This window comes from Orcinus orca, chromosome 8 (assembly GCF_937001465.1).
Source record: "Orcinus orca chromosome 8, mOrcOrc1.1, whole genome shotgun sequence".
Taxonomy (NCBI): Eukaryota; Metazoa; Chordata; class Mammalia; order Artiodactyla; family Delphinidae; genus Orcinus; species Orcinus orca.
The window spans coordinates 23,885,573-24,029,751 of record NC_064566.1 but is presented as its reverse complement, the minus strand read 5'-3'; the positions used below and the strand labels follow the sequence as shown (position 1 = coordinate 24,029,751).

At 43.9% G+C, this 144,179-nt stretch overlaps 1 protein-coding gene across 6 annotated transcripts; it reads left to right on the top strand.

Moving 5' to 3' along the window:
- The first annotated feature begins 81,383 nt into the window (after positions 1–81,383).
- Positions 81,384–124,192, top strand: EHF (ETS homologous factor). 6 transcript variants are annotated; one of them, XM_033410434.2, is made up of 10 exons: positions 81,402–81,542; positions 85,472–85,539; positions 103,202–103,301; positions 106,937–107,182; positions 109,461–109,523; positions 112,191–112,259; positions 112,378–112,446; positions 117,863–117,925; positions 119,484–119,679; positions 119,785–124,192. In XM_033410434.2, the coding sequence occupies exons 3-10, from the start codon at positions 103,205–103,207 to the stop codon at positions 119,882–119,884; spliced, it is 903 nt and encodes a 300-aa protein (XP_033266325.1). In that variant the 5' UTR covers positions 81,402–81,542; positions 85,472–85,539; positions 103,202–103,204; the 3' UTR covers positions 119,885–124,192. The 6 variants fall into 6 exon arrangements, with proteins under 6 accessions (XP_033266351.1, XP_004264045.1, XP_033266334.1 ...); XM_033410460.2 differs by lacking the exon at positions 85,472–85,539 and having other exon boundaries at positions 81,384–81,542; positions 117,866–117,925; XM_004263997.3 differs by lacking the exon at positions 85,472–85,539 and having other exon boundaries at positions 81,384–81,542.
- Positions 124,193–144,179: the final 19,987 nt, after the last annotated feature.

The following is a 144,179-nucleotide window of genomic DNA, read 5'->3' as shown; positions in this document are numbered from 1 at the left end:
ATGTCTTTCTTGTGGATTGACACTCTTTAAATCATTGTGTAATGTTCTTCTCTGCCTCTGGTAATTTTCTTTGCTGAAATTTACTTATCAGATTTCAATATAGCCACCTGCTTCCTTTTGATTAAAGTTTGCGTGACACATCCTCTCCCATCTTTTTTCACTTTCAACCTACCTATATGATTGTATTTGAAGTGAGACAGCATATAGCCATGTTTTTAATCCACTCTGATGATTTTACTTGTTTAATCTCTATTTAGACCATTTATACTTAATGTAGTTATTGGTATCACAGTCCTTAAGTATACCAATTTGTTTCTTCTTTTCTGTTTTTTTCTCTGTTTTATGTTTGTTTGTTTTTCTGTTTTATTTTATCTGCCTTCCTGTGGGTTACTTGAATATTTTTTAGAATTGCATTTTGACTTATCTGTCACATTTTCGACTATGTCTCTCTGATAGCTCTTTTAGTGGTTGTTCTAGATATTATGTTATATGTACATAACTTATCACAGTCTACTGGTATTGCCATTCATTGGTTCAAATGAAGGATAGCAACTTATCTCCCTGTAAGTCCCTTTACCCTTCACAATTTATAATACAATCACCTTATATATTTCCACCAAATACATTTAGGACCACATAAGATAACGTTATAATTTTTGCTTCAACCAGAGAACATAATTTAAAAACCTGAAGAACAGAAGGGCTGTTATATTTACGCCAAATTTTGCTCTCCCCATGTTCTTTCTTTCTTCCTAATGTCCCAAGATTCCTTCTTTTGTCATTTTCTTTCTGTTTAGAGAACTTCTTTTAGTCATTATTTTTGGGCAGGTCTGCCAGTGACAGATTCTCTTAGTTTCCTTCATCTGAGAATGTCTTGATTTCTCATTCAATCCTGAAGGATGTTTCTGCTGGATTCTGAGTGGACAGTTCTTTTCTTTCCACACTTGAATAATGTGGGCCACTCCCTTCTTGTGTCCACAGTTTTCGATGAGAAAGCCACTGTGATGTAGATTGTTTTTCGTTTTATTGCTAGGATGTTGTTTCTCTTTAGCTGTTTTAAAAAGTTTTTAATTTGCCTTTTGTTTTCAGAAGTTGGAGAATGATGTGCCAGGAACGGATTTCTTTGGGTTTATCCTGGTGGGGGCTTGCTGCTCAGCTTCTTGAATCTGAAGTTTAGGTCTTTTGCCAAATTTGGGAAGTTTTTAGCCATTATCTCTTTGAATACTTTTCCAGTCCTGCCCTTTTCTCCTCTGCTTCTGGGACTCTGATGACATGAATGTTAGATATTTTGTTCCACAGGCACCCGGAGCTCTATTGATTTTCTCATTCTAGTCTATTTCTCTGTTTTTCATGCTGGGTTATTTCTATCATTCTATCTTCAAGTTCACTGATTCTTTCCTTTGTTCCCTCCATTCCACTGTTGAACTCATCCACTGAGCTTTTTTATTTCAGTTATTATATTTTTCAGTTCTAAAATTCCATTTGGTTCTTTTTTATATCTTCTATTTATTTGCTGACACATTCTATTTCTTTGATGAAACTTCCCATTTTTTTCACTTGTTCAAGCATGTTCATAATTGTACATTGAATTGTGCATATGATATCTGCTTGAAAATCCTTGTCAGATAATTCTAATGTCTCTATCGTTTGGGTGTTGGCCTCTATTGGTTGTACATTCAAGTTGAAATTTTCTCGGTTCTCAGTATGAAGAGTTATAGTTTACTGAAACTGGACATTTTTGTTATTTTGCGTGGTACTCTGGATTTTACTCACATCTTCTGTTGTAGCTGACATTTTTGGACACTGCTCTGGCAGGTGAAGGGAGAGGTGCTGCCCTGTTCCTGCCAGGTGAGAGTAGAAATCCAGGTCCTCACGTGGCCTCTGTTGACACCTGAGTGGGATAGGGATTCCTCATTACAATGGTGGAAGAGGGAGTTCTGGTTCCCCACTAGGCCTTCACCGATATCACCCTTGCTGGGAGGGGTAAGAGTGCCTTGTTACTTCTTACCACGTGTCTTCCACTGAAGCCAAGGGAGGTGGCCTCATTACATTTGGGTAGTGACAAAGTCCTGACTTTTCCCTAGGCCTCCTCAAATACCACCCCAGTGGGGAGGGGACAGAGTGGCATGATAATTGTAGGTGGAGGTGGAAGTTCAGGCTGCCCACAAGGGCTCTACTGACACCTGGTTCATCAGGTGCTTGATACCATTTGTTGCGATGAAGACCCCAGCCCATTACTTGGTCTTCTCTGACACCACACGGGCAGGGGGGTTGGGGATCCTCATTACAGCCTGGCGAGGGTGGAAGTGTGGCTTCCTCATTTTTGCCTTTGCTGGCCTGGGTGCGGGTAGGCACGATTTTTTCTGTGATGTTTGGGTGGAGTAGAGCAGTTATTGTCTAAAAGTTTTCTGTCTTGCTATCCTTTCCTGGTTCTTGGCTAGAGAGAAGAGATTTTTATTAGGGCTTATTTATGTCTCTGCTTATTTGCATTTCTGGGTTACAGGTTTCTTCAGCTCCTACTCTGGGATATATGAGACGAAAAGAAAACCCAGGGAACTCACCTCCATGTCACTCTTTGGGTCCCAAGTCCCCAGCCTGTCTGCCTTCCTCTCCCCATCTTTCAGAATTTTCTTATGATTATTATATATATATAACGTCTATGGTTTTTAGTTGTACTTAGTGGGAGGAATAGGAAGAAGTACATCTACTCTACCTTCCCAGAAGTGGAAGTCCCAATATCATTTAATAAACTCCCTTTCTGCTGAAACTGGCCCCAGTGGGCTCTGTTGTTTGCAGTGAAGAACCTGATTAGTGCCCATTGAGAAGGGCAGGGCCACAGAAGAGCTGTCCCCCAAAGGGAGCACACTGGGCCTGTCAACAAGTTTCCAGCATTGGCAACTCTCTGTTTTGCCTGGGAGTGGTTTTCCCTGTTTCCTCCAAACACACAGCTTATCTTCTGAATACAACCAAAATTTTTTTTTCATTACTTTCTTTTATTAAGAGAGTAATACTTGTTCTTTGTAGAAAATTTAGAAAATATAAGTAAAACAGAGAGCATCTCACACTAGAATATATATATTTTAAAAATGAGACGGTACTGTCAATTTTGCTTAGTAATCTGCTTTTTCAGATACCTTAATATCTTTCCACTCCAAAAAATAGAGTTTAGGTCATCACTTTTTAATGGTTACATAATATTCTTTTGCAAGAGCATGGTTATTTACATATCTGTTTCCTAATCATGCCGATTAGTTTCCTAATCATGCTGATGATTTCCAAATTTTTTCATTGTAAACAAGTCTGCATGGAACATCTTTGTAGATAATCATTGTGCACTTGTCTAGTTACCTTAAGCTAACCCCCTAGAGATGCAATTGCTGGGCTGTAGGGGACACATGTTTTTTTAAAAAGTACTTTTGATAAATATCTTTATAGTGCCTTCCCTTCCTGCTTGTCATCCAACTGCCATTGCTTGGCTCTCATTCTGCTCTAGAGTTTTCTCATTTGTAGTGCACTAAGAGTGTCCCAGCTTCAGCCACCCCTCCACCCCACTAGTGCTATCTTGTAGCAGGATAACATATGACACATTAATGCATGTGTTGTGACACCCTCCATATTCAACTTGTTCACATCTTGAGGACCTTTTTCCATTCAAGGCATGGTGGAACTCCCAAACAAAGGTGGCACATATTTAAAGTTCTAGTGCTGAGTTCAGATGGAAGATTCGGGAAGGTGATGTAATCAGCCAATTCCTTCCCTCACTACTGGCCTCTGATCTTTGGGAAAGAAGAGTGGTAGAAGTGAAGCCAGAGGTTTAGACGTGAGTGTAAGTGGCCCTACCTTGTGCCTCTCGCCACCCTGTGAGATGAATCTTGGTGAGGGCGGGCATGATAGGACATGCCTTGAAGTCAAGAGGACCTGTGTCAAGATTCCCAATGAGCAGTCTGGGGAGTTTACAAGCTTAAGGTAAGTTCTCTGTTCATCATAGAAAGACTGCCATAGAGTAGAAATGGTAGTATCTAGTGTGGAGAAAAAAGGTGTAGAGGCAGCCTTCCAATTTTCCCAAAGCCTCAGAGTGCTGAGGGTTGGGCATCTGAATGTCCCAATGACATCAAGTTGGTATATGGAAGGGGAAGAGAAAGAAGGAGAGAGGGTGAGAGAGGGTAGGGAGGGCAGGGGAGGGAAGGGGAGGAGAAAGAATGGGAGGGGAGAAGAAGAGAGAGAAAACAAGAAATGAGAGCTGGGAGACCTACAAGTGGTCCTTGCCCGAATGCGTGTGGACCCCCTGGCAGAGGATGGAGGGTGGGTGATGCTTCAGGCATCTGATGAGGACACAGTTGCATCTCAGAAAATTTGCCAGCATGGGACGTGAGTAAGGACCAGGTGAGAGGTGTTACATTTGAAGCCAGAGGCCAGCATGGGACCAAGCAGATGCAGATAGACACTGCACACGTACACACACACACTGAGCTGAAATGGTTGTTAAAAACCACTGATTTTGACTTAGTTTATTTTAAAGTAACTAAACTAATAATTCTACATTGACCAGAATAGAGATCCCAGGCAGAAAGTACATCCAATTAGAGAAAGAGGGGAAAAAAAGAAAAGAATTTTGCAGTCCTGAGTTCATGTTGCCTGAAAATTCTTACCAACTATACAAACTTCTCTAAATCATCATGGCCTAAGAAAATATTTTTTCTAGATTTGAGCCTTTGCATATCTCCAAGAAAAGCTCCTTTTATTTATTTCTTTGTTATATATTCATAGTGACTATCAGGCTTTTTAAAGTCCCATTTTGTTCAGATAAAAAATTTCAAGGATGGCCCGTATCATGTAAAACAAGTACAATCAGTTGGTGGGATGGGGAAGATGTTTCCCATCAACCCTCTGAAGTTCATGAGAGGGCTCAGGGAACCCTGAGGAGTCAACAGATCTGCGACTGCCATGTACAGTTGTGTAGTGTGTATACTGCACAGAACTGTTAGCCAAGGCACTTGGGAGTTGATATCCAGGTCATGTTCTACTCATCAAGACTTGGGATCTTGCACAGTACTGTACCCACCTGGGGATAGGGATACCTTTCCCTTTGCACAAAGTATAGTCTGGTTATAAGCCATGTGTTCACAGAGCAGCATTCACCCAGAGGAGGTGTTTTTCAAATTCATCCACCCAAATGGGGCACCTTTTGTACATAGGTCACTTAAAGGCAGGCCATGGTAGTACATGAGCATACTTTGAAAATCACAATAAATGTCTACCAATACATAGAATTTAGCTTTCTATTTTGAGTCCTCAGTGTGCTGGTAAATTTCAGAACAAGTTCAGTATATTTCCTTGCCCCAGACTTAGACCATGACTGCATGAGTGTGGGCAAGGGACCAACAGCCTCTGGAGAAATGTGCCAGGCAAGGCCTTATATGGGCAGACTCCTCTGTCATGATTTTCAGGGTTACTAAATATCAGAAGTAAGAGACCAAGGGATTACTTTAGTTTAACATCCTTATTTTATAATCAGGGAATGAATATCTTGAGAAATTCTGGCTCATGTTCAAAGCCACTCTGTTCTAGTTGGTGGAACTGGGACTCAGTCTAAAGCCTCCTGGGTATGATCCCAGGGCTCTTTAGCTGGCTGTGTGATGACGGGGACAATATAACACAAGAAATGATGGCGTCTTCCTCACTGGCTTCCTTCTCCAAAGACAAGTATTTACCGCTTGGAGATGTTCTAGGTGTGGTTCAGCTTCAAGGTACCACATGGGGTCACCACGTGGGGAGCCTAGGAATATGCTATCATGGGATGCTGACAAAGTGGGCTGTCTCTCTGTCAATGGCTTCTGCAGCGCTAAAATGCCTCCTCATTCTGGCCTGGAGCTGAATCAGCCTTGGGAGTCATGCCTACTTCCTGGGCTGCAACACGGCCACCCCAAACAACAATAATAATAACAACACTAGTGATGGTAAGCACCGTCATGATCTTGTTTGGTCCAGGCAAAGCCCCTTTGATCTGGGAATCTCCAATATGATCCAACAGCTAGTGTCATTATCTCCCTTTTACAGACAGAGAAAATGAGGCACAAGATGTTTAAGCTTAGAGGCCCAAGGTCACGTGGGGTGTCGTTACTGGAGACACCTGAGGAACTCAGGTTGTTAGCTCCGAAATAAAATCTCCAGGCACTTGACAGGCCTTTGGTTTGCAATGGCTACTCTTTATGAGGACTGTATATATTTCTAAACCCTGCCATGGGAGCGAATACCAATCTTTAGATTTCATTTCAAGCATGTCTTTCACAATCTTAAATGCTGCGAGCATGTGGCAGACTCTCCTCTGCTCTGGGCAGGTGTCAATTGCACACCTGGTCCTCTATAACACTGAGGTGGGTCCCCAACGGTAAAGGACTCAAAGCTGGCCTTATACGACAGAAGGAACTGTGGTCAGAGTCTCAGGGGACCTCAAAATTTTTCAGCTTAATGAGGTATAACTGACAAATAAAATTGTATGTGTTTAAAGTGTACAACGTGATGATTTGACATATATATACTTTGTGAAATGATTACCACAATTCTGTTTATTTACATATCCATTACCTCACATAGTAACTATTTTTTTGTGGTGAGAACACTTGAGGTCCACTTTCTTAGCAAACTTCAAGTACGCAACACAGTGTTACTAACTATAGTTACCATGCTGTATATTAGCTCTCCAGAGCTTATTCATTGTATAACTGAAGGCTTGTAACCTTTGACCAGCCTCTTCCCATCTGTGCCCACCCCTACCAGGTCCCTGGTAACCACCACTCTACTGTGTGTTTCTATGAGTTTGACTTATTTTTTTAAGGTTCCATATATAAGTGAGATCATACATTATTTTTCTCTATATGGCTAATTTCACTTTGCATAATGTCCTCTAGGTACATCCATTTTGTTGCAAATGGCAGGATTTCCTTCTTTCTCATGACTGAATAATATTGCATTGTATATACAGAACATATCTTTTTTATCCATGCATCCACTGACAGACACTTACATTGTTTCCTTATCTTGGCTATTGTGAGTAAAGCTACAATGAACACAGGAGTGCAGATACTTTTTTGAGATACTGATTTCATTTCCTTTAGATATATTCCCAGAAGTGGGAGTCCTGGATCATATGGTAGTTCTATTTTTAATTTTTTGAAGAACCTCCAAATTTTTTTCATAATGGCTCTACCAGTTAACATCTTCACCAACAGTGCACAAGGGTTTCCTTTTCCCCACGTCCTTTCTAACACTTACCTTTTGTCTTTTTGATAAAAGCCTTCTAACAGTTGATATATCATTGTGGTTTTGATTTGCATTTCCCTGATAATTAGTGATGTTATGTACCTGTTAGCCATGTCTTCTTTGGAAAAATGTCCCTTCAGATCCTTTGTGCATTTTTAAAATCAGAGTATTGTGGGTGTGCATGAGATTTGTTGTCGTTGTTGTTTTGTTCTGTTGTTTTTTTTTTTCCCTATTGAGTGGTAGGAGTTCGTATATATTTTGGATATCAACTTGTATTAGATACATGGTTTGCAAATATTTTCTCCAATTCCATATGTTGCCTTTTCATTTTGTTGATTTTTTTTTTTACTGTGCAGAAACTTTTTAGTTTGATGTAGTCCCACTTGTTTATTTTTGTCTTTGTTGCCTGAACATTTGATATCCTATCCAAGAAATCATTGTCAATGCCACTGTTAAGTAGTTTTGCCCTATGGCTTCATATAGGGTTTTATGGTTTCAGGTCTTACGTTCAAGACTTTAATCTATTTTGAGTTAATTTTTGTGAGTGGTGTATGACAGGGGGCCATTTTCATTCTTTTGCTTGTGGGTATCCAGTTTTCCTAGTACCATGTATTGAAGAGACCATCCTGTCCCCATTGTGTATTTTTTGTGCCCTGATCAAAGATTAGTTGACTATATATGCGTGGGTGTATATCTGGGCTTTGTGTTGTGTTCCACTGGTATATGTATCTGTTTTTATACCAGTACCATACTGTTTTGATTGCTATAGCTTGTAATATAATTTGAAATCAGGAAGTGTGATGCCTTCAGCTTTCTTTTTCTTTCTTAAGGTTGCTTTTGCTATTTGGGCTGGTGGATGGGCCTCCTGATGGAGTCTGGAAAGTGGTTAGTAGGATCTGCATTCAGGGGACCTCAATTTGAACCACAGTTCTGCCTTTACTGGCTGTGCCATCTTGGAGAAGGTACTTAGTTTCTCTGGGCATCCTTTGCATTTTCAATTATAAAATGAAGAATTTGCATTAAATCATTTGAAGGTATGTTTTTAAAATGACCTCATGGTTTTGTGAAAATTCATCTTACTATATTTTTTTTCTCCAAACTTCTGAGATCTTGAAGAATCTGCCTTTTCCCCAGTTTGAGCCTTTGGAATGCTCTGCATCATCTTCCTTGTTGCTATATTATCTTTTCCCAAAGGAATTCAAACTTTTTAAAGTAACATAGATTCAGTCAGAGTTCAGTTAAGGAAACAGACTGAGTATTTTAAGCAGAAATGGATTCAATTCAGGGGATTAAGAGCTTACAGAACTATTGTAAGATCTGGAGGAGTGGAAGTCCGGTGGGTACCACTACACTATCTCAAAGTCATCCTATGATCCAGAGATTAGAAAGCTGATGCCCCAGCTGTTTTCACCACAAGTGCCTCTGCCATCCATGAAGCTGATGATTGGACCCTGGAATAAGGAGTCCAGTGGCTGAAATGCCTCTAAACACTCATGTTTCAATCATATTGCTACTTCACACAAAGGCATTATTGGGGAAAACTAATTTGCTTCTAGAACCATACCTTCAAGGGTGTCTGGGAAATGCTGATTTTTATTTTCTAGCTCCTGAGTTACAGGGAATGGGGAACTAGAGCCAACAATCCTATTCAGCACAAGCACTGTTCAAATGTCATTTTACATGGTGTATTCATCAGGATAGGCTCTGCTATGCTGCAGTAGTAAACAACCCAAACATTTCAATGACAATATAATAAACATTAATTTCTCACTCATCAACTGTCTGGTGCAGCCTGGTTAGCCCTTCTCTTTCTTATAGATGCACCATCTAGAACAAATGACCTTCAAGACACTGAGGCAGGGGAAGAGAGAGATGGAAGAGGCATATCAGCCATTAACTGCTTTAGCTCAGGAGTGGCACATGTCAATTAGGCCCACGGTCGGTGGCCAGAGCTAGTCACAGGGCCCCAACCTAGCTGGAAGGCAGACTGGGAAATATACGGGAGCACATGGAATATTTGATGAATGCATGCTATCACTCATGGTAGAAAGAGGAGGTACCTGTCTTTGAAGTCAGGGTGCGCCTGCCTCTCAATCTCCCTTTCCCTCTGTGAAAGGCCCTAAAAGAAAGATTCCAGGGCTCCTCAAATGCCAATATGAACACATTGCGTATGAAAGGATTTGGAACTATAATCTAGTTATCTGTGTGGCATTATTGGGGAATCAGAAAAATACTTCCTTCTCCATAAATATCTCTCTCACTGATCTAATCTGGCACCTAAAATTCCTACCAGTAATACTACTCTTTGTGTGCTACTTTAATGATATGCATATTTAACATAAGTTAAGGCAATAAGTAATCCTGTATTACACTGGAGCTCTTTCAGTGAGCGGGGATCAAGGTGCGGGAGAATTGGACTGATGCCACGCACTGGGGAAAGGAGAGGAAAACTGGTGTCCGTGGATCCTATAGATCAGCAATACGGTCTTGGGGATGTAGGGCAGGGGGCTGGAAGGGAGCGGAGGGGGCTGCCCAAGGAAGGGGAGAAGGGGCCTTTAGGCAGATTATCCATATCACATCTTTGCCAAGGGCCTGACCTATTTTGTCCTCCAGGGCAGCCACATTGTCACCCAACTGCATCCAATAAGGTCACAAATGTCTCTTTGGACTGAGCCTACTTTTGAAAGATAAACTCAGAAAGATCTGTCCAGCTAGACTGTAGTGAAGACAAGTGAAGCTGCAGTGGGGTGTCTGACTCCAAGTTTTGAGCTGCTGGGCTTGGAGTCCCAAGATTGATTTTAAATCTTAACTCTGCCTTGTACTTATTGGCAGTCCTGTGGACTTTTAAAATACAACTGTATGATCTTGGGCTAGTTATGTTTTTGTACCTCTGCTGGCAGGATTCAATGAGAAATGCATGTTGGACACAAAGTAGAGAACCAGTGGATGCAAGCTCTGTTCCCCCTTTTGGTCACCTTGGTTTCTCTATTCATAAAATAAAGTGTGTAAACAAGAACCTTCTCTGGAGCCTTAGGTCTCCACAGTTGTCTCAAGGATCAGAGGATGTGAGCAGAAAGCTGAGTTGGGGAAAAGCCTCTGGACTCTCCACTCATTTAAAGCAGAGGTGTTCTAGGTAAGATTTAGTTTGGAAAAAATTTATTCTGCTGGTAAAATGAACTCTGAAACCCTCTGGACTGGGTGATTGCTGCAATCTCTTCCCTCTAACATATTATGATCCTGAGAGCAATGTTTCTGAGAATGCCTTAAAAATGACAACACACTATACAAATGTGATGCTGTGTTATTATCACTGTCACTTTTCAATGTGATCTTAGTTTGGATTTTAGTTAGAACAGGTTGCAGTATCAGCTCCCATAACACCCATACCTTCACCAAATTATTGATAAGCTCATTTGAAGTGAGATGGTTCAGGATAAAGTGAGAAGCTCCTAATTTTTCTTTTCTTAAGAAGGAATATGTTTTTTCACTTCAACTTCATGCATTTATTGTTACTGCTGTGACTAATGTAATATATGGATGGTCTCTCCCTGTCTCTCTTTTTCTCAAAGAGAAAAAAGATTATCAAGACATGATATATCAGAAGGATTTAGAAATGTTTTACTGTTTATACAAAGTTTCAAACCATGAAACAAATATCAAATATTGCTCATGAATATCTGAATATATGGTAAAAGTATAGAACAGGGATGTAAATGATGAACTCTCCATCCAGGAAAATGCTTAAAACAATTCAGCATCTAGAAGCCACTCATGGGGTGGAGTGGGTAGTTAATAAACACTGTTGAATGAATGAATGACTCATTCTCTCTGGGGAGGGTGAGGAGGTAAAGGATTGGGGAGATGTGCAGAGACTTTAATTTTAACATTTTATTTCTTAGGCTGAGTGTTTGCTACCCAAGCATTTGTCATATTATACACTTTTCTCTGCTTGAAATATTTCATAATTAAAAAAACTAAACCCAATTCTTTTTTTTTTTTTTTTTTTTTTTTTGCAGTATGCGGGCCTCTCACTGTTGTGGCCTCTCCCGTTGCGGAGCACAGGCTCCGGACGCGCAGGCTCAGGGGCCATGGCTCACGGGCCCAGCCGCTCCGCGGCATGTGAGATCCCCCTGGACAGGGGCGCGAACCCGGGTCCCATGTGTCGGCAGGCGGACTCTCAACCACTGCACCACCAGGGAAGCCCTAAACCCAAGATTTGATGTCTGCTTTCAAGGGGCTCGCAGGCTAGAATTAGAATTGTTACTATCAGCTGACATTCATCATCCCAGTTCCAGCACTTTTTGGCTGTGTGTTTTGGGCAAATTACCTTCGCTGAGACAATGTCCTCATCGTAAAATAGAGATAGAACAGTTTCTACTTCACAGGGCCCTTAAGATTAAAGGAGGCAATCAATACATAGTACTGAGTACCTGGAATATAGTGCTCAAAGATATGTCCACATACAACATCTCAGGTCTGCCCACAACCCTACGAAGATGTGGAAACAGATTCAGGTAAGAGCCGGAAAATGATGCTGCTGGGATTTGAACCCAAACACCACCCTTTATATTAACCAGGTTAAGTACTAAAGGAGTTGTAAAATGGAATTTACCTGTCACCTCTATTTCCCTCTCTTTTTTTCTCCCTTTGTGTCCTCTGGACCCATAGCACGAGTGGGATTTTATGGTGTTGGTCACCACACTGTAAGCTCCCCGAGTTAGCATAGTGTTGTCCCAACTGTATCCTGTGGCCAGGCCATGTGCCTTACAGCTTTCTGTGGTCAGAAGGGAGCTCTACTCTCCTTCCAGACCCCACCACCAAAGCCTGGCTACCACTCCCAGGATGCCCCTGGGCGGTCAGAAGCAGAAAACGACCTGCTGCGTCTTGAACTTGGCAGCCATCTTGGCTGGTGTTAACAAAGAGTAATTAAGTCATCCACGGAACTCAGTGGTGGAGGCTGAGGTTGTGGCTTGGAGCAGGCTGGGTCAATGCCAAGGCTACTTCGGCTTCATCTAGTCCATATCCTTCACATTTCTCTCCACAAGGCTCAGTGCAGGGGAAGGAGAACTGATCCTGATACGAGAAGGCTTGGGAGTTTGTCTCCTCCTCTTACTAGCTGTGGGAACTTGGACAAGTAACTTAACCTCCCTGGGGTGATATTTCCTCATCTTAAAATGGTGATAGTAATCTTTTCTTACCTCAGGGTTGTTGAGCAGCTCAAATGATATAATGAATTGAAAGCCTTTTGTATGATCTGTTACGATGAGCCCAGATAGTAGTCTACAGACAAGGGCGTAGAAAGAGGAAAAGGACAATTCTGAGGGCTGGACTTGTTCCATTCCTTGCAAACTGCCCCCTGAACCCCAGCTCCTCTATTCGCTCAAAGCCACTTCTCAGAGCAAATCAGGCTGATTGTCTTGAACCCTGCACTTTGTCAACATCCCCACCTCTACCCTAATTTCAACTTTGGAACTGGATTGTGGTGAATAAGGGGGAGGGGAAGTCAGGTGACGTTATGAACTGATGCTTTAAGAAAATCCAGGGTCCTCTTGGAAGAAGCATCATTATCAAGAGGGATGGACACAGATGTGGAAGTGGTGTGATCTTCGGTGAGTGGCTTAGCCTCTCTGAGCCAGATTTCCTCACCTAAAAATCAGGGAATGTAACACTTTACTTGTAGGCCAGTTATAAGGATCAATTGAGATGATGTATGGAGATGCAAATTGGGCCTGGTAGGTAGTAAACAATAATGGCAGCTACTAATAACCAGTAATCACTGAACAGTGGGCTGCCTTCTGTGAAAACAGACTCACCATGCTCTTTGGAGCCATCTCTGCCCTTTATTTATTTCCAAGGCTTCTCTGGCTGTTCATTTGACCCAGATTTCTCCTGTACACAAATCTCAGGAGTGAGGAACCCCACCGTGGGGTCTGCCCAAGGATGACCTTGAGGGGCTTCTATAAAGGGCTTGTGACTTTGAATGAACCCTTAATCGATGCTCACTGGTGAGGACTTGGGGAAGTAAGTGTTTGAAAACGTCTGATGCCTGAAAGCACAGAGATCTGCACACAGAATCTTCATTCATTCAAGAACGAATTAATGTTCTGGACAAGGAACGAGGGGCTGTGGGTAAAATAGTGAGCATGGTTTGGATCCTTCCTCACTGAGCTTGTTCAGTCCTTTAGGGGAAACAGGTAAGTAAATTCAGTTGGACGAGGGCTCTAGTTGGGTCACAGAGCTCACAGGCTTGTAGGGGAAACAGTTAAGTGAATTCAGTAGTCTAAGAGATCTGATTGGGTCGGTGAGCTGCCCAAGTCCGTGGACTGGCAGGAAGGCTACTGATCCTGAGTGCTAGGAATCTTGGGGTTTTGGCCCAGGCTCTGTCACTGATGTAACCTTGGGCAGATCCCTTCCAACTTTTGGAAATGGGGGACTTGCTGTCCTCCATGTTGAAGTTTATGGGCCCTCTCAGCTCTTACAAACTTTTTTTTTTTTGGTCATGTGGAGGTTCCAGGACTGGGGAACAAGTAACATTCTGGTTTAAAGTGTGAATTGGATAATTTCAATAAAGAAAGAGGCTAAAGAGGACAAACCTGCTTCTGTGTATTTTTTTGTTCTTCTTTGAGAAAGTGTACTATCTTTGATTGACTACTCCTTGGCTCGGCCAACATGAGGACTAACAGCGGAAATTCCCACTGATCAAAGAAGTGACGAAAATGACCATAAGAAACCAAAGGAGAAGAAATCGTCCTCAAAATACCTGCTCCAGAAGGAGGAAGTGTTTCTGCTGATAGAGAAAGTGAATCTGGACATCCAGGGTGAGCCCAGGAGTCTTGGGAATGGACTGGCTGAGCATAGGTTGATTTTGATTCTGATCTACATGGCTTCTCCCAAAGGAGAGTGTCTTCTCATGGGCATTTCATCTTTCAGCAAGTATTGGTGAAGAAACTGCATCTGGAATCCCATTTGGTCCTTACAAGCATGCTGGTGGAGGGGAAGTAAAGGGATGATGTCCAGTAAGAGTTGGCAGTGCACCCAGGGACTAGCAAGAATGAGCAGTCTTTTCCACTCCTGGATAGATGACCCCTGTGGGCACTGGAGCCATGGGAGAGGGGCTGCCTTACAGGATGTGACCGTAGCTCAGGGGGTTCAGCTATTGCCACAACCCTGGCCAGTAGGGAGGGAGTGGGGGAAATAAATCGCATGCCTCTCTCTTCTACTTCCCAGTCTCCTCTTAGCACCTCCCACTGGATGAGTGTATCTTGAAGGCAGAGGGCAAAGGAGGTTGGTAATGCAGTCCCTAGAGGTCAGCCTCTTGAGGCCCAGAGCAGGGCCTGGTCTACAAGAGAGAATTTACAGAGCTGGGAAGCAGAGCAGGCTCTTCAAACTCTCACAGCCTCGGGATGAAGAAAGCAGGTCCCTATTGAGCAGTTCTCAAACACCTGTACTCAGTCCTCTCTTTCTCATCCACAGCAGTGGTGAAGGATCCATGGGCCCAGTGCATTGGTTGGGCAGAGGAGGGCCCATGCTCTTATAAGGAGTAGAGGAGAAACCTGATTTCTTTGACCTGTCTTTCCCAGAAGACGAGGGAGAGGCACAGACCAGCCCTCTCCCCCAAAACAAATATATCTTTCCATTCACGGGAAGGGTGAAATAATTTGTCAAATACCGATTTCATATGGGGGTACGGAGTTAATCCTTTGTATGTTGTCTCTTTGAATCCTTTGGCAAGTAACTCATGAAAATCAAAAGGTCCAGAGCCAGCTGCTTTCTGGTGGAGCAAGTGGGCCTAGCTCTAGGTGATGCTAATGAAGTTTGACTGAAAATCTTTCCCTCCTCTCTGATTCCTACAATACCCACCCCGACCCAGCATCCTATGGGCTAATGGGCCCAGCATCCTCATATCTCTCCTATCAGGAGGAAATAAAATGTCGAATGAAGTTATTCACTCCATGTGTTAGGTACTTAATGTGTTACTCCCTCCCAGGAGAATTTGTGTTTTCCAGCACAGCCAGAGAGTGGGTGGTGCTCAACCCAAAGGAGTGAATCACTAATAGTGGAATCCCAGGCATCCAGGGAGGTCATATTTCTGGGGTGGGTTCCTTCCTGACATTGTTCATATTATACAAATATGGCAACCACCTATTATCCCCTGAAAAAAGATTGTCCTTGTGGGTGTGGTGACGGTGGGCATGGAGAGGCATGTCCAGGCTGAAGCCAGGGTTGTCTGACATTCTTTTTTTTTTTTATGTTGAATACACTCTCATTTATTTTATTTTATTTTTAACATTTTTATTGGAGTATAATTGCTTTACATTGTTGTGTTACTTTCTGATGTATAACAAAGTGAATCAGCTATATGTATACTTATACCCCATATCCCCTCCCTCTTGTGTTTCCCTCCCACCCTCCGTATCCCACCCCTCTAGGTGGTCACAAAGCACTGGGCTGATCTCCCTGTGCTATGCAGCTGCTTCCCACTAGCTATCTATTTTACATTTGGTAGTGTATATATGTCTGTGCCACTCTCTCTCTTTGTCTCAGCTTACCCTTCCCCCTCCCTGTGTCCTTAAGTCCATTCTCTACATCTGAGTTTTTATTTCTGTCCTGCCCCTAGGTTCTTCAGAACCAGTTTTTTAAATTCCACATATATGTGTTAGCATATGGTATTTGTTTTTCTCTCTCTGACTTACTTCACTCTGTGTGACAGACTCTAGGTCCATTCACCTCACTACAAGTAACTCAATTTCGTTTCTTCCTATGTCTGAGTAATATTCCATTGTATATATGTGCCACATCTTCTTTATCCATTCATCTGTCGATGGACACTTAGGTTTTCAAAACCAAATGTGTCCCTTTGAACGAGAGGCACTTAAACGTCCAGGCGGTCTCCCCAAGCGTAGGGGAGAGTACCTGCCCTCCTCTCTGAAACTGGGTTCCCTTCACCCGGAACACAGTGCTGGCATTGTGCAATGTCCCTGTTGGCAGAGAGGTTTGGGGCCCTTGTTTTCAGATCTGTGCAGTTTCCAAGAAGGAGCCGTGGCCTTTGAGTAGGACTGGCTAATGAATAGTGGTCCAGGTGCCAAATGAAGGAGCCAAGAAGAGGGGAAGGAGAGGAAAGTCCTGACTTTTACATGAAGATGAGACAGCTGTCCCCGTGGCAGCCAGATGGCAGCTCTGTTGTCCTGCAGAGGCTTTGGGGTCAGGCTTGGGTCAGAGCTGGGCCGGAGGTAGGAAGAGCACAGGCCAGGCCAAGCAGGAGAGCAGGGCAAAGTCTCCAACAACTGCATGGGAGGATGTGAAAAAAGCACCTTTCATCGGGAGCTGAGGGCCTGGTGGAGAATGGCCCTTAACGTTCAAGCCCAGCACCCCATGAATTTGTAAAATTACTCTCTATTACTCTCTATTATACTCAGCAACATCATCAAATTGACGGTAATCACTACTCCCATTGACTGAGCATCTACTCCCAAATCAGGCTCTTTACATAAGTTATTTATTGGTGTCCTTTCAAAGATCCTATTCGTTCACCCAACATACATGTATTGAGTTCCTACTTTGTCAGGCACTATTCTGGACACTTAAGTTAACATCTTACGGAAAACCCCAAACGAGCTTTTTGGCCAACCCCATAGAATGCCAGTGAGGTAGGTGTTATTATCCTCCTATTACAGTGTCAGACACAGAGGGGTTAAGTAACTTGCTGAGTTTTTCAGCCAAAAATGACTGAGCCGTGATTTATACCAGAATCGGCCTGACCTAAAGTCTGTGCAATTCTCCCGTGCTGTGCACATGCCGTCCTCTCCCTAGGGGTACAGGGATGAGGGAGTAACCAGGCTGGGAAGGGCAGAGCTGGGTTGGATGGCCCAGTAGAGGCAACATGTCCTGACTGGGTGGATTAGGATAGGCTCAGGGGTAACAGAGTATCCCTGGGTGAGGCCGACTTAGCTCTAAGCCTTGACAAACTCAGCTGCCTCCATGGCAAGGTGGGGGACTAGGCTTTTACCCTCCCCAGCTGAGGACTTACACAGAAAAGTCTATCCCTGGGTGGACCATGCAGCCTTGAAGGCCTAGAGTCAACTATTGGTTCATCCATTTATTTATCACTTACTAGATGTCTTAGCTTACCTTGGAGGGCAGAGAAGTAGGTCCAGGGACCTAGAGGTTTGTAAGGGTAGCCTCCAAACTCCTTTGGCTCAGAATAGGGTGTAAAGGGTCATCCAGGACCCTGGGATCAATTTCCTGAATAAAGTAAGCATGCGTGGCAAGACCAGAGATGGTGCTCTCCCCTGATGAGTTCTCCCAGTTGTTTGATGTAGTTTTCATAGTAATGAGCTTGAGTTTCACCTTCAACTGACTTGGTGCTACCTTAAACATGAAAAGGGAGACGCTTGTCTAAGTTCTCCTGCCTTTTTTCCAAGCTTCTAACCTGATGAAGGAAGAGAGATGGCCTCTAGCTGTGCGGCCCCCTCCTCTTCTGCTGTGTCTCCCTTCTCCCACTCCCAGATGTACCTGCTTGTGCAGTAGGCTTCTGAGACCAGAGCAGGGCTTCCAGAGACCTAATGCCAGCTGCTTTGGAATGGCAATCCTTGGGACTTTAAGAAAGAAGAGAGGTTTTGAGGGGTATCTCTCTACGTGGGACGAAGTCAAATGGAACACAAGTGGAAAACCCTTGGAAGGCTGATATCTACATTCTGGCTACACAGGGTTCATGCTTCTTCCATTGTTTGGGTCTCCTTCTCTGTCCCTCCATCCTTGTTGGCACCTGGAGCCTAGGTCTGGGGAGAGAGAAAGGACTGTTTAGGTGAATTAGTTGTAGCTTCCAGGAGGAAGGCAGTAAACCCAGAAAAAAAGCCCACGTGACTCCTCTCTGGGCCAATGCGATGCCTCTACTTAGGCCCCTGTGGATCCTGAGGCCCTCCACTCAGTTCCTCCAGATTTTGCGAAAGATCTTTGTGTTTATGCTTGTAATAGAGGAAGGAAGTCAGAGTTAGGGCTGGTAGAATCAGGAAGTGGAAACACGAATTCCTCCTTTCTTCCGATTCAGGGATTTCCTTCTGTGGGAGCCAGAGTTCATCACCACCGATAGGAGTAAGCCGAATTCCTTCCCCCAGCTCCTCCCTCTTACTAGTGGTCCCAGTTCCCTCTCTTCAGCTCCTTAGAAGGACATTTTGATTTCTTTTGAAATGTGAATCCTTTAAATTGTTTGTCATGAGCTCCCTGGAGGAAATGCAGGGTCTGAAATACTCGTGAAAGAATAGACAGTTATCTGGGTGCTTAGAGACTGGGAGAAGGGAAATGTCAGAAGGATGCTTGGTTTGCTAAATTCCCTCTTCCTCTTGATGTTGCCTGAGACTCGTGTTGCTTAGGCAGCTTCTGTTTTTGGGAAAAGTAATTTCCATGAGAGTTTGGACCAGGGCTGGCCCATGCCTGGCACAGTGGCTGCCCCCTCCCCACACCTTAGCACAGGTACCCCTTTTCCTGCTCACTGGGTTGGGAGCCTCAGCTCCTTCTCAATGCAGCATTCTGGGCAGCCTCCGTCGATCAGACCTGACGTTTGAGATGAAGCCTGCTCCCTATGCCTGTTTAAAACTTTGGCTCTGAAATCCTTATCATTGCTTGTCCTCCAGCATCTCAGCTTATTATTGTGACTTCCACAGGGCTTGGAGACTCAGAGCACAATTTGGTGTTGATTTACAGAATGCCCTCTGTATCAATGGCTTTCAGTGTGTATTAAACTTGACTGACTCACTGGTATCTATTTATCTCCTCCACCAACCAAGCTGGTTCTCTAGGCTCTGCAGGAGTTCTGGCTGAGACCTCTCATTGCCCCATATTCTCTCTATTACTAATCAGGTGTTGTTCCTTAATTACTGGGTGCTGAAGACCAGAATTGCTTTCCTTTGTTTCAGTGGATCTAGCAAAGGGCTTATGAACATTTCTTGTGCTCGACATGAACTGACAGATTTTTCATTTCCAGGAGTGCAAAGGTCATGGAGCTGGCCATCAGGGGAAATTAAAGTTAGCTGGGAATCAGAGTGAAGGGGGACTAAGCAGCAAGATGCCTAGAACGAGTGAAATTTACCATCATCACTGAAGCATTCAGACCCTTTGATATAAGTCCCTTGGATACTCTACTGCCTTACTTAAAGTGAAAAATAACCAGAATGTGGGAGGAATAGGCTCTCCAGATAACTCAATATTCTAATTGATGAAAATGAATGAAATTATAATATTAAATCGCTAATAGCCCTCCCTATAAAAAACCGTTCCAACATAGATGAGTTATGCTCAGGGGGTCCCACCTCCTGAGCATAACTGAGTCCTTAATGATTCAGTTTCAAGACCTCCTGAAAAGGAGAGGGTGAAGGAAGTTTGCTGAAATTTGTTGGCTGGCTATGGGATGCATCAAGAGATTGTCTTTTTTGGATTAAATCCAATAATTTTTTGTTTTTTGGAACCAATTGTTTCTTTCTAAATAAAGCTGAAAGTGAAGGTAGGTGGAAGCTAGCTGGAATTCCAAACAATGGATGGGCTTTTTCTCTACGTCTTGGAGAAGCTTATGTCAATAAATTCTTTTTCTGATTCTGAAAAAAAAAATAAATTAATTAAATAAATAAATGAATATCTAGTCCTGGCGATCTGTGTGGGTCACATTTGCTGTAAATGGCTTGAGGTTGCAGTGGTCATTATCATCAAAACCATCTTTGCCAACACAATCAGTGGTCTGAGAAGTTACCAAACTCTTCGAGCCTCAGTTTCCTCCTCTATAAAATGGGCAAAGCATTTAACCTAAATGAGGAAAGTTTACTATTATTGCCCTGAAAAACTTGTAGAAAGACATTAGACATATTTTTATGCATTCTCATGTTGAAATTTATTTTGTAAAATAGGGTTTATTGGATTTTTCCATGATCAACTAGATATATTCCTTGTATACATTTTAAAGAACACAGAAAACTCAAAATAAGAAAAAAAACATGCAAAGTTCTCCCACTCAAATACAGCTTCTCTTATTTTTTTGTTTATTTCCTTCTAGTCGTATTCTTGTGCCTTTTAAAAACTGTGGTAAAATATACATAACATAAAATTTACCTTTCTAACCATTTTTAAGTGTATAGTTCAGTGGCGTAAAGTACATTCACATTATTTTGCAACCATCACCACCATTCCTCTTCAGAATTTTTCTTTAACCCAAACTGAAACTTTGTATCCATTAACAAATAACTCCCCCATATGCTCTTCCCCAGCCCCTGATGACCACTATTTCTGTATCTATGAGTTGGACTATTCTAGATGCCTCATATAAGTGGGATCATTTCTAGCCATTTTTGTGAACAGGTCTTCTTAAAAATTATAAATTGAGCCTAATGAATATGGACTTCAGCATCCTGATTTCTTAACATTTTTACATTATAAGCACCTTTTCGTATTGCTCCATTCTCTATGTGGACATATTTTGAATGGCTGAACATTATCAAATTGAGTGGATGTAGCATCCATTATTAACCTCCCATAGTTTCCAGTCATTTGCTATTTTAAAGAATGTTGTGGATCGCTTGCGGATCATATTGAGGATGGCTTCCTTTGTGCAGATTCGAGAAACGAATTACCGGCTTAAGAGGAATGAGAACATTTTTATATTCATGATCTCTATTACCAAATGGCTAGGAAAAAAATGTCAGGTGGTACCATTCACAGCTGGTGTGGGCTTCCTCTGGGGCCTGTGAGGTCCTTTTCTCTAAGGGTGTTGACCATTTGTAGAGTCAATTCAAGCGTTAACTGTCTGAGAGAGTGGGATGGGCAAGGGTGCTTCCCAAATTCCTAGATAGGAGATGTTTTAGGATGTTGATCTCTTCATAAGGAATGACAGGTGTTCCTTGAAGAAGCATGTGCAGAGCAAGTCCTGTTTTCTCTTTAGATTGTGTATTTAATTTGGGACAACCTGGAGGTTTGTCGATGAAGGTTATGGAGAGTCTAAAACACCCCCCGCTCTAAACCGTCCCTTGGCTTCTCCACGAGGGCAGGGGTTGACACTAGTGACATTTTAAATCTCTCCCATCTCTGAGTTTTCAAGATTCCAGGGCTCTGTCACTGTACAGTCCACCAGTTGGGCGCAATAACTTCATCTTTCTCACGTCAGCCTGGCTCATCCATAACCTCTTTTGTTCTGTCTTAAATGTCATGGAGGACTTCCCTGGTGGCGCAGTGGTTAAGAATCTGTCTGCCAATGCAGGGGACACGGGTTCAATCCCTGGTCCGGGAAGATCCCACATGCCACGGAGCAACTAAGCCCGTGAGCCACAACTACTGAGCCCATGTGCCACAACTACTGAAGCCCGCGCACCTAGAGCCCGTGCTCCGCACAAGAAAAACCACCATGATGAGAAGCCAGCTCACGGTAATGAAGAGTAGCCCCCGCTCTCTGCAGCTAGAGAAAGCCCGCGTGCAGCAACGAAGACCCAACACAGCCAAAAATCAATAAATAAGTTTATTTAAAAAAAAAAAATGTCATGGAGAGGCAGACCCCTCCTCTCCCTTCCCAGGTAAACCCAGGTCACCATGAGCATGCCCGTGCTTCTCCCCTAGTGCTTTCTCGGTAGCACAGTCTGATGACACTGCTCCAGCTGCCCTCAGCTGCTCTCCAGGAAGACACACGGCGAGAGATCCCAATCAGCCCATTCTCTCCCTGTAGCACTGTGTGCTTTGGCTGCTGGACTAGAAGGCCAAGCCTACTTTTACCTAACATTTTGATACTATCTTGGGGTGTAATTGGAATGAGCCCTCAGTGTGGAAATTCTTACTCAGAACACGAAGGATCGAAGAGGGCTTGGAAACTGAACACCGGAAGAACTCTTGCTCGAGGCCTCTTGGCAGGGATGGCTCTGGTTTCTTGGAGCAGTGGTTAGGCTAACAGGTGAGTATTCCCTTCGGGAGTGATTTCCTGCTCTTTCGGTAACTATGGGTTATGGTGAACACTGTCCTATCCTGCCTTCTCTGCATTATTTGATGAACACGCAGGTGAGCTGCTCTGTGGTTTAATACCAATGGCAGAGTGGTCATCATTTGTCAGTTCTTCTTGTCCCTCTGCGAACTCTGGTTTGCATCTCACTGTGTTTCCCTCGGGATGTCATCTGGGGTCCTTCAAACTGCTTGCTGCTCCTGAGTGATGACATTCAGATTCCAACCAGCTTCTAAGTCAACCATCTGTGTGTGAAATGTCCTATCATTGTTACCCACACCAACAATATCAGCTGAAAAGTGTCTTCAAAGGACATTCATTTCAATGATACATGAAGTTTGTTTCTTTTCTGAGTTTCTCCCTGCACAGCTAATGCAATGATTTTTTTTAACGTTTTTTCCTTTTAATCGTATCCTCATGTGAGGTTGATTCTAATACAATAGCAAATTATGAAACGCACATTTACTAGACAAAGTGATGACTTCATGAAGACATGAAAGGGCGTATAATAATTTCTGTGAAATCCACATTTGATCATTATTCTCCTTTCTCAACTGAGATGTTGACTCTGACAGCGCTCAATAGAAAAAAAATCAAGTTGTAACTCTTTTAAAAAACATTTTGACCAATTATTACGGAACTAAAACATACACAGAGGTTGGCAGATCTAACTAATATACACTAGATATCCATCTCCAAGCCTCAATAGTGATCAACTCTTGTTCAATTCTGTCTCTTCTGATCTCCATCCACTCCCTGACTCCAGATTATTTTGAAGCACATTGTGTGTCATTTCACACCCAAGTGTTGCACTATGTACCTCTAAAAGATAAACATTCCCTTTAAAAGCATACATCTACTTTTTAAAAGAAGAAAAATTTGGGACATTTTCAAAGAAGACTTAGAAAGGGATGAAATGATATTTCTTTAATTAAAACATTTACTTGACCACTAATCCTATATCTCTCTAATTGAAGTATTAGACAACTAATCTATGTTTACTGTTTCTAAAACAGGTGCATTAGTAATAGGAACTCAGTTTGTATGATACACTTAAAGAGGGGCCATTAAAGAAGATATGTCCTAATTTTTAGTCACTTGTTGAAATCAAGACTTTAATTCTGCAGAATACGATTATTATCATGATTCAGAATTGTACACGTTGAATGCATTTCCCCAGAGGTATACTCAGGTCCAGTTGATTTAATTTTCTATTTGCCTCACTATGTAGTTAGCCATGTTAGTTTTGTCCAGATGGGTGGTCTCCAAGCTTTTTTGACTGCACACTTCTATCAGTAAAGAATTAAGCATGTATCCATATATGAATGATTTATTTATAAATTGTACCTATATTATGGTGGTAAATTAAGTATGTTACAAAACACATATAAAATAGAAACTAAAGCATGAAATGATAAGTAAAAATGAATAGCAGTTCTAATATTTTCCTGCTACCCTCAGTGGATCTTCTTGTGTGTACCTCAATTTGAAGACCGCCGGGGAAGGCTGTGGAAGGCAATATATAGCATAGTGAGGTGTCAGTCGTAAAGCTGGGAACCCTGGATTCAAATCCAGGGTCATATCCAGTGGCTCCACTACTCCTTAGTTGTGTGATCTTGGACACACCACTTAACCTCTCTAAATCTATCTTCTCCTCTGTAAGAAGAGGGCATTAATACCTTACAGGGTTTTGTAAGGTTTAATTCTTACACAGCGCCTGGGAGATGGTAAACATTTGATTCATTTTGGCTAATAATAATAATAGTGATAATGCAGTCCTAGAGGGCTGGGCTGGGTCTAGGTTTTTCTTGCTCTTTTTACAGAGTACCACAGCATAATGCACACATCGACACTTATCCAAGGGCTGTGGTGCTGATGATGGTGTCGATGGTGATGCTGTGATGACACTTACCGGGATGATCATGTTGGATGTGATAACAGCACAGTGTACAGGTCATCACTCATTCAGTTTTGTTTGTATTGATGATGATAGGGGTGACGGGATGGTGGTGATGGTATGATGATGGTTACAGAGGAATGACCAGAGAGGAAGCCCTTTTTACCGTCCCTTCTGGAGTTACATCATCAATACTTGGACTTATCTTTCCTAAGAACACTTCCTCTAACCACCCAACAAATATGCAGATGAACTTGTTTTGCCCTGTCTCCCCTCCTGGCCTCTCTGCCTTGATGTTTTGCTGCTGTGCCCTCCTCTCATGTTCCTGTCTCTGTCTCTGTAAAGCCTGCTGCTGTGCTTGCCTGCACATAGGCCCAGGAGATGGACTGGAAACCCTGCCCACTGCAGGGCCATTCCTCTGCCAGTGGCTGTTTGGTACTCACCTCAAGGAACCTGCCTCTCAACCCCTGAGGGTGGTGAGCAGAGAACTAGAAACCTACAGTACGGCTCTTCCTGGACTTGATCAAGATGTGCCCATGACTTTCTTGTCATGAGAGAGGGCAGATGTGGTAGGGAGCAAACTCATGTACTGGTGCAAACCTGGGGCCAGTACCCAAACCTGGTCAGGCAGGGGCTCCTGGAATAAACTTGTCCAGGAAATCTGCCACCAGCTCTGCTTTCCAAGTGATCTGAGAGGCCTCCTGGGAAGGGTTGAATCCCCGTTGGCACAGAATCCCAAGAAAGCTTACAGAGGAACAACTTTCTCCTTTGCAAAATCAGAACAAAGGAAGGTTAGTGTTATGCCCAGCGACACCAAAATATAAGGCTGAATTGAAATAAGAATTTGCCTTAAGCTCTTTTCCTGGGGGCCTGTGCTTTTTTCCATTACCTTTGTTGGCTGGGCTTTAGGGAAGTGTGCCCCATCTTTTCCAGGAGTGGTTCAGACTTTACATTTTTAAGAAATTCAAGAGTCTGAGGTTAACATTTCAATGTATGCACACTGAACGCTTTTGTTCTAGATATTGACTTGGGAATTAATCTCTTTAGCAAATTACATTAAAGTAGCACCTCATAACATTTTTAAACATTTTAATTTATTTATTTTTGGCTGCGTTGGGTCTTCGTTGCTGCAGGTGGGCTTTCTCTAGTTGTGGAGAGCGGGGGCTACTCTTCGTTGCGGTGCGCAGACTTCTCGTTGCGGTGGCTTCTCTTGTTGCGGAGCATGGGCTCTAAAGCGCAGGCTCAGTGGTTGTGGCACACGGGCTCAGTGGTTGTGGCTTGCGGGCTCTAGAGTGCAGGCTCAGTAGTCGTGGCGCACGGGCTTAGTTGCTCCGCGGCATGTGGGATCTTCCCGGACCAGGGCTCGAACCCCTGTCCCCTGCACTGGCAAGCGGATTCTTAACCACTGTGCCACCAGGGAAGCCCCATAACCTTTTATTTTAATTTTTTTTCTATAGACTACTTTGTATCCACCTAAAGTATTCTGAAAATGAGCAATGACACCTAAGAATATATACTTATCTCTTCATACCAATTCTCCACCTGGGGTGTTGCCCATGTTTTAGAATTACCTGGCTCCAGTTCTAGGGAATGGAGTATATGATTCTGTAGAATGAGATTATATGTTCTTAATATAATAACTATACATGAATTCTTTTTTTTTAACCAAAGGAAAAAGATAATTTTATTAAAGAATGAATGGGGAACCCCCTGGAACAGAAGGGTAGGGGACACTGCTTGACTGAATAAGGGTTTAGAGCCAGGAGTTACAAATCTATCAGGAACTTATATGTGCTGTCACATAGGAGTCTCTGGGGCACAATGGGTGCTCTTCTCTAATTTCTCTCTCTCTGCAAACCAACTTTTTCTCCACTCCTCATGCCCAGGGTCAAAAGATGCATCCTCCCATCCCCCATCAACTACCAGCGCCAACTTTCTAAGCAAATGACTTTCTAGGCAAATGCTCTGTTACAATGGACTCATTCTCACCATGTCACAATTCTTTTTTTTTCTTTTTTTTAACATTTTTACTGGAGTATACTTGCTTTACAATGGTGTGTTAGTTTCTGCTATACAAACGAATTCTTCTTGTATACAAAAATATTATTCTGTGGATTTGAAATACTTTATCAGTTCTATACTTAATTCTAAATATCCTTGGAGTCAAAACACACTTATCTAACCATCAAACAGTCATGCTATCCCAAACAATTTGGGATTGCCTTCCCAAACACATTTTTGGGGGTTTCCTCAGCTGGCTGAGAGATCCCAGGCCAGGGAAGAGGAAGACATTTCTATCTGTGATTCTGATGGGATGGACTACAGCCTTTTGATGGTCACTCTAACAAGGACTGGTCACAGAGCTTACTTTTTAAACAGAGGTGAAAATGAAAGCCAAGCTCCTGTCTAGTTGATAGAATGGAACTTGCATCAATGCTTAGCAGCATTGTTTTGGCTAAACATGGCAGAGTCACCACTCACATTTACCATCTTCCCTTCTCAACTCTAACCCCCCCCCACCCCATGATGGGAAAGAAATTAAAAAATAGAAATATGTCCATCAACGGATGAATGGATGAAAAAGTATGGTATATACATTCAATGGGATATTATTAAAGGAAATATAAAAAGGACAAAAAATGAAGGAATAAAAAGGGATAAAATACTGTTATAAGCTACAACATGGAACCTTGAAAATGTTATGCTAAGTGAAAGAGGCCAGTCACAAAAGGTCACATATTGTATGATTCTCTTTGTTTGAAAAATCCCAAGTAGGTGACTCCATAGAGATGGAAGTCAGGCTGGTGGTTTCCAGGGGCTGGGAGGAAGGAGGACCAGGGAGTGACTGCTTAATGGGTGCAAGCTTTCCTTTTGGGATGATGAAAATGCTTTGGGACTAGATAGAGCTGATCGTTGCACACCATTGTGAATGTGTTAATTGCCACTGGACTGTGCACTCTACAATGGTTAAAATGAATTTTATGTTATGTCAATTTTACCTCAATTTAAAGAAAGGAATAGAATAAAACAAAGACAAAGAGAAAGGGGGAAGAGGAGATATCATTGGATAAGACATTTCAGCAAATTTTAGAATATGGAAAACATTTGGAGAAACAGCAATTGACTTACCAGAGCAGAGGAAGCAAAAAACCCAAGTGGTTTAGAGGGAATGAAGAATGGGTGGGGATGGAGGGTGGTACCAGTGGAGAAAGAAGCTACTTTACTGGTCAGAACCGTAGAAAGGCTGAGGCTTAGAGATAACAGGTGCTATGGTAAGTAGCAATAAACAGGGGAATTGGTTGAAATTCAGAATGTAGAGAATTTGGATGCCAAGGTCTTTTTTTGTTTTTCCCATGCCAAGCAGTCAGGAGACTTTGTAGCCTGTCCCCTTGCTCTGCACTGGGAGACCTAGAGATGGCCAAGTGCAGGGTGAGATCCCATCTGAAAATGAGGAAGAAAGGTAAGACTATACGTGAGACCCCGGCTTCTTCTGGAACACTCCCAGCCAGGCTTAGATCAGCACCTGCAGCTTGCCCCCAAGCAGAAGACTGAGAGATTCCTTTCCAGAGAAACTGACTTGTCCAAGAGAGAACACCCAGATCCTTATTTTTGAGAGCTCCCCAGTGAAAAGGCAGCTCACTATTGGATTAGTTTCCAGGGGTGCCCACCTGTCAGGCCTGACCTTGAACCCAGAGCGTCTAATCAGTTGTCACAGTACCTCAGTCTTAATTATGGAAAGACAGGATCACTTTTGATGAAACTTCCAACATGAACAAGAGAATAAAATAAGTAAAAAGGAAGAAGAATCTGCTAGTGTAAATAGCAAAGAAACATCAGGGGAAAAAATATGGTTTTAAAACAAAAACCTTCATATAATTATTGTCCTTTGGAGAGAGAAAGAAAAATATACAGCTCTGAAAAAAGTACAAGTTGCCACAGAAATACTAATCAGAGAAGAGGAAAGAATTCCTGGAAATTAAAACATGTACAACAAAATAAAAATAAAAAATGAAACGGAAGGTTAGAAGATCATGTTTAAACAGCAAAACTTTAGATTTCGAAAAAAACAATGAAGCATCAACCCAGGATGCTGTGTGTGACCAAATGAAGTTTCAGAAGGCGAATACAGGAAAGGAAGGGAGAAATATTATAAGAAAAGTGTCCAGCACAAAAGGCCATGGATTTCCAGATTGAAAAGACCCACCATGTACCCAGAAAAATGGATTTTGGAGAAAAACCACTTTGAAACCCATCCTTATGAAATTCTAGGACAAGAAGGTCTTAAAAGCTTCCAGAGAGAGAAATGGGTCACATACAACAAACTTAGACTCAGAATGGCATCAGACTTCTCTATAGAAATATTGGACACTGAAAGACAAGGAGCAATACCTTAAAATTTCTAAGAGAAAATGATTTTTACCTCGAATTCTATATCCAGTTCAACCAATTGTGATGCGATATTAGGGAGGAATTAGAATACTCTCAGACATATGAGGGCTAAATTTTGCCTCCTGTGCACTCAGTCTCAAAAAGTATTGGAAGACACACTTCATCAGAACAAGGACATGAATCAAGAAAGTGGAAGAAATGGGTTCAGGGAAACAGGGACAGCACACAGTACAGGGCACAGCCAGAGGGGTCCTGAGAACATGTCCAGGCTGGCAAGGATGGACAGCTCCAGAAGGACAGCATTAGGGGAAGGAACAAAGGGAATAGCTGATCAACTTCAACATTCAGAAGTAGTATTTTAAATGCGTATAACAGATATGTTGGAACATTTGTAAAAAATAATAAAAGGTACAAAGAAAACCAAGCAAATGAAAAGTAAAGAAGGCAATGCTTAACTCCTGGAAAACAACACCAAAAAAGCTTTCAAGAAGGGAAATGCAATCATAGTGTACAACTTGGCTAATGGGCGAAAAATATATACGTTCATAGTCATTAAAATACAAATGCTGATTGTTGGTTTAACCTAAAGTAGGGAAATTATTTTTAAAAATGGATACAAATACCCAAAGAAAAACTAAAAGAGGTGGAAGTATTTGCCTCTGGGAACAGGACTTGGAAGATGATAGTAGGGGAACAAGAAGGGGCTTGCTGTTTTTTGTTGCTTCTGTTGTTGTTTTTGTAAGCCTTTTAGTACCATTAAATATGTTTCCAAAAATTCTGAAAATAAAAAATAAATATTAGTTAAAAGTATTTGCTAATGTGGAGTGTGTCAAAGGTATGCATGACAAGACTAATCGGTTGTGGGGACTTCCCTCTATTCATACCACAAATAAGTGCAGATAATTAAAATTGTTGGTATTTATTGGACATTTATGACATCAGGCACTCAGCATTATCTCAATTAATCTACACAACAACCCTGTGATGGAGGCTCTTTTACACTCTTCTTTACAGATGGGTAAACCCAGAGAGGGATGTTTTTGCCCAGAGTCCTGCAGCCAGCAACTTGTAGGTGTGGAACTAGGATTCAACCCGGGTCTAGGAGACTTAGCAATCCACATGTTTAACCTTGCAGATTTATTACCTTTCCTTTGCATCTTCATTAGATATTTGTAGTACCTAATTGCCCATGCCCTGAGCTGGGTGCTGTAAAGGAGAATTACACAGGCACAAATTGCACTGTAACTTCTGTTGATGGCAACAGGTGAGAAACGAAGGAAATGCACACACATTACCTGCTGACTCAGTGCTGGGACTGTGGGGTGGTGGTGTGGAGAGCACCCTGGGCCCTGTAATTTGGGGGACCTGAATGCTAGAAGGATGAGGTGCTGGTGAATGGAGATGTGGGAGAAAGGAAGAAGTTCTTCTGGGTCAAACATATCCTCATGTACTCAATCCACCACCATAGGGAAATTCATCACCAAAGGGAAATCTCCTTTCCCTTTCTACGAATTCTCTCCAGGCCATGCTTTCCAATTTCTCTTCCTGTTCAAGTCTGACGTTCTTTTTTAGGTTTCAAAAAGTTGATTTTAATTGGGAGATTGGGACTGACATATTCATACTACTATATAGAAATATATAGCGAATAAGAACTTGCTGTATAGCACAGGGAACTCTATACAATACTCTGTAATGACTTATATGAGAAAAAAATCTAAAAAGGAGTGGATATATGTATAACTGATTTACTTTTCTGTACACCTCATACTAACAAAACATTGTAAATCAACTGAACTCCAATAAAAATTTTGTAAAAAGTTGATTTTATTTTCCTCCAATTTAAAATATAAAGATGGACAATTTTTATTTTTGGTTGGTAAAGGCAGAAAAACAGAAATAAATCACTCAAAAGGTGTTTTTCACGTCTCCTCCTTTGTCTCACAGCTGAGCCCCATTATGTGTTAGGAGCACATAATCCTTCATTTACTATTCCTCATCCTCCACTCTCACCCCTACCTCACCCTGGAGTTCACAATTACCTCATTTTCCCTTTGCTTGGTTTTCTAAATACCTATCACCAAATTTTCCCCCAATTCTTTTCTCCAACTCTTCTCTCAATAAGATCCTTCCATCAGATAGTCTGTCAGCTCTACCTTTCCCCTGTTGACACCTCTCCCAGTCCTCTCCACCCTGGCTCCAGTGGCCATTCCTGCTGGTGCCTCCATTGCCCTTCTGGGTCTCCCAACCTCCCCTCCCTCCATCTTCCCAGGAATTCCAATCTCCCATTTCCTGTGTCGGATTACTTGTGTCCTGAATTCCACGTCTTTCTGTTTCTTGGGTTTATTCCTTTGCTTTGTTTGAACTCACCATCTATGAACTTTCTAAGAAAGAGTGAAAGATATATTTTTTGAGTCCTGGGTTGAATTTTGAAGTCACCAGCCTGGAAGCATCCTTGTGCCTTTGTGTGTACATCAGGATTCTCCTTGCACTTCCCAACCATAGACAGCCCCCTTTCTGTCTATCCCCTAGCTCATGGTGAGCGCATCCCCCAGGACAACATTATGAGTATCCTGGTCCAACACAAAGCCATAGTCCACACCCAAAAAGTGCCAATCAATCTTAATAATAGCTTAGTCTCAATAACCAAGGTTAAAGTTGTATTATCACCAAATAAAGAAACCTTCACAAGTGCTAATTACTAGCCTACTCTTCTTACTACGCCCATTTAAAGAAGTGTTACTTTAGAAGCTGTAGTGCTTATAGTCACTCAACAAAGATTTATTAAGTGTCTACTATATACAGGACACCATGCGAGAGCTATATCATGAGTTATCTAAAGTAATACACATGACAGTCCTTTGAAGTGGGCAATATTGCCATTTGTAAATGAGGAAACAGTTTCAAAGAATAAAGCTCCTCCAGCTATTCACTCAACACATTTACTGAGAACCTACTGTGTGCTAGCTGATGAGGATACTTGGGGGCTGGCAGCAAACACACATGTCCCTGGCCTCTTTGAGCCTCTAGTCTAGCCAAGGAAGACAGACATGAAACAAATAATTTTATAAATAGTGTAGTAAATGCATTTGAGACAAGACATGTGAGATGCTGTGTCCTAGTCTGGGGAATCAGAGCTGGTTTTCCGGAGGCAATGCATTAGGTCTCTAAGCTAGTAAGAGTGAGCCGGATGAAATGAGGTGTGAGGACGGGAGAGAGGGAAGGAAGAGCACAGGCAAGGCTGGGAGACTGGAAAAGGCTCACATAAGCAAGGAGCTGAAAGGCCAGTGTGCCCAGAGCAAAGAGTGGAATGGTGTGTACGGTGCGGCTGAAAGCCCACCGGGGAGCAGTGCAGGGAGCAGATCATGAAGGGTCCGTGTGCTCTGGAAAGGAATCTGCACATTATCTCTGAGGACACGGGGAGGCAATGAAGAGTTTGGAGCCATGGAATGGAGTGAGATTTGGGGTGTCCAAACTCCTTCTGGTTGTGGGGACACTGAATTGGGGGGGACAGGAGTAGATGTGGGGCGAGGCAAGGAAAGGCTCTTCCAGACATCACAGCCTAGGGGCCAGCTGGTTGCGTTAAAGGGGTGCTGGTGGAGAAGTGGAGGTATCCAGGAGCTCTTTGGGAAGAGGTTTGCTCAAGGTCACACAGAACAGAGCCAAGCTCTGAACCCAGCTCTTAAGGGGACAAGGCCAGTGTTCTTTCTGATGCTTGAAAGCTGCTCTTTTCTCTGTGCAAGTGTGAGCAGGGCACCTGCACACTTCCTGTTGCAGTTCAGTGGTTGGGGATGCTAAGTTGTCACCCAGTGACGAGGAATCCCTTTCTCCCTTATGCAGTGATAGAGCTCCTATATTATGCTGTGCAATATGTCAGTCATTTAGGGGATCAGAAGAAAACATAGTCACTGCCTTTAAGAGCACACATATCCTGAGACAGGCCCTAGGAATGTAAACAGGGTCCCCAAACAAAATTAACATGAGGAAGTTACAGAAGCTCTAGAATCTTCCACGGTTCTTAGGGTCATAATTCCAGAGCTACAGCTCTTGACTGTTTGACTGCACTGTACCCAGAAATAGCTTTCATGACCCTGGAACTAGGGGCATTTTCCTAAATAGACTTACCACACCTCTTAGACTGGCCTGATTCTCTGTCTTCCTCAGGAACAATAGTAACACATTTGAAATTATTTTATTTTTTAAAAGTCTAAATATTCTCCTAAATAATTGATCTTCATGGATTTATTGGTCAGTGTTTTAAAACCATCTCATTAATGAACGTCTTAGTCATGGAGCCAGAAATTATGCAGTCCAAGAATATAACCCCATGACCAAAATTTTGTACAACATTCTTAGTTTCCATGTGGAACAGCCATTTTCAGAACACGTATCCAATTTTGGTTTGAAAATAGTATTTTCCCAGGAGTGTGTAGGGACTTGAGAATATGCGTTTCCAATGGAATCTTTGGGGTTCAACTTGGGAAGGGAGTGCAGGACCCTGCAGACCTCATGGCTTCTAGATTAACCAGTCCCCTGTGGATGACTTGGGAAGTTGGACTGTGTCCCTTGGGGACCTTCTCTGAGCTGCCAGATGGATGAGACAGGGATGAACTGGGGGGAAAGAACAGATGTTGCTTACGGTACATGATTTGTTCTCCAAAGTTGTAAAACCCTGTGTTACTGGGCCCAGGCTTTAACGAAATTTTAAAGTACAGGAAGAAGTGGTGTTCAGTGGTGTGCTGGTAAATATTTACTGACATAAAGAATGCATAAACACAATTTACGGATTGCAAATGATATAATACTCTTTATTGTAAATTCCTTACGGCCAATGGTTTTCTATAGAATGCCTTTGTTGATTTTCGCTCTGGGTTCTTGTATCCAGAGTGTAGCCACTCTATTATTCTAGTTGATGAGCAGGTGCAATTCCTACATGAATGTGGATTGGTTTTTCCTTTATGTAATAAGTAAAAGGAAAGTGAAACAGCGTAGCTGTATGTTGGGCCATCAATCATGGGTCAATGACATAGGCAACTTTGCTGAAGTGGACGATAGTTTTTAAATATTGCAAGAACATTTCCTCAATTTTTTGTGCTATTCATATACGTATTGGCTATAGACACATTTTAAATTTTAATCTGCATTATTAACATTTCTCCATCACTTTTTTAAAAGTCTTGACCAGGGATCAGTAAACCATGTTCTGAGGGCCAAATCTGGCCCCCAACCTGTTTTTGTAAGTAAAGTTGATTGGGGCACAGCCCCACCCATGGATTTTACATATTGTCTATGACTGCTTGTGCCCTACGATGGCAGAGGTGAGTAGATCAGACAGGCGCTGTATGGGCACAAAGCCGAAAATATTTACTATTTGGCCCTGAACAGAATAGTTTGCTAATCCCAGGTGTAGACAGTCAACAAAAGAATAAATCAAGCCTTGATCTATACTGTTTGCTGATTTCTGTGGTGTAAAACCTCTCATCACGGCTGATTCAATCTACCAACGCATCACTAAATACACAGTTGGGGGGAGATATGCAGAACACACTACTGAAAAGTGTCCTCACTGTACAGCTGTAGTAGACGTAAATAATGTCAAGAGCACGGGTAACAGTAAAATGCGTAAAATAATTAAGAACAGATGCATTTTGAGTATTCACTACCTTTGCTTCTAAATATAATGTGTTTAATTATACATTTATATAATTTAATTTTTGATAATTGTTGTGTTTAACAAGGGGCTTGCAAAGTCTTTGATCATTTAGCAATCCGTTATCATGAGCTGGTATGACTGCTTTCCTTCAGTGCCCAGACATCTCTTTTTTCAGCCTGTTTTCCTATCTCTAGGAGAAAGCCCCTTCCTTCTTTCTAGCCCACTTGGTTCCCAAGGTGTCCCGTGTCCTTTTAATGACCCTCTGGCTGACCAGGGACCTCACTGTATTGCCAGACCTGTTTCGTTCTTGCACAGCCCCAATCCCTTTCCCGTTAATACTCTTATTTCCATAGTAGAGTTGATATCAAACAGCTGACAACAATTTACAATAAGGTATAAATGATTAATGGTTGATTGTTTGAATAAGCCTGGGGGTGTTTGCATTTTAAAAAAGGATTCTTATAGACTCAAAGGTTGTAGAGGGGTGTCTTTGGAATTCTGGGGTGTCAATGCCCTTCATTCTCAGCAAAGAGGTGACTGTCTTCTCCAAGGATGTAACCCCAGTCCACGTGTGCACCGTGATGCTGCTCATTTCTCAAGACAAACTTTTCCTTTTCTTTCTTGGCTTTAGTTCTTACCCTCCCTCCCACTTTCCTCTTGATTTAAACCTCACGGTTGTGGCTGAGGTGAGGCAGGTGTTATAGAGACTTCGGGGGAAAGGGATCAAGAAACCATACTTATCCAGCACCTTCAGCTCCTGCCTTTATGGTCTTGGCTGATACATAAGCACTCCTGGTGTATCATCAGAAGCAGTGTGTTCTCGGTCCCCAGTCAGCTCTACCATCTGGCACCTTGAAGTGTTGTGATGGTGCCAACTGCCAATGGGAAGATAGTCATTGAGAAACGGTACCTTGAAGAGAAGGGAAGGGTGCTCTCATAACAGCCCTTGATCTGGAGTGGGAGGAACTAATGCAAGGCCCCTGGGCATCCCAGGACTCCTTGCCATGGAGCACGGGGTAAGACGAGATAGAGTGAAAATGCAGTAGGAAGGAATTAGGTCGGGCTCTGGACCGATGGCATTAATGAATGGACCAGAGAGAGGGCAAAGGCATTTGTGTTTCAACAGATACTTATTGAGTATCTTTTATGATCCAGACCTTGTCTCAGCACTGGGCTACATACATCATGGGCTAAAATGAAGCCGCTGTTCTTACATCCCTACATTTCTAGCAGATGGTGGCAGAAAGGGAACGGTGGTAGGAGGTCAGGTTAGAGAGGTAGTGGAGCTAGATTATGTAGCAACCACGGGGCAAGGTGGAAATCCCTTGGAAGGTTTGGAGCAAGGGGGTGTTAGTTCTGATTTACATCTTAAAAGGATAACTCTGGTTGTGTGTAGGAAGACCGGGTGAGAGGTTATTGCAATAATCCAGGTGAAGGTGGTTGGTTGGGTAGCAATGGAGGTGGTGAGAAGTAGCAGATTCTAGATGTGCTGTGAAGGCAGATGGGCCATGGGTTCTGAGAGGAATCCAGGGAAGACTTGAAAAGTTTTGGCCTGAGAAATTGGATACATGAGATTTCCGTTTACCGAGATGGGAAAGGTTGTGAAAGGAGAGTGTTGGGTTGGGGGAAACCAAGAGTTTGGATGTGGACATGCTGGGTTTGATGTCTTAGACATTAAAGTATTGAGCAGACAGCTGCATATATGAGTCTGGAACACAGAGGGAGAGGCTGGGGTTGTGGGAACAAATTTAGGGATTAGCAATATATAGGTGGCATTTAAAGGCATGAGACGAGATTATCCCACTTATAGAGGGAGATTAAACACCGAAGAGAAGTGGTCTGAGGACTGAGCTTTGGGTCCTGATGTTTAGGGGAGAGGACCATGCAGAGGGGATGCTGTACTTATAGGGCACAAAGGACCCTCTTTGCCAGGGCATTTCAATAGGGTTACTTGAAATGGTTTAGGTGGTAAATGGGTGAAAAACCCTCCTGACAGTCCTGTGGACCCCAGTTGTCAGCCTCTGGGATAGTAAGGGGTTATGCTATGTTACTCGTTTATAGAGGAGAGATTGTGATATTTGGCAAAATTCCTCAAAGTCAGTTTTAAATGAAAACGTATGTCATATGGCTCTCCAGTGTGTTCCACAGCCAAGCAAATAACAATAGGATGTGGTAGCCATGGGAAGACTGGGTGCTTCTCTTGCGGTCAGGCTGGAGGAATGCTGTCTTTCTACTTGCTAAGCGGAGGAGCCATGGACAGCAGTGTTGGAAGCACGTGTACCTCCCCTGCCCCACTGTAGGTTAAATATTAAATTTCCTCCCTTCTTCCAAGTCCCAGTGCTGCCACTGGTAGCTGTGTGACTACAGGAAAATCACCTAACTTCTCTGAGCCTCTATTTTCCCCTCAGTAATGACCATTTATGCCCACCATAGGGTGCTTGTAAAAATTAAATCATTTTAAATAGATTGAAGCATGTAGTGAACTGCAAGGTGATGGGCAAATATTAGAGATGGAAATAACTCTGCCTATAATAAGATGGTTCAACTCACACAATGATGGATTTTCACACTTTGTATAAATGATGAGGCTTTCTGTACTCAACTCACTGAACATACTGTCTTTAGGACCCAAATAATCCAAACAGACATGAAAACATCCTGTATTATTATAGCTTATATCTGTTGCTGGCCCAGTTAAAAGAATGAGCAGATTAATGAAGTTCCATTACAATTACTAACTTCTCAGTTAGAAACATAAAGCACACAACAGAATTCTCAGGTCCCAAATCAAGCTATGCACGTTCCCCCTGGTATCTGAGCTGTCTTCTCTTTATGCCAGTTGCCAGTTGTAACTCCTCTGGTCTTCCTCTTCTGCCTCCATAAAGTCTATAAGAAGCAAGAGGAAACATGCAGGATGAAAATAATCCTGACTGTGCTAACCTCAGTTATTAAGTCATTTGGGGCTAAAGTATGGGGTAAGTTATCTGTTGCAGGGGGTGGTAAAGATAATTATTCACATAAAGCGTCGGCAGATCTGAGTTCTGGCCTCAACATTCACAAACCATCTCTGTTCAACATTTCCATTACTCAGTAAAGTAAAGAAATCGGGTCCAACCTCTAAGGACCCTTGTAACTCTTTCTGGGACTCCACCTATTTGGAGACTAGAAATCCATCCCTCTCTGTCTGGTTATTTTAATGTCATTCCACCAGGTGGCGATGTTTCCTTAGCCCCAAAGCAAGTTTTCACTGGGGTGGGCCGGGGGAGCCAAGTTTCCTACGTTGCTAGCTTTTTCTCCCCTGAACGTGCAAAAGAATGATTCTCCAAAACTGTCGAGGAAAGAAGGAAATTTCTTCTGAACACCTTGGGCAGTTTATGCTGGAGACCAACAAACCCCTTGTTTAGAGATTTCTCCTCTCTACTTCCGAGAACTCCGGTTGGAATTTTGTCTTTTGTGGTTGCATACGGTGGGAACTGGGAGATGTTGGAATTGGTGGGTCCTAGGGAGGCTTAGGGGGCAACGGAGATATGCCCTAACTGGGGGCTTGTGTGAGCCCTTCACCCAGAGAAGGGCTTCAGATGCCAAGTTTTCCTAGGCCATGCAGGACTAGAAGTTGATGCACACATGAGTGGCCAGGATGGTCCTCGCTGAATCAGGCTGCTTTACTTATGAAGGTCAGAAATGCAAGACAGCAGCATGCAGCCCAGCCCCCTTCTCATACAGATAGGGAAACTGAGGCCCTGAGCAAGCGAGTCAGTTCTCCTGATTCTGCCTGCTTGCCGAATATCTTTTTTAAAATTTATTTATTTTTGGCTGTGTTGGGTCTTCATTGCTGCACTCAGGCTTTCTCTAGTTGCAGTGAGCGGGGGCTACTCTTCATCGCGGTGCGCAGGCTTCTCACTGCGGTGGCTTCTCTTGTTGCGGAGCCGGACTCTAGGTGCGCAGGCTTCAGTAATTGTGGCACTCGGGCTCAGTCGTTGTAGCTCGTGAGCTCTAGAGCACAGGCTCAGTAGCTGTGGCCCAGGGGCTTAGTTGCTCCGAGGAGTGTGGGATCTTCCCAGCCCAGGGGCTAGAACCCATGTTCCCCGCATTGGCAGGTGGATTCTTAACCACTGCACCACCAGGGAAGCCCCCAAATTTCTTTTTACTTAAACATTTCAAATAGACTTTTCAAATGTCTCTTCTTGTGTGCTCAGCTAGCACTGCTCGTTAAGCCAGTTGGCCTCTGGCCTGTCAAGCCCCTGCATCTCTGTACGCCAGGCACACGGCACTGAACAACAGATCGACTTGTTCAAAGACATCAAACAGCAGACTGATCCAGGAGGGGAGAAAAGTCATTTAAGGTAATTATTTGTGAACCTGAAAAACAAATCTCATAGTAGAGTTTGTTGGCTTTTTTTTTTTTTGCATTTAATAATAATAAAATGACGAATATTTATTTGTTCATTGTTTCCTATGGACCAGGCTCTGTATTAAGCACTTGACATCATTATATCATATAGTAATCCCCCTAACAAAGCTGTGAGGTAGTTATTACTATCTAGTTGTTATAGAGGCTCAGAGAGGTTGAATAACTGCCCAAGTTCACACAGCTGGAAGGAGCAGATCAACGTTCCCACTCTGATTTGCCTGCCTCCGGATTTGATCTCTAAGCCTCCATGTTTTGCTTCCTGACATTATCTTTTATGGGATCTGATATAGAAACTATTGGAGTTTCTTACTGGAGCACCAATCACTGTCTCACCCTTTTCTCGTTGTTAATGAAGGCTCAGCGACAGCAAGCCAGCTCAGGGCTTAGGGACTTGGTGGCAAAGTGTCACACCTACAGGACACTCAGAATGTGGACACATGGGGTGATGAGAAATGCTCCTGAAGAAAGTGGTTGGCACCAGAATCCAAGAAATAATTAGAATCTGTGTTTGGAAGTTTTTTCCACTGTTTACAAAGGCAAGGATAACTGGTAGTCCTGGGGCCTGAGGGAACAACATAATGGTGAAAGCCAGTATACGGAGGGCTCCTCTGTACTGCTCTGTCCCAAGTGTTTTGCATGCATGATCTCATTTGGGTCTCCTGACAGCCTGTTGCCACCGGGACTGCTCTGTCCCCACCTCCCAGGGGACAATGTCTCAAATACAGGAAGCTGTCCTAAAGAAACTGATGTCAGATAAAAAAGGCCTTCAGAAATCAAGGTTCCTGTTTTCCCTCAAAAGGGTGTGAAATTGAAATAGATGAATAACAATCAGTGCCCCGAGCAGGAGTTACTGTCAGAAAAAGAGGCAAGGATTTCCCATTGGACAGATGTGGATTCATGGCTCAACACCACCCCCTTGGAACCATGGGACCTCTGGCAAATTACCTAACCTCTACTGAGTCTCAATTTCCTCATCTTCAAAAAGAAGGTAATATAATATACGTCCCAGGGTTGCTGTGAGTATTAAATGAGATGATTATATAAAGTGTGTGGCGTAATTTCTTTTCTTTTTTTTAAGTAATTCACAGTACTAAGTTTTTATTTTTAATAAATTTATTTATTTATTTATTGGCTGCGTTGGGTCTTCGTTGCTGCGAGCCAGCTTTCTCTAGTTGCGGCGAGCGGGGGCTACTCTTCATTGCAGTGAGCAGGTTTCTCATTGCAGTGGATTCTCTTGCTGCAGAGCACAGGCTCTAGGAGTGCGGGCTTCAGTAGTTGTGGCTCGCAAGCTCTAGAGTGCAGGTTCAGTAGTTGTGGCGCACGGGCTTAGGTGCTTCGTGACATGTGGGATCTTCCTGGACCCGGGCTCAAACCTGTATCCCCTGCATTGGCAGGTGGATTTTTAAACACTGCACCACCAGGGAAGTCCCACGTGGCATAATTTCTGCAACATAGTATGTGTTCAGTAAATACCAGTAATGCTGATGAAGGTGGTTGCTGTTAATGCCCTTCCAACGAGCTGCCCACCCTTATTCCAGAACCTTCTTCATGACCATTGTGAGGCACTTTAGAATCTCTGAACCCATGTAAAGCCCAGTTATCCCGAGGGCCCTGCCATTTCCGCCTGGTGATGGCTTTGTCTCTGGAATGACCCTCATCCTCCACGTCCCCATTCTACGTTTTGCGAGGCTCCAGATATAGGAGGTGAATCCCCAGGGCTTCAGGAGCTGTGGTCTATGATGCATTTACTGCCCGTGTCCAGTAAATGTCCAATGAATACATGAGAGCCAGTAAAACTATAAAAACCAAGAGTGAAAATAAGGATCTGTACATGCATTTTAGATCTTAAAAGGTCTTCATATTCAGGCTGGTCAGAGTCAAACGTGTGTCTAACAAAGATTTTACAAAGAGCCTGGAGTGGCATGACCGAAAGAAGAGGGAGGCTCCAGTGTCCATCACTGGGGGGCCAGATGGACAGTCACCTGGGGTGGGGCCAGAGGCCTTGCATCTCCAGGGCTGATAAAGTCTGTGAAAGACACTTGAAATGGAAGAGGGAGAAGGAAGGAGGTCTCCCAAGGGCACCTCCCTCCAGGAATAGGGATTGTGAATCTACATCAGAAAGGCTTTGAAAAAGTGATATCAGAATATTGAGCAGAATTCCCTGTGCTATAAAGTAGGTCCTTATTGATTATCTATTTTACGTATAGTAGTGTGTATATGTTAATCCCTAACTCCTAATTTATCCCTCCCCTTCACATTTCCCTTTTGGTAACCATAAATGGGAAAAGAATCTGAAAAAGAATAGATACCTATATATGTATAACTGAATCACTTTGTTGTATACCTGAAACTAACACAACATTGTAAATCAACTATACTCCAATATAAAGTAAAAATAAAGAAAATAAATTTAAAGTACAAAAAAAAGTGATATCAGGTTGCCTTGACAATGTTCTAGTAGCTAAATGGAGTCGTAAGAAAAGCCACAGTGACCCTCTTGCACCCACCTGCCACATTGCCCGATATGCTGCCATTAGGATTTCTTTCCTTTGGCTTGACAAACAAATGAGAGTAAGGCCTGGAAAATTTTTATTCTATATCCTCAACTTTTGGATTGCGTCTTCTTGATTGTAAACACACAAACAAAAACTAACAAATTTTTATTGTTATTTTTTTCTCTTTCATTACACAAGAGATCCATATTCATCATAGACTCTTTGGAAAAGAGAGGTAAGCAACATAGGAAAATAAATTCACCCCGTAATGTAATCACCTGGAGATAGCTATTATTAACATTTAGGCATTCCCTGTTGCTATTTTCTCTTTTAACAAAACTTTTTTTTCTTGCGAAATTGAATAGAACACAATTGAACTATCTTTTCATTCATAGTTGGTTGTTTCTTATTCAGAAAATCTTTTCCTGAGTTATGAAGAATCCACCCATGTTTTCTTCTAAAATCTTTATACAGTGTAGCCTTTCCAATAACGTTGGAAATCCACCTGGAATTGATTTCTGTGTATGGTGTGAGGTAGGGACAAGTTCTATTTTTTCCTCCAAATGGATATCCAGTTGTCTGAATACCATTCTTTCTCTACTACTCTGCAATTTCACTTTGTGTTGAAAAATCAGTTGTCTACACAATAGATTGCATAGTGGGTGGCTATCTTTCTGGGTGCTCTTGTGTTCCATTAGTCTGTCTGTATGTGGGACAAGATAAGATGAGCTATGCTTTCTTTTGCTAACAAACAACCCCAACATCTCATGGCTTAACATACTGAAGCTCTGTCTTCTTCACTAGCAGGTCACTGGTGTTGCAGGAGATGCATCAGGGCAACCGTCCTGCAGGAAGTGAAGTGGCTGCATCACTGGGAGCAGCGACGCATCATTCCATCCAGAGAAGATACACTGAGGTTTCATGCTGAGTTTACTCAGCGTGAAAACGTCATCCATCATTCACTTCCTCTTGCAGCTCATTTGCCAGAACCAGTCAGAGAGTTATACTCACCTGTAAGGGGCCCTGAAGTGCTGTCTGCCATGTGGCTGGAAGAGGAGGACACCCAGATACTGGAAGACACTAGTGACATCTTCCTCCATCCATACCCTTGAATGAAAATGACAGTCTTAATTACTCTGCTGTGGTAGTGAGACTCAATACCTGGTAGAGCAAATCCTTCAACCCTGGGTTTCCTCCTTAAGAAGGCCTTGGCTAGTCTTGGACCTTGGCAATTCCATATAAATTTTAGAGAGTGTTTGTTAAGTTCTTTAAAAATCCTGTTGTGACTTTTTATTGAATCCATAGCTCAATTTAATTTCATAGCGCAATTCTCAAGGGAGAATTGACATTTAAAATTTTGAATGTCCCAATTCAGTAACATAAAATTTCTCTCCATTAACCCAGGTCTTCTTTAACTTCTCTCAATAATGGATGTTTTGCACAGAAGTCTTGTATACGTTCTGTTAGATTTTTAGGTGTTTTCCTATTTTTTAATGCTAATGCAAATGTTATCTTTAAATTCTTGTTTCAACTTATAAAAAATTGGGGTTGATGAATAGAAATTTAATTCATTTTTCTGTGTTGACTTTATATCCAGGACCTTGTGGAACTTTCTTAAAGTCTAAAAATGATGTGCAGATTCCCATGGATTTTCTATGTAGGTGATAATGTAATCCACAAATAATAACAATTTTATTTCTTCCTTATGTCTTTTATTTCTTTGCCTTGCTTTGCTGTGTGGGACCTCTAGGACATGTCGTGACAGTAAGCATCCTTGTTCCTTCACAACCTCAAAAAGAATATTTTCCAAGTTTTATTATTTTTTGATGCTATCCAAGTTTCATTTGAAAATACATTAGTTGATATAGGTTTCATAGTAGATACTCTTTACTAGATTATTTCAGTGCCACCCTTTTTCTAGTTTCTACGATTTTTAATAAAGAATGGATGTTGAATTTTAGCGAATGCTTTTTTCTGCATACATTGAGATGACTATATGATTCCCCCCTTTTTCTTTTAATTGAAGTATAGATGATTTACAATACTTTTTTAGTTTCAGGTGTACAGCAAAATGATTCAGTTATATATATATATATTTCAGATTATATTCCATTATAGGTTATTCCAAGATATTGAATATAATTCCCTGTGCTATACAGTAAATCCTTGTTGCTTATCTATTTCATGTATAGTAATTTGTATTTGTTAATCCCATACTTCTAATTTGTCTCTCCTTCACTCCCTCTCCCCTTCGGTAACCATAAATTTGTTTTCTATGTCTGTGAGTCTGTTTCTGTTTTGTATATAGAGTCATTTGCATTATTTTTTAGATTCCACATATAAGTGACACCATATAGTATTTGTATTTCTCTGTCTGAGAATGATATTCTCTAGGTCCATCCACATTGCTGCAAATGGCAATATGTCATTCTTTTCAACGGCTGAGTAGTATTTCATTGTATATATATACCACATCCTCTGTTGATGGGCACTTGGGTTGTTTCCATCCTCCTTTCATCTGTTAAGGTGGCAAATTACATTGGTTAGCAACAGTTACTCTTTCACCCTGGAATAAGCCAAAGGTGGATAGGATGTGTTTCCTTTTTATACGTTGCTGGCTTTGGCTTGTTAATATTTTATTTAGGATATTTTCACATGTTCATGAGTAAAATTGGCCTGTAATTTTTTTCTTATACCGTTCTTGCTGAATTTTGGTATCAAGATTACTTTAGCCTTGTAAAATAAAATGGAGAGTGTTCTCACTTTTTTTAAATTTTCTGGAAGTGTTTGTATAAGCTTGGCATTATGTCTTCTTTAAATAGTTCATCAAGTTTGCTTGAAGCCTTCAGAAACATTTTCATCATGAGAAGTTTATTTTTAATCAAAAAATCAATTATTTTAATAGTTCCAGAGTTATTCGGAGTTTTAAATTTCTTCTTTTGTTAGTTTTGGTAAGTAGTGTTTTCCTCGGAATTTGTCTAGTTCATGTAAATTTTCAAATTTATTGACATTGAGTTGTTCATAATATCCTCTTACTATCTTGCTAATGTTTGCAGCATACGTAATGATGTTCTTTTTTCAGCACTGACGTTACTGATTTGTGTCCTTCCCCTTCTTTGTCTTGATCTGTTACAGCAAAGGTTTATCAATTTTATCAGTCATTTCAAAGAGCCAAATTTTGACCTTTTTAATATGGTTTATTGTAATTTTTTCATTAACTTCTGCTCTTTTTTTTCCCTTCCTTCCATATTTTTAGGCCATTATTCTGTTATCCTTTTTCTAACTTCTCCTCCTACTATTCCTGAAAAAAACATGTTAAGTCTGCTCACTGTATTCTTCTCATTTTTGTACTTTCCATCATTTTGTTTCTTTCTGCTTCATTCTGGGTAATTTCTTCTGACCTACCTTTCAGTTCACTAATTCTCTCTATATCTACCTCTATTGAATTTGTTATTAAACCCATCTGTTGGGTTTTTTACTTTGTTTATTGAGTTTTTAAATATTAGAATTCTAGAATTTCTATTTGATTCTTCTCTCAAATTTACAACGATTTTATTCTAGTTGATTGCTGAACTATTTTAAATTCAATTTTTATCTCTTTAAGCATGGCAAGCATCATTGTTTTACAGGTTTTGAAATTTTTTATTTATTAAATTTTTATTGGAATATAGTTGATTTACAATGTTGTGCTAGTTTCAGGTGTACAGCAAAGTGAATCAGTTATACACATACATATAACCACTCTTTTTTTTCATTTTTAAGATTCTTTTCCCATATAGGCCATTACAGAGTATTGAGTAGAGTTCCCTGTGTGTTTTACAGTCTTCATGTAACTGTCATTTCTTTCATTAATCTCTCCAAGTTTCTGGTGGTGAGAGTGACTATGAGAGGCAAAGACTCTCTTTCAGGCTCCTATATTTTTTACCATACTTCTTTTATGATATCTATTATTTTTTTTCTCATTATTTAGGTATTTTCTCCCCTAGTAGACTAATAGTTCAAGTTCATCAAAGATAAATTCTCTGTCTGGTTCATCTTTTTGTCTGTCATAGTACCTAGCATTGTTCAATCCAAGATAGGAAGATATTATGAAAAGTAAATGAATTTAGTCTTATCTACCTACCTACCTGCTTACCTGCATATGTCTCAGTTATTTTTTGCCTTTTGGCTTCTTCCCTAAACTTCCCCATGGTTCGCAAGCCACACTTGCTTCTGTGCCTTTCCCTAAATAAGGAAACATGCTCCAGTCTCAGGGTCTTTGCACTTGCTCTTCATTCTGTCTGGAATGCTCTTGCCCCAAATATCCATCTGTCTTATCCCCTCTTCTCATTCACACCTCTTATCAGATGTCACTTCTGCAGAGAGATCTTCTCTGACCACCTCATCAATAACATCATTGGCTCTACCCTTTGCCGCTCTCTACCAACTCCTCCTGCTTTACTTTCCTTCACGGCACTTCTTGCCAAGCTATGGTATATTGTAAATATATCTGTTTGTTTATTGTCTGTCTCTGCCACTAGTTTATAAGCTCTGTGAGGGCAGGGACTATGTTTTGTGTTCACCACAATTGTTTCCAGGGCCTTGAACTGTGTCTGGCACATAGAAGGCACTCAAGATATATTTGTTGAATTAGGTGCTGTGATAACTGCTTCATACACAATTTTTTAAAATGTTTTTCCTTCAGCATTTCTAAAAGTTTAACATGCTATTACTGTCTTCATTTTACTAATGAGTGAACTGAGGCTCAGAGAGGTTACTGAACATGTCCAAGGGGACACAGCTAGTAAGTGTTTGACCTTGGATTTTAACTCAGCTTTTACCTTCTAAAGCTAGCCAGGACAGCCTCATATATATGGCAAATGTCTGCTGAGAGGTGCATATAAAACTAAGCAAGGCAGGTTGGGGTCCGGCAGCTGTTGGAAAGGATAAAGAGAGAACACTGAAGCTGTGGGGGAGCATCAGACATTTTCTTACAGGTCAGCAGCCCTCTCTGCACCCTTTGAGTGATCATCCTTATCTGAGAGTCCCCCAGCCCTGCCCCACCTCCCTCAGTCTCTATCTGGCAGTTTCATTAGCCTGGCTGATCCGAATAGCTATGTCAACAGAATGGTGACTAGACATGTAAAGCAATGTATTAAGAAATAGAAAAGGCAGCTCAGATGATGCAGGATCCTCCACATGTCAAGCACCCTGTGCTTGCACACTTGCCCATTCATGTTATTAAGTTTTAAAACATTTGTGATAAGAACAACAGTTGGGTTGCTTCCCCTGGGGCCTCTGTGGATAGATTAATGCAGGCATCTGCTGCTTCAGGCTTTCTGATTGGTTCCTACTGGTTTGGGGCAAAACCTTAAGCTTCTGAGCCAAGTGCAGGGGTAGAAGAGCCTCCGAAAGCCCCTGGAAAAACTTGAGAAGGACAATCAAGAGACCACTGGGCATCTCACCTGTCAGGATCCCTTCCTATCACCTGGTGGTTTAGGAGGGGGCGTTGGATGCCATTCACCCGCCCTCTTTGCAGCTGCACTGATGCCTCATTCAGGAACGAGCAGTAAGAAACCCAGACCCCATGGGGAATAGAATTAGGATGCCCCATACAGAGCCAGTTTAGCGTAGAATGGTCCCCATGATCGTTTGGAGATGAAGTGGGCTCCATTCTGAGAAGGGTGACATGGACAGAGCTTGATTGGAATTTGAGTCGTAGCTGTGTGACCCGGGGGCACTTGTTTAATCTGGGTCTCAGATTTCTCATGTGTAAAACAGGCACTATGACAGCTACTTCATAGGGTTGCTGTGAAGAGTAGCTGGATCCATACCCAGGCAGTGTCTGAGACTAAGCTGGACACACAGTTGGGGGTCATAAGTGGTACCCCTTACCTGGGATGGAAGCCTGAGCGGCTGGGTCTTAGACTGGCCACAAACCAGCCCTGTCATCACCTTGCTGATCTCTCCTTCTCTTCTGTGGACAATGACAACTTTTTTCTATCTCGTGGAAGAGTGGTCCTCAAAATGTTTTTCATCAGCGTCACCTGGAATGCTAGATGAAAATACACTTTCTCTGTACTCTTCCCCAGATTTTCTATTCCAGTGGGAGGGAGGGCAGGAATCTGAGTTTTTATCAGAAACACCCCTCTCCCCCATATAATTCTGACTTGGAGAAACACTGTTCTAGGATTTACAGAATGCTGACAAACCTGGTTGACATAAATGAAAAATATTCTTATAAAGACCAAAATAGAAATGAATACTCCCTTGAACTCATTTGTGTGTGCAATTTGCATAGTTATAGCACCTTTTCATCAAGTGCAAATGAGACCCAAATGAATCCTTATTTTGACCCCTAAAGAATGTCTTCTAGTGGTAAGAGTTGGAGAGAAAGAGAAGGGCCTGAATGCCATAGGGAAATTACCACCAGCTCACAAGACACCTGGATTCTAGCTTCTGCTCTGTAGTTCACTAGCTGTGCAACTTTGATATATCTCCTTAGCATCTCTAGATCTGTTCCCTCTTCTGTAAAATGAAAGTGGTAATCCCACCTGTCAACATCTCAGGGATTCTGTGGGCTTGAGATGAACAGGCTGTGAAAAGGACAAACTCCTTGATAGGCATGGTAGACAAAGAATTATAATATTGACTGGTGGAGAGGAGAGGCTAGTTACCTCCTGTATCAGTTGGAATGTAACCAGGAAGACAGAAACTCAGCTGTTTTCAACAGAGGTAATGTAGGAAACGGGTTACCCCAGTGTTGGAAGATGTTTAAAGCCAAATAAAGGATGATGAGATAACTTAAAGGTTAGCAAGAGCAGAAGTTCCCTGGTATGTATAAACTGAAGAAAGAAAGGGAGGAGGTAACATTAGCAGAATTCCTCATGGGCTGGTCTGCAGGGAGCTGGAACCATGGAGGAAACGAAGTGGCCTCTGAAGGCATGCCCAGGGCAAAGAGTGGGGAGAAATATCCTGGCTTCTCACTTCCTCCCTCTGCTCTCCTGCTGGCACCCCCACTGGTTGATCCACGCTGAAGCTGGCTGACATAGGAGCCTAGGAAACTCATGCACCCTCAGACATCAGACCAAGTGGAAGAGAGCAGAAAGGGAGGGGGGCTGAGAGGGCAAAAGAGTAGGGAATGGAGCTGAGGAGAGTCAGGCCAGAACAAGCACATCTGATCTTCCACCTAGATGCAGGTCAAACAACAAATTTTTTTTTTAACATCTTTATTGGAGTATAATTGCTTTACAATAGTGTGTTAGTTTCTGCTTTATAACAAAGTGAATCAGCTATACATATACATATATCCCCATATCTCCTCCCTCTTGCATCTCTCTCCCACCCTCCCTATCCCAGCCCTCTAGTTGGTCACAAAGCACCAAGCTGATCTCCCTGTGCTATGTGGCTGCTTCCCACTAGCTATCTATTTTACGTTTGGTAGTGTATATATGTCCATGCCACTCTCTCACTTCATCCCAGCTTACCCTTCCCCCTCCCCGTGTCCTCAAGTCCATTCTCTACGTTTGCGTCTTTATTCCTGTCCTGCCCCTAGGTTCTTCAGAACCTTTTTTTAAGATTCCATATATATGTGTTAGCATATGGTATTTGTTTTTCTCTTTCTGACTTACTTCACTCTGTATGACAGTCTCTAGGTCCATCCACCTCACTACAAATAATTCGATTTCATTTCCTTTTATGTCTGAGTAATATTCCATTGTATATATGTGCCACATCTTCTTTATCCATTCATCTTTCGAAAGACATTTAAGTTGCTTCCATGTCCTGGCTCTTGTAAATAGAGCTGCAATGAACATTGTGCTACATGACTCTTTTTGAAATATGGTTTTCTCTGGGTATATGCCCAGTAGTGGGATTGCTGGGTCATATGGTAGTTCTATTTTTAGTTTTTTAAGGAACCTCCATATTGTTCTCCATAGTGGCTGTATCAATTTGCATTCCCACCAACAGTGCAAGAGGGTTCCCTTTCCTCCACTCCCTCTCCAGCATTATTTTTTTCCCAATTCATCACCCCCCTACCTCCACCCCCCAACGCTTTCCCCCCTTGGTGTCCATACGTTTGTTCTCTACATCTGTGTCTCAATTTCTGCCCTGCAAACTGGTTCATCTGTACCATTTTTCTAGGTTCCACATATATGCGCTAATATACGATATTTGTTTTACTCTTTCTGACTTACTTCACTCTGTATAACAGTCTCTAGATCCATCCACGTCTCAACAAATTATCCAATTTCTTTCCTTTTTATGGCTGAATAATATTCCATTGTATATATGTACCACATCTTCTTTATCCATTCATCTGTCGATGGGCATTTAGGTTGCTTCCATGACCTGGCTATTGTAAACAGTGCTGCAGTGAACACTGGGGTGCATGTGTCTTTTGGAAATATGGTTTTGTCTGGGTATATGCCCAGTAGTGGCATTGCTGGGTCATATGGTAGTTCTGTTTGTAGTTCTTTAAGGAACCTCCATACTGTTCTCCATAGTGACTGTAACAATTTACATTCCCACCATCAGTACAAGAGGGTTCCCTTTTCTCCACACCCTCTACAGCATTTCTTGTTTGCAGATTTTCTGATGATACCCATTCTAACTGGTGTGAGGTGATACCTCATTGTAGTTTTGATTTGAATTTCTCTAATAATTAGTGATGCTGAGCAGCTTTTCATGTGTTTCTTGGCCATCTGTATGTCTTCTTTGGAGAAATGTCTATTTAGGTCTTCTACCCATTTTTGGATTGGGTTGTTTGTTTTTTTAATATTGAGCTGCATGAGCTGTTTATATATTTTGGAGATTAATCCTTTGTCCAATGATTCATTTGCAAATATTTTCTCCCATTCTGAGGGTTGTCTTTTTGTCTTGTTTGTGGCTTCCTTTGCTATGCAAAAGATTTTAAGTTTCATTAGGTCCCATTTGTTTATCTTTGTTTTTATTTCCATTACTCTAGGAGGTGGAGCAAAAAAGATCTTGCTGTGGTTTATGTCACAGATTGTTTTTCCTATGTTTTTCTCTAAGAGTTTTACAGTGTCCGGTCTTACATTTAGGTCTCTATTCCATTTTGAATTTATTTTTGTGTATGGTGTTAGGGAGTGTTCTAATTTCATTCTTTTACATGTAGCTGTCCAGTTTTCCCAGCACCACTTATTGAAGAGTCTGTCTTTTCTCCATTGTATATCCATGCCTCCTTTGTCATAGATTAGTTGACCATAGGTGCGTGGGTTTATCTCTGGGCTTTCTATCTTGTTCCATTGATGTATGTTTCTGTTTTTGTGCCAGTACTATATAGTCTTGATTACTGTAGCTTTGTAGTATAGTCTGAAGTCAGGGAGTCTGATTCCTCCAGCTCCGTTTTATTTCCCTTAAGACTGCTTTGGCTATACGAGGTCTTTTGTGTCTCTATACAAATTTTAAGATTTTTTGTTCTAGTTCTGTAAAAAATGCCATTGGTATTTTGATAAGGATTGCATTGAATCTGTAGGTTGCTTTGGGTAGTATAGTCATTTTCACAATATTGATTCTTCCAATCCAAGAATATGGTATATCTCTCCATCTGTTGGTATCGTCTTTAATTTCTTTCATCAGTGTCTTATAGTTTTCTGCATACAGGTCTTTTGTTTCCCTAGGTAGGTTTATTCCTAAGTATTTTATTCTTTTTGTTGCAGTGGTAAATGGGAGTGTTTCCTTAATTTCTCTTTCAGATTTTACATCATTAGTGTATAGGAATGCAAGAGAGTTCTGTGCATTAATTTTGTATCCTGCAACTTTACCAAATTCATTGATTAGTTCTAGTAGTTTTCTGGTGGCATCTTTAGGATTCTCTATGTATAGTATCATGTCATCTGCAAACAGTGACAGTTTTACTTCTTCTTTTCCAATTTGTATTCCTTTTATTTCTTTTTCTTCTCTGATTGCCATGGCTAGGACTTCCAAAATTATGTTGAATAATAGCGGTGAGAGTGGACATCCTTGTCTTGTTCCTGATCTTCAAGGAAATGCTTTCAGTTTTTCACCATTGAGAATGATGTTTGTTGTGGGTTTGTCATATATGGTGTTTATTATATTGAGGTAGGTTCCCTCTATGCCCACTTTCTGGAGAGTTTTTGTCATAAATCGGTGTTGAATTTTGTCAAAAGCTTTTTCTGCATCTATTGAGATGATCATATGGTTTTTATTCTTCAATTTGTTAACATGGTGTATCACATTGATTGATTTGCGTATATTGAAGAATCCTTGCATCCCTGGGATAAATCCCACTTGATCATGGTGTATGATCCTTTTAATGTGCTGTTGGATTCTGTTTGCTAGTATTTTGTTGAGGATTTTTGCATCTATATTATCAGTGATACTGGTCTGTAATTTTCTTTTTTTGTAGTATCTTTGTCTGGTTTTCGTATCAGGGTAATGGTGGCCTCATAGAATGAGTTTGGGAGTGCTCCTTCCTTTGCAATTTTTTGGAAGAGTTTGAGAAGGATGGGTGTTAGCTCTCTCTAAATATTTGTTAGAGTTCACCTGTGAAGCCATCTGGTCCTGGACTTTTGTTGTTGGAAGAATTTTAATCACAGTTTCAATTTCATTACTTGTGATTGGTCTGTTCATATTTTCTATTTCTTCCAGGTTCAGTCTTTCTAAGAATTTGTCCATTTCTTCCAGGTTGTCCATTTTATTGGCATAGAGTTGCTTGTAGTAGTCTCTTAGGATGCTTTGTATTTCTGCAGTGTCTGTTGTAACTTTTCCTTTTTCATTTCTAATTTTATTGATTTGAGTCCTCTCCCTCTTTTTCTTGTTGAGTCTGGCTAATGGTTTATCAATTTTGTTTATCTTCTCAAAGAACCAGCTTTTAGTTTTATTGATCTTTGCTATTATTTTCTTTGTTTCTATTTCATTTATTTCTGCTATGATCTTTCCTTCTGCTAACCTTGGGTTTGTTTGTTCTTCTTTCTCCAGGTCCTTTAGGTGTAAGGTTAGATTGTTTATTTGAGATTTTTCTTGTTTCTTGAGGTAGGCTTATATAGCTATAAACTTCCCTCTTAGAACTGCTTTTGCTGCATCCCATAGGTTTTGGATCATTGTGTTTTCATTGTCATTTGTCTCTAGGTATTTTTTGATTTCCTCTTTGATTCTTCAGTGATCTCTTGGTTATTTAGTAATGTATTGTTTAGCCTCCATGTGTTTGTGTTTTTTACTTTTTTTTCCCCTGTAATTCATTTCTAATCTCATAGTGTTGTGGTCAGAAAAGATGCTTGATATGATTTCAATTTTCTTAAATTTATTGGGGCTTGATTTGTGACCCAAGATGTGATCTATCCTGGAAAATGTTCTGTGTGCACTTGAGAAGAAAGTGTAATCTGCTGTTTATTGATGGAATGTCCTACAAATATCAATTAAATCTATCTGGTCTATTGTGTCATTTAAATCTTCTGTTTCCTTATTTATTTTCATTTTGGATGATCTGTCCAATGGTGTAAGTGAGGTGTTAAAGTCCCCCACTATTATTCTGTTACTGTCGATTTCCTGTTTTAAAGCTGTTAGCAGTTGCCTTATGTATTGAGGTGCTCCTATGTTGGGTGCATATATATTTATAATTGTTATATCTTCTTGGATTGATCCTTTGATCATTATGTAGTGTCCTTCCTTGTCTCTTGTAACATTCTTTATTTTAAAGTCTATTTTATCTGTTATGAGTATTGCTACTCCAGCTTTCTTTTGATTTCCACTTGCATGGAATATCTTTTCCCATCCCCTCACTTTCAGTCTGTATGTGTCAGTATGTCTGAAGTGGGTCTCTTGTAGACAGCATATAGATGGGTCTTGTTTTTGTATCCATTCAGCAAGCCTGTGTCTTTGGTTGGAACGTTCAATCCATTCACATTTAAGGTAATGATCGATATGCATGTTCCTATGACCATTTTCTTAATTATTTTTGGTTTGTTTTTGTAGGTCCTTTTCTTCTCTTGTGTTTACCACTTAGAGAAATTCCTTTAGCATTTGTTGTAGAGCTGGTTTGGTGGTGCTGAATTCTCTTAGCTTTTGCTTGTCTGTAAAGCTTTTGATTTCTCCATTGAATCTGAATGAGATCCTTGCTGGGTAGAGTAATCTTGGTTGTAGGTTCTTCCCTTTCATCACTTTAAGTATATCATGCCACTCCTTTCTGGCCTGCAGAGTTTCTACTGAAAGATCAGCTGTTAACCTTATGGGGATTCCTTTGTATGTTATTTGTTGTTTTTCCCTTGGTGCTTTTAATATTTTTTCTTTGTCTGTAATTTTTGATAGTTTGATTAATATGTGTCTTGGTGTGTTTCTCCTTGGATTTATCCTCTATGGGACACTCTGTTCTTCCCGGACTTGATTGACTATTTCCTTTCCCATATTAGGGAAGTTTTCAAGTATAATCTCTTCAAATATTTTCTCAGTCCCTTTCTTTTTCTCTTCTTCTTCTGGCACCCCTATTGTTCGAATGTTGGTGTGTTTAATGTTGTCCCAGAGGTCTCTGAGACTGACCTCAATTCTTTTCATTCTTTTTTCTTTATTTTTCTCTGTGGTAGTTATTTCCACTATTTTAACTTCCAGGTCACTTATCCGTTTTTCTGCCTCAGTTATTCTGCTATTGTTTCCTTCTAGAGAATTTTAAATTTCATTTATTGTGTTGTTCATCATTGTTTGTTTGCTCTTTAGTTCTTCTAGGTCTTTGTTAAACGTTTCTTGTATTTTCTCCATTCTATTTCCAAGATTTTGGATCATCTTTACTATCATTACTCTGAATTATTTTTCAGGTATACTGCCTATTTCCTTTTCGTTTGTTTGGTCTGGTGGGTTTTTATCTTGCTCCTTCATCTGCTGTGTGTTTCTCTGTCTTCTCATTTTGCTTAACCTACTGTGCTTGGGGTCTCCTTTTCGCAGGCTGCATGTTCGTAGTTCCCGTTGTTTTTGTTGTCTGCCTGCAATGGCTACGGGTGTTTCAGTGGGTTATGTAAGCTTCCTGGTGGAGGGAACTGGCGCCTATGTTCTGGTGGATGAGGCTGGATGTTACCTTTCTGGTGTGCAGAACCGCATCCAGTGGTGTGTTTCGGGCTGCCTGTGACCTTATTTTGATTTTAGGCGACCTCCCTGCTAATGGGTGGGGTTGTGTTTCTGTCTTGCTAGTTGTCTGGCATAGGGTGTCCAGCACTGTAGCTTGCTGGTCATTGAGTGGAGCTGGGTCTTAGCATTGAGATGGAGATCTCTGTGAGAGCTTTCACCGTTTAATATTACATGGAGCTGAGAGGTCTCTGGTGGACCAATGTCCTGCACTTAGCTCTCCCACCTCAGAGGCACAGGCCTGACACCCGGCCGGAGCACCAAGACTCTGTCAGCCACACGGCTCAGAAGAATAGGGAGAAGAAAAGAAAGAGAGAAAGAAAAAAATAAAATAAAATAGTTATTAAAAGATTTTTAAAAAATTATTTAAAAAAATTAAAAGTAATAAAAAAAAGAGAAAAACAGAAAAGAAACCAAAAAACAGACAGAACCCTAGGACAAATGGTAAAAACAAAGCTATGCAGACAAAATCACACAAAAAAACATACACATATACACTCACAGAAAGAGAAAAAGGAAAAAATATATATCTATATATTAAAAAAAAGGAAGAGAGCAACCAAATCAATAAGCAAATCTTCCAATGATAATAAACTCTAAATACTAAACTAAGATAAACATAAAACCAGAAACAAATTAGATGCAGAAAGCAAACCCCAAGTCTACAGTTGCTCCCAAAGTCCACTGACTCAATTTGGGGATGATTCGTTGTCTATTCAGGTATTCCAGAGACGCAGGGTACATCAAGTTGATTGTGGAGATTTAATCCACTGCTCCTGAGGCTGCTGGGAGAGATTCCTCTTTCTCTTCTTTGTTCGCACAGCTCCTGGGGTTCAGCTTTGGATTTGGCCCCGCCTCTGCATGTAGGTCGCCTGAGGGCATCTGTTCTTCGCTCAGACAGGACAGGGTTAAAGGAGCAGCTGATTAGGGGGCTCTGGCTCACTCAGGTCAGGAGGTGAGAGGGGTACGGAATGAAGGGTGAGCCTGTGGTGGCAGAGGCCGTCTTTACCCAGAAATTTTGGTAACTGAAGTTGGGAGCTACGAAAGCCACCTTACTCCATTGTGTATCTCAGCAGCACTCAATGATTCAATTCAAAAGTTAAACAAGACCCAAAGGCAAAGATTTTAGGTCAGATTAATGCCTCCACAATGACCAAGATTCATGAGAAAAGAGATGGCATGTAATCGAGTTTTTATTTGAACTTTTAGTCAATATTAATTTTCCCTGTCCAAAGAGGCAGGGAAGCGTGTGTAGGAAATTTGGCCAACCTTTGCCTGAACCCTATCCAGTTTAACAACTGTCAAATAATTAATCAGATATTCTGGATTTTATAGTTTTGATATCTGCCATGTATGTATTGAGTTTTCAAGCCATTAGAATCCCATTATCTGTGTTCAACTGGGAAATGGTCTCTAAATATAACTGATGCTTCTTTGATGAAGATGCTTTGGAAGCACATGGGGACCAGACAGGAATTTAAGGAGCCAGGAGTGCCGATAACAGAGAGTTCTGGTTAAAGAAATGCTGTTGAATATAGAGACTGCTGTATGTAGAGGTAGTGATGTGGGCTCCTTTGGAAAATTATAGTTACTTACTGGGCAATGCGCCCCTCCAGGGACAGAATCACAGACGTGAGGAATGCAAGGAAAAATGGAGCCATTCTCTGGTTTGGTTTTCTTGTTTTACACGATAGGACTGAGTTCCATAGAGGAGAAATGCTCCCTCGACTCTTCCCTTCTGATCCTGCCAATCCAGGCAATCCTGGACTCTGCCTAGCAAGTGATAAGTAACCAGGGTCCACATGTAGCCCACCTCACTTTGTAATCCAGCTTGAAATCTAATCTCGGGATGAATGATCAGTTACAAGGTGACTCAAAGACCACATGCATTGGCATCACACAGAGTATGTGCAAAACACCCCCCTCCTTGAACCTCTCCCAGACCTAAGACTCAGACTCTGAGGATGGGGCCAGGAAATCCGCCTTTTAAACAAGCTTCCCAGGTGGTTCTTATGCATATGAATAAGAACTCTTAGAAATTTGGGGGAAAGCAAAATGAATGAAAGAATGAATGTGGGTGCTGTCGCAATTTATGCATCCATTCTCCTACTGAAATATATCTAGCGTTTTTCAATCATTCATTTTTACAAATAGTGATGCGATGAACCTCTTTGCACTGTCACGTTGTGAGCATGTGTTACAGTTTCCCAGCACTCGTGTCTGGATGTGGATTTGCCAGGTCACGGGCACGTGAATCGTCCTCTTGACTAGAATTAAGAAATTGCTCTCTGAAGTGTTTATAACAATCCCCAGTCCTGAACTAGCAGTGGGTTAGAACTCCTTCCTTGTTACCTCCTGGCCAATATTTATTAGCATCCGACTTTTTAGTTTTGCCAATTTGAAGGATGTGGGATGGCCTCTCCCGTGTCAGTTTGTGCTTCTCTGCTGATCAGTGAGGTTGAGCCTCTTTTCCTGTGTTTAATGATGCTCATTTTTTTCTTTTAATTTAAGCTTTTAGCCTTATATCTCTGGTCAAGGACACGTACAATTTTATTTATTTATTTATTTATTTAGGCTGTGCTGCACAGCTTGTGGGATCTTTAGTTCCCCAACCAGGGATTGAACCCAGGCCCTTGGCAGTGAGAGTGTGGAATCCTAACTACTGGACTGCCAGGGAATTCCCTAATGATGCTCATTTTTAAATTGACTTTCTTCTAGGTCTTTAGCAGCGAATTTAAGTTGTACCAATCTATTTCTTTCAACCCGGGACTCCCCTCAATAAAGTCACTTTTATTTGAATGAAAAAGATAATAAGTTGTATGAACATTTGTATTTCTTTCTGAATTTCGCTGGTGCAAAAATGGTCACTCACCCCGGAAGAGACAATGGCACTTGGCAAACTGAAGATGCAGATGGGGAAATCCTTAGAAAGGTCCTGCTCTACCTTGGAAATGGTTGGTCACATCTGAAAGTCAGGGCAATCCACCCAGTCCAACTTTTTCTACTCTGGGTTCAGAGGATTGATTTACCTTGTTCTTCTCTTTTGCTGCCATCTTGTTTTCTTCCTCTGGTCCTTCCTGTTGTCTGAAAAGAGGGACTTTGTGACCCAGAGTCTTTGCCTAACCTCCAATCTTGGGGTCCCCCAGGAGTTATTGGTAGTTGCCACCAGAAGCCAAACACAGGGAAGGCACAAGGGGATGGGGAGTCTTTGGCTGATGGTGTCATCGGAACACACGAAGGACGTGGGTCCGTAGTGCACAGACCTCTCCCAGTTGGCATCAGTAATGCATCAGTCATACCTCTTCTGAAATTATTCTCTTCCCATCTCCTGACCCTCCCTTTCTCTCTCTGAATTCCCAGGGCTAGTGTTCATCTCTTTCTTCTCTTCCGTAAGGAGACCTGTCCTCTTTCACCAACCAGCCACCTAAGCGAGAGTCATCACCTCTCATAGGAAATACCAGACAGATGTGTTGTCATCTCTTATCACACAGGGAGGTCATCCGAAATTGGTTTCTGATGGAACCCCTGGCTGGTTCTTCCTATTCAGGTCTTGGCACAAACAGTACAGTTTCCAAGTATAACCCACTCCTCCCTTTCTACTGTCACTTGTCCATCTTGCCAACACTCATTCTATTACTTGTTTTCCCCTGGACCAGCCAAGAGCCTAGAACAGCCCTAGGACAAGCAGAAGGGACAAGGGCTTTGGGGACCAGAGGGGGGCAGCTGCACAGAAGGGGCAGTAGGTCAGGAAGGTGGAGAAGCAGGCTGTGAGCCCTCAGGTCTCTATGGAAGGGTCTTTGGTGGGCTGTAACAGTGCCCCGAAGGATCTGTCTGTTGCCAACCATCTTCCTTTCAGAAGTGCCCCACACTGGGGTCCTCTGACCTGAGAAATAGTGGTTAATTGAACTAAAGCTCTGTGTGGTTGATTGTGTAATATAGTCACTTAGCAAATATTTGCTGAATTCCTACTACGTGCCATCTACCATGCTGGATAGTGTGGATGACGGTGAAAGTAGTACAGAAGAAACCAAAAACCAAAAAAACCTCTTTTCACTCCTGCAGTCACTCCGGACTTTAAGGGAATAAGAGGAACAAGCAAGCTTTGATCTCTGCAGAGAGAAATGTCTGGAACAGGAAATGCTATGAAGAAGGGACAAAGCTCAGTGCCTTCATGACCGAGAGGGGACTGGACAGAGGAAGCATGGATTCTAGGGCTGGAGGTTTCCTGACCAAAGATTTTGCCTCTACTTGAAGTTTTGTCTAGACCTGGGAAATAAAGTAGGTAAAGCACCAAACACAGTGCATGCTATATAGTAGGTGCTCAATAAAATGTTTTGTTTTTCTCCTTATTGCTTCTCTTTACTCTTTTATTTTTCTTTCTTTCCCTTCCTCCATCCTTTCCTGTATCTAATTTAATTGCACCTCTACTTCCTTCTTAGCATTAGTTACAGCGGGGGTTGGCAAACTTTTTCTATAAAGGCCCAGGCAGTAAATATTTTAGGCTTTGCAAGCCAGACCACCTCTGTCATAACTACTCAGCTTTGCTGTTGCGGTGTGAGGGCAGTGGCAGAGACTATATAAATGGGTAACTATGGCTGTGTTCCTGTATAACTTCAGTTATGGGTGCTGAAATTGGACCGGCATATATTTTTCATGTGTTACTAAGTCATATTATTATTATTTTTTTCGATCATTTAAAAATGTAAAGAACAGTCTTAACTCGCAGGCTATACAAAAGCAGTGAATTGGATTTGGCCCAAAGGCTATAGTTAGTTGAACTCTGATTTACAACCATAGTTTTTAAATTTGGGAGTCTATAGCCAACCTCTCTGAGAACCCAAGGAAAACTTCACATTAATTCATTCATCCTACAAATGTTTTGAATCCTAGGTGCTCTGCCGGCCACTGGAGCTATGGCAGGAGCGCCATAAAATCCTACCCTTGCGGAGCTTACGTTCTAAACACTTAATAAACACTAAATAAACAAGCAAAGCAAGACTTAGCATGTGCTATGAAGACATAAACAGGGTGCTGTGGGGAACTGGGGGAGTGATGGGGGGTGATGCTGATTCAGATCTGAGGGTGAGACATTGGAGCTGAACTTGAACTAGGAGAAGGGGCAGCTGTAGAAGTGTTGAGAGGGGGGACAGCAAGGGCAAAGTCCAGGGGCCTGGGCCGAGAAGGAGCCAGTGGGGCCCAAGCACCATCATCCTGACCTGAGGCCGAAGAAGAGGGTGACAGAGGGCAGGCAGGGCCATCTAGGTCATGATAAGTGTCTGCTGCCCTCACCTCCCCTGTAAAAGCAATGGAAACAGCAGGAAGTAACTCAAGGGTTTTAGGGTGAGACGTGACAAGATCTGGTTCTATCACTTTGGCTGAGTCTAGAAGCCCATTCCTAGAAAACTGTACTTAGATTCACGCTGCCAATTGTTCTGCTGACTGTGTACCGGGGGTGGAGGATTCATAAGTATCCTAAAAGTCTCTCTATGGAAGGCCAAACCTTAAATCCAGAACCCCAGCGTCAAAGAAAGGAAAAGGTGGAGGAGAGACTGATGTTCTGAACAGAAAAGGGCTTTGTGTCCCCTGGAGAGTCCTAGACGGTGCTGGTCCAAGTCAGCTGCTTCCACCTGGTCTCCTTGGTGGCCTCCCTGAGGCGAGGCTTGCTGGAGAGGGGTAGGAGGTGATTGCAGCAGCTTATGGGGGCCGTCTGTAAACGCAGCTCTTATTTGACAGAAGATGCGTGGATCAGGGTTTGTACAGAAAGCTCCTGGGGGTGGTCGGAGGCAGGGGTGGTGACAGAGAGTCAAGCCTCTCTCTTCTCGTCACACTCCAGCCACCCTCCCCCGCCCCCATACACACACCACACACACACACACACTCTCTTCCAAGGAACCAGTGCAGACACGCCCTTCCCAGGAAACCCTGCCTGTTAGCACAGCATCAAACCACATGACCCCTACTTGGCTATGCCTCTAGCTTCTCCCATCTTGCAGAGAGAACTGGGCCCTGAGTCAGCTCTCCTGCTCCAACCCAGTGGCCACTTGTGCCCCTGGGGGAGCTTTGGAGGCTGAGAAACCTTCAAAGAGCAGTTAATCACTAACTAGCTGGAGATAAGAGAGAGAGAATGAAACAATGGAACAAATGCCCAGCCCAGAGCTTAGAGCTTCCTTGCCTGCACACGCCAGGACCTCTCCTGCCCTGGGAGCTGGGATCGAACTGAGGTTGTTCGCCAGAGACAAGTGACACGCCAGTCTTGGAGGGGCTGTAGCACACCAGGACTGAGGGTCTGGTGGCTGTCGTGGCTCCTTCCCCAGTAGACCCTGTCCCTCCAGCCAAGTCTCGGCCCCAAGGACAAATGAGGGCAGGTACCCAGGGATGGCTCCCTTTATCTCTAAGGTCAGGGTCTGGAATTCAGATTGGCCCCTTTATGGTGCCAACTCTGTGCGGGACACAGAGAGCCAAGGTAAATCAGACAAGGTCCCTGCCTTCAGTGAGCTCACTGTGGAGAGCAGGGACAGGAACAGCCCCACAGGGCATGTCTCAAGTAGTCTAGCTGCTGAAATGCAGGCGGAGGAGGAGACAGACAGGCTGGGACCAAGGAGGAAGGGTCAGCCCAACCTGGGGAGGTCAGGGAGGGCGCTCCGAGGAGTTCACAAGCACAGTCACTAGTTGAGGGGCTGCCAGTGTCCGGCATCATCCCGGGCGCTTCCTATGCATTATCTCTAATCCCACATTGCCCTGCATGGGAGCTGCCTGCCCCACTTTACAGATAAGGAGCTCGGACACTCTCCCAATAATGCTAGAACCGGGATTGCAAGTTAGGGCTTCCCAACCTTAAAACCACATCAATTTCCATCCAACTGCCCCTTTCCCGTGGCTAACGGCTAAGATGTTCTCAGTGGGGTGTTTTCCCTTTAGCCAAAGACGTGAATCTTGGGGAAAACAAAAGTTCCAGACTTCCATTCAAGATGCTGACAGCCATTCATGCCTTAGTATGAATGATGAGGTGGGGGGCACGTTGCTGGGGGGCAGGAATGTTGCAGTTTGGGACGGGGGTTGCCAAGAGTACAGAAAAAGTGTCTCCCAGCCAGAAAAAAAAAAAAAAAGAAGGAGCCAAACTTAGAGCACCTGGTTCTGAGTTTTTCCTAGTTTTTCTTAAGGCCCTGCTGACCTGATAGTCCCAAAGGGCTGTTCATTTATGTCTCCCGAGAACTCCCTGATGTTCAGCCTGCTTTCTTTCTGATGCTGTCGGCGGGATCCGGCAGAATAACCTCATGGATCTTTATTAACCTCCTGACTCCTCAGCATCTTGGACTTCAAAACTCTTGGCCTCCCAAGAGATCGGAGGGGCTTTCAGAGGAAACAAATCGAAACGCCTGCCAGCTGGAACCTGAGCTCTGCAAGGCAGAAATCTGTTCCTTCTGCCCGTGGCACATTCTCCTCCATCCTGTTCACACAGCTGCGCAGCAGCCGGGCTGGGGTGGCAGGGTGGGGTGAGCAGTGCCCTGCGCTGCTCTGACCATTGGCTTGGCAAGGTAGACTCGGCCTTTTAGGAATCAGGGCTGTTCAAGGGTGGTTTAGACCAAGGCTAACCAGATGCTGCAGAAGAGTGTGCTGAGTCTCCTTGGGGTGGGGCCCAGGACAGAAGGGAGGAGGGGTTGCCTTGCTGTAAGGAAGGCTCTCCTACCTCGTGATAACAGCCAATGTTTTTTGTTTTGTTTTGTTTTTTTTGCAGTATGCGGGCCTCTCACTGTTGTGGCCTCTCCTGTTGCAGAGCACAGGCTCCGGACGCATAGGCTCAGCGGCCATGGCTCACGGGCCCAGCCGCTCCGCGGCATGTGGGATCTTCCCGGACCGGGGTACGAACCCGTGTCCCCTGCATCGGCAGGCGGACTCTCAACCACTGCGCCACCAGGGAAGCCCAGCCAACGTTTTTTTGAGCACCTAATATGTGCCAGTCACTGGGCAAAGTGCTTAACACATATCAACTCATTAACCCTCCCGATGACCCTATAAAGTAAGCCCTGTTATTATCATCCTCCCCCCTTGACAGGTGAGAAAACCCAGGCACAGGAACTGGCTCAAGGCTTCATGGCTGGTAAGTAGCAGAGTTGGGCTTCGAATCCAGGCAGTCTGGCTCCAGAGGGTGCTCAGGTTATGCTGTTCAAGTTATGGTCTGGGGCCACAGCACCCCAGCCCACCCCAAAGTGCCAGAATCGGCATCTTGGCATCTGCATTTGAACAGGATCCCCAGGTGATTCACATGCACACTGAAGTCCAAGAAGTGCTGCCTGCACTGCATTATACTCTCTATTCCCAGTAGGAGATTTGCTTTCCAAACTCTTCATTCATTGCACTGACGTAGAATTCCCGCGCTCTAGACATTGTGCCAGACAGCTGACGGAAGCTGAGAGACAAGCGTCCTCAGGATGCTGTCGACTATGTCCTTCACGCAGGCAGGCCATGCAGTGGAATGAAGAGGGGTGAAGTGGTACGAGCCAGGGTGCCGGGGCTGCCACTCGCTGGTGGTGAGACGGTGACTGGGTCACTTCACCTTCCGGGGTCCCGGGTTCTTCACCTGCAAAACAAGGCAGGTGAAGCAGAAGACACCTGTCCCATGGTGAATTCTATATGCAAAGGGTGGGCACCCAGTGGACCCTCAGTGAGGATCTGCTGAAAGAGGGAAGGAAGGAATGAATGAGAGTGCTGATCTCCATGTGGGTTTTCTATGTGTACAGCAAGGAAACAGCCCCCCATTTGCAAGTGAAGAAAAGAAGGGGAGACAGGAGCATCCCTTCTGTCAGTGAAGAGGCAGGGCCTTCCCAAACCCCTCATCCATGTTACGGGAGTGCTAGGTTGCCCCTCTCAGTGGTCCTCCGTCCCCTCAATTCATTGCTCCTGGTTTATTGCTCCTCTACTTCACACCTGTGGATCCCTCGGTAGCTTTGGCCCCATGTCCAGTGGGGGGGGGGGGAGGGGGAGCGGGGATGACTGAGAATCCTGACCTCTGGCTTCAGGGATACCAGGAATTGAAGGGAAAGGGGCGGTAAGATCTAGACAGTGTGATCATTGGGGTTCTTCTCCCTCCTCTAACTCCTCTCCTTCCTTCTCCCGTCTTGCAGAACACTCTGAGTCCCTTTTGGTTACCAAGACAAAAAAACCAATCCTAACAACACTAGCCAGTATTCCATTAGCTCTTACTCTGAGCCAGTCCTAGAATCATGCACTTTACTAGGTCACGGAATCCCCCAAACAACCTGAGGATGTGCAGGAACCATCGTTACTTCCCTTTTCTAGCCGAGGCGACTGAGGCTCAGAGTGGCTAAGCCACTTGCCTGAGGCAGCTCAGCCACTTCTTTGTGGTGATTTGTATCCAGGTTTGCTCAACTCCAAAGCCCAAGGACCAAGTCACTAACTACACTTACTGCCTTGGTAACGTAACTGTGGGTCACTCCTCCGCCACACAGGAAGCCCACTGGGCAGGCCTTCCCAGCCAAGAACTTCCTGACCCAGCATATCCAAACATAGCTGGAAGGGGGCACAAAATGCAGCTTCCCAGGCCCCATCCTGCAGTGACTCTGACTCAGCGAGTCTGCGCGGGGGGGGGGGGGGGGGCAGGACCCTTATGTTCTGGTAAAGCTCCTTAGGTGCCTCTGATACTGAGCCTGTGGGGCACCCTGGATCCAGAGAGAAACTGGGTTGGGTGGGGACTGGAGGCGTTTCTCTATCATTTAGAGTAGGAGGAGCCCGGCTTCTGGGAAGAAGGGTAATTAACTTGGAGGGAGCTTCCTGAGAGTGACCTTTGCCCTCAGTGAAAGTGTGGGGATTAAGATAAGGGAGATAGATCCCTGGCAGCGGGCGGGCGGGCAGGGTGTTTGCTGTCTGGCTCCAGGCTCAGCTGCTGCAGCCTCTGTCCTGGAGGCAGTGTGGGGTGGCCCAGGGGGACAGGGGTGGGATTCATTAAAACATGAAGCAGTGAACCTTTGGGCTATCCCCACCGGTTCTTCAAAGCTCCAAAACAAGGTGACACGAGACTGTCTCTGTCTCGAGATGCATAAGTGCTCTCCGCCACACTGCCTAGTTCAAGGCCCCCCAGACCCAATGCTTTACTCCAGCCACTGGCCACCTGTCCTATTAGCCTCTTAGGGCCTTCTTTAAAATGACTCCCCGATCAAGAATTTACATTTATTTAGAAAGTGACTCTATCACTACCCTTGATGGAAAATTAACATCACTTCCTAGGCATACACGGTAACTGTCACAGGATGAAAATCCAACAATGCGATAAACTTTTAACTGGCTCCTGCCGTCGTGCCCTTTTTGTTAAAAGGGGCCATCATCAGACGGAGGTCTCCTTTAAGATGTGTGACATGGAAAGAGAATTCGAAAGGGTAACGCTTTTCTCACGATGCGATTCAGTGTTGTTGAATTCCAGGCCCATGTATCATCTAAAATCATGTCACTCGTAACCACTAATACATGCCACAGCATGAGAATGTAAGTTTCATGACGGCAGGGTTTTTGTTTCTTTAAAATCTGTTTTAGTCCCTTCTCTATTCCTAGTATTCCGAGAGCCTGGAACAGTGCCTGGAACGCAGGAGATGCTCAGGTATCTATTGAAAGCATGGACCATGGGGCACCTGAGCTGGGCCCTTCCAACCCTTTCTCTTTTCTGGACTGAGAAGCAGAATGTCAAAATGCAGAGGGCATCAGACTGGCAACCAATTGTCTTGGTTCCTTGATTCTAGCCTGGCCGCTCACTTAGGACTGAGACCTCTGAAAGCCTGAGCCAAAGCCTGCCCAGCCCGGCTCCTCCCCAACCCTGGAAGGGTTGTGAGGACCCAGTGAGATGTTGGGTGGCCAGGACCTTGTGTGCACAAGGCAGGGCTGGGTTGATTGTAAATGCCAGGTGCCTGATTGTGACCCCGATGTCTTTGTGCACCAAAGGTCTGACTCTAGAACGTTTTCTTTGCCCTCTCCTGGAGACAGCCTACTGGCTTTCCTTTTTGCATTGGGCAAGCACGCTGGCCCGGAGGACGGAGCCAGACCTCACACTGTGGAGACCTGCTTCCATGTCTTCCTGAGTGCTGGGAGGTTGTGATGCCATCTTCCCTGTGAGTGCTTATCTTGAGTGGAACCATTACTAGACTGCTGAGAATATTAATAATAATACACTCCTACTAATAGTCCAAGGAGGCACCCACTTGTGGGCCACTGAGCCAGTCTGGCCTGGACCTCTGGAGCCTGGTCACAGCCCTCTGCTTCTATTAGCACTTTGTAAACCTGAGGGTGTTCTGTTTTTCTCCCTAAGGAGTGGTGGTTAGAACCTGCCAGAACTTTCTCAGGACACAACCCCCAATAGTTACTGCCCTTTGTAACATAACTTATTCAAAGCTTAAGATTTGCCAGACAAAGGCAGAGAGGAACTGGCCCCGAGGATGAAGGCAGGAGGATTTATGTGACACCCGCCAGGGCTGCAAGGCTACGTTCCATTGCTGAGATCTGATACCTGTCATCTACGGTGGGGTGATGGCCACACCATGTCATCCCTCATTCACTAACTACGTGTTTAGGGATTCCTACAGTGCACCCGCCACGGCGCAAGCGCAGCCAGGGAGAGAGGCAAGTGACTAAGCCGTTTCAATGCAGTGCAATAAATGCTCCTTGGAGGAAGAGCCCAGGAGAAGGGAGGGAGCCACTCAGGGGTGATGGGTGAGGAGATGGTGTCAGGGCCATCAAGCTGCAAAGCTCCCCAGACAAAGCTCTGTTTGGGCTGAGATCTGAAGCTTGGGTAGCGGTTGGCCAGGAGAAGCAGGAGGAAGTGTGCTCTGGCAGATGGTCCAGCATATGGAATAGATTGGAGGAGATAGAGACAGAGGGAGAGAGGAGGGGAGAGTGACCTGTCTGTTTGGGGGACAGAATGGAGCCAGTATGTGGAAGTCCAGTGAGGAATAGCTGGAGATGAGCTTGAAGGAATAAGTAGGACCCAGATCACAGAGGCCCTTGCAAATCACGTGATGGAGGCTAAACTTTACTGCAAAGGGAATGGGAGCCACGGAAGTGTGTTAAACCAGCAGATGCACGTTATAGAAAGACCTCTGAGATCTCCTCTTCTTCCATCCGTGGCTCTGAGGACAGATCCCTAAGGGCCTCCTGGGCAGAAGTTCATGTGACATACCTAGGGTGAGAGTGGTCCGCTGCCACGTCGGGGTTGAGGCTCGGCTCCCATACAGCTGAGAGCAAGATGGTGACAAATGACTCAGCCCCAGACACCGGAACGGTCACGGGAAGGAGGCACCTGTTAGGGTCTTGCTGGTTTGCTGCTGGCCTACACATTTAATTACTGAACAGGCGGCCACACCACTTGTCCTTCTCAGCCCCTTTTTATTTTATTTATTTATTTTTAAAATTTATTTATTTATTTGGCTGTGCTGGGTCTTAGTTGCGGCATGCGGACTCTTAGTTGCGGCATGCATGCGGGATCTAGTTCCCTGATCAGGGATGGAACCCGGGCCCCCTGCACTGGGAGCGTGGAGTCTTAGCCACTGGACCACCAGGGAAGTCCTCTCAACCCCTTTTTAATCTCTGTTCTCCACCAAGCCCTTCACCTCTCCCCTCTCTGCTCTCTTCCCCTCTACCCTCAGCTTTCTTAGCCATGCCCAGGTATCCTGGTTTTCACCTTTGACCAGAGAAGATCTGAGGCAGCATCACCTGGTCTTGGCCTTGGAAAGAACACTGCAGGCATCAGTTGGGAGGGCTGGGAAGGTGCCTCGCACTGGGCTTCTTGTCCTGCTCTACCAACCACCAGCCATTAGACATGGGGCAGAATGACTTTTCTTCTCTGAGTCTCTGTGTCCTCATCTGTAAAATGGGGATAATCTCACAGGGATAGCGTGAGATTTAGATGAGGTTTGTGAACCTGCTTTGTAAACAGCAAAGCTCTGGATAAATATCTATTTTGGGTTATTATGTATTGCTTTGCTGGATTCTGCAGAACGGTGGCAGGGAGAGAAATGGAGAGATCTGCTGTGTTGGAATATTTTTGTCATATAGATATAAATAGATAAATATACACCTGTCACAAAATTAAAACAAAGAAGAACAAGAACTTTCCTCCCAATCCCACCCCCCACCCCTGGCAGAAACTATTAATATGATTGCTGTATATTCTCCCAGTCATACACAAAATACATAATTTAAACCAAAAAAATACAACAACTTTATAAGCCTTGTTTTTTAGCTTGTTTTTTTCACTGTATGTGGACATTATTTATTTATTTATTTTTATTCAGTAGTCAGAACTTCCTCTGACCACAGCCGGGAAATGTTCTCTCTGATTTTTTTTTAATTAATTTATTTATTTTGGGCTGTGTTGGGTCTTCGTTTCTGTGCGAGGGCTTTCTCCAGTTGGGGCAAGCGGGGGCCATTCTTCATCGCGGTGCACGGGCCTCTCGCTATCGCGGCCTCTCGTTGCGGAGCACAGGCTCCAGACACGCAGGCTCAGTAGTTGTGGCTCACGGGCTTAGTTGCTCCGCGGCATGTGGGATCTTCCTAGACCAGGGCTCGAACCCGTGTCCCCTGCATCAGCAGGCAGACTCTCAACCACTGCGCCACCAGGGAAGCCCCCTGTGGACATTTTTTAATGTCATGGTATACAGACCTATCTTCCTAATATCACTGCATAGTATAGATGGACCATAGTTTATCTTAACATTATTCTGTTGGTGAACATTAATATTATTTCCAGTTTTTCATCATGTATTTCTGTGGTCTTTTGTGCATATATCTATGAAAGAAATTCTGAGTAATGGGGTTGCTGGGCCAAAGGGTATGAGCGTTCACATCTTGGTAGATAACCACCAAACTGCTCTCCATAAAGATTGTACAAACATACCCTCCAAGGTGCTCCTGAACTAAATGTGGGTGTTACCTGTTCTTCTGGAGCTTTTAAAACTGGGAAACCCCCCTCCTCCCTCCGCTGGCCATGTGGTCCACTGACCAGTTTTGTTCCAATACTCCTCTGCCTGACAAGCTGAGTGCCAAGTGACAGCAGTGGGCAGGGGCCGTCTGAAAAATGGTTACCCAAGAAAATGGTAGGAACCTGGCCAGAGACTATCTGGAATGCTTGCTTTGAGGGTTAAATGGAGTCACTACATTTCCAAACATAAAATCCAGGAGCAATAGAGTCACCTACTTTAAGGACATAGCATTGTACCTGACGCAAAATATTATTATTGTTATTGGTTTTGTTATTCTAGAAAGTTCTGACACACAGATCTTTGTTGTGTTTGGAGGGATGGTGGTGAGAGAGAGGAGGGAGGTGTGGAGAGGTTGAGGTGTGAGTTTAACAAAGTGTGACTTTGTCATTGTCAGGCTGTGCCTGCTCACATGTCTTGGTCACATCCAGGCCTTCCGTGTTACAAAATGCAAATCGCCAGGTAACTAAAGAGCATTTCCATGGAAAGAGCCCGTGACCTCCTGGTGGTGCTTGCGTGTGAGAGAGTGAGTGCTATGGGAAAGAGGAAAAGGGGAAGAGTGGGGAGGGGGAGAAGGAGGCCTCTGCGGCCCTCGAAACCTAAAACAAGGGGCCATTGGAAAGTTCTAGACCCGATTACTGACAACACTGGCCCCGCTTGTGTTAGCCTAAGACTTAGGGCCAGCTTGGGGTTGGTCACCAATTCAACTGGCCCCATTTGAAAACTCCTTTAAGCAGGGACGGGGAGTCAAGCCCAATGGAATCTGGGGAGACGGTGATCTATGGACACCGTGTAAGACAGTTACACAGTTTGAGTGAGTGTAACTGTGTAAGACAGTTACACAGGCCGAGGAGGCAGAATTCAGAATGACAGGAATGATAAAACAAATAACTGAAAAAGTAGCCCTTTACATATATTACCTAACTGAATCCCTTTAATTACCCTACAGAATTAGTACTGTGATAGTCCACATCTAATAAATGGGGAAGTAGAGGCTCAGAGAAGTCAAGTCACTTGGCCAAGGTCACACAGCCACAAGTGGCCGATCTGGAACACAAACTTAGGTCTATCTGACCCTAAACCCAAGCGCTGAGGAGAACCTCTCTTTCAGCCTGGCAGAGCTCATCTTGGATGAGGATGTCATAGATCACTAAATATGATAATGGAAGGTTTTCATTTTTTTACCTTGTTGAACAGTGACCTATTTTTACCCATTAGTAGGACAACACGAAGAGCCCTGGCTTCCATTTTTAAACCACATGGCTGATTTTTGTACACTTGAGAATTCTATCACACTCCAACTGTACACCCTCCTCCCACTGTCTTTGAGAATTTGGGGCTAGTGGGGGCCATCCGGGGAGGCTTAATGCGGAGGAAGGCAAGGCAAGAGGTTATGCCGTGTGGTAGATGGGTTGAGGAGCAGGGGGTCTGGGCTTTTTGTTTAGAAATTCTAGCTGGGTCCCCAGTGGCCTGGTGGAGCTTCTAGACCTCAAAGGCTTTGAGGTTGTGACTCGCCGCTGTGTAAACCAGCCAGCTCTCAGCCTTCGTGCCGCCTCTCCAGCCTGCAATGAGCATCGTCACAGGTTGCTGCCTGGCCTTGTTCTGCAGTGAGAGACTTTCCTTGGTCCTTCTGCATTCCTGAGTCACTGTCAGGCTCAGGGGTGCTTATCTGGACTGGCCAATCGTTCACTATCACCTTGGAGGGCAGTACAGTTATGTAGGAAGAGGTGCTCCCATGGAGGGGGTGCTCCCACCCTGAGCTCCTCTCTCAACTTTCCAGGTACTGGTAAGGAGCATGGGCTGAGAATTGTGGAACAGAGGATGCTGCCACAGGGTGACCTTTGAGTCAGGCATGTTCACGTGTGTCATCTCATTGAAAGCTTTACAGTACATACATATTATGAGAGATAGTACATGGGAGAATGAGGCAAAGAGGGGCAGGGAGCAAGAATCTTGTGTTGGGCCACCTGGGTTTCAGACCCAGCTCTGCCTCTTACTGGATGTATGACTTTGGCCAAATTTCCTAACTTCTCTGAGACTCTATTTCCTCAACAGATATAAAAATGGTAACTGCATCAAAGGGCTTTTGAGAGGATTTGATGCAAAGATGGAAATATAATGCTTAGCACACCTGTAAGTTCTCCACGAGGGATGATGATGATAATGAAACTGGGACAAACTTTATGCCCATTTTACAGATAGGAAAACCGAGCCTCAAGTTGTCTGAAGTGGCATAGCTCGTAAGCGGTAGAGTTGGGATGAAAACCTCAGTCTGTTTCCAAGTCAAGAGTCCTTTTCTCCATACTGGACAGTCTACAGGCACGAGTCTGCCTATAAGACTGTCATGGGCTGAAAAACAGTACATCCAAACTACAAAGGTTCATCGACCTGGGTTGGTTCTATGTTTTCTGCACAGTCTGAAGCTGGGGAGCCATGTAATGAGATTATATAAATATTTACTCAGGGTTCTGGGAAACCCAGCAGGGTTGCAGGGTAAGCCATCATCTCACAGCGAGCAAGCAAGGGCTGGCCTGCTAATTCCCCTTCTCTCCGAGGCTGATCAGATTGCCCAGTGCCTCATCAAATGCCAATTTCCTTCTACTTGGAGGGGAGAAAAAGCGATCAGCTCCTGCCGAGGAACGGGGAGAGGATGTTTTTCACTTTAGGTTAGGGGTGGTTAGGGATAGAGGCTCTGAGGTCAGGCAGCCCTGGTTTCTGTCTGTCCTTCCCAGCAGTGTGACCTCAGGCAAGTTACTAAATCCCCCTCAGTTTCAGGTTCCTGTCATTAAAATGGGGGATTATAATGCTACCTTGAGGGGCTGTGGTGAGGATTAAATGAGAGATTGTATGTAAATAAAGTACTTAGTATCTGGCACATAGTAAGTGCCTAATAAAAGTAATAAGGCAGAGCTGGGTGGATTGTGGGATTGGTTGGCTAGCAAGTGTCTTGTTTCTTGCCATTCAGAGGCCCTCGTGAGACCATGGCCACTGTGGCCACGTGATCCTTGGCACGGGCACCTCTAAAAGAGAGCCACTCGGCAAGCTCTCTTACGAGTTCATTAACCAGCTCATAGGACCTTTGGTTCAACTGCAGCTCTCGGTCCAGCCTCCACAGGCTTAATCAGAGCAATCATTCATGGTGCACTGGCGTGTTCCCCTAAACATACGTTATGACTTTAATCCCCTCTGCAGCCCTGGGTGATGGTAATGTCTCCATTTGCAGATAAGAACACGGGGACTCAGAGATGGTAGGTGACTGCCCAAGGACACACAGCTGTTAGAGAAGATCAGATTGGAGCCTTTGTGACACACAGCTGGATTGACCAACCTTCCTGGTTTAGCAGGAGTTTCCTGGACCATGGAGTTTCCTGGGAGGTGGGGCATTCAGTGCTAAAATCAGGAAAGTCTGGGATGCGTTAAGTCCTCTACATGCCACCTCCCCGCCGAGGCTGGGCAGCGGGTTTGGAAAAAACCCAGGGTGAGAAAGAGGAGAAGAGGGGAATGCAGGGATAGAACAGTAGCAGCAGCTCTGCACTGTTTCTTTCTGGAAAGATGTCCAGAGCTTCTGCCACTTCTGCCACTGTTCTCAGGCTCCCTCCTCTTTCCTGCAGTCACTACAGAGCCTTGCACCAGGAGGTGCTCCGTATCTTCTGTGGGTTTGATTCCCATTGGGAATTAGAGTTGTCTGTGTCTGGAGGTGTCTCTCCCTGAGGCTGGAGGAGAGCGGTTGCAGGGGCGAGAGGAGCCACTGGGAACCATGCACGTGACCTCAGACTGCTGTCAGCTCTGCGCTAACTGCACGACCTCTGGAAAGATGCCAAACCAAGTGGTGTCTTCATTTCAACCATCTTGTATGCATCACACGTTCCAGGGACATTGGGAAGATCGAAGGAGACACACAGAGGAAACCGTTTCTAAAGCGCCACAGACACACAGGGTGTGTGGGTTATGCCGCTGCTTCTAGACACCTGAGCCCCAGCTCTGGGGTCTCACCATCTCAGTGCCCTGCAATTGAGAGAAGTCACGTCAGGCCTTTCCGGGGATAGGCAATGTAGACCCTGTCTGCCTAGGTTACCCAGGCTGGCTGGGGAAAAGCGGAACCCCAAGTGGTCCCCATGGCAGAATAGTAAATGTGCTGATGTCTCGCTCCTTTAGAATCTATGTTCCGTGATGGCAGGAATTTTTGTCTTTTTTTTTCCTCCAGTGGCTAAATACCCATTGCCTGGCACAGTGCTTGGCCCATGGCAGAAGCTCCATAAACATTTGTTAAATGTTGACTATTGGTTCCAAGTACAAACAAACCATCTGGGGAGACTTAAATTCTAATGAAGCAATTGGAGAAGACTGAATGGAGAAAATGGGTTGGCTTCCACTGGGCAAAGGTGGGGAAGGGACGGTCCACTTGGTGGGATGGCAGGGAAGCAGGGAAGCAGAAGCCGTGTGGGCCCACAGTGTCTGGGATGTACCCCCAGGGACTTAGTACATAGGTGAAGACCAAGTGATGGGGACAGGTAACGCTGTGCCCTCAGGGAGTTGGGACTGCCTGTCTTTAAGGCATCACTTTCCACATTTCAATCACTCAAATGTTATTATCACTATTTTTGCTATGTCTTGTACCCATTTATATTATTTGCTTAACAATTTTCATGTTCACTTACACGGACTCTCTTTTACTTTACTAAGTTTGTTTTTACATCAAAAACATATAATTGTTAAAATGGAAATTATTTGTGCTTAAAAATCATCTTGCCTACCCTCTGAGGAGCACAGCTCCAGGGAATGGGGAAACTGGCAAAGGTTTTGGAATAAGAGAATGATCTAGCTGCTTTTTGAGAAGGCGGCAAACATGAAGAATGGGGATGTGTGAATACAATTCTGGTGCAGTTGTGACCAGAATGGTAAGAAATATTACCAAGATGAGTTTGGAGGGCATTTCACAGTTTCTCTAAGGGCTTCAGGATGAAACATGCAGGAACTGCTCTCTCTCCATCTGTTTCCTTCTTGGTCTCAGTTTACCCTCTTCCCCAGCAACTCTGCCCCACCATCTAGTGCTTGCTGCCAACAGCTCTGAGGAACGGAGAGGGGTTGCAGTTAGAGCAACGAGTGGTCCGCTGGGGGTCAGGATGTGGGCTGCGCGGTGACCCATGGTGGGTGTGGATGCCCAGCGATCATGTCCATGGTGGCATAGTGCTGTGTCTTCCTAGGCTCATCTTACCTGGTTGTTCAAAGAATGTCACCCCAGCCAAGTTCACAGAGCATTGACCCATCCCCTAACAAGCCTCTTTTTCCTAGCTGTGCATTCAGCGTCCAAGTTAAAGTGACCTGCCAAGCTGAAAAGAAAATGAATTAGCAAAACCCAGAAATCTGCCAAGCGTGTGCCCCCTCCACCATAACCACACACAATTGTGAGAGCTAAGGTTGGACTCCCTGAGGTTTTCTGCTCTAGTGGGTCTGGCAATTCCTGGAGAACCACAAACTGGTGAATTTGAGGATGGTAAACCTTGGGCAGACCTTGAAGTCTTTTGGCGCTGATGGAAAAAGTCCCTCAACGTCGGACTTTGGTGTTGATGGAGAACGTCCAAGGCAAGCTGACCGTGCCCTTCCCGCAGGCTCGCCTTGTCGGGTGCCTCTGCCCCTTGCCCTCCATTTCCCATTCTTTCCAGCAGCACAGAGCTCGAGGGCCTCCATGTTTTCCACTGTAAGGAGTGGGTAGACTGTGGCTGGTCCCTTTCACTTGGGGCTGTCCTCCCGAGAGAAGTTTTCAGATGAACTGACTGTGCAGATTTTGGGTTCAGTTTACAGAGGACTTCCTTATTTCAGTTTGACTGTGCACCCACCTACACAGTATCTTTTGGTTCTCAGAATTTCAGAGCTATTAACCTCCAACCTTAAATCAGGATTCTCATAAAACTTTCCTGGGGCACTTTCATAAGAGAAACCAGGTCTCAAAATAGGTATTTGGTACACTGTCCTGTCCAGGAAGACAGATTGACTAATTCCAAACCCTGAACTCACATGTGGTTGCTAAGAATGGGGATGGGGGAGAGAAAGGGGAGAAAAATCATAGACACACCATGATACATGCGGGGAGATTTCATCTGGAGTTCCCCTAAATCAGGAATTATTCAGAAATAATTCCAAGGGCTTCTTTCTTGACATTCCACCAAAGTGCAGGTGCATACGTTTTGAATGGACTGAATGAATAGTTTATTTATGCAATGAATTTTTTTACATAGTTCCAATGGACGTGCTTGTCAACTCTCGGATATCATCTTCAGGAGGTTTCTAGATGCATTCTTTCCAGAGGCATGAGCAGGTCCAGAATTCCTAACTTCTATCTGGAAGGCATTTAGGAGCAGAAGCTGGTTGATTAGTATTTTACATTTTCTTGAGACACTCTCAATTGCTTATGAAGAGTGGGATTGGGAAACCGATGAGACCCTGCCCCCAACGAGTTTCAACTACTGCCCTCAACCTTCATATGTAATGCCTTTTTTTAAAAAAATTTTTTTAACATCTTTGTTGGAGTATAATTGCTTTACAATGGTGTGTTAGTTTCTGCTTTACAACAAAATGAATCAGTTATATATATACTTATGTTCCCATATCTCTTCCCTCTTGCGTCTCCCTCCCTCCCACCCTCCCTATCCCACCCGTCTAGGCGGTCACAAACCACTGAGCTGATCTCCCTGTGCTATGCGGCTGCTTCCCACTAGCTATCTGCCTTATGTTTGGTAGTGTATATATGTCCATGCCACTCTCTCACTTTGTCACAGCTTACCCTTCCCCCTCCCCATATCCTCAAGTCCGTTCTCTAGTAGGTCTGTGTCTTTACTCCTGTCTTACCCCTAGGTTCTTCATGACCTTTTTTTCCCTTAAATTCCCACATGTAATGCCTTGATCGTCACTCCAGCTCTTCACTCTATTCTGCCATTTCTGGATCTAGATGCTATGGGACTTAGCCTGCCGAGTGCTATTAGGCCTGGTGAGTGGCAGGGTGACCTTTGTGTCAAAAGAGACTCATGACTTCCCAGGCGAGACCAAGTCACAACACTTTCCAGTGGGTTTCCCCTCAATTCTTATTCTGAGCATTTGGCTTTTTACATGTTTGGTATTGAAGGGCAGGGGGTGAAGACTACCCTAGAAGGTCCAGACCTGCTTGCCTGTTTCATATTTTTTTCATTTCACCTTTACAATCTCACTCTTCCAAGAAACATCCACGTGTCCAATTGCCTTCCAGAACTGAGCTTGGTTTTCCCTGTCCCTATAAGATATTATAATCCAAATTTCAACACACTGTTAAGCTTCTCTTTTTAGAAGAGGGTTGTGGTTGAGGTCTTGTTTTGGAATGACACTGGCTGGGTCTGAGCTCCAGCAACTTGCTTTACTGTGTGGCCTTGGCCAAGTTACTTATCAGGCTTATGAGGCTCAGTTTCCTCATCTGCAAAGTAAAAAGAATAATAAGACCTTTCTCATCGAGTTTTGTGAGGATTAAATGAGGTGATGCAAGTTAAATTCTTAGTCTAGTGACTGGGATATTGTTACAAATGAATAAAAGTGAAGAGTCATTATTACGCCTCCATTTTCCTATAACTTGTCCAGCACCACCCTCTTCTCCTACTTTGTCCTTTGAAGCGTGGAGAATTAGTGCTCTGATCACCCATATGTAACTTCATGTGTTGCTAAGGGGATCACTTGAGATTCAAGCCCCATACTTAGAGAAGAGAGTCAGCATTTCCCAAGAGCCCACCAAAGGCCAGGCACTGAGGCTTTGTACATTTCTCATTTAAATCCTCAAACAGCTCACTCAGAGTGTTTATATCCCTAATAAACAGATGGGGAAACTGAGAGCTAAAGTGTAAGTAAATGTGACAAGACTGTCCTGGTCCGTCTGGCTCCAAAATCTCTGTCCTTTCCACAATAACAGTGGCTGCTGAGACAGCTGAGGGTTTTTTCTGAGGGTGAGGGAAGAAGTTCTTAGCACCCCTCATCTTGCAACACCACAGGTTCTCCCCAATAATTAGACATTTAGATTGTGATTGTACACATTTTCTACTTGGGTCTGAGAGTTTGCTGTCTCTCATGGTCCCTGGGTGAAAGAGACGAGGCACTGAGACTTTCACCCAAGATCAGTCCCATTAAAATATCCTCTTGGACAGTAGGAACCTAGGCTTCTGGTTTGTCATTGGTGGAATAATATGGGAGCCCACAAAATAAAGATGGATGGTGATGAATGCAAAATTGATTATTGTCTCTGCTGTCACCCACCTTTGGAGGTGCCAATTTGGCAGGTATAGGCAGGAGCCCCTGAGTTGTATTAAGCAATACAGTTGCTCCACTGGCTTAGAGCAAGGATGCAGGGGTCAGAGAAGGCTGAGTGCCTGTGGGGGAAGGGAAGGGCGACTGATCAGGGGAGGCTGCAGATGCCTCACCTCCAATCCATCTGCAGAAGTATCTCTTTATTCTGTTTTATATTTGGGGGTTCCATGATAGTGGAAGAAGTTCTAACGCCAAAATAATACGTAAATACAACCCCTATAAGAAGCTCTTCCCCACACAAAAGAGAAGAAAATATAGGCTGCAAGAAGATGGTCTGGACGTGGCCAACTTTTGCTTCGTCTTTCCCCCTGCTCTGAGATGGAGAAATAAACTTTCCTGAACACCCTGATGGAAATGCTGTCTAGGCTCTCAGAGCAGTTTGATTCAAGAAGCAAAGTGCTTACACCAACAGTGGAGTTGGCATTAAGTCAGGGCACTGTGTAAAGCTGTTTGTGAGGTGAGATAAGGCCAGAAAGAAAGTAATGAGATATAGGTGAAGCAGAAGGAACAGGTCAGGGGTGAGTTAAGTAAGTCAAGAATGGAGGTATCTTGAGAATAATTAAAACATGAAGGGGGAGTTCATAACATTTACTGTTGGTGCCTAGGTAAGATCGGTGGCGCAGCCAGGGGCCCGAGGGGTAGCTGTGTGTGTGCGCACGCAAGCGTGTATGCGATGGATCACTTTTTTCCAGAAATGGTGAGCCACCCTTTCCCACTCCAGCACCAAGGTTGTCCCCACTTCAGCAGGTGTGTGGTACGTGCCATGGGCAGAGAACATTCTCAGCGTGTAGGCACAGATGTGATGGCAAAAGACATGGTCAAAAGGTGCCTTGCATATCTGTTAGGACAGCTGTCAGACCTCCCAAATGGAGCTCAGGTGCTACCTTCAGAGCCCAGGAAATTTCTCCTCAGAGGATTTGTAGACCCCTGGGAATCGAATCTAAGCCAAAATGTAAAGATTTTGGAAGCGTAGCTTTTAGAAGGGAGTAGGGTGTGAGGCAAGATGATATTCATTAATCGTGGTACCTTATTTGACTCTAGCCAAGGTAACTGATGCTAATGCTCTATGTCACTCCCCTCCCCCCACCAGAGTTTCTTGTTCCTGTTAGTTCTAGAGTAATATTCTTGTGTGTCTCCCACTAAATAGTTGTTACATTCTGCCCCGGAGGTAAGTCCATGTCATCAAGAGCGGATGATAGACAGAAACAGATATAAACACACTCTTGCTTTCAAAAATAAATATAGGGCCTCTAGTTAAAAGGTGCTGTGTAAAGTAAGCCAGCATCCTCTTTTTGCAAAGCAAGCGCACCACTCTCCTTAACCTTGTAACCACAGCCTGTGTTGGTATTAAGACTCGACCCCTTAGGGCTTGATACTTGGCTCAGAGAGATTCTTTGTCTTGTCTTTGATCTAGGAATGTGAATCTCCTAGCAGACAATTCAACTGAACTCAGGGTCCCCAGGCCACTGCCCACACCCTGGCCTGGTTTGCTCTGCCCCCTTTCCTCTGTGTGAACCAGCAACGCAGCTTGACTCAAAGCCTCTGTGTCTTTGCACAGGTCTGAGACAGTGATAGGGCCTTGAAATCAGGAAAGTTTCTAGGCAGAGTAACTGGGTTTGCAGAGTTGGTTCCATTTATCTCAGTATTATCTTAATCTTGACCTGAGGGCAAGCTGCTTTGCCTCTCTTAAGTCCTCCCATCCTTAAAACCCAGGCAGTCAGCTTTGTCTCATCACTGTTGCTTCCCTTTGTCTTTATCAGGCTACAGGAGATCCTCGGAGCACAGAACAAACAGAATCTGTGATGGGGCTGCAGCTCTGACATGATAACGAGACTCTTGCCTGATTCCTCCTTGAGAAAGTTATGACTTTCAAGAAACTAACAATGTGTTTATATAAAGGCTCTGGTGTGTTTGATGGTTTTGTGGTTACACTTTTAAACTTATCCATGAAAGACATGCTTGATATATTTGAGGCTCTTGCAGCTGAAGGCTTCAGCATCAAATCCACCTTTTAGCATTTTCAGTTATAAATCAGGACTTCCATCCATTCCATCATGTATCTATCTATCTATCTGTCTGTCTGTCTATCTATCTATCATCTATCTATCCATCAATCTAATCTGATGTAAGTGCTATCTCTTTTACCATAGAGTAAAAGACCTCATACTTTGAAGGAATTTCTCTATGGATGTGAAATCCATTGATCCATCTATCTGTCTGTCTGTCTAACCATCCATCTATCTAATTTGATGTAAGTGCTGTCTTGTTGAAGTTAATTATACATTAAGAGACCTCATACTCTGAAGAAATTTCTCTATGGGTGTAACATGCCTAAAAATCTAGCCTTTTTTTTTTTGGATGGGGGAGGAAGATGTTTTTGTTTTTGTTTTTCTTCTGGGAGGTTCAACTAAGTCCCAAGTAGAGAAAATAACCAATACTTGATAAGAACCCACTAAGGACTAGACACGTTAGTAGGTACTTTGTGTATATACATAAAGACTCCACAACTAAAGTGGCTTGTGAGTATGAGGTGACGTCTTTTCATCCTCTTTCACCACTACCATCCTCAAAAGACTCTTCTCAGGAGTGCCTTAATGGAGCAGTCCTCTGATGGAAAATGGGCAGGGTAAGAGTGGATGAAGAAATAGACATGTAACTGAACCTCTTCACCTAGAAATGAAAAAGCCTGCAATCAGAGGTGGTTGGGACCGAACTGGAGAGTCATAGCACTTTTGGAGTTGCTTTTGAGGTTTACCACCTCTTGACCACACACCCCCTACCTCCCACCTACCCTGCTGCTGTCTCAGGTTTTTTGTTTGTTTTTTTTAAAAATATTTATTTATTTATTTATTTGGCTGTACCAGGTCTTAGTTGCAGGATCTATGTTGCGGCATGCAGGAATCTTTTAGTTGTGGCACGTGGGGTCTTCGTGTGTTATGCAGGGTCTTTGGTGGTGGCATGCGGACTCTTAGCTGCGGCATGCATGTGGGATCTAGTTCCCTGACCAGGGATCGAACCCAGGTCCCCTGCATTGGGAGCCTGGAGTCTTAACTGCTGAACCACAAGGGAAGTCCCTGTTTCAGGTTAATCTCAGGCAAAATTGTAAAGAAGGCCAAGTTTGCTTCCTGGAGTTACACTGGCACTCAAAACACCTGGACGCCCCTCCCCCCAACACACACACACACACACACACACACACACACACACACACACAGACGCCCGCATAAACACACAGACTCCTGTGCGCGGGCACACACCCCCTGCAGTGGGTGGGGTTGGTAGTTCAGGTGGCTCCTGATTCATCTTTTAAGCAAAACATCACCAGTCTGTTCCCTCAGGGCCCTGCTCTCAGATCTGGAACTCATAGATTAATTGGGGCTAATGTGATAATGGGCAATAATGACATTTACTGTATTTATCGGACATTTGCATTTTAACAAGGCCTTTGGGAAACACCCAGGTTGAAGATAGGGAATGGTGGGAATGTTTAGTGAAGGCCAAGGAGGTAGAGGGGCTTTTTAGAGCCTCCCTAAATTGCACTCCCCAAACCTTCAAAACCTTCAAGACCTGCCTGAGTTCCAAGACCCTCCCAAACCCACCCCTGCCCTCCCACCGAGTCTTTTACACTTTCCCAAACCTCAGCAAACACGGGGGGTGCCCACACTAGGAAAACCAGCAAGAAAGGAGGGCTGCCGTCCGCTCACCACTCCACCTTAATAGGATAACTGCTTACTGTTTGCTCTATTCAGTTGTTGCCCATATATAGACTTTCCTTTTTTACACAAGGAACTTCTTGGTTTTGATCACAAAATCTTTGTCTCTTTGCCAAAACTCAAATTCCCTTTCCCCTCCCACAGAGGGGAGGCCTGGTGAGTTAAAGAAATCTGCCTAGACACTTAGCTCATGCCAGGCCAGAGTCCAAGGAGATCCAAGAGGGAAAGTTCATGGTTAGGGGAGGGTATTTTTCCTTGCCAGGAGCCGACACTCATCTGTATTGGTGAAAGGGCATTTGTGACCCAGTGAAGCAGGCCCTTGGCCCAGGGGGATGGGGATAGCATGGGCATTTGAATCCGTGGATCCTGCCCCAGATTCCATCTTATTCTTGCCCAAAGTGTGTTGTTGTATTTCCAGTTACAGCATCCTGGTCTTTCCCCCTCTAGCACCTGTAGGGAGGGTCGATATATAGTGAAATAGACCATGGAAGTGTCAAGAGGAAGTAAAGAATCTGGATAATCCACCAACCAGATAGTCAGCCCTCGAGCTGTTGAGAGCTGAATCTTCTACCTGAACAACTCAGGGTAGACTCTCCCTTCCAGGACCCTCCCTTCAAATTTTCCAAAGCTCTTACCTGGGGCCAGGGGAGATAGGCTTTTCAAAGTCCACTGAAATTGCCAAGGGTCACTGTCAAGGAGTAAATCATGGTGCTTGGAGATAGAACCTATGTTCCCGCTACCTGGCCAGGAGTCCCTTAAGAACCTGGTACCTGTGTGGCCAGGGCAAAGATCTTGATGTCAAAGCAGAGTGGACTGAATACAAATTAGTACGTGAGACAGAGGTTTAAGAGCGCCCCCGAATCCCCTGTACCATCATCTCCTCCGGATTTGAGCTTCTGCTCACTTTGCTCTCACATTCTCCATTCCTGCTGGTATCTTTGGGGAGCAAGCCTGGTGCTTTTCACCTGAAACAGCCTCTAAGTTAGAAAGAACAGTCACCACCAAATCAATTCCTCATCCATTAACAGGTTGTCTCTGTGCTCGAGACACAGGCATAACCTGGTTAGACCTGTTTTGTTTGAACACTAACGTGTGAGTTGGCCAAATGCAAATGAGCAAATGTTTGTAATCCTTTATTTTATTTTTTTAAAGGGCCCAGCAGCCAATCAGAAGAGGGGGAAGTGACTTAGGGAATTCCCGGTTGGTGGCTTATTGCTTAACATCCTACAAAATGATTTAAAATTATTGTCATGTGCATTGATCTTCACTCTGATGAGAGCTCAGACGTGATAACACTCCTGGTTCCCTGTAGGAGCTGGCGTGAGGGCTGCTTGCTACCTTCCCTCCATCCCCTACAGCTATTGGATTTCCCACCCAGAATCTTTAGGTAAATGAGGTAAGTCCTTACTTTTAAACTTTCTTTTGAATCTGGAATTCAAACACCTGAGTGAAAAGAGAAACCTGCCTTGAATCAGACAGGTGAAAATAAACCAGACTCCCGGAGGCAGCTGGCAGGAAGCGAAGCTCACCTCAGCTGTGCTTTCCTCACTGGGTTGTCTTAGGATATTATTTTGGAGGGCAGCAGGGTGACTTTGGCTGTTATCTGTGAACTCCCTGCATGGAGTCTGGTCTTTGATCACTGTGAATTTAAAAGCCGCCTGGTTTCCCTCTCTTTCTGTGACAAAGCCATTTCCCTGGATTGAATTCTGAAATTCTGAAAGCTGGGGATAGGTTCTTCTCAGTGAAGAACTGGTTGGCTGAATAGCTACTGGGGCTCAGGGCACATGTTCTCACTTTCTAGAGATGTCTTCTGTTGGTAGTTTTTCTGACTCATTACATTAGTTGTAGAGAAAGGCAGATTATCTTCAGTATATTCTGGTGTTTGAAAATGGCTGGAAACAGGCAAGGGTGTGTGTATGCACCCACATTGGAAAAAATGGTCAGGCAGCCCAGGTAGGGAAGGGTATTGGGGAGAGCTGCACATCTCTGTCCAGAAAACAAAAAAACAAAAACAATTTTGGCAAAGAGTTTTGTCATTTCACGTGGGGACAAACTAACCCTTTGTTTGTTCCATGATGGGATACTATGACCAGACAGCCAGATGTGAGTCAGCAGCCCCAAATGCCCTCTAAGACAGGGGTTCTTTTGATTTTGTTTGGACACGATGGAGAAGAACTGGCCTACGTGTGGATAGAACTGGAAACAGTGGGGAGTTAATCTTCTTGCTGGTAAATGACAACGCCGAGTCAGGAAATTGACATTCTCAGCATCCGTCTTTGCCAAGATTTAGGATACTCCTAGGATTGTGGGTGCATGTGTCTTGTTATGATGAAGCATATGCTTCTGTGAGTCTAAGTTCACAGGTGTCTTGCTGGTTATCTGCACTGACCTTAGTAACAGGCATAAAGTGAGTGAGTGTTTGGACTTGAGAACTTTTCAGTGGAAGGTCTAATTCAGGAGTTGGTTCTATAGGCATGGCTGCGAGGATATGTTTAGATAGAGCCTTTCACTGCATAAAAGCAGAGTTGGGGATCAAGAGTGGCCATGCGCTAATTCCACTGAGGTCAAGGGAAGAGTTGATTTCCAACAGGAGAGATGAAGTTGTGTTATTGGGTAGAACTTCAGGCGTAAGAGATGCTACCAGGAAAGGCTGTTAAGAGATTTTAAGAATGACTTTATGGAGCTCTATAACAGTGAATAATCTTTCATTCTTAAAAAGGAAAAGAATGACTTTAATAGCTGCATTGGGAGTTGGCAGAAGGCTGCATTTATCCTCTTTTTGAGACCTAGAATTCTGAGACTATGAAATAACTCATCAATTCCATTGTATAATCTGAAGTTGGGTAGGATCACATTATTCCCACACCATCACTCATGGCTTATATGGATAGACTTTAAAAAACAGTGGGAACATGGAATGAGGGTCATTTGGAAGTGTGTGATCACACTTGAAAAAATAATAAATATAATGGAGATAATCCTCCATGTTTCCAAACCATTTTACAGAGGCATTTTATTTATTTATTTATTTATTTATTTTGCGGTACGCGGGCCTCTCACTGTTGTGGCCCCTCCCGTTGCGGAGCACAGCCTCCGGAGGCGCAGGCGCAGCGGCCATGGCTCACGGGCCCAGCCGCTCCGCGGCATGTGGGGTCTTCCCGGACCGGGGCATGAACCCGTGTGTCCTAGCATCGGCAGGGGGACTCTCAACCACTGCGCCACCAGGGAAACCCCAGAGGTATTGCAGAAGAAAGTGACTTTGAGGGAACAACCGTGCTGTAAGTTCTCGTGTGTTACTGTTCAAGATGGCGGCGTTAGTCGAGACCTTTTTAGGGTGGTTGTGGGTAGGGTGATGCCTTTGATCCAGGCCTCATATGTATGAAAGATCTCAAATTCAACTATATTTGTTCTTTTCTGTTAAGAAGCATCTATTTGTTAAATTCAAACAACCCCCTTTTGATTTTTTTCCCCATTTTTTAAATATACTGTGAGCTCCCCCAAATGGAAATGCCTTGGGCCTCTCTGGACCTCTGAGAAGCCCTACATTCACACTCATGATTCCACCTTTATGCTCCCATTAATTTACCAACTTTATGCAGATCTTCTTTCATTACCTTTTTGACAACTTCAAAGGCTGAGACAAAACGGAAAGTGAGAGGTTAAAATATTTACTCAACTGCACTCAGTTAGCTAATTGGCAACTGGAAGGAACTCATGTCAGGTCCTAGGCCGGAAAGTGAGTGCTTTGGGTCAAAGTTCATTTCCAGGAAGTAGAATTTAGCTTTCTGGAATCTTGTAACGTTTTACTTTTCCTCATCCCCACCTATACCTCCACCTCCAAATTAGAGTTAGCACTGGGCTGTGTTCTTTGCTTTTTGAAAACTCAGCGTAGGAACCTGTTTAATGTTAAAGCATCAAACCCAGCCATAGAGGTTTATACAAATCGTTAAAAAGTGATTCAGTCTTTCCCCCCTTTCCTCCAGTTGGAGTCCTCCTTAAGTCCTTTTGAACAGATGGGATTTTCAAAGACCTCTGGGAGATGGGGTAGGGTGGATACCAAGAACGCCGTGGTAGAAATTGCTCACACACTTGAGAAGCAACGCCACGGTTTTAAGGAATCAAATATAAAGTCGGAAGCTGATTTTCGGTGATACCTTTTTCTGCCGTTTCAGCCTAGTTCTCTCGTTAGGGTCCCTCTCCGGTAGAATTTAAGTGACAATCATTTCTGTTGTGGGAGGGGCCAGTCGGGAGGATTGGGCTCCATGTAGCCTTGGTGTTTGAGACCACGCTTCTAATCCTGGCTTTGTTACTGGGTAACTGACCCTGCGGGGCTGTCAGCCTGGGTGAGCCACACCGGCTCTGTCTGAGCTGGGGGTTGTCACCTGAAGACAGAGGCAGGGAGGCAGCCGTATGGTGCTGGAGTTCTCTTAAATCTATTGCTGAATAACTGAAGAGACAGGGAAGATAATAAACTTTAGTTAATATTTTCTTATCTAATTTTTCATAATAGGATTTTAAATCATCGGATTCGTTTTGAGGAGCTGCAGTCGTGCTCCTATTAGACATATGTGACTATTACATTTATTTAAATCGGACAGGGTTTTAAAGCCCAGACTATTAAGTTGTGCAGGAAACAAAGAGTGCAGTGGGGGAGGATGGCTTCCCACAGCAGCTAATGTTAGGATGGGACATATGTTCAAGCTGAGTGGTTTTGATGTCGGGAAGCTGAGATGTGCTGGAGTAGAAATTTCCATGGATCCCTCAGAGTTATTTGATAAAAAACTTATTGGACTTCAGAGGGGGGAAAAAAAGATATTTCTTTAAGAATCTTCCTTGAAGAATTCCAGACTCACGTTTTTGAGTGATTGGAGCATGGTGTGGGCAAGGCAGGGTGCAGGACAGTCAGGCGACTGGCAGTCAGGAGACCTGGTTTTGTAGTCCCAGCAAAGCTGTGCTCCCAGAGCAGTACACTCCACCTCTCTGGGCTTTTGTTTCCTCATTTGGACAAAGGAGTTTGAACCCGATCATCCGTAAGGTCCACTTCGGCCCTCAGAATCTGATGACCCAGGGAAACTAGCTATGCCTAGAGGTCGGCAGGTTTAGCTCGAGTCTGTGAAAGCTGAGAATGGGGTGGGAATGCCTTCCTAAGGATGAGACAGGAAAGAAGACCAGTAGGAGCCCTTAAGTGGCTTCCTTGGGGTCTTCAGAATTTTGGCCAAGGGATGTACCTGGTGGAGGTACTAAAGACTAGATACCTTTACTAGGGGTGCTTGAGCTGTTCCCATGACAACATCCCATCTTATCAATTGCCTCATTTATCTGAAGTTGGTGCCAGTGTAGAAGTGGATGCAGCTGACTGCTTTGTGACCCCCGGGAGCCACTGGTGTCCACGGGTAGGCACTCTAATGCTGTCTTCTGTAAAACACGAAAGCAGCCGACTGAAAAGTGAATGCTCAGGACCCCGTGGAGGCTGCTCAGTTCATCTGACTGTCCATGAATTATTGGGTAGATTGGATGGACATGGACTCACTTCTCCGAGAGGAAGACCCGGGGGGTCATCAGAAGGGGAACGTGGCTGGCCAAGCCACTGGGCAGCCCACCTGGAGAGCCTGGTCTTCCCAGAGGCCCTTGGCGCGAATCTGGAGCAAACAAAGCTTGCAAGAGGGTCGAGCAGGATGGCCCATTTAAAGAGGCTACCAGGGTTTTAATTGGCCTTGTTTTAAAAGAGATACCTTGTAAAACACTTCTTTGAAAATGGATTTCACTAGCACCTAAGCACACTCTGTCTTCGGTTTGTTTTATGGGGCTGAGCCCCTTGTTCTGGTTCATTGGATTCACATCATCTCTTCTCTTCCAATCTTCCCCCACACCCCGGCCCTTAGAGCCTCCTTCCTGTCCTTTCTCAGGAGCATCTTCGTTGTTATTAAGGGTATCTGCCTATTTATTTAAAATGTGGCCAGCAGAGGTGCATTCCAAACCTGCTTTCTGATGGAAACCAAGCCCCAAATCAAAAGGAGCCAAAATGCTTCCTATAATATTTTGATTATTGGACTATTAGACCACCTCTTAAACCCCACTATTAAAGTAACTGTTTTTACTTTCGTAGGACCTTTGTCTAGATGTACAATTTCTTTGATGTGGTTGTAATTGTGTTGAATTCAAAATTTCCTATTCTGTCACATCCCCCTCACTCTATATTATAGACACCACATAAACAATCTTGGGGGCTAAATCTTTATGGGTCCAATTGTAGATCTGAGAAATTTTAGTCTGCCTGCCAGCCCTTTCTTTGCCTGATGCAGACTTCTTCCAAAAGTCTATTGAGTCTTTTTTGGAATATGAAGAAGGTCTTCTACTTTTGTGTATGACAGTGGAGCTTGGAGCATATGACTGTCTCATAGAGATTTTTTTGGGGGGGTCCCTCTTGGGAACCTTTAAAAAATTCCCTCAGTAGGGCTAATGATATATCCTATTGGATGAAGTAAGTGGGGTCTGAAAGGTGAAGATTATTTCAGCCTTGTCTCCAGGGTGACTACTGATAAGATGTTTTCTTTGCAACAGACTTTAGTTTATCATTTTTTTAAATAAATTTATTTATTTATTTTTGGCTGTGTTGGGTCTTCATTGCTGCATGTGGGCTTTCTCTAGTTGCGGCGAGAAACTAGAGAAAGCCCTAGTTTCTCTTTGTTGCAGTGCGCGGGCTTCTCATGGCGGTGGCTTCTCTCGTTGTGGAGCACGGGCTGTAGGCGCACTGGCTTCAGTAGTTGTGGCACATGCGCTCAGTAGTTGTGGAGCATGAGCTCTAGAGCACAGGCTCAGTAGTTGTGGCACACGGGCTCAGTAGTTGTGGCTCGCAGGCTCAGTAGTTGTGGTGCATGGGCTTAGTTGCTCCGCGGCATGTGGGATCTCCCCGGACCAGGGATCGAACCCGTGTCCCCTTCATTGGCAGGTGGATTCTCAACCACTGCACCACCAGGGACGCCCCTGCAAAGAACTTTAGATTTGGCCCAAATTCAGCCTCTGTCTCAATTACGTCCACTGAGAAAAACAGAGAGCACTTAGTTTACCTTTCACTTGTCTTAACTCCATTGGCCAGAGGCTGTGGACTGAGGAGCGTTGGTGAAGAGTAGACTTTGGCTGCTTATGTATCTGAAGGAGCAGGGGGCTATGAGTTTTTGTTGCCTGGAAGCAGCTGGAATGTGGTACAAAGAACATGGAGGTTAGAGTCAGGATACCTGGGTTCACCTTCGACTCTGCCACTGAGTAGCTGAGTGACTTTGGGTGAATTATGTAAGCTCAAGAATATAAATTCCTCATCTGGAAAATAGGGTTAATAATATCTGCACAGGCTGTTGTAAGGATTAAATTAGACAAAGATTCTGAAAGCACCTGGACAAATGCTTGTGAGGAAACAATTAGTAATTTGTGGAACAGAATTGGAGGGTCAGTGCTCAACATGGGTGTTTTCAGTGAGGCGCTATTGAGTAGGAGTGGCTGATAATAATTCTGGAATTTTGTTTTTCAAAGTGAGCGATGTTGGTTCTGCACTGTGACCTTGGGAAAGAACTGCAATGGGGTTTTCAGTGGGGAAGGTGGGCAGCAGGGAGATGGGATGAGCCATGTGAAGCCGAGAACTCCAAATGGAGCCTTGGGTTGAACTGGCTGCAAACCACCACCCATGGCAGTTCCAAGGAAGACCTGGAGTAGGTACGTAGCACGTTTTTATCCCGTCTTGATGCCTGGCATGTAGGGGCCTCCAGGAGAAACTGATCTCCCTCCCAGCAGTTCACATGGTTAACCGCAACTTTGTATATGTTGCTCAACCCTTAAATTCTTTTTTTTGTTTGTTTGTTTTTGCGGTACGCGGGCCTCTCACTGCTGTGGCCTCTCCTGTTGCGGAGCACAGGCTCCGGACGCGCAGGCTCAGCGGCCATGGCTCACAGGCCCAGCCGCTCTGCGGCATGTGGGATCTTCCCAGACCGGGGCACGAAGCCGTGTCCCCTGCATCAGCAGGCAGACTCTCAACCACTGTGCCACAAGGGAAGCCCATCCTTAAATTCTTGAGTGCCTCCAGATACCTACTGGCCACTGCAGCTAAGGCATTACTTACTCTGGGTATTCTAGAGGCTTTAAAAAAATTCCTGGGCTTCCCTGGTGGCGCAGTGGTTGAGAGTCCGCCTGCCGATGTAGGGGACACAGGTTCGTGCCCCGGTCCGGGAAGATCCCACATGCCGCGGAGCGGCTGGGCCCGTGAGCCATGGCCGCTGAGCCTGCACGTCCGAAACCTGTGCTCCGCAATGGGAGAGGCCACAACAGTGGGAGGCCCGAGTACCGAAAAAAAAAAAAAAATTCCTACTTATTTGCCAAGGCACTATAGGGTCTGCCTCCTGTAAATTGTTCAGCTGAGGCTTCTGGCCATGTGGAAGTGGTCTCAAGAGGCTATTTGAATTGAACAAGCAGTCCTTGCTGTAAAACGGCAAGGGTTCCTAACCTGGGATCCAAAGATGTCTTAGTGTCCATGGGGAGAAGTCAGAGGGTTTGTGAACTTGGATGTGGGAAAAAAATTACATGTTTATTTTCAGTAATCTAACTAAAATTCAACATTCAGTGTGAATTCAATCCAATTTCAATATGAATGTAAGCAAAACTCCCCAGTAGCAATAGCTGTAACTGATTGGCACCAAGAGAACTTGCAGATACTTTCATATCATGTTATACTCGTTACAGACGTCTCAAAATATCACTATTCATCACTTCTTTGATATTACAGAAGTTATTGGACCTGCACTAGATATTCTTGGTTAATGTACTAATAAAGAAGCCCATATGTTATTATGATATCACACATTTATTTTTAAAGTATTTTGATAATTGTATTTCAAGATAAACTTCCTTTCTAACCTTATTATTTTACATTGTCATTTTAAAAGCATTCTTTTGAGAAGGGGTCTATAAGCCTCAGCAGACTGTGTAAAATGGGTCCATGGTATAAAGAGAAGGCTAAGAATGCCTAATTTATAGCACTCTTTCACACAGAGCTAATGAAATGACTTCTGAACAGCAGTAGCTAATAGATGGTCTCTATCGAAATGGGCTGTATTTTCTTCCCACCCATCATTCTTGCCTATGGGTAGCTTTGGAGCTGTCGAGGGACCTTGGCATAATGAAAATAATAATAATAACAACAACAATAATAATACTAGCTAACATTTGTTGAGTGCCTGCTGTAAGCCAGGTGCTGTTACAGACATGTTCAATGTCGTATTTCATTTAATTCTCCTAACTACTTTAGGAGCTTTAGACAGAAAAGCTTTAGACAGCAAAGACTCCCCCTGCCTTCCATGATGATAGAGCAAGGGTTCAGGTGAAGGCAAAAGTTGGGACTGACCCCGGGGACAGGGCCGGTGTCAGTGGGATAGAGCAAATGCAGTCACACAGGGTCCAACACTTAGGAAGCACCTGTGCTTAGTTTAATGCTCTGTTGTGGCTGTCTTGAAATTCTTAATACATTTGGAACAAGGGGTTCCGAATTTTCCCTTGCACCAAGCCCTGCAAATTATGTAGCTGGGCCTCCCTCTGGATGTGATGAAATTATTCAAACTTGTGACAGCTCCTGATGCTGGGAAGCCAGCAAGCCGGGAAGTTGCTGGGAGAGGCCCTACTCATTCTCATCGTGATCATCTAGCTGACCTTGGGTGTTTTGAGTTGGGTCATTTTGTTTGAGTGTCAAAGGTGTCCACTGAAGCAATGGGAGGGATGAATAATTGGCTGGAAGGGATTGGATTCCTTAGAAAACATTTCTGATAGGCAGTTGCTTGCCTTGTTGAGGAGTATTTTCATTTGTTATTTTCCAGAGGGCTTAATCCACAGGGCAGTGAGATAGGAGACGCGGAGCAAAGTGTGTTTTGGAAGGAAAAATGAGACTTGGGTTGCTGAGAGTCTATTGTTCTTGTAGGATGGCACTAAAAAGGAACACGGCTTTCTTGTCTATTGTCATTTAATGATTGCCTGTACGAAGAGAAAACCCTATTTCTTCTAAAGAGGAGATCCTCTAATTCGTGAGAAAATTCAGATATTATTTGTTTCTTAAGTGCAAAGATGATACTGGAACGAGTCTAATGAAGTTCTGTCTGTGTTTTATGGCTACGTTTTTACAAACTGCTGCAGGGTCATGCGCCTGTTGGAGGATGGGGTGGACTTCCCTAGAGTTCTTCTCTGAGTGATGGAATGCAGGCTCTCAGAGTGACACATTCACAGTCCTCCCCTTGTGGGTGTGACGTCCACAACACAGCAGGTCTGATATCAGGGCCTTTGAGTGACAGCTCAGTCATCAGATGCTTTTCCAAAGGAGGCATAAATTTCCCTTAATTTTTCAACAGTTTGTTTCCTTGTTATTATTATTGCTCTTTTATCATGGCTAATAAGTCTGAGGTGGCTTCAAGCAGCCAAGCCCAACTCCTGAGTCAGTCTGGGCCTTTCAGCAGGAAGCCGGGCTGAAGTTTTGACAAATGGATTTGCGTGGCGGTGAACTGGTGCTTCTGTAGCATCCACACTGATGGACACTAAGAGAACTTTCATATTAGGGCACAAGGATGCTTAGTATGCCTCTTGTTCACATTTAGGGAAAAAATTAAAGGATCTCAAGTTCAAAAATAAAAGTAAGCGATCCTAAAGAGACATCTTCCTCGTCTTTGGAAATACAAGGATCCATTTTCAAAGCTACAAGAGTTGTATTGCACTTTCCTGCCACACTCCAATACATTTATTATAATATATCCAGTCCATTTACTAGCTCTGTGTCTTTGGGTAAGTTGCTTAACTTCTCTGTGCCTCCTTACCTGTAAAGTGGGGCTAATATTAGTACCAACATTTGAGGCTATTGCAAGGATCGAGTGAGGAACTTCCTGTAAAGCCTAGCTCAATTCCTGGCACATCGTTAACACTCAATAAATATAAACTATCATCCTCGTCATAATTTTGTCTGCTGTGTTGTAATTATTCAGTCTGTGAGATTCTAAATTGGTGGCTGTTGATCTTTCCTTGGCTGGGTCATCTTAGTCTTTCTCTGGGAAGACGCTTGAATCTCAACATGGTCAAATCCATTGTCCCAGTCCATCCCAACCCCTGCCTGGCTGCGGTTCCCACCTCTTACCTCCCTCCACCCTTCCCGCATTCTTGTGTCCTTGGTCTTATTTATTTTTCAGTCAACTGAGGGTGTTGTTAAATCTTTTATTTTTCTGGCTGCCCAGTTTGGTTCCAAGGCGCTCCACTCCCTGCCCTGCTCATGACAAGAATGCTTGGGAATGCTCAGCCAGGCATATCCCTCTTCTGTCGGAACACCTTGTTCGTAACGCTCCTCGAGAAGCGGCGTTTCCGAGGCCTTCCCCCACTGCTGTGACTCCCCCATTAAGCCAGTAGTCTGGTGATAATGAAGGCCCAACAGCCGAGAGAAAGCTGAGGGGAAGTGGTCATCTCGGGGAACAGTGAGCCTGGCCCACGTCCTAGGCTTTCTGCTCAAGGCTTAAAAAGAGATATTAAGAGGCTTCTTCTGACACTGCGCTAAAGGGTGGGTGATGATGTCACTGCTTAATTAGTATTGTCATGATCTCCATCTGAGTGATTCGTTTAGCTCTTTGTGGCCCTTTTTGGCTTGAGCTCCTCGTGGGATATTGACAAACCGTTGAGAAATGAGAGCACGATGATGCTTGAATTAATGCAGGCATCACACTGTGAACATCTTAGGTCCTTTCCACTGGGGACGTGACACATCAAGTCGCTTGGCGGGACGTGAGCGAGTCCATACATCTTGCCTTGGAGGTAGGTATGGCTAACCTCCCTTCCCCACTGGGAAAGCTATGGTCCAGGGACCTGGAGTTTTCGAACTTTGCTTGCCGCCCAGGGCTGGATGAAGAAGTCTTTGGGAGAAGCAGGCTGAGTCTCTGCTTGGGGAGGTACCCATAGGCCACACCTACTACTTGAACCATATTGACTTTCAGAAGTCAACCATTTGGAAGAGTGTGGTGTGGGTTTTGATCATACCCCAGCAGCCCCTTCTCCGCCCTTGTTAATCTGACTCCGGATCTTAACCTGGGCTGGCTGGAGGCTGGCCATGGCATTCTGCAGATCTTGGACACCCCTCAGCGCCCTCACAGAGCCAGCCGATGGAAAAGTACAGTGTATTCTGGCTCCTTGGCCCTGCCAGCTCTGGCTGGCCTCTTCGATACCACCTTTTCTTCTGAGGGAGTGGGAGGGTAGCATCCAAAGTGAAAGTGTAGGTTTTTCTTTGATTTTTATAGGAAAAACAAATTGGCATGAACGCTCTGTCAAACCAGCTCAGGCTGTTTGGGCAGATGCCTTTCTTTGCTTTTTTCTGTTTATTTTCCAACAAATCAATGCTTAACTGCGTTGTTATTGGAGCAGAGCAACAGGTGCAAAAAAATAACTCTGCTGCCAACTCAAATGCAAAGGTAGGGCTCATACCCTCTGGGAGGTATTCAGAAGATAACAGAAGCCCCTGCCAGCAACAGAATGAACAGCTCTGTTTACGGTGGGTTTTATGTTAACCTGCCCCCAACCCTCCGACACATAAACACGCCATTGTCTCGGGGAGAGACATTCAGCCGTCCAGACAACCAACCGCTTTATTCTGCCCTGAGTGGAGATTGGTTTTGGCTGAAGCTGCTTCGTGTGAAACTCATGGCTGCCAACGCCAGGTCTTGGTGAGGGTTTCCTGTGAAGGTGAGGGCTTGGGGTTGTTGGAGAGAGGAGAATCAGTCCTGTTTTTATTTTTTAGTATTTATTTATTTATTTATTTTTGCAGTACGCGGGCTTCTCACTGTTGTGGCCTCTCCCGTTGCGGAGCACAGGCTCCGGACGCGCAGGCTCAGCGGCCATGGCTCACGGGCGCAGCCGCTCCGCGGCATGTGGGATCTTCCCGGACCGGGGCACGAACCCGCGTCCCCTGCATCGGCAGGCGGACTCTCAACCACTGCGCCACCAGGGAAGCCCATCAGTCCTGTTTTTAAATGGAGGTGAAGTTCTTTCCAAGCTTGGTGATTTCCAAATGCCAGAGCAGGTTGCCAGGCTCTGTCTCCTCTGGTTCCATGGTAACCCCAGCAGGAGATGGCGAATGAGGTCAGATGATTTTGGAAAGAGCTACTGTGGTTTTCAGAAGTGGTGTCCTCTCTGGATAGTCCAATTGAGCAGGGCAGCTTCTGTGTTTTGTTCACTGTCGTGCCCCCAGCTCCCAGCACGGTGCCTAGCATCTAGTAGACAGTCAAGAAATATGTATTAATTGGAGGGGATAAATATTTATACCTGTGGGACAAACATTCCTTGTTTGTTTCTCTCTGCCAAAGGCTAAGATACTAATTTTCTTCGGTATGAGGTCTGAAATCCAAAGTGGTTAAGTAAACTTTGGAAGAGCTGAGGTGGGGTGGGGGTGGGGGGTGGGATAAGGGGTGACTCAGCCAGCCATGAGATTCCCTTGATGGAAATTATCATTACAAAAATCCTCTGCAAATGCTGGCTTTGTTTGTTTGGCCTTCAGAGACTCATACGTGTAAGTTCGTTGAGCACTGTTGCGTTGAACCATTTGGTGGTACTGGACATTAGGGACAGCTTTATTTCAAGTTTGCAAATAATACAGTGATAGAATCTCCGCAGATGAACTGGAGCTTGAGTTCTTCGGATTGAATGTATTGTCTCTGACTTTACAAAGATTTCCTGGTGTTTATGGATGTTTCTTTTAGGGCTGATATCTGCTGGAGTTTGTTATCTTGTTGTGGGAAATCGAGAGAAGGCAAGTAGATGAATCTTTGGCCAGAAGCTCTCAGCTGTGAGAGCGCTTAAGGATTCGTGAAGGGAGGGTCTCAAAAATGTAGATTCTGATTCACGGTCTGGACGGGACCTCAGGAAACTTCAAATTTAACTTCTCCTCAGGTGATGATGATACAGGTGGCCTATAGACCAACCTTTGAGAAACACGTGTGCGGCCTCATCAGCCAAGTAGGAGAATAAGGGCCATAAATGTAATCCTCTAGTCCCCATACCTGTACCTTTCCAAAGACCTACGGAGACCTAGGGCTGTAAAAGTAGGCCTGGTTTTTTGTTTGTTTTTGGATGTTTTTGTTTTTTCTATATGATCTTTACTTTGTGATTATTTGGTTTTAGAATAGAGATCGAGGATTAGTGGGGAGAGAGATCCTGAGGTTCAGGGTGGTGGGGAGGATGGTGAATTCTTCACTGCATTTTCAAACAGAGGTCCCGAATGACCCTCCTGGATGCAGCACGATCCCTACTTTAGGTGCCGACGGAGAGGGACAGTGGGGCCCCTCCTGGTGTCACCATAGGAAAACTAGGCAACACCCATGTCAAGTAAGAACAAGAATAGAATCTCTCAGGCCTTCTCTCAGAGGTCGGAGTAGACTTGTCTCCCATCCCTAACTCCACTGCAAAGTTTTCTTTACATTTCAATCCAACATGAGAGCAAGAGAGTTGTGTTTTTTTTTTTTAAAGATCCACGGTGTCCATAGATTTGCAGGGGTCAGTGGACGGTCTCTAGAGGGCCTGGGGCCCACGAAATACGTGCAAAACCTGGTGTGCATTTTGAAGAGGAGAAAACCCTAGTTTCTCTTAAGGTCTCAAAAGACTCTGTGACCTTTTATGCTTCAAAGTTTGCCCTATTTTTCTTAGTTTGTCATATCTGAACGAAATTGATGAGGCTCCTGGGGTCATGAAAGGTAATCTTGTTTTTTGATCAACTCTGGTGCCCGTCCATGTCAGGATCTGCATCTTGTCTCCATCCGGCACCGAGACTGATAAAGATCAGCCTCCTGTGTATATTTCCAAATGGTTCACAGTCAGTAAAGTGTATCTATAATGGATCAGCTCTTGGCCTCCCAATATGGCATCATTGCTCATGAAAACGCTTGAAAGCCCAGGAATAATGCTTCTGATGTTGCCCCTGGGAACATGAAATGTCTGCTTCAAAACACATTATGAGGGTATGAAATTACCTGTGATGTAATCCCGAGAGGATCAAATACATTCCCCAAGCTTGATTCACATTTTAATTCATTTGGAAAACACAAATGATTGTCTGTATTACATTCAGTTAGATTTCACATGTACTTGAATTTTCTTTTCTCCTCGTTGGGAGTAGTTCTCTTGAAATGATAGTCATATTGAAACAGGAAGTCGGTAATATGTTGCAACATCCTTCAGGCAAATGCTGTGAATTCACCTGCGGGTAACTTTGATTAAGGACCGAGAATGGTTTAGATATTACTGTCATTGCAAAAGTAATTATTTACAATGTCTAATTGCTCCTCGGGCCTGAGGAGTAAAAATACCCACACAAGGCAGCCAGGTCTGAGGCCATTTGGGGATGTTGTGGTTGAAGGTATCAAGGAGCTGGGAAGAAGGCAGACCATGGCTTTGACTCTCAGTCCCCTGGGGCTGGGAACAGGGAATACAGGCAAAGCCCTGCTTGTGGTCTGCTCGTGGTCCTGGTGGCTCCCAGTGTATCTTTACCCTCCCAGAAAGAGCAAACCCTACTTTCTGGACTGAGAGCTAATTCAGATGAAGCACAAAGAATTATGGACCAGTTTATTTCCAAAATATAAAATAAAAATAACTTTATTGAGTCATAAAAGGAGAGGTTATATTATATATGTGTGCAAATATACTCATGTATATATATGCATGTAAATGTGTGTGTATATAAATATATAGGGCTATAAATCTGTAATTAATGGCTAAAAGAGTAAAATTGGCCCAGCTTTCCTACCCTAAATATTCCTACCTGAGTATATGGTAGGTATGACAGAATGAAGACAGATTTCTACCCTTTCATTCTAAAAAGAACTCTTGAATATATTGAGAAGAGTGACGGCTTTGGGTTGCTCTGGCAAAAAGGAAAAGGGTTTCAATCAGGGACACTGCATGATTGAATGAACCAGAGAATTTTGTAATCTTGGAGAAACCTGGTAAAGGTGTGAGGCCCCAGATGAAAGTCCCCAGGGTTTGTTGCTAGACCCTTGGAGTTTGAATTCTCTTCTAGCTTCAATTCTTTCGAAACTGTGTGAGCTTGAACAAGTTATCCAACCTCTCTGAGCCTCGGATAAACCATCTGTTAAATGACATAATGCCTTACAGAGTAATTGTGAATATTGACTGAGACAATGTATTTAAAACTATTAACACAGAGCCAGCACATTTTAAATGTTCAATAAACCCTAGCTACTATAGTATAGTTACTATTATTATTACTATTATTTTTTTCTTTTTCATTTTTACAGCATTTTGTCCTTGGTCTCAGTTACCTCACCACAGAGCAAAAGACACACCTTGCTCCAGATAAGCGAGCCCAAGCTGGGCTGCGTTTGTCTCTGCTAGCAGGTTCTCTCTGTGTGTTTAAGAAGAGAGACCAGTGGAGCAGTTCTTGGCCTTGGTAGGAGTCCCGAGACTGGGCAGAGGCTCCTGGGTTCTGGAGTGCATGACTCTGGTCCCTTGTCAAAGTCCCAGAGGTGCCTCCTTCCCCTCATTTTTCTGTTCCCATGAGCTCAAATCCCAGACCACCTTCTTCCAGTAAATGAGCAGTTCATGTGCTAAGGGACCCTGTAGGATAGAGAGATCCTCTGGCCATTCTCTGCCAGGAGATCCCACTTTGGATGTGCTGCTCTCCTGTGCACCTGCCAACCAACCATGGTGTGTGAGAGCACAATGCCGGGTGGTAACCCAAGGCCTGCAGAGGGGTGCCCTTCCACCGTTCCTGGCAGCCTCAGGGAGCGTGTGCCTGGTGGGACGAAGGGGAGAAGGAAGGATGCATGCCCAGAACAGGGGAGCGCGGCTTCTGTGAGCAGGGGCTGAGAGATGCCACTCACGGCTCAGCCTAATGGTGCGTCTGCCCAGCAGCCCAGGATGGGGAGTGGGGAGGCACGAGTCCAGCCCTAGGCTAGATTGTGCCAGCCAGCTGGGGTTGCTGAATATTACGTAGATGGAAGTTAGAAGCCTTGCTTGAAGTGAGTTAAACCCTCAATTTCCTCCTTGGAGACTCAACAAAATAATAGCCCCAGCACAATAAAGAAATGATAATAATGATTATAAAGACCAGCTTAAATTTACCAAGTACTTAATATGTGTCAAGCGCTTTTCCAAGCACTCTACTGGTATCATCTCATTTTGTCTTTCAACAACCCTTTTCATATCATCTATCAACACTTTTCATACCATTCTATCAATGAGGAAAATGAGACCTTCAAGAGACGTTGAATCACTTGTCCAAGCTTGCCCCATTAGTAAACTGGCAAAGCCAGGGATTGAACCATGGCCATCTGACTCCAGAGCCTGGGGCTCCCCACCATTACACCATCCTGCCCCTGAAGGGTCTAACCCGACCCCAAGAATGTCACCCAAACCAACCAGCACAGTTTAGAGAGAGATCCCTGGGCAGACCCCATGATAGCTGCTAACATTTCCTGGGTACTTGCCACGTATGAGATAATGTGTGAGAACTTTACATTCTCACACATTAAACATTCTCATTTAATCCGCACATCAACTCCATTTCCCCCACTTTCTGTCATAGTGGGAAATTGAGACTTTAGAGGGGATGGTACTTCCCCAAGGTCAACACAGCCTGCCAAGGGGCAGAGTCAGGATTTCAAGCCTCGCCATCTGAGTCACTGTAAGAGCTGCCCTCCAGAAATGCAGCAACATCGGGCTGGGTTTGAAGGTCCTCACACCTTGAGTATGCCCTTTCAACCCAGATGCTAGTGGGACTCTTTCTCATGCGTTCCCATCTGTGCCACCGAGCAGCAGCTAAAATGTGAGACTCTTAAACTTTAGGGTCAGGCCAAGTGCTCTGATGGCCTCCACCCCGATCCATTGGTCCTCCCTGTGCATGGTGGTCAAGCTGGTGCTCGAAGGGAGTTTAGCCTTTGATAAAGGTCTGGCAGGGAGGGTACAGAGGTGGTAGATCGCCTTTATGCGTGGGTGGCCCAGCAGTGGTCTGAGACCCTAGCATCTTAGGGCTCTGTGGGAATTTGTGTTTAACTCCGAACTGCCGCTTAACAAAGTAGGCGAGTAAAGGGTGTCTGTGGCCGCCCCAGCACGGCACGGTGTCGTCTCTCTGCCAAAATGGGTTCCGACTGGTCAAACCTTAGTAGCTCATTGTTTGCCAGGGAATTGCTGCCTAAGGTGGAATGGGTCCTGGCTGGAAGGCTGGCATGAGATGCCGTCTACTGTAGTCGACTGGGTCCCACGCGTGGCTCCGGACTTCGGTCACCCAAAGTGTCAGTTCTAGAACTGCCGTGCAAAGGGTGATGTCTGGGGCGAATGTGGAAGTCAGGACAATCCCAGGGGTCAAAAAGTTCCCTCCGATTGTTTGTATACACGGAGGGGGGATAAGAGAATGCAGATGGAAAAACGCCGCACCACCCACATTGCATTTCACTCTTTCGGTTTCAGTTAAGATTTACCTTTTTTCTGGTGTGCGGTTTTTAATAGCCCAAGTAGTAATTTATGCTGTGTTCCCAGAATACATACCATGCGGGAATAGACAAAGGTGGGCCTGATACCCAGTGCATTTTCTTAAATTTCTACCTAGGAGGCAATTACCCAGCGTGACCAGGCGCTGTGCTGGGGACCTCGCAGTCCCTTATCTCAGTCAGTCCTCCAGCAAGCCTACGTGGTAATACTAATGCCATGGCTGTTTCCTGGGAGAGGCTATAGCAGCTCAGAAAGGATAGAAAACAGTGCAAGGTCACCACACAGCGAGATCAAAGCCTGAGCTGTCACCTCCACAGGCTCTCATTTGACTGGTGTTCACACATGGGGGTGATTTGCCTCCGGGGACATTTTTCAGGCGGGTGGTGGGTGAGTGCTGCTAGAATCTAGTGGCCAGTGACGCAGCTAAGCATACTGCAATGCACACGTCGTCTCCGCAACAAAGAACCATCCTGGACCAAGATGCCAGTCGTGCTGAGGTTGAGAAACTGCTTTTCACCCCTAGAATTCTCCCTCGAGCTGGAGATGAGGCCAAATAGATCCTTTTCCCAGCTTGCTTTTGGCTCGAAGGGTGGAACCTTCTTACTTAGGCTCTGAATTTACTTCTTCCAATCTTGGAAGAAGTAAAATGTGTTAGAGCGACACCCTGAGAACTGATGTTTAAAGAAAGGAAAAGAAACTGATTTTAAATAAGGACATGTGTTCTGGCATCGGACTAGGGACCTTTAAATCCATGATATTATTTATCCTTCCAAACAGCCCTTAGGCTTGGAGGACATCCACTTTCCCCGACTTCCCCTTTGAAATCATTGAAGACATTGAGCTGGGAAAGGGTAACATACTCAAGGTCACGTTGCTGAAAGATGGGGAGCCTGGATTCCAACCCGGGCCTCAGAGATTCCAAAGTCTCTACCTCCCACACTTGATATATTTTTCTTTTGAAAGAAACTAATAAAAGCTATGCTGAAGGTAAAGTAGAAAGCTTAAAGAGCAGCATTAAATAATTCCCTTACTTTTTAATGAAAAGGGTTGCTTTTTATACCCCATAAAGTAATCACCATGTACCATAGAAAGTTTATATTCATATATGGGAGTGTGGGTGAGTTGATTATAATAATGCTTTTTTTTTTTTTTTTTTTTTTTGCGGTAGGCGGGCCTCTCACTGTTGTGGCCTCTCCCATTGCGGAGCACAGGCTCCGGACACGCAGGCTCAGCGGCCACGGCCCACGGGCCCAGCCGCTCCGCGGCATGTGGGATGTTCCCGGACCGGGGCACGAACCCGTGTCCCTTGCATCGGCAGGTGGACTCTCAGCCACTGCGCCACCAGGGAAGCCCATAATGCTTTTTTTTTAAAACAATTCGCAAGGCACATTTATTATCCATTATCTCATTTGATCTTTTCAACAGTCCTATAAGGCTGCTGGGGGGCAAATGTCCTCATTTTACACCTGAAGAGCTGGGCCTCCGAGGGGGTAGGACTTGGTGAAAGGCCTTCCGCCATGCTGGCCCCGAGGTGGGGGGCCTTCGGTGCCCACGCTAAGGGCGCTGTCCCTGCAGCCCCAAGCTGGGTTGAAAATACTGATCTTCTTTCCTCACAAGCCCGGGTGACCTCGGTGAACTCTGACTCACTAAGGAATAAGCGACATAAACTCTTTTATGGGCAGTAACCATTTCCTGTGCCCTGTAAAAAGGGGCCCCTCACCCTGCCAGCTGCTTTCCCTTGGAAAGGGGGTACCGGCAGGGAGCGCGCGCAGCCTCCTGGGGGCCAGGTGGCGACCGGGCAGCCGTGACCTTGTAGTCCTCAGGGCTTCTCTGTGGGTTGAGAGTTCTGGGTGCCTCGTGCTGAGAAATGATGTCTGCCTGGAGGAAAGGGGCTGGTGGGCATTCGGTCCTAAGAGGAAAACTGGCCCACATGGTCATGCGACATTTATTGAATTGTTCCTTAGTACCCACTCGGCTCTCTGCATGCACAAGCTCATTTGATGCCCACAGCCCTCTGCGTCTGGGTTGTTCCCATTTTACAGGGCGGGAAAGTGAGGATCAGAAAGATGTAGGCTAGGCAGACTTGAACTTGCTCAAGGTCACCCACAGTGAGCAGGGGAAGTAGGTTCTGAGCCCACCTCTCCCTGACTTCAAAGCCAGGCGTTCAGTCCTCACACCACCCTGCCTTCTAGTTTTTTGGGAAGTGGTGAGCAGAAGGTCTGGGCCAGCCGGCTGAGGAGGTGGGTCCTAGTTGGCCCCGGCAGGTCTGGCTTCCACTGAAATGGCCACTTTGAAACAGCCCTGCGGGCAAACCCTTGTGAAAGAATTTCAGGGAAGCCTCCGCCGCTGCCCACCCCACCCTTACCCACAGCCTGGAGGGCAGATGGGCTGGGCTCTGAGCTGCAGCCCCTTCAGGGTTAAACAGTAACCTGTCTACTGCTTGTAGTTGAGCAAATGCTGGCAAGGAACAAGCCCGGCCTTGAGCAAACAGGAGCCGTTGCCATGCCTCCTCCCTCCCCCAGCCACCCTTCTAGGGACCTGGAAGTTTTCTTGTACCTTGGAGTCCCCCATTTGGCTTCTTCGCTTAGGGCAATTGCTGTAGAAAGCTCGATGGGAAAAGGTGCAGTTCCTGTGAAGGAGGAGAAGGCTCGACTTGGGTTGGTTTTCTCTGAGAGTGAGAATCAAAGAGATTTCTGGAAACGAACTTAAGAAGCAATTTACCTTCTTTAAATTTTTGCGTGGGGAAACTGAGGCCCAAGGTTGCTTCTGGCTTGGGTTATCCAGAGATAACCTCCTCATAACACCTACCCTCCTCCTCATAACGCCTACCATGCGGTCATGTCCGACTTTGTGCCAAGCGCTCGAGGTACAGAAACTCGTTTAAGCTCTAACCAATGCACATGGTACGTATGACGACCTGTATTTTGCATAAGAGGAAACTGGGGTTCAGAGAGGTTAGTGACTTTTGTTCGACTTAGTACCAACTTTAGCAGGTAAGTGTGAGAGCGTGGGATAAACCCCCCGCTCTTTCTGACTTCGAAACTCGTCTCTATGGTACCACCATGTAGAATCCGGCGTTGCCATCTCTGCACCCTGTGGTCTGTTACAGTGTTTGCTATTCCCACCCCCTCTTTCCTTCCCCTGCCTTCTACTTAGGCCTAATTATTTGCCAAACAACCAGGATGATGTTAATAATCATGATAAATGTTCCTGTTTAGCCTAGTTCAACTCTTAATCACTGCTGTATCCCTGGTCCCTAAAACTGTGCCCAGCCCATTGCAAGGCTGATAAATATCTGTTGAATAAATGAATGCACGAATGAATTTTTATGCCTTTTCCAGACCCCTCTTCTCCCCTCTCAAGCCCTACATAGAACCAGAGGAGCACCAGCTAAATTAGAGGAAAAGGTTTTGAGGGATGGAACCACTCTGGCTGGGCAGTTTGGGAGAGGTTGGTGACTCGTGAAGATGCAAGATTTCCCCCATACAGGCAGAAACATTTCCATGATCTGCTCCTCTAAAGCTAGACTCTTCTCCCTACCCGAACATTTAGAAAGAGCAGGTTACCCTTAGAGGCCCTGGGTAATGCTCAGTCATCCTCTGGAAACAGGCTGTTCATCCTTTGGATGACTGAACACACTTCTGGGGCTTTCAGTCTGAAAGGTGGAGGGCGCCTGCCTGGAGGGTAGGAAGACTGTAGATGCTGGACGACTGAGGTGAATATTTCTGAAGTGTAAAATTTTTACATGTTTTAAAAAACCCAAACAGGCTCATGGAAGAAAGCCTCTTCTCCTGGGTCCTTTACTGAGAAAATGAACCCTCAGACTGAGAAAGTCAGCTTCAGATCAGCTTCGAAGCCTGCGGTATTCTCCAGGTCTCTAAAAGGAGAGGGAACGTGGGGCTGAATTTTTACCAGGAAGGAAGGGAAGGGGCAGTGTCTTGTCCCCAAAACCAACTGATTTCTAATATTATCGCGGAGCCAAATACTTGAAAAACTCTAGGTCAAATATGGCTGATGTCCTCCAAGACGAGCCTATCCCCTGGCAGACGTTTGTGCTGAGGAAAGTTACTGGCTGCCCAGGTGTAGGCTGCTCAGATGTGTTGGGACTTGTGAATGTCTGATTTCAGGTCAGAGTTCCTGCACAGGTGCCGGGTCTGTTCTGCTACCCATTTGGGTTTTCATTGATTGAAATTTTACTTTAAATAAAAACCTCTTTGGTATTTTCACTTTTGTTAAAAAAAAAAAAAAAAAATTGGCTGCTGGCCAGACTCGCCCAGTGAGCAAGTATTCCATTTTCCTCCCGTTTCATTCCGATCAGAGATTATTCATTTGTGAATGGGTGGCTATAAAATCTTGCCTCATGCATATGAAAATCGAACCTGGACATTGTTAATTGCCAGTGAGTTTTGCTTTTACTGAAAGGGCTGTGGCAACATGCTTCGCAGGCGATGGATGGAAGGACCAAATTATTTCTTCTTTCCTAAATTCACTCTATGATCTATACTCTCAAATGACGTTTGTCTGAGAGGCGCTGGCTGAACGGCCTGTTTGATCCCCTTACAGATCATGATTCTGGAAGGAAGTGGTGTGATGAATCTCACTCCCAGCAGCAATCTTCTCCACCAGCAGCCGGCCTGGACAGACACCTACCCCACGTGCAATGGTAAGGGGCCGCGCGGGGCCAGTGTCACTCCCCATGGGGATTCTTCCTCGGCTTTCATTAGGCTTCGCTTCCCAACTTAATGAAAAATACAGGTTTTATTCAGCCGGGGGGTGTGGGGTCCAGGGAGACTGGAGAAAACTCTTCATGCTGGAGGTCCTCACAGGCCCCCCAGGACCTCAGCCAGAAGCCCATTTGAGATATTCCGTGGTTTTCCCCCAATATTCAAAGGTCCAGGTTGGTAGCCTGGCAGAGAGGGTGATAGAAGAGGCACCCCAAAGGAAGGCCAACTTTAATAGTGTTGGCTGGGATATCAAGATAGGATAGGATGGAAAACTGTGTGTGCGTGTGTGTGTGTGTGTGTGTGTGTGTGTGTGTGTGTGTGTGTCGCATGGAAGCGTGGAAGTTAAGGAGAAGAGACTTGTAGCAGCTTAATCTTTCTATTTCATTTTCCGGTGACCTCCCTTTGTAAAGGGAGGGGAGAGTTGTTAGGAGACCGTGTGCCTGCCTTTGGTGCTTTAATCTAGAACCGATTGATTAGAAGAAGGAGGGCCTGGTGGCGGGGCTTATAGAAGGTTTGGTGATCAAGCCCATGGCTTACTGTAGAAGCCGGACTGAATAAAGTTGCTGCTGAATCAGGGCACCGCACCCCATTGTGAAGGTGTTCAGTTTGCGTAGACTGCTGTGCACCGAACCGCAGTGGGTGTAGGGAGCTCTGGGCCTTCTCCCACCCCATACCTGCCGCTAATCTCCTCCGCAGAGACTCTGCTGCACTTGCTTCCCTTGAGAAAATGGAGATGGGCCATCGGTGAGCAGAGTCTGGGAAGCAGCAGTGGGAGGCTGATGGAAGGGGTGCATTCTTTAAGCAGTGGCCAATCTGTGGGCAGCTCCACCTTCCAGTTTGGAAGCCCAGCCACACGTGGTCGAAAGCGGGGATGGGTGACCTTCTCTTATTGATCACCTGTGCTTCTGAACTGCTGCCTTTTCTGGGCATGACCTTCCCTGTGGCAGGACTCAGGTTCCTTGTGGGGACCTTGAAGCATGATTCCAAACAGGGAAACACACAATCCTTTGGATGCCAGGCCCTAGGACCCTCGATTAAGGCAGCATCCCTCTGGAGTGTAGTCAGCAGGGAGTGGAATTTAAACATCACTTTTTTACTCTCTAACTTCCAGAGGCCCCAGAGAAGGCCCAGCTCCTGGTCATGATTGATGGGGGAGGCCAGTTGAATGCCAGAGAGGAGCTGAACTCATAGGATTTTCAGTGCTTTTCCCAAAGCTTCAGGAATCTGATGAGTCTCCTGGCTGATGGGGAGTCTCCCCTGGTCAACTTTAGACAAAAGTCTCGGGTTCTGCCAAGTTCTAACAGGCTGCGTGTCAGGAGCCATCCTCTCATCTGCGTCATGTGACATCGAGAGAAGAAAGTCCCGCAGGCCTGGTGTGGGGTTATCGAGAGTTGTTGTCTCTTGTTTACAAACCCGGAGCTGCACGTTCATAGCAACACAATTCATTAAAAAATAAAAGAACAGAGACTTGGGGAGCTGCAAAAAATGTAGGCCACCCTTAAACAGCTGTATTGGTGGGACACCAAAAAGTCGGGAGGAAATAGAGACATCCGGTCTAGGCTCTGAGTGTTGGTGTATTAGGGAATATTTCTACGTAATTGAATTTTGGGACTAGATTCGTCCAGTCCCTGCCCCTTCCCCCTCCACTGCTGGCTTCTCCTTTAGGGCCCAAGCTGAGGGTTTAGGCCTGCTTTTGTGTGGCCATGAGGAAGTAGGAGCAAGGCACATAATATGAGTGGCAGGTGGGACCGGCTTGGAAACATTCCCCCTTCAGCCTTTCCTCCTGAGGTGTTGAGGGCTAGGCCACAGGCATTGTGGAGGTCAAACCTTTTGGAGCTCTGTAGCTCCTTGCCATTCAAACTGTATCCACTGACCAGCATCATACTCATCCTGGGGAAGCTTGTTAGGAATGCAGAAACTCAGGCCTCACCCCAGGTCTATGGAATCAGAATCTGCATTTGAACCACATTCCCTGGTGATTCAGAATCACATTAGAGTTTGAGAAGTACTGATCTAGCATGACCTTGAAGAAAAAGTTAGGGACCATTTTCTTTTGCTACGTTTTCCTCTATTCCTCTATTAGTCTATCCTTGAGTTTGTGGGAATATCTGTGTGTCATGCTCAGCTGGACTTCCTCTCCTTCAGCTTGGTGGGCTATAATAGGGTTTTCCCCTTGTCCTTGCCCCTCACCTTGCCCACTAGAGAGCTCCTTCCCTTGGCCCATGCTTTCAAGGGGATCATAAGTTCTCTCAGTCTGGTTACATGCCGCCAGAGGCTGGTTCTCTCTTCTCCATCCCTCCAGGATTTTGGGCTGATTTCGTCATGTTCTCTTAAGTGAGTATGAGAGTCACGTACATAGATGGTTAGTCCATAGTGAGCTCAGTAATAGTTATTGGCTTGAATGAATTCCTCTTCTTCACCGGTACTTGAATTAACCATCTTGTGAATGCACCTCACAACTCTTCCAGGTACCGACGTTATTTCTTCTTCAGCCCCAAATTTACTAAAGAAAGAGAGAGACAGTACCTATGATGGCAAAGTCTCTGAGGTAGTTTTTATGGGAGATACAAGGATGGGTAAGATAGAGTCCATGACCTTGAGCATACAATTTACAAAGGAGAACAGGACTGTAGTTAGAGTCCCACCAAGAGAGGCAGAACATGACAAACGTCATTAGGAGAAATGTAAAGTGCATCTCCTGGAGTTTCAGAGGACAGCAGCCCTCAGCAGTCAGTCTGCGATGGCTTTATAGGGTGGTCAGGGTCAGCAAGCTGGGTAGAAATTCAACAGGGAGTGATAGGTAGAATACAAACCGGGCTGAAAGAACAACATAGAAAAAAGGCAAAAGGTCACTTGAGGAATAGTTAGTGAAGAGCCTTAATGCCTGGCTTGGCAGTTTGGGGCCTAATTTCAGTGGATAAAGGGAAATTGCTGAAGGTAGCTGAGTAGGGAAGTGACATCCTAGTGGCTGTAATAACCGGTATGGGGTGGGAGGATGTCAGCACCGTGAGCAGATGAATCATCTGGACCATTTTGGGGAGCAGCAAAGGCATCACAGAGAAAAGAACCTGAGTCTCAAGCTTCAGTTTTGGTTGAAAATGGTCTGAGTTTTGGGTATGTATGTGTATATATGTGAGTGTAAGAGAGAGAAATAAATGGGAGAGAGAGAGGGAGAAGGAGACAACTATGTGGGTGTGGACAAGAAGCTAATACTCTGTTGAAACTGTAGCAATGCTTTAGCTTTCATGGTAGTTTGTGGGAGGTGGGGAAAGAGCTCATGATCGCAGAGCATTTCAAGTGTTGTGTCCTCATCCAGAGCTCAGGGGTAAGTATATGGAGAACAAAATGAAGATGTACGGAGGCTGAATGATTGGCTCCCACCACCACTGGGGAAAGAACTGCGTTTCCTAGAGCCTCCTCTCCAGAGCCCATCTCAAGCTCCAATCCCCACTGATGCACGCCGAGGGTGGTTGTGATCCCTGTGACGTCTGGCAGCCAGAGGGGCATCCCCACGTCTGGGATCATGCTCGGAAACAAACACAGGTCACTCACAGGGCCGCCTCCTGTTTTGCAGTTTCCAGCGGGTTTTTTGGAGGCCAGTGGCATGAAATCCATCCTCAGTACTGGACCAAGTACCAGGTGTGGGAATGGCTCCAGCACCTCCTGGACACCAACCAGCTGGATGCCAGCTGCATCCCTTTCCAGGAGTTTGACATCAACGGCGAGCATCTCTGCAGCATGAGTCTGCAGGAGTTCACCCGGGCGGCAGGGACAGCGGGACAGCTCCTCTACAGCAACTTGCAGCATCTCAAGTGGAATGGTAACTCTTTCTCTGTCTCTGTCTCTGTCTCTCTGCCCTGCTAGGAGCCATCTGGGAAGAGCAGAGACTCCACAGCTGGCAGGGCTCCTGTTTAGGGGCATCCAAGGATGGTCTCACCTCCAAATTACTGTCTCCTGAGACAGAGAAGTAGAAGGGAGGTGAGAGGACAGGCTTGAAGCCTACGGTACAAGGTGTGTCTAATCCCATACAAATCCAGCATAATGTAATTCTCTCTTTACATGGTTAATTTCCAAGGAGACAAAGGTTAGCTGGGTATTCACAGGTTACTTGGTACTCTCAGAAAACCACTTCTTTCTCTTGCAAATGGGGTTCATTGTTTCATTCCCAATCCCTTGCTTGTTAAGATCATCATGGCTATTTTTTTAAAAAAATTTCTACACCTAGGTTCTTAAGATGGGACGTAAGTGTGGTAAGAAAATAGGCAAAATTAGGTCTAGTTTGTTTTTTGGGAGGGGAGAAAGCTTGCGATACTACAACAGATTTTTAAAAGGTCCTGAATCGAAAAAAGGCTTAAAACGAATGGTCTGGACACATCTGGGATGTTTCTGCAGTGATTTCTGGGATTGGTGCTGCCCTAGAGCCCCAGGTGTCTTTCCTGAGGCCTCACCTAGCACATAGACAGGCACCATTTAAAGGCTGTCCGTTGGTGCTAGTTTATTCACACATGCACACGTGCTACACTGGCTTGCAAGAGCTGGTAGGGTAGACATCTATCTTGCAGAATGTCCTTGACACGGGCCTAAGGTTCTTCTGATAGTGGTTATAAACACTAGCTCCTCTGAGAACTATTCTGGAAAGCAGTGATATGTATGAATAGTGAGCTGTCCTGTCCACATCGGAATGGGCATGCTGTCTAAGCAGAATCTGTGTTTGGGCATGTAGCTGGAGCTTTGGGAAGCATGAGCTCCAGGGCTGTGAACCAGATTCAGATCCAGAGAGCTGCCATCAACACTGAAGAGAACCCAGCGTCTGGCTTCGGAGTGGGCAGAAGTGGTGGTCATTTGAGATGACCTCATTCAGCTCCTGGGCACTCCCTACTTCCCATCCACCTCACAGAGGTGGTTGCTCCTTTTTCTTTTACTAGAACCAAACCAAACAAAGCTCTAAAAATAACCCCCAGGCATCTTCAGAAAGAGCAGACTTACACTTGAAGAATTAAAAATATTTACCTCCCCACCTCCAATTAAATCCAGCGGGACAGCTCCTCTACAGCAACTTGCAGCATCTCAAGTGGAATGGTAACTCTTTCTCTGTCTCTGTCTCTTTAAAGCTTTGCCCTGATTGAAGCTCAAGGCAGGGAAGCCTGGGAGGTGATGTGGCCGTCCTTGACCTTCCACCTTTGACCTTCCATCTTTGGCCTTCCATGACTTGCATGCTGCTGGTGCCTCTGAATGCCTGATGTCCAGATTTCTCACCTTTGTTTCGTTGTTTGCCTTTTTGTAGACATTCCTCTAACTTCCATTTATTGAGTATTTACTTATACGAGGACTCTAAGTGAATTGATTCATTTGGTGACCTTATGAGAAAATAAATATTGCACCCATTTGACAGGGGCAGTTTTCATCTGGGAAAACTGAAGGTCAGAGACATTCAAGCATGACCTCTGCTCCTGAGATATTTATAATCTGGATGGGCAGGAAAAGCATATGAAACGAACTCACATGTGCTTTTATATATGATACATCTGGAGAAAAGTTGCCAGGCATAAATAAGGGAAGAATCACTGCACTTATCCAGACATAGCTCATAGATTAGATCTAATCAAAAGGGGTTTGATTAAATTTAAGATCAAAGAAGAATTAAGGTGATTTTCCTTGTGTTTCCTTTGCATTTTGTATCAAATCTTAGTATGTGAAAGCACCTTAGAGGAAATCTAATGACTTTAGCTAGTTTAATCTCTGAAATATACAGTTGAGGAAACCAAGATGAAGAAAGGTGAAGTACCTTGCAGCTATTAGTGGAAAAACTGGTCTTTCAACTTCTAAAGTTTTATTTCCTTCATACTGGATGCCTTCTCTATACAAGGCCAAATAATTCCATCTGATGTTGGTGCCCTAGCTACTGATTTTCTGGGCCAAGGGCCCCAGGCTTGAGATTATAGATCCAGAGAGGGAAGCCCCCTCCCAGAAGCAAAGAAGGGTGACCATGCTGTGGGACTGTCAGAAACTCTTTCATGAAGCCAGCTTCATCCTTGGTCAAGCAACACATTTTGGCTACATGTGGGCCCGCTCTGAGTTTCCCAATCTGTCCTTCACAGGCCAGTGCAGCAGTGACCTGTTCCAGTCCACACACAATGTCATCGTCAAGACCGAACAAGCTGGTGAGTCGTGGCAGATAAGCCAACTTGGTAGGCAAAGGCCTGCGGAGGACAACTGAGAGGGAGTGTGAGGGAGAGTGTGAGAGCGGGACGGAGCCAGTACTTTGGCAGGAAACCCAGGGATGTCTCTTCCCTGGCTGTCTCCAATTGGCCCGGCAGCCATGAGCCTCATCCCTCGTCCTTGGGACCAGTGACTGCCAACTATTTCTGATTTCTAAGATTGATGGTGAGCCTAATTCTGCCCACACTTCTCTGCTTCCCATGGTTGGTCAAGGGAACATCCAGGCTCTGATCCAGGAGCCCAGAAAATGCAGAGTCTAAGTGGGCTTTCTTGTCACCACAAAGAGTCAGGGGATTGGACTTGGCCAAGTTAGGAGAAGCCAGGGGAGAGAAGAGGAAGGGTCAGTGTCTCCTCTCCCCCTCCTCCCTTGGAGGGAGTGTGTTTCACAAGGAGGAGGAAGGTTCGGACTTGGTGTTGTAGTTACTGTAGTTTCTGGGGACCTTGGAGTTTCTGTAGGGATGTCCAAAGGCAGCTGTGGAACTGACTCCTGCCTTAAGTACACTTTTAGACAAAAGCCGCTATTCTGAGCTCTGAGTAGGGTCTGCAGGCCCAGAGTAGCTACATTCATTTTTGTTCTCCTTCATCTGCCTAATCATCCCTCCTTCCTCTGCCCCAAAATCTCTCTCCTGGGGACTTTCTGTCTCCCCTGGGGACTTGCAGGGGGCAGTAACTGCCTCGAGAAGTTGTGCCCTAGAGCCTTGTACCAATCAGAGGTCTTTGTATAGTGACCTTTGGCCTATGACCTCTTAGTCTAGGGAGAGCTCTGCAAGTCCCCCCAAGTCCATAGGAGCTGCCACTGCTCCAAAGTCACTCCCCATGTCCACATCAGTGAGAATGTGGGCCACATGGACCAACCACGGAGTTTGCCTCAGGCCTCCCTGCAGGTTGCGTGCCGGTCACCAAGGACTATATTAGACCTGGGGTGATTTGTGAGTCACTAGGGGCAGAAATTGGCCCCACGCAGTTATTTACTCTTTTATAAGGGGGCTGGTCTACCATTATTAAAGAAAAAACAGTAGCTGCTAAACATGTGAATTAGGTATTCCTAGCCCTGCCCTTCCCCGCAGAGACCAGGGTTGAGTTACCCAGATGGTCTATGCTTTATGGACGTGACTGCCCTAGAGGCAGGCACAGGACTTGGCCTAGAGGATAGTGCCCCCTGACCCCGAATCCCCACTGTTGACTGGACAGATAGCCCCAGCGGAGGAGCCAGGCTGGTACTGGAGAGGTCCCAAGTACTTGACAATTCCTCCTTGACCATCCAGATATTCTCCTGTTGCCAGTTCAGAAAAGCTGAGCCGAAGGGTGGGGAGGCAGCTCCACCCTGGGAGGAGGGGAAAGGAGGCTCATACAGGGGCCAACACCCCCAAACCTTTTTGGTTCAGTTTGTTTTCAGAGACAACAACAGGTATACAAGGTGACCCAACGAGGACAGAGGGTGTAACCCCTAAGTGATCAGGCTTGGGGTGCCCAAACACGTAGCTATTAGTTCAAATACCAGCTAAATCCCTATGTCGTAAACAGGAGGACTTAGCCAGTGAGTCAGGTTTTTATACCATTTATGCTACAAAAACAAAATGAAACTCGGCCAGTGGCTTACCACCCCGGCCCTGAAATTCAGATGCTGGGCAGGAGGGAGCCGAGGGCAGCCTCTGTCTGTGACGAGGGGAGACCAGGAAGCTCCTGGTGGGGATGAGGTGACAGCTCCTGCCAGATCTCACAGCTCTTGGCCAGCCAGGAAAGAAGAAGCTTCTGTTGGAGATCAGCCCAGAGGTGAGGGGTGTGTAGGAGTTGGGCTTCGTTTAGGGTAGGTGGAGGGGAGTTTCCTTGGAGTCTGAAATCTGAAGAGTCAGGAGACGTGCTTACCCAGCACACTGAAGAGAGAGAGAGAGAGAACTTTTCCTAGATGAAGCAATGAGGCCCTACTCTTAAAACCTGTTTATTTGATTTGGTAACACTCTCATCTCCTTCTCCTTAGTTCTGTTTTGAAAATTTTATGTCACCCCTTAAGCATATTGGAGAAATCTTGGAGGGAGGGGGCTGTCACCCAACTCGAGGAGAGTTTCTCTCTGGATTTTAGCAATAAAGACTCTGTGATAAGACTGAGCAGACTTTTTCTTAAAGAAACATCATTAATTCTCCCACGAAGACGTTACTAGGAAAAGATGCTCATTAATCATGAAATTATTTTGTCCCTACCATTTTTTTTACTAGTCTAAAAATATTCTGGTGACAATATAGTAGAATGTAAGACAATGCCAGGCTCCTGGACCCCCCCACCCCCACCAAGTGCAGACTGGGAATATCCTCAGGAAAGCATTGGTCTAGGACAGGATCCCACTGTTGCAACGTCTCTCACTTCCCTCAAAATGCAACAGGTGTAGAACACCTGGATGGGGCCGTAACAAAGTCCACCTCCCCTAGGGCCCTGGAAGAAAACTGGGGTAACATTATGATAAGGTAACATGTGGCTGAAGCAGAATCTTATCTCTTCTCTCTGAGAACCAGCCCCTTGTCCCACACCTCTTTGATGAACAGTGAGTAAGAAAAGGCAAACTCCTCACCTGGGGAAGGTGATTACTGACATTCCCATTTTCTGTCCTTTGTAGACCCTTCCATCATGAACACCTGGAAAGAAGAAAACTATTTATATGACACCAACTATGGTAGCACAGTAGGTAACTAACTCCCCAACGCTTAAGACCCTCTTACATTCTTATTCTGGTTTTCTAACAGCCCAAAATTTATGTTGTAAGGAGGGGACTCTTAATGTCCTTTATGTTTTCATTGCCACAGAGTTGTTGGACAGCAAAACTTTCTGCCGGGCCCAGATCTCCATGACAACCAGCGGTCACCTTCCCATTGGTAAGTTGTCCTGACATCCGAGGCTGAGTGTACCTCCTGCAAGTGCTTACTGTGAATTAATGAGAATTACCAATGCCCTACATTTCCAACTTTGCTGGAGTCTTTCCCATTAAAAGGCTAGGAAAAGTTTATGAAGAATCTGCTTTCAGGCCCATATTTGTTCATTGAAAATGACCAGCAAGGATGCCTCTAGGAAATGTGTTTTGCTCCTGTGAAACCAAGTCACTCTCTGTGACAACAGAAACTCTCTCTTCAGTAAAAACTTGCTTTTGTGAAATTATCCAATAAAATTATTCATACGTGGGTATATTTATGGAGGAGAAGGCTCTATTTAATTTTCAACAAGCTGTCTTTGGCTTTAGAGAATGAATGTCCAACAGTGGAATTCAGAGGTCAGTGAACCTGGGATGATGGTCTCTGGGTGGAGGGGCAGTAGCTGAAAACTTCTGGAACCCTGGGAATCACAGGTCAGTTTTAAAGTCTGACCTTGTCAGCTAGCTCATCAGGGCTCTCTAATTAGTCAGACCACCTGCACATTATGAATTATGTTCATATGAGTTGTGTTTGGTTAGGACTGGATGCATCTGGGGTCTACCCATGACTCACAATCAAGGTTACACTGAGTGGGAGGGTTGGTCTGTTGGGAGTCTGGGAGAGGAGTCTTCAGATTGTATTTCAGATTATTTCTCCTTGTCCACTTACAAATAGGTCCACTGGTAGGAATGAGTGCATGGGGGAGGTGAAGAGAGGGTTTCGTGTAGTCCCTTGATCTCGGTGCGAATTTGTGAGTCTGTTTGGCTCTGTGAAATGGAGCTTAGACCCGTCACAAGTGAATCTGTCTTTTCCTGGAATTGAATTTGGGGCAACTTCAGAACTGGGATTTAAAAGAGTGTCTGTGAAAGGAAGAATCAAACAACAACCCTTCCTCCTTCCTTTTTTTTTTTTTTTTTTTTCATTTTGTTGAGTGTGCTTTTGAGAACTGAAAAAATGCAAGCTTTTGGTTTGAGGTTTTGTTCGGGTCAAGCCCTTTGAATGAGACAGGGCCGGGAGCCAGGGTAAATGCTTCTGGAATTGAGGTTAAGAATGGAGGCCAATTCATTTCTCGACCTCCCCCTCCACACAGAGGCCCATCGCCTTATGTGTCACTCTAAGTATTTGCTGAAATTAGGGAACTAGATCAAACACTGGAAAGGTTCTGCAGTGGATTTGCCATGCTGGGGGAACTGAGCCAGTCAGGGTAAAATTTCTGTGGCAATCGTTGCCACCCAGTCAAGACCAAGGTTTTCAGAGCTGAAGAAACCACCACGGTCGCCCTCTGGCTTCCTGACACACCTCCTGAGGTGTCACCTCCCACGTCCTGGGTCTTTGGCTTAGGGCAGAAGATTCCAAGGAAGAATAAAGTTGAACCAACCACTTCCTGAGCCTCAGGGATGGTTAGGTCTCTAGGCACCTGGGAGAGGAAAAGCCGTAATCAACAACTCTGCTGCCCTCCCAGCCAGGCCACACTGCTCTCTCCTGCATCCTGACTTAACCTGCTGGAATCTCCCAGTCAACAGGGACCAATGTCGGCTTTCATATTTGTAGTAACAGGGAACTAACTCACTGTCTCCTGAGTTCAACTATTCTACTTTTGAATAGTCCTTCTTCAAATGGGCTTTACAAATCTGCTCTCCTGCACCTGCCTTGATTCTTGATCACCTTACTCCAGATGCCTATCCCGAAATGGTAACACAGGCTGGAGAATGAGATGAGCCCTGCAGGACCCCGATCCGAATGATCACTTAAAGAATCATTTCAGTGTCTGGGTTGGTGAATTCTTTGGGGTAACAGCCTTCCAGGTAGGGTAGTTAATTACAGCCTTGTAAGGATCAGTTCCTTTCAGAATAGTTTAGTCTCTACTGGACGGGACCAGAACCGCCCCCCCCCCCCCCCCCCCGCCAAAGACCCTTGTCATTTGTCTGAGTCTTTGGATTTCCAGCTCCCATGAAATGGAGTGCAGTTAAGTATCTTTATGTGTTTTAGTGCAAGTCACAAGCCGCGCCGAGGCGAGGCCACATGTCAACTGACGCCCTCGCTGATAAACACAGGTGGGGAAGCGGGCTCTGTTTTGATGTCTCTGTCATCTGCTCATTTCATAAAATGGCCGCCGCCAGTGTTCCGGATCTGCCCGATAGTCCTCGAGCCAATGACGCTAATTGGGGATTGTTGTGTTTATTCACCGACTCGCTGAGCCTAGAGCGAGGGTGGCATGGTCTATTATAACACTGAAATTTGTATATCCCGTAAAGAAGTGGCTCACAGCTGAATAATATGCAAATGCTTCTAATCTTTGCTTCTTGTGAAGCAGCTTAGATGAAGTCATGCTCTGGAACTCAGCATAAACTCGTGCCTTGGTGGTGCCCCGTCTGGACTGGACCTTGGCCTGAGGTGCCTGGGAGTGGAGCAGGAGAAGGCCAATCTGGACAGTTTCCCCAGAGCAAGCCATTATTTTATAAGGATGAATCACTTAACCACGCAGCTAACTTCAAAGGTTTTGACTTTTATTTGGGGGCCGGGGGAAGATTCAGGGGGCAAGGCCATCATATTAAGGTGAGGTTTCAGATCAAAGGATTTTAGTGCTGAGGCAGGTGGGTGATTCCACAGCTTGTCGCGCATGCCCTGGGGGCTGGAAGAAGAGGCTGGAAGAAATTCAAGTTTCTTTTGCCCTTGGCTGCATATTCTTGCCTACGATGATGCACACATTTTTACTGGGGGGATTTTTTTCGCGGGAGGTCTTTCTTAAGCTGGATGGATATCTAGCTTGGGTAAATGGCTGACATCTCAAAGAGAACATGTCCTCGTGGTGTAGCTGGTCTGGGGGTTCTTAATCTGGAGTCCATGGACTCCTAAGTGACCCACGCACTCCTGAAATTGTTGCAGAATTTCACGAGTGTACACATATGTGCCTTTTTCTGGGGAGAGGGGCCGAGGTTTCCATTTTATTCATAAAGGTACCTTAACTCCCCGAAGTAACTGAGTCTTGCATTACATGAGTTTGCAACCCGTAAACAATGATTGAGGCCAAAAAAGCTGAGAGACACCTACACTTGGGTTTTCCTGAGTTCAATGCTGGCTCTGACATAATGGCCCTGCGTCCCTCCTGGATGCCATTTGAAAATGAGCTTTGCTTGTGGCCTGCTGGGTAAATGCCACTCTTTGTCTGCAGAACAACGTGGCCCTGTCAGAATGATGTATCACTTGGAAACCGCTGTGGGTGCCAACCTGTCGCAATATTGTCACATCCTGATGGGATGTCGCAACCTCACCCTGAAACCTACAGGGAGGGAGAGTGGAGTCTCCTTGCATTTCCTGCGAATTTGTTCTTTCAGGTTTCAGAGGAATCCAAGTCGGGTGCAAACCCTCCTGCTGACAGTGTTGAGGGGGAGGGGCGGCGGGGTGGGGGAGGATGGTGGCACATTTAACCAGAAAAAGAGGTTTCTCTTGTAACCAGATCTTATTAAAACTCTCTCATCTATCCCACCACGACTTTCAATCTGCTGGGAGCTCTGAGTTGTGACAATCTGGGGGATCAGATAGGTGAATGCACCCATGCACGCGGGGAAATAGAGAATCATCAAATTGGGATGACTTTTCCCCACTAACTAGTGGGTTGCAGAACTGAACCTGATTCTTGGCAGGGAAGACGTTTATGAAATCTCTTATGTGGCACCCTCTTTGGAAATGGCATAGAATAGTGATTATGAGTGAAACCTCTGGATCCTGCTATCGCCTTCTTCATAGGGCGATTGTGTGAATCAAAACAGGTGATTCATGGAAAGTGCTGACCACAGTGACTGGTACATAGTAAGTGGTCAAGAAACAGGAGCTAGTCTTCTTAACCATTTTCCTTAGGAGGTAATGGTATTCAAACTTTATTGAATAATGGATCACTACTGACAATCTTGAAAGCTGTGGACCCTCTTCCTTTGCCTGTGGTTTCAGTCAGTCTGAAATGCCATTGAAGTCCACACATGGGTCAGCAAACCTTAAGTTAGGGAGCCCTGATGTAATGTACACAGAAGGGATGCGATATACTGGTCCAATTTCTTATCAGGATTGGCTACCATTTAGGGGCTGCCCTGGATTCAAGTTGGCAGAGTTTTGATTGTGGGAGCTTTTTTGGGTAAGATCTGCGTTAGTCGTCCTGACATTTGAAGTGCCCACTGACACACCCACACACCCACACACCCACACCCCCCCACACACATACACACACTGCTAGATCATTTAGTTTTCTCTTTAACAAGTTTTATTTCACAGATTTGCCTCTGTCAACTCCTCTTTGTTGATAATCTCAAGGGTTACCATAATGAGTCATTTGTTAAACTAATCTGTGTTTCCATAGTCCACTGTGGCCCTCTGTACTGAGCTCAGGCCAGTCAATGGCCCCTTTGTCAGGCTGATTAAAAGGTAACTTTGCATGCCAAAAAAGGCACTCCTCTGGCTTACAAGTCATCTTTCTTTGTTATAAATGTTTACATTTTTGTTTTATATATATATATAAAAGCCTAAAACTTTTCAATGACCTAAATCCTTCAGTGGGGACTTCCCTGGTGGTGCAGTGGTTAAGAATCCACCTGCCAATGCAGGGGACACGGGTTCGATCCCTGGTCCGGGAAGATTCCACGTGCCGTGGAGCAACTAAGCCCGGCACCACAACTACTGAGCCTGCGCTCTAGAGGCCGTGAGCCACAACTACTAAGCCCGTGTGCCACAGCTGCTGAAGCCCACACATCTGGAGTCCGTGCTCTGCAACAAGAAGCCACTGTAATGAGAAGCCCATGCACCGCAACGAAGAGTAGCCCCCGCTCGCCTCAACTAGAAAAAGCCAGCGGGCAGCAAAGAAGACCAACGCAGCCAAAAATAAATAAATAAAAAATAAATCCTTCAATGGTTTCCCACCTCTCACAGAATAAGAGCTAAAATCCTCAAAAAGTCCTACAAGGCCTTAGTGATCTGAACCTCACCTGCTCCCCTCTGCCCCTTGTTCACAGCCACACTGACTTCCTTCTATTCTATGCACACTGACCTCAGGGCCTTTGCTATTCTCAGGCATGGAAAGCTCTTCCACAACCTCTCTGTATGACTGTCCCCTCACACCTTTCTGGTCCCCATATCAGAGACGTCTTCTGTGACCACCTTATATTTAATGGCAAAATTATTCCTATCTCCACACTTCTACCCCTATTTCTTACCCTGAAATTTTTTCTCCAGAGCACTTATCACCTCTGTTTTGTTTTGGACACGACCACCTGCCTGAACAGTGCTAGGCATGTAGTAGGTGCTCAATAAATACTGGTGAAATGAGTGGATGAATGAATGAAGATGATAATTGTAGGAAATAGGGAAATGAAGCAGTTCTCATTTTTCTCTTTAGCAGAGTCGCCTGATATGAAAAAGCAGCAAGACCAACCAACAAAGTCCCACACCAAAAAGCACAGTAAGTTGGCTGGCTTTCAGATGCCTCCTGGCCCTTCCCCTTGAGTGGAGAATAACTGGAGGCCACCAGTTTTTAGACAAATATTGCCTCTGCCTTCTACCTGCATTTCTTCACCTCAGACTGGGTAGGGTGTGAAAAGAGAGGCATCATTGCTGTCTAAGTAACCCCCTCTGCAGTTGTTTCTCAAAGTGGAGCCCCAGTGGTTATTGCCTCCTCATTCTGTTCTCTTTGTGCTAAAACTGAGACATCAGTGAACAAGAACTTCTTGCAGGCATGGGGTGAGCAATTTCCCTTTCTCCAGAAAAAAGGGTGGGAAAAGGAGAGAGATGGGAAGAAACAGCTGAGGGTGTATTCTTTTTTTCTTTTGCTGAATGTTGGCTTCTTTTGTGGAGTTATTGTTCCAAGAAATACTGTTTATTCTTAAGATTCAACAGTGCTTTTGGGGAGTTGTATTTCCCCCGATAATAAAACCTTATGAAAGTGTATGAAATATCAGAGATGTGGAGGTGGTGGGGGGGAGGACACGGAAAGAAATCAAGGTGGTGTAATCTGGAAATTGTAAGGAGTTGGACTGCCATCTGCTATCTGCTACTCCAGGTCATCCCACAGAACTGAATGAACACAGCCCTTCAAATTGGGTGTGGGAGGGAGTTGTGTGTCACAAATCCAGTGAGGGTAGAATTGAATTTGGTTGCTAATTTCATTGCAGTTGCTGTTTCATTTTCAAATTGGCCCCCTCCACCCCCGTGAGACCCCGCACCAATATATTCTAGTAGTTAGAATTCTAAGACCCTACCGATGCGCATTTGGCTGACACAGTTGCTGGGTGGCAGCCGTCTAATTGATTGAGGTTCTAAACAAAAGAGGTTCTGGATAAAAGTGGTTGAGCGTTGCTCTCCTGGGAAGTAACAAGTTGAAATGAATGCCCAGCAATCTGTTAACCATATTTAGAAGATACACCTCCTAGCCTAGGAGATCTAAAACCTATTTTTTAAACTTATTTCTTTTTATTGAAGTACAGTTGATTTACAATGTTGTGTTCATTTCTGCTGTACAGCAAAGTGATTCAGTTATACATATATATACGTCCTTTTTAAAAAATATTTTTTATTATTGTTTATCACAGGATATTGTATATAGTTCCCTGTGCTATACAGTAGAACCTTGTTGTTTATCCATTCCATATAATAGCTTACATCTGCTAACCCCGACCTCCCACTCTGCCCCCTCTCCCAACCTGTGCCCCCTTGGCAAACACAAATCTGTTCTCTGTGTAAGACCTATTCTTTTGTCTTGACTTTGCCACTCGTTAGCTGTGTGACCTTGGTCAAGTGAGTTGAATTCTCCATGCTTCAGCTTTCTGATTTGTAAAATTAAAAACCTGTGCTAGTTCATTCTTAAATACCCAGTGGGGAGTCTGTGACTTGGCGTCACAGGTGGGTAGCATGGAATCAAGTATCTCTGACTTGTTGTGAGATATTTCAACTCTAGGCTTCCTCTAGCCCTTCTTTGCAGTGACTTCAGCCATGAATAAACTCCTTTTTCTCCTTCACCTCAGATCCGCGAGGGACTCACTTATGGGAATTCATCCGCGACATCCTCCTGAACCCAGACAAGAATCCAGGGTTAATCAAGTGGGAAGACCGGTCTGAGGGCATCTTCAGGTTCTTGAAATCAGAGGCTGTGGCCCAGCTATGGGGGAAAAAGAAAAACAACAGCAGCATGACCTACGAAAAACTCAGCCGAGCCATGAGGTGAGAGGGGTTTCACGTCTCCAAGCGTGATAAGGCCGTGTGACCAGTCATTCCCCCGGCTGTCTTAATCAGACCAGCCACCTTATGCAATGCCTTTTGTTACAGATATTACTACAAAAGAGAAATTCTGGAACGTGTGGATGGACGAAGACTGGTATATAAATTTGGGAAGAATGCACGCGGATGGAGGGAAAATGAAAACTGAAGCTGCTGAAACATTGAACACAAACCTAAACACATCCCACATGATAACCAACCAAGAAGTCCCTGGACATAAATATTTCAAAGACTACTTTTCTCTGATATTTATGTACCATGATGGGGAAAAAAATACATCTACTTCTAACAGGAAGAAGGAACATGACAGTTGATAGAATTATTTTGTTACTTTGAAGTATGTCCTATATGGGGAACAAACGTACACAGTTTTCTGTGAAATATGACACTGTATGTGGCTGTGATTTGTTTTTGCCTCTATTGTGAAGTTCTTTTCCACTGCAAGAACAGAGTCTGTAGCCATGTGCTTCTTGCTAAGGAGAAAGAAAAAAAAATCAGATGGCATTAAAAGTTTTTATGTGCAAAATGATTTAGGAAAAGATGAGGTGTCCTCCGCACATAGCATCCTCGTGGCCTCTTCAGGAGAGGTGGGCGTGGCCTCTAGGATGAACTCCAGGGTCTCCGATTGGTGGGATGAACCAGAAGGATGCTGAGAAGTCTACCCTGACCTTCGGGAGTCAGTGAGTGGAGAATGAGGACTTCCACAATCCAGAGTGGACTGTAATCATTGCATAATCACATGCCTTTTATGCTTAAATCAGAAAAGCATAATGGTGGAGGGGGCTTTATACTCATTCAGGAATGATTTACCCGGTGCCAAGTCTATCTTCCCTCCTCCCCCTTGGATGATTGGTGAAAAACTTCAATTGCCACCTCTGCTCACTTTTAGTTACTTAAAGAGAAGGTCCGGCTTTGGTTATTTTTATCCCAGTTGCTTAAAAATAAGTGGGAAAAGGGAGGTAGTTATGAGTTTGCTCTTGTACTCCCATTGTCCTGTGGTTTCCCAATTGGCACAATTGATATTTTTGTCTGAATTATTCTTTGTTGTGTATTATTTGGCTGTCCTGTGTGTTTTGGGATGTTTAGCAGTATCTATGATCTGTACCCACTAGGTGCCAATGGCACTCTGGTCCTCGAAGTTATGACAACCCAAAATGTCTCTAGACATTACCAAATGTCCCCGGGGCCTGGGGGGAGGGAGAACCACTGATTTAGCTAGTCAAGATGAAGATGGTGATTTATTCTCAGAAAAACAACAACAAAAAATCCCTAGAGTGAAGCAAAAGCAAGACTTTAAAGTCAACCTATTTTTCATTTTTAAAATGTTTGGACAATGGGTTGAAAGAGCTAGAGCGATTTCTTTTCAGAACCTGACATGAGAGCTAGACTCAGATAAATTAAACAAGGGCTAACAATAGAACACACTGCACTAGAATTACAAAACAGAGTAAATATTATATTACAGAAGGAAACACTGAGAGGAGAGAAAAAGAGTGTGTGTGTGAGAGAGAGGAAGTTAGTTCCAGGGGAGAATCTTTGCAGATGTTAGTTCTTATAATCTTTCCTCTTTTGGATAATCTCTTTCCTGTCTCATCTTAACTCATTCCAAAGTGAATGATGTCTTGCCTAGATTTGCATCTAGAAGAATGTTAAAAAAAAAAAAAGAAGACAAAGAAAAGAAAAGAAGGATGGAAGAGAAAAACAGAAAACTCAGTTCAGGATCTATGGTCAGGAAGGAGTTAGAGACTTCTCCAATGATGCCATTGTTCTGGGTCCCTGGAGACTTATCGCCAGACCCTGAAATCTGGGAGGAACGTGAGCCTGTAGACACTTTGAAAATGAGTTTGAACATCCAGATCCCTTTTGCAACTTTTCTTTTCTGCTCCCCATGTCCTTGGCTTTCTCCTCCCTCCTGCCTCTCTATCTTGAGCATAATATGGGAATGAAGACATGTACCAATAAGAGGGGGCTCGTCTCATCCACTGATGGAACACCTCCTGCAGTGCCTTCCTCAACTCAGGCAAGCGAGTCATAGTCAAAGGTTGCAGAGTGTCTGTAATGGATTCAGAATGTTGGAAGTATGAAGAATTTGTCCTAATTATAATGAGAGCCATTATGGCCAGTGACCTTGGAGCACAGCTTAGTGAGATGAATGACCTTCTGAAGGTACAACCGAGTTGTTTTTCTCTCTGCCTGACTTGGTGCTACTCAGTGTTGTCAAGTCACAGTTACTGAGGGAACTGAGAGAACTGAAGATGAGCAGCACAGATCTGAGACATTCCTGCATGAAAGACACACCTTGCTCTCCGAGGAAGGCTAAAGAGCTATGAGGCTTTCCCAGCAGTTGACTATACTTCCCACAGAATGAATTAAACCTCCAGATATTTGAATTAGTGTAAACACATGAATGTTTGTGTGACTGTGTGTGCCTGAATTGTGTGAAGTTATTAGAGGTGTCTGCTAATTCGCTCTCTGCTGTTTCTTCTCTGGCTTGGTCTGTTCATCATCTAGGCAGTCTGGATCCTTCTCCAACCTTGCTCTTCCACAAACCTGTAAGTTTCTCACATTCCTCCAAATTGGTCTTGCTCTTTCCTCACCCTCTCCATTGAAGAGCAGTCCCTGCTAGGTAGTGAGTCTGGGGTGTACTGACTGGAACACTCTGCAGATAATTAGCAGATTGTGTTATTTGTTGAAAGTGACGGTTTCTTGGCATCCGGTTCCTGCATAAATAGGTGGGCGTATTAAGTTCTCAGCATATCTCTCTATTGTCTTGGCTTGAGTTTGATGCATTTTCTGTGTGCTGTTCATGACTTGGAGAACTCAAGGTAATCGAGCCATGCCAATTTGGGGTGTGAATAGAATCCTTCCCCCCGGTGTTGCAAGGGAAGGCAAAATCCCAGAGACAAGCCAGCACCAGCTGAAGCCCCCTTCTTTTGGCAACTCACAGCTTCTCACTTGAGAAGCTCGTCTGAGCCGATGCTCCTATGGTCACTGCGCACAGTCTCCTTAAACTCTCCTTAAACTAAAGGCTCAGGCTCTTATTTGTTTTTTTCCTGGGAACCTGAGGCAGGAAAGGTATTTCTAAGACTTTACCAGACTCAGATCATCTGAGGCTTCTAGATATTTGACTTGATGAAACGAGCAAAGCCCTGACTCCCAGGGACATACTTACAGCTTCTTGAACTTGCTTTCTGAGCAGGGCAGACCTGGGCAATGAGTTTTCCTTTGAGTGTGCTTGTCCTTCTTCAAACTCTTACCTTGCTAGACTGTAAGCTCTTTGAGGGCAGGGATGATATCTTAGCAATATTGTTTTCCCAGTATCTAACATGAGACAGGTCCTCAATAACCATATGTTGAGTGAATGAATGAATGTCTTCTGGAAGACTCCTCGGATTGGGAAGCTATATCCATAATCGTGATGTAAATTGTTTTCTTCACTGGATGAAGAGCACAACGGCCAAAACTTCAAGGACATATTATCTATCAGGTGAACATTTTACTGTGAGACTCTTTACTTTGCCTTCCTACCTGCGCTGAAATAAAATCAAAACAGGTTATTTGGTTCTGCAAGTCAATGTATGTTGTGTGAGAATTCTGTCACCTTATTAGGAACTGTGAGACTTATCTGGTGTAAGACGCCAGTCATGAACCTTGAACCTGTTTAAACCAATGAAGATTATGAATGTGTTTATATGATGTAAATTGCTATTTAAGCGTAAAGCAGTTCTAAGTTTTAGTATTTTGGGGTTGGTTTGTATTTTTTGTTGTTGTTTTGAAAAATATTGAGGGATCTTTTGATAAGGTTAGTCATGCATGTTAGATTTTAGTTTTACAAGTGTGTTGTTTTTCAAATGTATAAAGTGTAGGAAAAGTTAAAATAGTAAGAGGGAAAGGCAATTATATTATTCTTCTATAGTTAAAAAAAGTTTATCGAGTGCCTACTGTGTGCATGGCGTGGAACCGTATTTGTGAGGAGCTTATCTAACTATGTGGGGTGTAATAGGTATTCCATAGGAGCCCATTGGATGGATACCTCCTGTGTGAAAGAAAGAACACAGCAATCACAATTATCAGAGCTGAATTAACCTCAGCATTGCTTCTCAGTATTCCATTTCTGGAATAAGAGATACAGAGAACATTTAATAAAAACGTGTTGAGACTGGGCCTCACGAACCACTAAAATGTATAAGCCTTCACAAGTTTAGCTTAATTGGGATTAATCTTTCTGTAACTATATGCCTAATTCTTGCTTTTCTTCCCATCTGGCTTCTGGGTTGACAATTTGTGGGAAGCAACCCTACTGCTGCTATTTTTTTAAAAATCAGAAATCTTGCCCTTGAAACTGTATTAAATTCAAACTGAATATTTCTGTTTTATGAAAGAATTATATTTTTCAAAATATGTTTTTTTGGTTTGATGGGTCCCAGAAAACACTAATAAAAACCACAGAAACCAACCTGTAACTGTGTGCTTCTTGCTTCAACAAGTCATTCAAAACCAGGCTTAGAGGGAATGCACTTAGCAACACACTTAGCAACACAACATATGCAGTTTCTGCATATGGTTACTCAATATGCATTTACTGAACATCTACTACTATGTGTCAGGCACTGTCCTAGGCACTGAGTTATGGCAGAGAATGAAAGAGACAAAAAAAATTCTGCTCTTTTGAAGTTTATGTTCTATTGGATGGAAACAGACAAGAAACAAAATATTAAGAAACAAACATAGCATATCAGATGTGTAGTCAAGAAATGTAGAGCAAGGAAGAGGAGTAAAGTGTGCTGGAGTATGTAGGGTTGATTGCAAGTTTAGACAGGGTTAAGAAGGGTGGAAGGAAAGGAGCCATGCAGATGGCTGGGGGAATGGTACCCTACTGGAGGGACCAGCAGGTACAAAGTTCCTGAGGTTCCTGACGCGTGTTCCTGACATGTCCAAGGAACAGCAGGGCAGTCTGTTTGCCAGAGTAGACTCAGCAGTAGTAGGAAATAATGTTAGAGAGGCCCTGGCAGGCCAGATCACACAGAACTTGGAGGTCAATTTGGAGGCTCTGGTTTTTCTTTTGAGCGAGATGGAGAGCATCTGATGCTGAGTGTACATTCTTAGTGAAGGATGAACAAAGAAAGGCAGAAAAGATCACTCTTACATCCAGGTTTCCAGTACAATAGGTAAAAAGATTTCCAGGCAAGAAATGAGCTCTACCAGTTCATAACATATTTCTCCTGGGGCCCAGAAAGTCTCAGTCCTTCAGTCACTTAAGAAGTCATAATGAGGGACTTCCCTGGTAGTGCAGTGGTTAAGAATTCCCCTGCCAGTGCAGGGGACACGGGTTTGAGCCCTGGTCCGGGAAGATCCCACATGTCACGGAGCAACCAAGCCCGTGAGCCACAACTACTGAACCTGCACTCTAGAGCCTGCGAGCCACAACTACTGAGCCCACGTGCCACAACTACTGAAGCCTGCATGCTAGAGACTGTGCTCCAGAACAAGAGAAGTCACTACAATGAGAAGTCCGCGCACTGCAACGAAGAGTAGCCCCCACTCGCCGCAACTAGAGAAAGCCCGCGAGCAGCAACAAAGACCCAATACAGTCAATAAATAAATAAATAAATAAATAAATAGAAGTCATAATGAAAATAATAATAGCTAACCATTTGGGGAAGATCCACTTGATCCCAGGAGCTGTGATATGTTCTTTGCATACACTATTACATTTAATCCTCATGCAAGCCTGCTATCTATAGCTATTATCTCCAATTTTCAAATGAAGAAAATGAAGGTCAGAAAGATTAAATGACTTTCTCAAGGTCACACAGCTAGTAGTAAGTTGTAGAACTGGCATTGCTCACCCAGCTCTCTTTTTCCCAAAGTCCATACTTTTATTTTTTTGGCCTCACCACGCAGCTTGCGGGATCTTAGTTCCCTGACCAGGGATTGAACCAGGGCCACGGCCCTGCAGTGAAAGCACTGAGTCCTTACCGCTGGTCCTCCAGGGATTTCCCCCAAAGTCCATACTTTTAACCCTAATATTTCTCTAGTGTGTCAAAACACTAATGTTTTACACACGCACACATGCACAAACACACACACACAGAGTTTCATGGTTAAATACATTGGAGAAAGTGAGTCAAACAATGTATCAGAGAGTTATTTACTGTAGGATTTCCCAGAGCCTTTGTGCTATGATGTGTATTGTGAATCTATAAGTGAGTGAAAAAAGTGCTCCCAATTTTCCAAGCCTATTTGACAATGCACATTTTTCATCGAAGAAGACTTCATCGAAGAAGACTTCATGAAATCAGCACCCTTTAGAACACACTTAGGGAAATGATGATCTTTAGAGATTACCTCTCTGATTTACAAGAAGCAGTATTTTCATGTTTGGGCTAAATTAGTATGCTGATAGTATTCAAGCACATCAAACTTGGCCTACTTTGTATATATTCCTGTTTTTTTTAATTGAGAAGAAATTTCCTCATTGCCCTGGGAACTATTTATTTGCATTGATGCATTTCTCAGTAATCACAAAGAACTTGCAGAGTGTCTTCTCTTTGGGAACTATGAACTCTCCTGAATTTTAACTTTAGAACTATCTGTCCAAAAATATGGGTGCTAGCCACACGTGGCTATTTAAGTTAGTGAAAATTATGTAAATGAAATTGTTTTAAAAAATTAAAAAAAAATTTTTTTAAACTCTATTCTATTTTAACGTAAAGCATCATAAGTCAATAACATTAGGAATTATATTCATATACCTACAGAATAGGGGGATTTGTCAAATCTGCTCTTTAATATCTAAATAATAGCTTAAATTAGCTCTCTCTGATGAAAATAAAATGAGTCACATATGTAATTTGAAATTTTCCAATTTTCCCTTTAACCAGTAAAAAGAAACAGGTGAAATTACTTATAATAATATGTTTTAAAATCTAATATATAAAAATATTGTCATTTTAAAATTAGTTAATATATTAATAATGAGATATTTTATGAAATATGAAAAGTTTCATATTAAGTTTGTAAAATCTGGTGTGCATTTTACACTTACGGAACACATGTTAAATATTGATTGGAAAGACTTGATCTGTATTTAGATTTCATAAATTTTATAATCAAATTATTTGACTCATATACCTGATGTTTTCCAAACATACTTATTTTCCAAACATTTAAATGTGTCATATTTTTAAATTAATGTTTAAATAAAATTAAAATATAAATTATTCTGTTGTCCTAGCCGAAATTGTGACTTCCTCATGGCACTACCCAGCTTCCAAGTGCTGCATAGCCACATATGACTCATGGTTCCTGTATTGGACATGCAGATATAGAACATTTCCATAATCAAAGAAAGTTCTATTGGACAGCCTTTCTCTAGAATTTGACCTGGGAGGATGGGGTAAGCATGAAAAGATAGTGAGCAAAACTAACCAACAGTTAAATAAGATACAGTAAAGCCTTAGAAACCGGAGATGACCCTGAATTCTAGAGAACAACAAAAAAATAAAGATCCAAAGCAAATATCTCTGTGTTTGCTGAAATGGTGACAGTATCTACAAGTGCAAACAAGTTCCATGCTGTCAGTGAAGACTTGGAGTGGGAGGATTTGAGTATTCTTATCTCCAAACCCCACAAATACCTCATAGTCATTAATGTGAATGTTCCAAGGATGTGGCTTTCCGCTTGAGAATATTGGTATTGAGGGGAAATCACTGAAATGGGAAGGGAAATGAAAGGTACCCAAATAGAAATGGCTGGCACTGCCCACTGTCGACCATAAATGCCACCAATACCATTCTCTTCCTTCTTTTCAAGACCAGCTCTTTGAGTGAGTAGTTTACCCATAGACTCTCTATTTCCTTATACTTCAATTCTCTTCTGTTAACTGTCATGATCTGGCCTCTGTTCATATCAAGTCACTGAAAATGCCCCATTGAAAGTCATAGTCAAACTCATCCCTACCTCGGGAACTTTGCTTCAGCTGTTCCCTTTGCCTAAAATACACTTTCATTATTTTTTAACATCTTTATTGGAGTATAATTGCTTTACAATGGTTTGTTAGTTTCTGCTTTATAAAAAAGTGAATCGGCCATATATATACGTATATCCCCACATCTCCTCCCTCTTGCGTCTCCCTCTCACCCTCCCTATCCCACCCCTCTAGGTGGTCGCAAAGCACCGAGCTGATCTCCCTGTTCTATGCGGCTGCTGCCCACTAGCTACCTGTTTTACATTTGGTAGTGTATATATGTCCATGCCACTCTCTCACTTCGCCCCTGCTTACCCTTCCCCCTCTCCATGTCTTCAAGTCCATTCTCTACGTCTGTCTTTATTCCTGTCCTGCTCCTGGGTTCTTCAGAAACATTTCATTTTTTTTTGATTCCATATATATGCATTGGCATACAGTATTTGTTTTTCTATTTCTGACTTACTTCACTCTGTATAAAAGACTCTAGGTCCATCCACCTCACTGCAAATAACTCAATTTTGCTTCTTTTCATGGCTGAGCAATATTCCATTTTATATATGTGCCACATCTTCTTTATCCATTCATCTGTCAATGGACACTTAGGTTGCTTCCATGTCCTGGCTATTGTAAATAGAGCTACAATGAATATTGTGGTACATGACACTTGTTGAATTATGGTTTTCTCAGGGTATATGCCTAGTAGTGGGATTGCTGGGTTGTATGGTAGTTCTATTTTTAGTTTTTTATGGAAACTCCATACTGTTCTCCATAGTGGCTGTATCAATTTACATTCCCACCAACAGTGCAAGAGGGTTCCTTTTCTCCACACCCTATCCAGCATTTATTGCTTGTAGATTTTTTGATGATGGCCATTCTGAACAGTGTGAGGTGATACCTCATTGTGGTTTTGACTTGCATTTCTCTAATGATTAATGATGTTGAGCATCCTTTCATGTGTTTGTTGGCAATCTGTATATCTTCTTGGGAGAAATGTCTATATAGGTCTTCTGCCCACTTTTGGATTGGGTTGTTTGCTTTTTTGATATTGAGCTGCATGAGCTGCTTGTAAATTTTGGAGATTAATCCTTTGTCAGTTGCTTCATTTGCAAACATTTTGTCCCATTCTGACGGTTATCTTTTCATCTTGTTTATGCTTTCCTTTGCTGTGCAAAAGCTTCATTAGGTCCCATTTGTTTGTTTTGTTTTTATTTCCATTTCTCTAGGAGGGGAGCCAAAAAGGATCTTGCTGTGATTTATGTCATAGAGTGTTCTGCCTATGTTTTCCTTTAAGAGTTTTATAATGTCTGGCCTTACATTTGGTCTTTAACCATTTTGAGTTTATTTTTGTGTATGGTGTTAGGGAGTGTTCTAATTTCATTCTTTTACATGCAGCTGTCTGGTTTTCCCAGCACCATTATTGAACAGGCCGTCTTTTCTCCATTGTATATTCTTGCGTCCTTTATCAAAAGTAAGGTGACCATATGTGCATGGGTTTATCTCTGGGCATTTTATCCTGTTCCATTGATCTCTATTTCTGTTTTTGTGCCAGTACCATATTGTGTTGATTTCTGTAGCTTTGTAGTATAGTCTGAAGTCTGGGAGCCTGATTCCTCCAGCTCCATTTTTCTTTTTCAAGATTGCTTTGGCTATTTGGGGTCTTTTGTGTTTCCATACATATTGTGAAATTTTTGTTCTAGCTCTGTGAAAATGCCATTGGTAATTTGATAGGGATTGCATTGAATCTGTAGATTGCTTTGGGTAGTGTAGTCATTTCACAATGTTGATTCTTCCAATCCAAGAACATGGTATATCTCTCCATCTGTTTGTATCATCTTTAATTTCTTTCATCAGTGACTTATAGTTTTCTGCATACAGGCCTTTTGTCTCCTTAGGTAAGTTTATTCCTAGGTATTTTATTCTTTATGTTGCAATGGTAAATGGGAGTGTTTCCTTAATTTCTCTTTCAGACTTTTCATCATTAGTGTATAGGAATGCAAGAGATTTCTGTGCATTTATTTTGTATCCTGCTACTTTAGCAGATTCATTGATTATCTCTAGTAGTTTTCTGATAGCATCTTTAGGATTCTCTGTGTATAGTATCATGTCATCTGCAAACAGTGACAATTTTACTTCTTCTTTTCTGATTTAGATTCCTTTTATCATATGGTTTTTCTCCTTCAATTTGTTAGTATAGTTTATCACATTGATTGATTTGCATATATTGAAGAATCCTTGCATTGCTGGGATAAACCACACTTTGTCATGGTGTTTGAACCTTCTAATATGCTGTTGGATTCTGTTTACTAGTATTTTGTTGAGGATTTTTGCATCTATGTTCATTAGTTATATTGGCCTGAAGTCTTCTTTCTTTGTGACATCTTTGGTTTTGGTATCAGGGTGATGGTGGCCTCGTAGAATGAGTTTGGGAGTGTTCCTCCCTCTGCTATATTTTGGAAGAGTTTGAGAAGGATAGGTGTTAGCTCTTCTCTAAATGTTTGATAGAATTCGCCTGTGAAGCCATCTGGTCCTGGGCTTCTGTTTGTTGGAAGATTTTTAATCACACTCTCAATTTCAGTGCTTGTGATTGGTCTGTTTATATTTTCTGTTTCTTCCTGGTTCAGTCTCAGAAGATTGTGCTTTTCTAAGATTTTGTCCATTTCTTCTAGATTGTCCAATTTATTGGCATATAGTTGCTTGCAGTACTCTCTCATGATCTTTTGTATTTCTGCAGTGTCAGTTGTTACTTCTCCTTTTTCATTTCTAATTCTGTTGATTTGAGTCTCCTCCCTTTTTTTCTTGATGAGTCTGGCTAATGGTTTATCGATTTTGTTTATCTTCTCAAACAACCAACTTTTACTTCTAGTGATCTTTGCTATTGTTTCCTTCTTTCTTTTTCATTTATTTCTGATCTGATCTTTATGATTCCTTTCCTTCTGCTAACTTTGGGGTTTTTTTGTTTTTCTTTCTCTAATTGCTTTAGGTGTAAGGTTAGATTGTTTATTTGAGATTTTTCTTGTTTCTTGAGATAGGATTGTATTGCTATAAACTTCCCTCTTGGAACTGCTTTTGCTGCCTCCCATAGGTTTGGGGTCATTGTGTTTTCACTGTCATTTGTTTCTAGATATTTTTTTATTTCCTCTTTGATTTCTTCAGCAATCTCTTGGTTATTTAGTAGTGTATTGTTTAGCCTCCCTGTGTTTGTATTTTTTACAGATTTTTTCCTGTAATTGATATCTAGTCTCATAGCGTTGTGGTCGGAAAAGATACTTGATATGATTTCAATTTTCTTAAATTTACCAAGGCTTGATTTGTGACCCAAGATATGATCTATCCTGGAGAATGTTCTATCAGCAGTTGAGAAGAAAGTGTATTCTGTTGATTTTGGATGGAATGTCCTATAAATATCAATTAAGTCCATCGTGTTTAATGTATCATTTAAAGCTTGTGTTTCCTTATTTATTTTCATTTTGGATGATTTGTCCATTGGTGAAAGTGGGGTATTAAAGTTCCCTACTATGATTTTGTTACTGTCTATTTCCCCTTTTATGGCTGTTAGCACTTGCCTTATGTATTAAGGTGCTCCTATGTTGGGTGCATAAATATTTACTATTGTTATATCTTCTTCTTGAATTGATGCCTTGATCATTATGTAGTGTCCCTCTTTGTCTCTTGTAACAGTCTTTATTTTAAAGTCTATTTTGTCTGATATGAGAATTGCTACTCCAGCTTTCTTTTGATTTCCATTTGCATGGAATATTTTTTCCATCCCCTTACTTTCAGTCTGTATGTGTCCCTAGGGGTGAAGTGGGTCTCTTGTAGACAGCGTATATACAGGTCTTCTTTTGTATCCACTCAACCAGTCTATGTCTTTTGGTTGGAGCCTTTAATCCATTTACATTTAAGGTAGTTATTGATATGTATGTTCCTATTACCATTTTCTTAATTGTTTTGGGTTTGTTATTGTAGGTCTTTTCCTTCTCTTGTGTTTGTTGCCTAGAGAAGTTCCTTTAGCATTTGTTGTGAAGCTGATTTTGTGGTACTGAATTCTCTTAGCTTTTGCTTGTTTGTAAAGGTTTTAATTTCTCCATCAAATCTGAATGAGATCCTTGCTGGGTAGAGTAATCTTGGTTGTAGGTTTTTCCCTTTCATCACTTAAAATATGTCTTGCCACTCCCTTCTGGCCTGCAGAGTTTCTACTGAAAGATCAGCTGTTAACCTTATGGGGATTCCCTTGTATGTTATTTGTTGTTTTTCCCTTGCTGCTTTTAATATTTTTTCTTTGTCTGTAATTTTTGATAGTTTGATTAATATGTGTCTTGGCATGTTTCTCCTTAGGTTTATCCTGTATGGGACTCTCTGACCTTCCTGGACTTGACTCTTTCCTTTCCCATATTAGGGAAGTTTTCAACTATAATCTCTTCAAATATTTTCTCAGTCCCTTTCTTTTTCTCTTCTTCTTCTGGGACCCCTATTGTTTGAATGTTGGTGTGTTTAATGTTGTCCCAGTGGTCTCTGAGACTGTCCTCAATTCTTTTCAGTCTTTTTTCTTTATTTTGCTCTGTGGTAGTTATTTCCACTATTTTATCTTCCAGGTCACTTATCCGTTCTTCTGCCTCAGTTATTCTGCTACTGAGTCCTTCTAGAAAATTTTAAATTTCATTTATTGTGTTTTTCATCATTGTTTGTTTGCTCTTTAGTTCTTCTAAGTCCTTTAAATGTTTCTTGTATTTTCTCCATTCTATTGCCAAGATTTTGGATCATCTTTACTATCATTACTCTGAATTATTTTTCAGGTATACTGCCTATTTCCTCTTTATTTGTTAGGTCTGGTGGGTTTTTACCTTGCTCCTTCATCTGCTGTGTGTTTCTCTGTCTTCTCATTTTGCTTAACTTACTGTGCTTGGGGTCTCCTTTTCACAGGCTGCAGGTTTGTAGTTCTTGCTGTTTTTGGTGTCTGCCCCCAGTGGCTAAGTTGGTTCAGTGGGTTGTGTGGGCTTCCTGGTGGAGGGGACTGGTGCTTGCTTTCTGGTGGATGAGGCTGGATCTTGTCTTTCTGGTGGGCAGGACCAGGTTCAGTGGTGTGTTTTGGGGTGTCTGTGAACTTATTATGCGTTTAAGCAGTCTCTCTGCTAATGGGTGGGGTTGTGTTCCTGTCTTGCTAGTTGTTTGGCATAGGGTGTCAGCACTGTAACTTGCTGGTCGTTGAGTGGAGCTGGGTCTCAGTGTTGAGATGGAGACATCTGAGAGAGCTTTCACCATTTGATATTACATGGAACCGGGAGGTCTCTGGTGGACCAATGTCCTGAACTCGGCTCTCCCATCTCAGAGGTACAGGTCTGACACCCGGCCGGAGCACCAAGACCCTGTCAGCACATGGTTCAGCAGAAAAGGGAGAAAAAAATGCAATAAATAAAATAAAATAAAATAATTAAATAAAACAATTATTAAAAATAAAAAAATTTAAGTAATAAAAGAAAAAAAAAAGAAAGAAAGAAAGAAAGAAAAGAAGAGAGCCACCAAACCAAAAAACAAATCCACCAATGATAAGAAGTGCAAAAACTATACTAAAAAAAATAAATAAACGGACAGACAGAACCCTAGGACAAATGGTGAAAGCAAAGCTATACAGACAAAATCCCACTAAGAAGCATACACATACACACTCACAAAAAGAGAAAAAGGAAAATATATATATATATATTTAAAAAAAAAAAGAAGAGAGCAGTCAAATCAATAAACAAATCAACCTATGATAACAAACTCTATATGCTAAACCAAGATAAACATAAAACCAGAAAGCAGTCAATCACATACAGCAAACACCAAGTCTACAGTTGCTCTCAGAGTCCACCACCTCAATTTTGGGATGATTCGTTGTCTATTCAGGTGTTCCACAGATACAGGGTACATCAAGTTGATTGTGGGGATTTAATCCGCTGGCTCCTGAGGCTGCTGGGAGAAATTTCCCTTTCTCTTCTTTGTTCGACAGCTCCTGGGGTTCAGCTTTGGATCTGGCCCCGCCTCTGCGTGTAGGTTGCCTTAGAGCGTCTGTTCTTCACTCAGACAGGACGGGGTTAAAGGAGCCGCTGATTCGGGGTCTCTGGCTCACTCAGGTCGGGGGCAGGGAGGGGTACGGATGCAGGGCAAGCCTGCGGCGGCAGAGGCCGGCGTGACGTTGCACCAGTCTGAAGCGCGCCGTGCGTTCTCCCTGGGAAGTTGTCCCTGGATCACGGGACCCTGGCAGTGGCGGGCTGCACAGGCTCCCCGGAAGGGGGGTGTGGCGAGTGACCTGTGCTCGCACACAGGCTTCTTGGTGGCGTCAGCAGCAGCGTTAGCGTCTCATGCCCGTCTCTGGGGTCCACGGTGATAGCCGCGGCTCGCGCCTGTCTCTGGAGCTCGTTTAAGCGGTGTTCTGAATCCCCTCTCCTCGCGCACCCCGAAACAATGGTCTCTTGCCTCTTCAGCAGCTCCAGACTTTTCCCTGGACTCCCCACAGGCTAGCCGTGGCGCACTAGCCCCCTTCAGGCTGTGTTCATGCCGCCAACCCCAGTCCTCTCCCTACGATCCGACCTCCAAAGCCCGAGCCTCAGCTCCCAGCCCCGCCCGCCCCGGCGGGTGAGCAGACAAGCCTCTCGGGCTGGTGAGTGCCAGTCGGCACCAATCCCCTGTGCGGGAATCTCTCCACTTTGACCTCTGCGCCCCCGTTGCTGCGCTCTCCTCCGTGCCTCCGAAGCTTTCCCCCTCCGCCGCCCGCGGTCTCCGCCCACGAAGGGACTTCCTAGTGTGTGGAAACCTTTCTTCCTTCACGGCTCCCTCCCACTGGTGCAGGTCCCGTCCCTATCCTTTTGTCTCTGTTTATTCTTTTTTGTTTTGCCCTACCCAGGTACATGGGGAGTTTCTTGCCTTTTGGGAAGTCTGAGGTCTTCTGCCAGCTTTCAGTAGGTGTTCTGTAAGAGTTGTTCCACACGTAGATGTATTTCTGATGTATTTGTGGGGAGCAAGGTGATCTCCACATCTCACTCCTCTGCCATCTTGAAGGTCTCTCCATTTCCTTGTTTACTGCAACAGTTTTCTTCACCTGCTTTCCTGAGTACTCATTCTTCAGTTCTTACTCTTCCCATCCTTCTAACAACACGTATTCCCCAAGATTAAAGCCTTAGCCTTTACTCTTCTCCCTTTTCATTCTCACCCTCAAAGCTTAGCCTCTTGAAAGCATAGTTCAGAGACTTCGTGATGATATGGGGGATGGACAGTCTATTTTCTTTCTGGTCCTGGCTTCAACTTTAACTGGTTGGAGACCATAGTCATGTCACTTAAGTTCTCCATTTCTTCCTCTCCTAAATGGAAATACATATCTATTTCCCATTGGTGGTGTGGGAATGGAGTGGACAAATTCTAATATTTATGGAGGGTTTATACATGTAGGCACTGTGCTAAAAACAGTATTTAAGTCCTTGCCCCTGAGATAGGTTCTACTGTTATTTCCATCTTGCAGATGAGGAAACTGAGGCTCATAGAGGTAAAGAATCCTACCTGACTTCACCCTGCTGGTATGAGGCAGAGCTGAGGTTTGAGCCTGTGTCTGGCTGAGTCCAGAGTTGGGATTTTTTTTTTTTTTTTTTTTGCGGTATGTGGGCCTCTCACTGTCGTGGCCTCTCCCGTTGCGGAGCACAGGCTCCAGACGCGCAGGCTCAGCGGCCATGGCTCACGGGCCCAGCTGCTCCGTGGCATGTGGGATCCTCCCGGACCGGGGCACATACCTGCGTCCCCTGCATTGGCAGGCGGACTCTCAACCACTGCACCACCGGGGAAGCCCCAGAGTTGGGATCTTAATCATGATGCTCTATAGTCTCTCTTGGAGAGTGCTATGAAAAGAATTAAGTACTAAGCAAAGTAAAGGAATTATCACTAAATTTGTGAGAACTCCAGGAGAGGTATTTAAGGTGTCTAGTCTGGGAACACGATATCTAACCAACATGGATGTCTTCAAGCCATTTTGCCTTACATTAAAGTCATACTTGATCAGCCCTAGCCAGGGACGAAAATTCAAAGAGGATTTGGTGTCTGATCCACCTTAAAATCTCAGCCCCAGAGATGCTTAGAGCTGGAAGATCATCTGATGCAAACTGCCATCATAAAAGTGCAGAGAGCTTAATGTGCGGCCCCAAGGTCACCCAGGCTCTTAACTAAGAGGAGAAGCTGGTTTTCCAGTTTTCCTCTTCATGAATCCTTTCACCCAAGTGTGACCTTTCCTGACGGTGGGTTCCTCCATCCCCAACATGGAGATATCCTTTAGAAAGTTCCTTTTTCTCCTGGCCTCCATGGTGATGCCATGTAACCTTCTTATGCTGATTCTTCAAATCCAGCCAACATCATCTCCGCTCTGGGTCCCAGCCAGGTCTGGTAGGAAAAAACTGCACATCCTAGAAGTTAGTAGAAGAGCAGATGTGGAATCAGGGAGACCAAGTCAGAGCTGCTAAGATATGATGAATGCAGAGGTCTCTAGCACTGCTAAGGAAGGAGCACAAGAGAATACAAAATCTGTTAAAAGATCCCATTAATCGTCAGCTCTCTGACTCTCTCCACGGCTTCATTGTGTATGTGTGTGTGTGTGCGTGTGCTTGCACGTATATGTGTGTATGTACGTGAACCTACCCTCCTCTCTCTTACTCGCTGTATCTCTTTGAGTCCCTGTTTCTTTCCCATACCTTTCCTTCCTCTTGCTTGCCAGTCCCTTTCAGACTTCTTGCCTCTCCAAACCTGTCTTTCCAGGTTGCTGAAAGACAGAGAGCTGACAAGAGGACAGTCCAGGGCCAGGAATGGTGCCATGTCTCTGAAAGCCTCAGTGGTGACAGTAACAAATGGTATTTACCTAAGGGTTATTAACACATCAACTGTTCTCCCCTTGACTATTTAGTCATGACATTCAGCACTAATGGACTTTTCCAACAAAACATGGAAGGAGAAGAAGGAAAACAAACAGTGTATTCACACTTGGTGATAGAGTCAGTGATCCCTGCTGAAGCTGTGCAAACAGAGGCGATCTCTTCAGTTCGACCGGAGGATGCCTCATCTGTATGGGGAGACACAGGATTCCGGGCCCATGATGGACTCCGCTGAGGTGCCCTGTGAGAGGGAAAACAAGAAGCAGAGAACGTGGCTATGTAGTACTGGGGGAAAAAAGCTTCACACATTCAACAATTTTCAACTACATATGGCCAAGGTGTCATGCACTGCACCAGGGGCTGCCACAGTCTTACTGCACAAGACAGACTAAAAGGCAAGGTCAAATGACTGGTCCAAGTTCACACAGCAGGGTAGTGTATGAGCCCATTTGACTTCCTGTTCTACTCCACCGTCCTGCGTCCACCGTTGATGTCCATTCTTTCTTTAGGAAGAGATATCTTTAAGTCACTGGGACTGGAAAACAGGCTAGCAGCATAAAAAGCACAGGCTTTTTGAGTGGAAGCAATCTAAGTTCCAAATCTCATACCTTCACTTACAAGCTGAGTGACCTTGGGCAAGTGACTTAACCTCTTTAAACCTCAGCTTGCTCATGAACAAGCAGGCATTCTAAGTTGGAGATCACACTTTCTGGGGGAGACGGCCAATTAACCAACATATTACATGGCAATATGATCAATAATAGGGAAATGCAGGAAGATGGGACCTGGGTTCCAGTCATGGCTCCGTTACTAACTAGCCATGGGCCCTTAGGCAAGTTTCTTAAACTCTCTGGCGTTGGTTTCTTCATTTGTAAATCAACAGGTTGGACTAGATCATCTCTGAGGTTGTTCCAAATAGAAAATTCCAGGAATTTATGAAAGTAAGTTTGAATGGAGTCCAAAATTGTTTAAGTGTTTATGATTCTGCCCTGGGAAGGGCTGGTGAACTGAGGTGAACGTGGAGTTGTCTCTGGTGGTTTTGTAGGACTGGGAGGTGGGAAAGGGGTGGAGACAAAAGCAGCAGAGCCTGGATCCTTGGACATATGTGGTCAGTTCCAGGGTAAGCTGCCCTTCAGGATCTAAAAAGTGTATCTCCACCTGGTAATGCTGCCCCCCGGGGATAAGGCTCATAGGTAACAGTGATGGCTGATACTTATATAGTGCTTACTTTGTCAGGCAGAGTACCATGCACTTTACTTATATGATCTCACTTAATTCTATGAGATAGGTAAATATCATCGTTACCACCTCTCCCTTGGGATGAGGAAATGGAAGCTCAGAATGATGAAACAATTTGCCCAGGTGGCAGAATTGGGACTTGAACCCAGCCCCCAAGCAATGACCTTTCTATCGCATGAACTCCTAAGCTGCTAAAGGAGGTACCACCTGAGGTTTGAACAGCTGAGTGAAGTCCCTTCTTTCTTTGAGTAGGGTTTCTTAGAAACAGGAAGTTGAATTTTGCCAAAAATGCAAAAATAAACAGGTTCCTGGGACACTGAGTGTAATTTGAAATTCAAAACTCATGTTAGCTATCACTTTTTCTTGAGGCTGACTGGTCTGTGTAACGCTAACAGTGGAACCCCAGATTGGACTTCCAGGGAACTCCCGCCGCAGGAATGCATTACACATCCACAAATAGCATTGGTCTCAGAGAGTATGTATATGGTGTGTGAGGGCTGCAGAGTAAGGCATATGGATGATGGAGAAGAGGGAGAGAGGTAATTCCAGCTCCTGAAAACCAGCAAAGTCTTCACAAAAGAGTGGGATTTAATTGGCCATTGAAGGAGAGGAATTATTTTCACTTTTAATATAATAACTTAAAAATTATATCTGATTACTATTTGAAAAAAAAGAAATATAGATAAACAGTAAGAAAGTTAAAAAGTATCTCAAATCCCACCACTCCAAATAACCATGTACACTTTTGGTGGATGTAATTCCAGGCTTCTAGACTAATAAAAAATAGATGAATTGAGGGCTGGGACTTGGGAGGATGGAGGATATGGGTGAAAGCATGACTTTTCACTGTAAAACTTTATATAGGAACCATATTAATGGATTAGCTCTTCAATAAAATGAATAGATAGGTACATAGATAGAAGTAATTTTAGAGAGATGTGATGTTATGCACAATTCACAAAGTAAAAACTACTCAATTTGACTTCGACTCAACTTGAAGAAAAAGAAATGGAGGGAATCTCTGAATTCAAATAAATGTTTCTTTAATACAAGGTATATTAGTTCAAAAAAGGTACCTTTAAGTTCACGAAAATGAAGCACGAAAATTTTGACATTGGAGCAATTATGCTTTCTAAAAGTACATGTTTCAATTTTAGACAGGATTGATTGACTCCTTGTTCTGAAATATGATAAAATTAACATGTGTGTTTCCTCATATTTCCCTTCCTCCATTTCCTGATTTGGGTTAGTATATTTTAATTGCTGAGGGTTAAAATTTTTAGTCTTTCTTGACAAATTCAAAACGCAATTCTAAAGTTGTTTAGTCAGATCTAAATTTAAGTGTGTCAAATGTTTGCCACCAGATCTTTTACCTTGGTTATCCATTTTGTATTTCTTTATTTTGATTCACCTCTTGGATGTCAGGACTTCATAATGTAATAAATTTCTGTTGGTTTCTCCCAAGTGCACATTCTTCTCTTATCTCTTTCTAGTAGTTCTCAGTTTGCACTGGGGATCCATGTAGTTCTGAGGAAAGTAGCTCTTCCTTCAACTCCAGGTATGGAGCACATAACTCAGGCTGAGCAAATCAGGGTAGTCTATACCTCTTCTGAGGGTTATCACTATAACCTAAACTAGTACAATCAGAGTGAGTCTCAGGACTTTTTGCTGGGGATGTTGGGACATAAAAGTCTCTTCCTCAAGACTGTGTGATATGAAGATGTGAATCATAAAACTACTGTAACATTTTTTTCTTCTATAAGGGAAGTTAACCTGAGGATAAAGTCAATACACTGAGGGGGGCAGAACAAACCAAATTTCAGAGAACTGGTACTAGATCCCTCATGAATCATGGACCCCTGGATCAGGATGTACTTGAAGCCTTCCTCACTACTAGACTTTTCATTTACAGGAGCTGATAAATCTTTGTTTTAGACTTCTGAGTTTTCTGTCGATTGCAAAACGAAGAGCACTAGTCAATACAATTGTGAAGGTAGCTGGTGACAGTATTGGAAAGAGTATTTTTGTAGAGGAAATGGCATGAACAAAGCTTCAGAGGCCAGCAAACAGAGAGCATATGGTCTAGTCTTTGGGAGTTTAGAGTTTTCTCAGGTTACAAAGGGCCTTATTCTTATTAAAGAGGAGTAGAATTGTGGTGACAGCTTGCCTATCATATAAGTTATTTCTGTACAGAAAGATTTTACCTGGGGCTGGGAAAATGCAAGGAAGCCAAGAAGAACCCAGTGAGAGAGTTGGAAGATGGGGAAAAGGACTTGTCCTGACAAATAGATGGAGCCCATTTCATTCCTTTGTGTGGTGTTTTAAGGCATTAGGTACAGGTTAGTCTTGGGACAAGTAGAGACAGAATCCTGAGTAAGAGAAACCTTAACCCACACTAATGAATGTGACCACTTTCTATCAGAAATCTTGATTGTCTGTCTACAGGGCAAAGTCCTTTCCTGGAATCTCCTGAAAGAGCCTAGATTTGGAGTCACCAATTTCTCATCTGATTGAAACTATGAGCCAGGACCACTGCAGGACTTGGGTGACCTTGAAGAGAACCTATTGTCTTCAAACTAATCTGCACAATGGAAAATATTATCTTTTGGAAATATCTGACTTGGGGAATTTCAACAGCAATCTCTGATTCTCATAGACGCAGTATATTGTAGTACTTAAACACTTGACTCCAAGGCCAGATTGCTTGGATTTGAATCCTGGCTCAACCACAATACTAAAATCACGTTTAATTTGTGGAATAACTCTATGGGGCATTATATTCCCATTTTACAGACAAGAAAAATGAGTTTTAGAAAGTTTGTGATTTTACCAGATTCATAGTTAGCTAGTGGCAGAGACAGGATTTAAAACAAGGTCTATCTGGCTTCAAAGTCCTTATTTTTATCCTGAAACCACCTTTTATCACTTCTGTTAGACATTGCTCATAAGCTCCCTGTTGTAGGGAGAACACCTTTTTCTGATTTTTCTAGAGCAAGGAGCAGGAGTCTCAAAGGTTGGGTCATTTCTCAAGCAGGGACAAGAAGTAGGGAAACAATTACCAGGCTCTCTTTTTCTGCTTTTTCCACCCCCATTCCTTTCCACATGCTTCTGCCAAGAAACTCACTTAGTATATAGCCCGAGTTATGCCGTCTCTGTGTTTTAAAATCTTCAAAATCTTCTCATTATCTACAGACCTTTGCTGCATTTCCCATTCTCACCCTTTAAAAAATAAAATAAAATTACGGTCCAACGAAACAAAAACACTCCTCAAATTTCAAATCACACTATAGACTTCTACTTCCAAATATAATACAGTAGCCCCCAGCAAAATGACTAGAAAGGTTTGAGGGCATTGACGGCTGGTAAAGGCAATGAAGACTTGAGGGAACAAAATTCCAAGGAAGAGGGAATCATGCAAGGTGAGCTGACATTTAAAGTGACTTTCAAATCTCAGGGCATTTTTCAGCTTGGGGTTTGAAACTAAGGGTCCAGGTAGGAGACAGCTACTAAGACGCAGAGAAACCATAGAGATTCTGATAGTCTTACGGGGCTGGAAAGTCAAAAAGAAGATACGTGAAGATAGAATAACAATGAAAAGAGAAGGCTAGAGACCTGATCCCAACACTCCATCAGATTCACCATCTCTCAATATTTGCCAAATTCTGAATTTGCCTATAGAGGAGATTAACAGAGGTAGGCTCTAAAAAGCAGAATGAAATTTTGTTAGTGTTATAATGCCAAAGATAAAAGGATTAGAATTCAGGACCAAGCAGGTAGCAAAATCTTCAAGAAACACCTCAGTAATGATTACTTTTTGGTAATTCCAGAAAGGAGAGATATAAACCAGAAGTGATAGATCTTTGCCATAACCACAGATCTACTTCAAACCAGCTTAGTACTTGACTGGTTGAAGTTGATAACCCCTAATCTGTCTACTCAGCAAAGGAAAGGGCAAACGTTTTCATGAGGAAAATAACATTATTCAAAATCTTGACAATTTTTTATATGCAATTCAATAAAATATTACTAGAACTAAATGACCAAATGACCAAAGCGTAGAGAAAAACTAGACAAAAGGGAAGACATATGGAGGAAATAAATAAGTCAAAAACCATATAACTAGGGTCCTAGAATGAGAGGAGAAAAAATGAACTAAAGCAACATTGAAGAGATAACAAGCAAGAATTTTCCAAAATGGATGAAACCCCTAGGTTCAGACTCCAAGAAGAAAGAATCAGAAGAAAACCACATCTAGGCTTTCATTGCTAACCTCTGAAAAACAAAACAAAGACAAGAGACAAAGAGAAAACCTTAGAAGTAAGCAGAGAAAAAATAGATGAATAATATTACTTTTCTTAAGAAATAGTGAAAGCCAGAAACAATGGAATTACTTCGTTAAAGTTCCAGAAGAACATTTCCAAGTTAAAATTCAATGCACAGCAAAAATATTCTTCAAATGTTAAGGCCAAATAAAGACTTTTCAGACAGAAAAAAAAAAAAAAAGATTTAGTCACCAGCAGACCTACAGTAAAATAAATACTTAAAGGAGTTCTTCTGGAAAAAGAAAAATTATTCTAGTCTGGAAAGAACCTGAAAAGTCCAGTCCTTTTGCTCTGTCTCTGGGAACACAAAACTTCCTGCTCTCAAGTAACTTGGAGCCCAGAGAGAGTCTAGGTAAAGTCTGCACATTGTTCGGCACACAGTGAGCACTCAATACATGAAAGGGATAATTGCATGGTCACTATATTTCATCTAAGATCTTTACCTTTCTGGTCTCGCCGGATGAAGGATAATAGAAAAATTTCTTTGTTCCAATACATAAAGTCTTAGAATTCTACAGTGTCTAATTTGGGAGGGTAATGGTCTTGTTTACTGCTTTGGTGTTTTTCTTGCTGTGACAGGAACCAGAGCAGGGATTCCTAGGGTTCAGGACTCTAAGCTGCTACATTGTCACAATTTGCCACACTGGGAAGAGTTTGGAAATTTTTCCTGCATGTGCCCATGTGTGTGGTTGTACATACAGTGGACTGTAAGCTCCTCCAGGGCAGGTGCTAGTCATATTGCTTGTTCCATCTCAACACCACACAGTTCTGGGCACATGGTAAATGTTGAATGGAGGCAAGGATGTGCATTTTTCAGCCTTTGTGATTATATATGCTTGTCTTAAGATATATTTTCTTTATTCATTTTAACTCCTAAAAATTTCTTCTTCCTTCCACAAAAGCAAAATAAACCAAACCAAAGCCCCAGGTTAATGACCCAAGAGCTAACAGTTGTGTCCCTTCTTCTCTGTGTCTGTTACTGTTTGAGGCCATTTTCACCGATTACTGCATTTTCCCTCTACAGCCTTCTCAGGTTGGGATCAGAGCACCATTTTATACAGGATGAAACTCGCTCAGAAAGATTATTTTCCTTGCCCAAATCACACATATCATAAAGAACAGAGAGGTACTATGAACCCAGGACTACCTGATTTCATTTCCACTGCCCATATGGTCTCTGTCCACATACAGAAGGCATAGTCCTTTGGTCTCCAGATGTACAGCTACCATTAGTGAATTAAGAGGTGCATATGTTAGGGTTCCTTGGAGGAGGTGAGGCTCTGGGCCTCCCAATTATTTTCAACAGAGTGGTTCCACTTTTGTTGACTTCACACTTTGGGCTTTCCTATAAAATTTCGTTTAAGCAAAGGGTTCCAAAGAAAAATCAAACCAAATCAAACTAGAACAAACAAACGAGTCCACTGACCTTGAGATAAGGCAACCTCTAAGCTTCCTCCTATAAAAACCCAGTCCAGTTCCTTCCTTCTGAGCCACCAGTCTCCAGTCTCAGAGAGGCTCCTGCAATGCAGAGTGAGGATGGAACCAGACTGTCCTGCATCTGCTTCCTCCTGCTGTGCTCAGTTTTAGGGCTCATGGGAAAGAGGAAACTCTGGCAACATTACACCGAGACTATCCAGTGGGTCACAATTTCCACTAGTTGACCCATCAGCTAGTATATCCTAATGGTTAAAAGCACAGGCTTTGGACTCAGACATATCTACTAATTGCTAACTTTTTGTCTGTGACCAAGTTCCTTTATCCACTAAGCCTCAGTATCCTCATTGGTAGAGTAGAGACCATAGTGATGAGCATTTTATAAAGTCGTTGCAAAGATGAAAGCAGACCATGTGTGTAAAGTACCCAAAGCTACCATTAGCTGAGCACTTACTATAGGCCACGTGCTCTACGAAGTGTTGTAGATATGTTGCCTTATTGCATCTCCACAACAGCCTTGCAAGGGGGCCTATTTGGCCTGTGACCGGTTACATGAGAAGCTGTTGGTAAGTGGGAGTTGTCATTATGTGGTTA

Coding starts and splice junctions, on each gene's coding strand:
- EHF (XM_004263997.3), top strand. CDS start 103,205: ATGATTCTGGAAGGAAGTGGTGTGATGAATCTCACTCCCAGCAGCAAT. Junction 109,524..112,190: donor CGTCAAGACCGAACAAGCTG/GTGAGTCGTGGC, acceptor TGTCCTTTGTAG/ACCCTTCCATCATGAACACC. Junction 112,260..112,377: donor CAACTATGGTAGCACAGTAG/GTAACTAACTCC, acceptor TCATTGCCACAG/AGTTGTTGGACAGCAAAACT.